The following is a 144179-nucleotide window of genomic DNA, read 5'->3' as shown; positions in this document are numbered from 1 at the left end:
CTGCTACTTTCTACTCAATCTCCATTCTTCCCTCCATCTTCATTAACCAAACCCACAGACTGGTCACAACGAGCCCTGTTAAATATGCTCACCGTCCCCAGAATCTTTGCAACTAGAAACAACCATGTATCCCAGTTCTGGAAAATAAGATGTAAGCAGAGGTCACTGCTTACATTGAGTTGAGGCTTCTGGGACAAGTCTTTAAAAAGCAACAGCCTCTGCTGGAATCCATCTTTTGTCCTTGTCCTTTGCCCCTAGCTTCCCCCAGTTCCCCCAGCTCTAGTCTAGGATGCAGATGCTATGGCAGTAGGCAGAGCAGCCATTTTGTAGCCATGAGGATGAAAGAGACATGAAAAGGATAATGAAGCAGGAAGACAGAGGGAGCCCAGGTCTCTAGTGGTGTCATGGAGCTGTCCTGCCTGTCCTGGACAATGGCCTCTGGACATGTTGTGCGAGCAAATTGAACACACTTGGGTAAGCCACTACAGTCAAGAGCACTACATGCGGCCTAGCAAAACCATAACTGATATACCATGAAAGGAAACTACAGAAATATGAAGTTATCCCAGTAACGTGAAGAGTACCACGATCAGCTTAAAGGACAGCAATGCACATGCAAGAAGAGTTGGAAGGGTATTTCTGGGAGACACCCCTCAAGGACCCTCTTTATAAAGTACAGCTACCAGAAGACCTTTATTTCACATTATGAACTGAGGCTGCAGAATTTAAAAATTTTAAGATCTCAGAGAAGCTTCCTCCTTTGATTCAAATCTGGCCTGGTGCCAATTTTTCCACTTTTGGTGTAGTAGAAAAAGTGTGCCCCTTTAAAAAATCCACTCCTAGATTTATAGTTGCACAAACACTCAAGCTACATTTAAAATAATGCTCCTTACAGTATTGTTATAATAACAAAAAAGCAACATTTAAATGTCCAATAAGGGAGTAAATAAATTATGGTATTATATACCCAAGCTTTGGGATAGTATACAACTTTTTGTAAGTTCTGACCTGTAGATACCTCTAAGGTTCATTGTTAACTTTAGAGAGCAAGTAGCCAAAATATGATCCCATTTATTGAAAATAAAAATAAATATATTAGGGCTTCCCTGGTGGCGCAGTGGTTGAGAGTCTGCCTGCCGATGCAGGGGACACGAGTTTGTGCCCTGGTCTGGGAAGATCCCACATGCCGTGGAACGGCTGGGCCCGTGGGCCATGGCTGCTGAGCCTGCGCGTCTGGAGCCTGTGCTCCTCAACGGCAGAGGCTGCAACAGTGAGAGGCCCGCGTAAGGCAAATAAATAAATAAATAAATTAGATATGTCTGTTAAAAAGCATAAAAAGAAGACTGAAATTATTCACCATCCACAGTGGTTACCTCTGAGCTCTGTTTGCATTTCTATAGTTTGATTATGTACAGTTGAGACTTGTACGGTTCAAGTCTTTTTCCTAGATACCTTCTGCACTCCCCTCAAATGAGCCTGTTTTGATAGTGTTTTCACCCACTTTGTTAAATATAAACACATTGTATATATTTATATAAAACTTGGTTTTGAACATGATGTCTTTGAGAAACATTTTTGAAAAGGGGAAAGCGTGTTTGTATCTGAAAAGCAAGTAATCTAAAAAGTGGTGTGGATTTCAATAAAAACCACTGGAGCAAATACTCTTTGCTGCTGCAGTCCTCATCCCCTAGTAGAAATTCTGGCATAGAAGCTGGGTTGCAACACCATCCCTGAGCCTGAGCAGTCACCTCCCCGCATCTCCAAAGGAAGACACTGGGCTAGGTTTTTTGCAGACCGCCTCTTATGTAGAAGGGGAGGTTGCTAGCTGAGGTCCTTGACACACTAGCTGAGTCTGCAGCAGCCAAGGCAGTGAGATGCTGATCCATCCCCCTGAGCAGTGTGTCTCCATCAGCCTTCCCTCCCCAGTGCCTCGCTGCCTGCTTCAACAATCAAGGAAATCAACGCAAGTGTTGCACTAACCTTGCGTGTTTTGCGTCATTAGTAATTTCTCTCAGTATTGCCTACCCTTTGAATCCTGAACCCAGGAGTTTTATAATTAACCTTGACTCAGAATAATACATCAGTGCAAATGTCCTATGATATTACTGATTATTTAGGGATAAAGGGAGGGAAGAAGGGACAGACAGACTCCAGTATAAAATAGATGCAGGTTCAAATCCAGACTCTGCTGCTTAACGCCTATGGTCATCAGGCAACTTAATCCCTTCATTTCCATATCTATTAAGTGTGATATGGTGGGCTGAAAGGTGCTGCCCCCACAAAGAGATCCATGTCTTAATCCCTGGACTTAACATTTGTTATTTATATGGCAAAATCTTTGCAGATATGATTAAGGATTGTGAGATGGGCTCTAAATGCAATCACATATATCCTTATAAGAGAGAGGCCGAGGGAGATTTGACACAGAAGAGGAAAAGACATTGTGACCGCAAAGGTAGAGCTTGGATGACGTATCCACAAGTCAGTGAATGCCAGCGACCACCAGAAGCTAGAAGAGGAAAGGCATGGATTCTCCCTCAGAGCCTCCTGAGGGAGTATTGCTAGTTCTACTGACACTGTGATTTTGGCTCAGTGAAACTGATTTCGGGCATCTGGCCTCTAGAACTTTGAGGGAATAGATTTCTGTTGTTTCAAGCCATCAAGTTTGTGGTAATTTTTGATAGCAGCCATAGGAAACTGATACAGCAGAGGACATGACAGTTATCTTGTAGAGTGGCTGTGAGCATTTGTGATTATCTATGCAAAGTTTGCTGAACAGTGATGATCACATAGTAATCAATAAACTGTATTATTATTTTTTTTTTTTTTTGCGGTACTTGGCCCTCTCACTGTTGTGGCCTCTCCCACTGCGGAGCACAGGCTCCGGACGCGCAGGCTCAGCGGCCATGGCTCACGGGCCCAGCCGATCCTCCCGGACCGGGGCACAAACCCGTGTCCCCTGCATTGGCAGGCGGACTCTCAACCACTGCGCCACCAAGGAAGCCCTATTTCAATACATTTTTAAACAAATAATTTCAATTGGGTAATCTGCCCACTCCCGGCCCAGCCCTACATATATTCAGACTGTGTCTGGAGAACTATAAACTGACTGTAGCAGAATCTGCGGAAGGAGGCCAGAACTGTAAGGAAGCACAGAACACTCAGCACTCAGCCATCTTCTTCAGTTCGAATACTTTGAGGTCTCATCAGTACTGGGAAGATGATTTTCGTTTGGGTTTGGTTTGGTTTTCTTATTTGTTTGCTTAGACGTCTTGAATTGTTTCTATCTTTTCCTTTTCTGTCTTCCCTTTGACAACTGTTCTTCAGATGTTGGCTCTCCTGTATTAATACTCTGTGTTTTTTCTTGAGTTTTTCTCTTAATTTTTCAGTGTCTTTGTATTTTTGTTCTACATTCTGGGAAGTTCCTTGACTGCTTATTCCAGTCCTTCAGGTATTATATTTTTACAAACGCTTTGTTTGTTCCCCACATTCTATTCTTGTTTTGTAGGTGTGATGTCTCTTCAAATCAAAATTACTTAAAATTTTCTCTCTTACTACGAATTATCTCTGTTTCCTTAGAAGCCAGTTTGTCTTTTTCTTTTTTCCTTCTTCATGTCTCCCTTCCATCTTACTGGATCTCCTCAAAAGGCTGGCAAATTCTGGTTACCTGTTCATAGTTATGAATGATTGCTAACTGTTGCAAGAACCTGGCTGTCCTGTGGGTAAAAGAGCATATGGATGTAAACGCTATGGAGGGGAGGTTAGGGTATGCAGGTAGGGAGCAGAAGGCAGGTCTCCCCAACCTTCCTACCCTCCAAATGCCAAGACAAGGAGGGTCCTCATCAGGAGTACCAATCCCCATCTGAGAGGCCTTATTCTTCCTAGGAATAGTACTCTGTTTCTTTGGAAAGTTCCTACCTGGTTTCAATCTGTGGGCAAATGCCAGCACTACACACGCAGTAGTGGAGGAAGAGGTGGGGGATAAACCAACAGGAGCTACTGATCACCAGTGCTTAGTAACCCAGGTCAGTCATATGATTTCTGCCCCTCCTCCCAGCACTCAGTCTGATAGGTTTATCATGAAAAAATAGATTCAGTTTCCAGTAATTCCATCCTACATACATTGAGCTGAGTTCTTCCACGCCAGCCATGTGAGCCTCCCCATTTTCAGTCTCCCAGAGCTTGATTAAAATGCTTGATGTGCTGATATCCCTACTCCAGTTCTTTGTACTCCTGAGACTGTGTTGCCCTTTATACTTTTCTACCATCATTTCAGTGGATTTTTGAGGAAAAGGAGAGGTAAAGCCATGTGTTCAAATGACCACCTCAGTCATAAGCCAAGGTAGGACTTATCCTATGGACAATTGGGTTTACTGAGGTAAATCAATAAGGGTGACTAAATACGTGTCTCTGGTTTAGTGTGGAGAAGAGATCTCAAGTTCAGGGCATGAGGCCTGGGGAGACATGCTTATTATTGTCAAAGGACTGACATACATTTGTTCATCAATTCAGAAAATATTAGTTGAGAACTCCGAAAGGCCAGTAAAGATGTTGAGTATTTTTATACAGAAAATGAAAGACAATTCTTGTTCTCTGAGAACTGCAGCTTTGTTTCCACTGCAGCCAAGTAAGTTTACAGTGACATTATGGGAAGGTATCAAGGAAGGCTTCCAGAAGAAGTAACATTTGACTCTGGCCCATGAGGCATACACACTGTATGTTATCCTGCAAAAGAAGGGGAGGGGTTGTGAAATAGAATAGAGGATGTGTGAAACTTCAGATACTTTATTGTACCTGAGGACAAATAAGTGGGAGGAGCCGGAGAAATGGCTAAAAGTTGTCAGAAGTCAAACCTCGCTGGAGTGCCACACTAAGGAGTATAAATAAAGTCCTGATGGTGATAAGATGATACCGACATAAGTCGGGAAACAATATGATCAAACTTCCATTTTAGAGTGATTACCACAATCATATTGGTGGGACTGACTTGAAGGTGGGAGAGAGGCGAGATTTGACGATGTTAAGAAACTCTTGAAGTAACCTGCCTGAATGATAACTCCAGGCACAGGTAATAGTCACCTGACACTTTTATGGTTCCAACTAGAGTGACATGCATGAAAAACACTCACTACTGTGTAGAGACAAAGCAGCCATTCAGTGATGACAGGAGTGCACAAACCTTCTATTTTGCTCCCGTAACAATCACACAAGGTGTTATTTGAAATGTACTACAGATGAAGAAACTGGGGTTCAGGATGTTTAAGTGACTTATCTAAGGACTCACAGCTAATACGTGGCAGTCTGTAGCCAAATCCAAATTGGTCTGTCTCCCAAATTGGGCCCTCTGAACCACTGCCCTATACTGCTGTCTCTTGAAAATTCACTTGGGATCCAGACATCCACTTGGCAGAGTTGCAGATGTAATTCAAACGCATGAGTACAAACACCTTCCAAACCCTCAATTCTGTGATTCCATTGTTCTCCCAAATAAGGCAAAACTACAGAACCAGAGCTAATCCAGAGCGTATCTGACAGCAGGGAGTGAAAGAGGTGATGTGGGCACCGCAGGTCCCTGAGATTACTTGACTTCCATTGCCATTAACAGGTAGCATCTACCCCATTATTTAGGATAATTAACTATGAGTCTCAAAGGACTATGTCCATTCCATCTCTCTTGCCTCCCTGATAGACATGAGGATGAGTGTAGGAGAAATTACAAAATATCTCTATGAAAATGAGTTCCTCAGGCTGAGCTCCCGCTATAAATCCACCTTTAATATTTTTTTTCTCTCCCATCCTCCAACACCCTGATAATGTCATCATTTTAATAAGATTTCTGAGGATAAAGATCTCTGGAGGAACTTGTATTAAGCAATTACCCCAGGGACCAGCAAACACAAGCTCATGATATTTACTTAAAATTCTCAATTCTGTGGATATATCAAGGTCTTTATAAACAGAACTGACTTTTTTAGGGTTGGTAAATTAGTGCCGTGTCCAGAATAATGATTTCCACAAGGGAAATGGTATGCTCTTATTTTCCATCCCTGTTCATTGGTGACAGGTGCCATTTCAAGTAATTTGCAAAATAAATTCTGAAAATTTTATGGAAATAATGTCTAGAATATCTTTTCCATGAAGTAAAAAGTTCTCTCTGTGTCATGAATTGTTGAAAAAAGAATAGGATCTATGAGATCTATGCTCAAGATGAAAAGAAACTATCTTCTTCTTTGATGGATTTTGTTTCCAAGTGTTTAACAAGGCAAGAACATGAGAGAAGTACTTGTAATTTGAAAGTGGGGTGATCACAGAGATACCCAGGTGGATTCATATCACTTATAACAAACTGATTAGGGAATAACAACTGACTTTGACTAATTCTGTGGCAAAAACTTTGCTTAATGGTGGAAAGAAGAAACTAATAATAAACTAATAATTAAAAAAAGAGGTCTTACCCACAAATTCCATTCCTAGGTATAAATCCAAAATAATGAAAGCAGGAACTCAAACAGATAGCTGTACACCAAATGTTCACAGCAACATTATTCACCACAGCCAAAAGGTGGAAGCAACCCAAATGTTCATCAACAGATGACTGGATTACAAAATGTGGTATATACATATACTAGAATATTATTCAGCCATAAAAAAGGAATACAATTTTGATATATGCTACAACATAGAGGGACCTTGAAAATATTATGCTTGGTGAAAATAAGCCAGACACAGAAGGATAACTATTATATGATTCCACTTACATGAGGTACCTAGAATAGACAAATTCATAAAGACAGAAAATAGAATAGAGGTTAACAGGTGCTGAGGGAGGAGTGTGGGGGGAGTTTTTATTTAATGGGTACAGGGCAGTGATGATTGTTACATACTGTAGATGTATTTCGTGCCGCTGAATTATGCACTTACAAATGGTTAAAATGATAAATATTACGTTGTGTATATTTTACCATAATACATATTTTTTATTTTTTTTTTACATCTTTATTGGAGTATAATTGCTTTACAATGGTGTGTTAGTTTCTGCTTTATAACAAAGTGAATCAGTTATATATATACATATGTTCCCATATCTCTTCCCTCTTGCGTCTCCCTCCCTCCCACCCTCCCAGGTGGTCACAAAGCACCGAGCTGATCTCCCTGTGCTATGCGGCTGCTTCCCACTAGCTATCTACCTTACGTTTGGTAGTGTATATATGTCCATGCCTCTCTCTCGCTTTGTCACAGCTTACCCTTCCCCCTCCCCATATCCTCAAGTCCATTCTCTAGTAGGTCTGTGTCTTTATTCCTATCTTACCCCTAGGTTCTTCATGACATTTTTTCCCTTAAATTCCATATATATATGTTAGCATACAGTATTTGTCTTTCTCTTTCTGACTTACTTCACGCTGTATGACAGACTCTAGGTCCATCCACCTCATTACAAATAGTTCAATTTCGTTTCTTTTTATGGCTGAGTAATATTCCATTGTATATATGTGCCACATCTTCTTTATCCATTCATTCAATGATGGACACTTAGGTTGTTTCCATCTCCGGGCTCATAATATTTTTTTAAAAAGAGATCTTACCTATCTCGCCCTAAAAAGATTTAGAGCCTACATAATGTGGAGGCAGTTGCACCAGGACTGTAAATGACAACAAAGTGAGGCACTGAAGGAGTTTCCAACCTTTTTAAAATTAATGGACACTTGAAGAATCTTCTGGAAGTTATGGTACTCCTCCTGGGTGGGGGAAGGGGAAGCACCATTGTGTATAATTTGTGGGACAGGGATTGTGGTGCCCTGAAGTCTCCCCATTGGCCTCTCTGAGACAGCAGTCATGTGAGCCTCAGCAAAACTCTCGAGCCAGCTGTTGAGTATGTCAGATGACCTTCACTAAAGGAAGGGGAAGATCACTGGCTCTCCAGCTTCTCTAAAGGTCTAGAGAAACTCTGGAATCACAGATGGGACAACAGAACAAAAGAAGAGCCATTAACAGTCCAAAAGCTCACTGACTCATGAGTGCAATCTCAGCCTGTGTAAACTAAGTGCCTTTCTCGTAACTTAGGATCACAAATAGTGAGTGGTAATAAAATCAGCACGAAGGATAAAGAATTAAACAGTATGACTTCATCTCATTAAAGTATAGAATCATGTTAATAATCTATTGCATTTGTCTTTGGGCCATTTTTGAGACATGTACACAGCTGCTTTTTTTTTAAGGAAAACTTAATAACATCCTTTCTGAATAAAGAGGTTTTCTTATCCGGTTGTAATTTGAAAAGGAACAACTAAAATTACACATTTGGAGTAATGTAGGAAATAAACACCCCTTCATTACTGGTCACAAAGTTCTATTTTTATACTACCAGTTAATGCTTACTCTTCTCTCTGGAATTTCTAGGATTGGCAGCACTTTTATGCATTTAGTAGAAATTGGTACTTTATAATCTTGGGATGAGAAGTGTAACCAATCTGAAAGTTTTAAATAAGAATTTTCTATGTGTCTGGCTCTCAACTTATTAAATGTTCAGCTTCTATGCTGACTAGTTCTTAACCAATCAAATCATGAAATCATTTGAATGCAGACTATTTCTACTGCATTTCTTTTAAACATACAAATCAGAGATGAAAAGAAAAAGAGAATAATAAAAAGTAAGGTGAACTGTATATTTAAACTTTTAAGATAAATAATGGACCCCTTTGAGATTTTTATGAATATAGAGTGCCACAAAGTCAAATGACACATGTAATTAAGTCTAGTCTAGCAACAGTCCTCAACCATTCCCAAATCTAAATATAATGCTGTTTTATTCTAAGTTCATATTCATCCTACCATATGAATCTAACAAATCTAACAAATTCAGCCTGACAGACAATTTTTTGTAAAGACATCTGTTCCCTGAGGCACAACATCCCATTTTCATTGTCCTGCTGATCTCATTTTTTTTTTTTTTTTTTTTTTTTTTGCAGTACGCGGGCCCCTCACTGCTGTGGCCTCTCCTGTTGTGGAGCACAGGCTCCGGACGCGCAGGCTCAGCAGCCATGGCTCACGGGCCCAGCCGCTCCACGGCATGTGGGATCTTCCCAGACCGGGGCACGAACCCGTGTCCCCTGCATCGGCAGGCGGACTCTCAACCACTGCGCCACCAGGGAAGCCCCTGATCTCATTTTTTAAAAAATCTGTGTGTAGTATTTTCCCTCCTGAATTAAGACAAAGGCCATAGGAAAGATGGGCTAAGAAACATTTTGAAAGCTTTCCATCACACTCTGTTTAGACTTCAGTCAGTGTATAGTCAACCAAGGCTTGCTTCATTTGTACTAGGATAAGAGTAACACTTTTCACTGTGACAATAACTAGAAATGAATGTGATTGCTTAAAGTTTTGTTTAAACCCTTTGCATCTCTTTTATAAGCTATAATTGTAGTACGATCTGTAAATCTTCTTCAGAAAATCTCTCTCTTTAAAAGCCTATGGTTGGATAATCTGGTTAAGTGGTAGAATTGAGCAGTGCTTTCCAAAAGGTAGCATGTGTACCACTACTGATATGCAAGCTGATTTTACAGAAGCAGTTAGATTTTTGTAGTAGTTATGTTTTTATTTTTATGGTTTTCTCATATCTATTGCAAGTAACACTGAATCCATGAACACATATCCAAGTAACTCTGAATGACCAGAGAGACCAGCTAGAACAATGTTGTGGAGACATAAAGGAAAAGACATGGGTTCGAGCCCTGGTCCGGGAAGATCCCACATGCTGTGGAGCAACTAAGCCCATGTGCCACAACTACTGAGCCTGTGCTCTGGAGCCAGCGAGCCACAACTACTCGGCCCACGCGCTGCAAATGCTGAAGCCCACGCACCTAGAGGCCATGCTCCATATGAAGAAAGCCACTGCAATGAGAAGCCCGCGCACCACAACGAAGACCCAACACAGCCAAAAATTAATTAATTTTTAAAAAGCTATTAAAAGTGAGTGGCAGAGTAAAAGGAAAAATTTACCACACATGCACCACCTTCCCAGAAAGGGTTCATATCCTTAACACATAAAGAGCTCCTCAAACTCAACAGAAATATTATTTAAATTTTATTATACAATCATTAAACATTCATGAGAACAGGTAATTCACACAATAAAAAACAGAAAGGAATAATAATATATGAAAATGCCAGAAGTTATTTATGATCATGAAAATATGACTTTAAGAAAATGAAGTACAGCTCTTTGCCCATCAGATAGTTAAAAAAACTGGTAATATTGAGAGTTGGCAAGCGTGCGCATAAAAGGACACTTTTACATAACGTTAGTGGAAGAATAAATTGATGCAAAGAACATACCCTCAGCAGGTAAATGGCTTGCCTTTAAACTTGAACTAATGTAGTCTTTTAAAATTATATTCAGAAAAACTATGTAAGAAGAAAGAAAATGGGATGTTATTAGGTTCAGTGTCTTACCCATCCTGCAAAGAGTGGGTACCACATCCATGAGAAATGCTCATCTCCCTCTGCACTCACCTCCCTCCTCCACAAAGCAATAACAAAATCCACTAACTGATCTAGTGTAGAGAAAGGGTCATGGAAAGCAGAGGAAGAATCTGAGATATACTGATACTTAGGAGATAAAATTTATAGAATTTAGTGACCTGGAATGTGAGAGGTGACAAGAGAGAAGCATACATTATGACTCCAGTTATGGCAGTTGTGGGAGCGGTGTCACTCCCTCAAATCAGAAACACAAAGAATGTTCGAGAATAAAGATAATTAGTTCACCTTGCGACTTGACGGTTTGGGGGAACTAATGATACATTCAAATGAAAATACCCAATAGAGTCTGGATCTCTGGAGAAGGTCTGGGCTAGTGATATATTTTTTAGAGTCATCAGGACATGATGAAAATCATGGCTTTGGTGACATTACCAGGGAGTTTATGTCTCATGAAAAGAGAAGAACCAAAGAAGGAACTTGGGGAATATTAGGGAGCGAAGGGAGGGTAGAGGAAGGAAGCATACTGCTATGGTTTGAATGTTCTTGTCCCCCAAAATTCATATGTTGAAACCTAACTCCCAAAGGTATTAGGTGGTGGGGCCTTTGGGAAGCGATTAGGTCGTGAGAGGGAACGATTAGCCTCTTCTGCTATGGGAGGACAAACCAAGAACCTCCCTGCTATGAACGAGGACGAAGGCTCTCACCATGCTGACACCTTGATCTTGGACTTTCTAGCCTCCAGAACTATGAGAAATTTCTGTTGTTTATAAGCCACTCCATCTGAGATATTTTGTTATAGCAGCCTATACGGACCAAAACACACATCATGGAGGTGACTCAGGGCGGCCTCATGGACCCGCATGCAGGCTCATACTGAGGGTGTGTCCTTCTCTCAGCCAACCGGCCTGGATATGCCCACACCTCGGTTCTGCCACCATGGTGGCCAGGTGGGAGCCTGAGCTTTTGCCTATAAACCCCTCATCACTGCTAGAAAAATAAGTGTGAATGGAGGTGAGGCAACACATCATCTTCTTTGTCTGACTTGGAGAATGTATCCTTATTTCCAGAGGAAGAGAGAGCCCTGTTCCTAAGGCAAAGTCTTGGAGCCCAGCAGCCACATGTGTTTGGGTTTTGAGTCCACAGATACCTTCTCCCCCAGACCCAGATGCAAAGAAACTGCATAAGAATAGTCATCTCTCTTTTCTCATATATTATTGAGCAATCTTTGCCCTTTTGCATACACACACAAAAATAATCATATTAGTCCAATTGGATTAGTTCAATGCATATCATTTGTAAACCTCCTGGGAAAAGATGGGGAATACTTTCCTTAGTTTTCAGAAAATCTGACTGAAGCAGATCATACATATGTTTACAAAGGATAAAGAGCCAGATTAATTTAAATAGGTGAAGCTACAGGGAGCATTAGTCACAGACATCATTCATTAACAAAAGTCATCTGAAAAAATTAGAATAAAAAATCATCAATGGGTAGTTGAAATCCATTAAAATACACACACTAATCTACAGTTCTTACATAGTAAATCCCAAAGTAAACTTATTTATAAAATCAAATCCTATTGTACTATCCTTTTATACTAAATCCCAGGGTAAATTTAGTTATAAAAATCAAACTCTAGTGTGAGAAAAATTATTAAATATATTAAAAATTAAGTATAAACTTAGAAAATATGGAATGGCATGAGTAACAGAAATGAAATCAAATATTCTGACCATTCCTTTATCTATTTTCTGTTCTTGAAAATAAAAACCAGATTTTTATGAATCCCACGTTCAGTATTTGCTGTTAAATTAAGTAATACCTCAAAACAAAAATGTTAGTGTTAGAACCACTGGGTCTATATATAGTCTCTTTTAATGAATTCCAGCAAAATCATAACTATGGAATCTTGAATTTGCTGGGTCTTTGGACAGGACTCTGAAATCTTTTAGGACCAGGGATGTTTGTTGTAATGCTCTTAATAATAACTGTACTTAATGTGTTTCAATTCTTCCTGAAAATTAAGATTATTCTTTATTTAGGAACATACTGAAATTCCATACTCAATTATACAGTTTTTTTTCTCAGAATACAGATATAGAATATCTTTAACCCTGTTAAACCAAGAAAATGCAATATTGCTAAATTTCAAGAAGGGAAGACAATGGATTTCCACCCATGATGGATGACATTTAAAATCTCTGTGTGCTTTCGGCCTTCCAAATACATGCAGCTCACAACATGAAAGAAAGGAATCAGGAAAGAAATAAAGACTAAGGGAAAGAATTGAGGCAGAATGACAGGCTCATTAAAATGTGCAGAAAGCATCTCAGACTCCCTCGAGAAAGCTGTTATCATGAAATAATCATGCTGACGAACATGGAAAGAGTGGACTCCGGCAGGAGCCTTCTGTTGCCCCCAAGTTGGTGATTATATCCTGGAAATGTTGACCCCGGGAAAGCCTGGCTGCTTTGTTGCTTAATAGAGTTCACAGAAAATGCTTGTCTCCAAAATGAGATTTCTCCCGTATTCACTGTGCAGCCTGAGCGTCTTGACAGCATGAGCAGGGGGCCATTTCTCCTAATCAAGGGAGGGGTGGGAACCCCCTGGGGGAGGAAATTGTAAGCAATCAAGCTCAACTTTTGCAGGAAGAGCTCTTGCCTTCTGCTCAGTTGTCAAATGGTCATAAAAGAAGGGACAAGGGAAGCTACTAGAATTTGGTAGAAACAGGATAGCAGGTCAGACTGACCCATTTTTCTTAGCAGTTATCCCATTTCTATCTCTGAGGCTATGAGAAATATTCCTTTGCTGCTTAAGCAGCCTATCTATGTAGACAGTTTAGCTTTTTAAATTGAAATCTTTGTTAGTCTTTCCATTTTCTCACTCTGTTGGCTCAAATCTTAAGAATACTTTAATCTGAAAACACAAACAAGGCTTTCTGAGTTTTTGCACTGAATGAAATGTTTTTCCTCTTGATGCAGCTGGACTGAGAGACAATGGAAAGGAAAATGGGGGGGGGAAGTTGAAATGAAACAGTACAGTCCACGGGTGAGGGGGCCCTTTGGAAAACTCCAATTCTGAGATTGTAAACAGGGACAACAGTCCCGAATCCTAATGGTTTCTGGTTAAACATAATTTAATTTATATTTTTAAATGAAAAAGTAGCATAAAAAAAAAGGCATTCTCTGTGATTCCTTTAATATTTGCCGAACTATGTATCTGTATGTGTTCACACATGTAAATGCATTTAAAAGATCATAAAATGCTACTCTGCTATTAACAGTGACTACCTTTAGGATGGGGTCAGCTGGAGTGGAATTAGAGGCAGTAGTGAAGACAGACTAACTCTTTAATCCTGATTATAGTTCTTCCTTGCTTGAAATATTCCCACAGTAGTGTATTCAGGTATTACCTGTGAAAACTAATCAGTACTTTTTAAAAGGTGGAAAAAATGTGGTTCATCCATGACAGAATCTGGGCATGTCTGTGATACAGAATATTCTCATAGACTCAAGGATTCCCCTATAACCAAGGGGATTTCTAAAATGAATATTCCCACCAGGGAGCTTCTGTCCCTAATCAAAGTTTCTCTGATGTTAAGTCAAAGATCCCTACGTGCTTAGAGACCACAGGCCTTGGATATTTGCTTATCAAAATAATCACATTTTCTCTGGAATCTCTCCCAAATGTTCCCAAGGCAATATTACAAGAGATCTTCAAATGGTTCCTAATTCTGCAAATAACATGCCAACCCCACCGAGATATGACAATTTAGGACCAGCCTTGACGAGCTGATTGAGTTACTAACAGACTTGGTGCGATTTCCCTGTTGTAGGTATACACCCTATGTATCAGAGACCCAAGAAAAGACTAACTTGAAGTGTCATGTTTCTTTATACCAAGACTTTTACAATCTTTGCTACAGGCCCAATATGTTGAACAGTTCAGGACACATCCTGGGAACTGAGACACAGCATGCTTCCTAACATAAGACTAAAAAGATGCCTAACGAATCTCATATAACACTTGGAAATGCGAGTTAAGAAGCCAACTGAAAATATTTGTGATTGTGGGTTTTCGGCCTGAGAATTGAGCTCCGGATTTTAATGCACCCTGGAGTCAGCAACGTCCCACCAATGTTTTTGCCTGTTACAGGCCTGCCTCACGCCAGCGTTGCAGTGTTGAGTAACAAGTGAGTCTGGAAAAGTTCATAAATAAAGCCAGGCGTCCAGGGTTTTCACATTGTCCTCTCGTCAAGGGGGAGGTTCATACCACGCTTCGTGATGCTTCTAGAAAAGTGGGCCAAATTGGCCCAAATGTCTAAAACCCTTTTAGCTGAATCCATTACACTAATATCTGACAATTACAAACTAAGTCTCATTTAACGTGCTTGGGTGCTCTCACTTAAAGGCAATCATTACTGAAAAGAATGAGTTGTATAAACCTGTTTCCCAGCACATTGGTTGACAAGACTCCCCACTGGCTATAATGCAACCATCAGGCAGAGCTTTTTATATTTAATGTTGAAAAATTATCCTTCGTAAATGGCAGATTGAGGATTTTCACTGTCAATCTTGCTTTTCACTCAGCTGTATTTCCATTTCACAGAGCATCTTGGATCTAGCTGAGGGAGGTCCCTAAAAATACAGAGCAAGAATGAATCCAAAAGGAGGATGGAAGTCTGTTAAGACCGTGTCTGCTAGATCAATGACAGGAAAATCTTTTGGTGAAAACTTCAAAAGGTGACTTTCAAAACCCTAAGGTGCAGTACGCCCCTGCATCCAGGTCAAGAATGTCAAGAGCAACAGGGTTTGGGAGGATTTCACCTCCAGGGGGAGAACTGTGTTTGCATTATATCAGGGGTCACATTGCAAAAATACATAGAGTTTAAAGCTGCAAGGTACTGTTATAGGTCATCTAATCTGACCCACTGTGGAAATTTCCATCCAAATGGAAATTCAAACTCCATGTGATTACTCTTCATAATGGGTCATTCACAGCCTCCTGAAAGGTGTCTGCATTGTTGGGCAGCTGTCACCTCATATTCTTAAGCATGAGCCACACAACCTGCAGCCCTTTCACTTCTGCCCATTTTCCCCTCCAGACCCACAGAACCCAGCTGATTTTGAGCTATAAACCTCCTCGGCTAAAAATACAAAATCACATAATCCCCTTAAAAACGTCTTAAATCATGGCATTGTTTTATGAGGAATAAGGTAAAAGTAATTTTAAATGACTCATTTTTATATGAGCTATTACTAAATATTCTATTAGAAAGTTTATTATCTTCATGAATACAGAGTAAACATGTAAAAATAAATTTTTATTTTTCCTTATTATCAAGTCCTATAAACTGTGTCATTTACTTTAATCATGTGAGAAAATGCATTCAGATTGTATTGTGTGTGTATATATATATATTCAGTGTTGGTGAAACACTGAATCTTGAACTAAAGATTAAATGTTAAATATCTGTTTCAATATCTGGGGATACAATGATGAACAAAGTGCAGGGCCAGTCCCCACTCCCAGGGATTCTGATTCATTTGTTCAGGAATAAGGCCCTAGAGCCGGTATCTCATAAAATCCACTCAGGGGATTCAACTGCACACCAGGCCGACACCACCAGTCGCTGGTAATTGTGGGGAGGCTTCACACTGAACGGATTGCAGATTTAAATTATTCACACAGAAGATATCTGCAATACCTGTATCTTACAAGGAACCCATACCCAGAATATACAAAGAGCACTTACAGAAATTTTAAAGAGACAAACGTTAGAAAATGTGCAAAATCCTCCACAGGCACTTTGTAAAAGAATAGCCAAACGTCCAATAAAAAGGGTCGCCACTTCATTAGTCATCATAGGAATGCAAATTAAAACACATTGTAATAACACTTCATACCGATCAGAATGGCTCAAATGAAGAAGCGAGGCCATGCCAAGTCCTGTTCTAGGATGAAGAGCAAATAGAACTTTCATCTGCTGTTGATGGGAATGTAAGGAGGTGTACTTTCTTTGGAAGACTGTTCGGCAGCAGCGGATAAACCTGACTGTATCTATACCCCACAGCTATTCCTCTTCTATGAGTACATATCTTCGGCGTAAGACATATGGAAGAATATTATTTTATTATTCTTAATAGTCAAAAACTGGAAACAACTCAAAGTCCCTCAGCAGTAGAAAGGATAAATAAACTGAAATGTATTCATACATAGGGATACTATGTAGCAATGAGAATGAACAAACTTTACTACATCCAAAAACATGGGTGAATCTCACAAACTTAATGGTGAGCTGACGTAAGACACAAAAGGAGTATATTCTGTTATGATTCAATTTTATGAAATGCAGAAACAGGTAAAACACATCTATATGTCAGAAGTCAGAGAGTGGTTACCCCTGAGGGAGAGAGTGACTGGGAGGGGGCATAAGAGGGGCTTCTGCAATGTTGGGAATTTTTTTTGGGGGGGGTGCTGGTTATATGGGTTGGCTCACTTTTTGGAAATTCACACTTATGATCTTATATTTTTCTGCAGGTAGTCATACTTCAAAAACATTTTTTTAATTACTCTAAATAGTAAAAACAATAGTAATCCCTTATTATTAGACAGCATTTTATAATTTACAGGCTGTTTGCACACATGCTGTCTCATTCAATTCTCTCTTTAATTCACAGATTCACTCATTTTTTTCACCAAAACTTAGTAAAACTCCTATGTGTGAGGGACTGTGCTAGGTGATGCAGCAACACAAAGGTTACTAAGGCACGGTCAGTGGCCTCTAGGAGCTTACAGAACTGAAAATTTGAAGACGACTCTGTAATGAAGCAGCACTAACTAGCAGCGATAACTGATGGGCTCCTATCTGCCAGGCACTGACCATTACCAGCTTCCTCTCACATTTAATACCTTCAGGAAAAGAAAGGTTCTCATATCACGTTTATTTTCTTCCTTAAACATTTAGTATTATACGAAGGAAAATATAATGAAATTTTCTAGGGAAAGAAAAAAGGAAATTTGCTTCCAGAGTTGGTGTCTAGAAGGGCGAATGTAAAGTTGTAAAGAACAAGCATGCAGATCCACTATGGCCAGTGATTTCACCAACTAGGTCAGAGGACCAGAGGATGAATTAAATTCACTTACAGGCACAGGAATATAATATCACTACAAATTCCATTTCCATATTTGTTTGATTTGATGATTTCACACGGCAAGAACTAAGAGGGCCTGTGTACTGGTTTAAATGTATCAACTGAAAAATCGATAGCTAGTGGGAAGCGGCTGCATAGCACAGGGAGATCAGCTCGGTGCTTTGTGATCACCTAGAGGGGTGGGATAGGGAGGGTGGGAGGGAGACGCAAGAGGGAGGAGATATGGGGACATATGTATATGTATGGCTGATTCACTTTGTTATAAAGCAGAAGCTAACACACCACTGGAGAGCAATTATACTCCAATGAAGATGTTAAAAAATAAAAAAAATAAAATGTATCTACTGAAACCCAAGAATTTCAACTTTTAAAATAAAATATCAGTCTGAAACAAATTTGAGGAAAGCTTTAAACCTTGACTGTGAGGATGATAAGATGGCATAAGTATTTCCAAGAAAAGTTTAATGCCTCCATTTAATAGAATGTGAGTTTTACAAAGAATCAATCTCCCATGAGTTAAGGTTCAAGAATATATGTGACCAGGCACACCAGTTATACAGCATAATAAATAGCATTTTCAAAAGCATATGAATGTGTTTTACAAGATTCATCCTGTATAACCCATGGAATTTTATAGATTCCTAATTCAGTAGCTTTAGCATGACATTAGAATGTTTCTATTTGTTCCATGGTAATATTTGATTGATTTTTAACCATGTTTAGTCTATTCTCAAAATATATATCTTTTACTGTTGGTTTAGTCCAACACCCTGAAACAGAATGGCAGCCAATAAATTTCACATGGAATTGTCTGCTGTAACTAAATCATTCACTCAACCTTTACAGTGTGATGGAGAAGAACAATAACTTACATTTGCAAAGCACTTTATTGATCTAAAGTATCTCCGTGGATATTATCTCACTGAATCTCACAACTTCCTCTACTTTATAGATTTCAAAGTGGAGCTCAGCAGTGGTTCAACCATGGCCCATTTTGGCAGATATTAAATGCAGAGGGTTTGACTCCCAGTTTTGATACTTCCAAGGACAAAAGCAGCGTCCTAGGTTATTGGGGGTAGCCCACTGTTCTGAGGTTAAGAGTGATTATGTGTAACCACACATCATCGTACCCATTCATGTAATCAACATTCATCAAGTTCCAACTGTATGCAAGGCACCATCACAGAGATTATGAGAAGTTGTTTGAAAAGTTGTTACAAGATGTTTTGGAGAAACATGTTACAGTATAAGGCAAGAGCTTATTACAAGTATTTTTTAAAATGGTCAATATAGTAAATATATAAATATCACCTCCCATGGGCCAGGCACTATGCTAGGTGCCAGAGATACATGTAAGAAAAAATGAAATCCCTAATGCTAAGGGAGCTCACAGGCATTTTTTTCTCAATTCCTTAAATTAATTCCCAATCATTCTAATACTGATTTGATTTCCTGGGAAGTGTGTTCAACCTGAGAATTTGATTTATTTGGTTTAGAATGGGCTCCAGAAATCAAATTTTTAAAGACCCAAAATATCTCTGTTGCAGCCGGTACTGGTCTATGAACTTCACTATGAAAAACGCATTATTAACCCTATCAAAGAGCCACACTGGTTGTCTAAAATGTAGGAACCTGGTTTACTGGTTCCCAGTCTGCTAGTTTCCAAAAAAGTGAATACCTAGCGTGTTCTTCCATCCAGGCCTCCCTGATCAGTGCCAGTTTGAAACAGTCTATAAACTGAAAACATTAATCCCATAAACCACAACAACTGGGTGATGATGGTCTATATCTATACCTATATCTGTTCCTGTATCTATATCTACGTGTGTATGTGTGTATAACCATACTGTGTAAAATACATGGATGCTTTAATATTGTTCAATACCTTTTGAATAATCTTTGTAACTATAACTGACCTACAATATAATGCCTTGGTCACACCCTTATGCTCACACATGCATAATCAACAATCTTGGGGCTGCCCTAATCCTTTCATACCTATATCTTAGAAACTTGCTATTTTCCTACTTATATTCCCTTTAACAATGACCTTGGTAGCCTTATTTTCTTGATTTATTTTGCATAAAATTGTTAAAGACACTCATTTTAATTTGATGTGAACCTCCCCCTTTGCATGAAAACATGGCACTGTACATGAGTATCTACATTTCAGCAGACAACTGCATAGTGCAGCCATATGATGTAAAGTATGAAGTTCTGTGGAAAAATCAAGTTGTAAAGTTTTCACAAAAAATACATACATTATACATATGTATATGTATAATACATACATTCATTAAAAATGCAGGAAAATTTGGGACTTCCCTAGTGGAGCAGTGGTTAAGAACGCATTATTCCCTGCCAATGCGGAAACATGGGTTCGAGCCCTGGTCCGGGAAGATCCCACATGCCGCAGAGCAGCTAAGCCCGTGTGCCACAACTACTGAGCCTGTGCTCTAGAGCCTGCCAGCCACAACTACTGAGCCGGCACGCCACAACTACTGAAGCCCATGCACCTAGAGCCTGGGCTCAGCAACAAGAGAAGCCACCTCAAAGAGTAGCCCCCGCTTGCTGCAACTAGAGAAAGCCTGTGCGCAGCACCGAAGACCCAACACAGCAAAAAAATTAATTAATTAATTAATTATTTAAAAAAAGAATAACTTTTTAAAAATGCAGGAAATTTTATAATGATTACCTCAGAGAATGGGATAGAAGTCATTTTATTTTTCTGGGTTTTTTTGCACTTACGTATTTTCTAAATTTTCTATAATGTATTTGTGATCAGAAAAAGGTATTATTTTAAAAGATAGTATATTCAGTATTTTTCATTTTATTTTAAAAGTTATATAAGAAGAATATACACATGAATGTTACTAGTATTTATCTTTGAGAGATTATGAATGATTTTTTTTTTCTTCTTGGTGCTTTTCTATATTTTTAAATTTTCTATAATATGCTTGTGCATTTTTACTGTAAAAAATAAAACAGAGCTACAAGGAAAATCCAGTGTTGAACTAATAGAAATTATTCTCCAAAGGTAGAACAGTAAGTCTTTGTGAAACCTGGGTATTTGGGGGCATTAGAGAGCCTTTTAGGTCACAGACTTCACTCTGAATACCTGAAGTCATTCAGGCCTAATCTCTGGCCTCATTATTTCTTCCTCTAAATTAAAAGAATTTTTATCTAAGAACAAATTCCTTTGGGCAAGATATAGCAACTGCTCCCAGAGTACTAAATAAAGATTATTGTGAAAACAGTGAAAAATAAATCTTTTAAAACACACAAAAATTAAAAGATACACAAAAATAGGCTCTCAAGATAATTTTGATAAGAAAATCTAAATGGAATGATGGCTTTACACAACTTTCTTAAATACAGAATTATGTCACCTAAGTTCAACTCAGAAGTTGGGGGCATAATGAAAACCCATTTCTGCAGAGAGGTCAATAGTCCCTTCTCATCACAACAGTTATTGAATGGATTTGAGGTACACATTTGGGCCTTAATAAAAGGAATAACAGTGTGGTCATGAACACCTTCATTTTAAAATGGCAGACATGACTGAACCTCAAAATGAGAAAAGATTCCCCATCCGCTTTGAGAAGACACTGTTGCTATGGTGATGGTCTGCTAGCCTATAGCTGAACATCTTCAGGTGGCTTTGGTTTGTGGGGACAAATTAAGACATGTTAGAACTACCCCACTTACACAGCAACCTGACCAAAGAAAGCCCTTTACAGTTAAGAACAAATTACCCACTTTTGGGCTTCCCTGGTGGCGCAGTGGTTGAGAGTCCGCCTGCCGATGCAGGGGACACGGGTTCGTGCCCCGGTCTGGGAGGATCCCACATGCCGCGGAGCGGCTGGGCCCGTGAGCCATGGCCGCTGAGCCTGCGCGTCCGGAGCCTGTCCTCCGCAACGGGAGAGGCCACAACAGTGAGAGGCCCGCGTAACGCATAAAAAAAAAAAAAAAAAAATTACCCACTTTTTAAAAAACTCCATGGCTTGGAAGCTGTCTATGTGATGAAAACTGTCAAATGTTTATCTCCAACCTTTGAGCTTCAGACTTCCATAGCTTCCATAGCTCCATTTGGATGCCTGATTATTATTTGACATTTCACATGACCAAAACAGAGCTAATCATTTCTCCCATTCTCATCCCAACCATCACAATCACATCTTGCCCCATCAAAGTAAATTGCACCCCCATTCACTCAGTTGACCAAAAACCTTGGCATCATAACCGCATTGTCTATTTTAACTTCTCTAAAACACTTATCAATGCCTGAAACGATTTGTTTGTTCATATATTTTTTCTGACTCCATTAGAATATCAGACTTTGCACAGCAGAAATGAAAACTGTTTTGTTCACCACTACGTTTCCAGCACCTAAAACAGTGCCTGATATATAGTAGGTACTCAAAAAATAGTTATTGACTAATTCTGGCTCGTCCGATGGTATCACTTTCTTATTTTAGAATTTTCAACAATATTCTTAAGAATGTGATGTGACTGTAGACTATTTATTTCCACTGAGCATCTGTTTCTTCATTTATAAGATGGAAGATATTAAATAACCTACACATTTTCCATTTAGGCTAAAACTTCATAACTGTGATCAAAGCTTACATGAATTATAAAATATTCCTTTTCCACTAAGCTCACTATGTGATTTCCATTTAGCTCCTTTCTTGTTGTCATATACAAGAATGTATATGTAGCCATAGTTCTCAAAGCATTTTTGTTTCCATTATTTCCTTTGGCACCTCAAACTCCTGAAGCATTATACTTACTACTTCCATTTAACAGATGAAGAACTATAGACACAGAGAGGATATACAGTTTGTTCAAACTCACCATGCATCTCCTTTCACTAACACAATCTGTTATGAATAAAAGTTGTTGGCTTGGCTAATACTTTAAATATTTTATAGTGGGATCTAGGAATTATAATACATAATTTTTCTTCCAAATATTTGAAATAAATATTCATCATCATATGTGTGGTTTAAGGGAGTCTAACACAGTTTTCCAATCTTCCCAAGGATTTTTTTTTTTTTTTGGTACGCGAGCCTCTCACTGTTGTGGCCTCTCCCGTTGTGGAGCACAGGCTCCGGAGCACAGGCTCAGTGGCCATGGCTCATGGGCTCAGCCGCTCCGCGGCACGTGGGATCTTCCTGGACCGGGGCACGAACCCGCGTCCCCTGCATCGGCAGGCGGACTCTCAACCACTGTGCCACTAGAGAAGCCCCTTCCCAAGGATTTTGATTAGATTTTCTACAAGAAAAGACAAAGCTACTTGTCTTTTGTTTGAGTTGAGTGACATAAGTTGACCAAATCCACTCCCTGTCCATCCTTCAGTAGCATCTAATATTTCTCCCATTTGTATTATTTCTTTGAATAAAGGCATTGCCTCCAGAAAGCCCCAGCAGTGAACAGGAATACAGAATAGTCAGAAAGATTTGGGTTCACATCCTCACTCCAACATTTACTAGCTTTGTTATTGTAAACAAGTCATTGACCTCCTTTTCTTCATCAGTAAAGTGTGACAACTTCTTAAGGAAAATGTAATAATTAAATTCGATGATATGAATTGGCGCCTGGTACATAGTACATACTCAGCAAACATGAGTTTTTTCCCCATTCTGGTAACTTAGAGGAGTAACATATCAATCTAATAAAACTTAAATAAGCTTTATGGAAATGTAAAAAGGATGAGGAAAAATAAAATAGGTCTGTAATACGGTACTGAGTAAATGTTGCTGAATGAATACATAAATTATAGACAGGTACTAGCTCTATATATTTTGATGAAAGCTGTGAAGAACTAAACTTCAAATATTCTTAGCACAAGACAATTACAGTTTAGTCCCAGAAAAGAAAAGTTGGTATTTCTTTGCAATCACTTTAACTGAATGTGTTTTCCTTTAACTCTGGGTTTCTGAAAGGACCATGTGGCTTCTGTGCCTCATTTGAACCTTCCCAACTTGTGAGCTGGTTATTTAACCTTATTCTCAAGTCTAGAGAAACCATACAAGAATCTTCTCTAGTCTAATTCAAATCTAGTATCTAAGAAGAAACAAGTAGATAAGAGAGAAAGACTTTTTTAACCCAAGAACTGAGGAAGCATGATTGACACAACATCTCAAAGGCTGGACTAGTTAATCTTTTAAAGTCCCTTCTATCGCCAAGATTCTATAAACCCCCTGGTTTAACCCTTTCTTTTAAAATGAGTTCTACAGCAGTTTCTATAATTACACTGTATTTTTATAATATGCCCAGGTAAGTTTGAATTCAGTGGCTTGTGCTTTGATATTCATCTAGAGGTATTTATTGTAACCTTAATTGCAGAAGGTCATCTTACAGAAGATGCACTGTGGAGGAATTATATTGACCATGAGTAAGAAAGTAAGCTCGTGGGGACAACTCCCCCAACCCATTGTTCCACAGCAGTCAGCACTGCAGCCACTCTGATGAAAACCATTCCTATCAGGACTTTCCCCTCTCCTCTTCCCATCTTCTGGTCCACGTGACACTTCCCACTCAGAAAATCAACATCAGTGCCACACCACCCTTCCCCTCTCCCCAACTTTACCACCCCATACCCAACCGATCCCACCCCACCTCGAATGCACACACACTCCCAGTGCTCTGAAGGCTTCAGAATAAAAATATGATGACATTTCCTTCCAAAAAAGGTGGGAATCCCTCCTTTAAAGGAAGTTATAAACTTGCAAGGGCATGAGACGCGTTATCATTATCTTACATTTCCATGGCACTCTAATATTAACTTTCTTTTTTTAGCTTCACAATATTCTTCTAAGAAACTAGGAGGGATTCAAAGGAAATAACCCAGGAATATGTGATGCAGAAGGCCTGGAATCCTGGATTATGGAGAGAAGGAAAAGAGAAAATCAAATTCCCAGAACACAGTCCCAAGAGACCATGAGCTGGTGAAGAAAATGCTGGTGCAGACAGCAGTTCTGACAAGGAGCCAAAGGGATGGATTGATCTCTGCTACTAAAAAGTCAAGGAAGGCTTCAACTCACTGGTGACCTTGAATGCAGGTGAAGAGAGAGGCGTAGCACAAGGTACATACTAAGACCTAGTAGTGTCAAGCTTTGTCAAAAGAAGAATTTTTGTTGTGAGGGAGTTCCATTATGTTATGAATCTGCATTTTTCATGGAGGAAGGGGTTTCCAAGACTTAGAAAACACCAGAGAGAAGAAATCTTAGAGTCTAAGCCTTTACGATCAGAGAGAAGTAGAAGGGATCACCAGAGGAAAAGGAGCTGAAACGACAGACTACAATGCTTCATACCTTTAACATGTGCCAAATTAAGTAATGTGAGACTGATGGGTTTCAATTGTATAAACTCTGCACTGCCAAGTTCTCACACACAGAAATAGAAGTCTGTTGTAAGTTGACTGTGTGGGCTAAGCTCTCCTGAATATGGTGAGAAGGGGAGCCAGGGAAAGGGGTGGGGGTGGGGTGGGGGTGGGAGTCAGGGTAAGGACGGGGATGCTATTTTCCAAAAGCAGTCTTCTGTACAGAAAGCTCCCCTTAGGGGTAAAAACGAAGATTAATCTAAGAGTAAACAACTTACATAACAAGAAACTTACCTGGAAGAGCCTTTAGCCTGAAGGTGGTGACTGCCCTTTGACCCTTAGTTTTGGTTGGCCAGAAGGACGCAACCAGTTCCATCGTGAACCTCTTGAGTAAAGCTGAATGTTCTTGATGGGGCGAACGGGGGCTCTTGGCAAGTCTGAGAGAAGAGAGTACCTTCCCGCCAATCTCTTCAAAAACCTACCTTCCCAGGAAAGCAGGCAGTGAGACTAGTTTTGCATCGCGACTCACAAATTCGAACCCTTTTCTTCCCAGTGCCGAGGCTCCCCTCAGCCTTGCCTAAAGTCGATGCAAATTATATCTATATTAAAGAAGTCTAGGGTATTTTACCTTGTTTTTTTAAGCGCAATTGCTATTTGTGTCCTGAGAGTTAGAAAGTGAATGGCCACGTTTATCCCCAGGACCAGGAAATTTGGACGGAGACACTTTGTTTAGACGAGGCGCCCAAGGTCACTGGAGAAGTCGGAAAGAGCTTGTGGCTAAGTCTTCACCCTGAGTTTTGGGCAATGTTTCCTTCGCTGCCTCACACAGGCTGCGGTCGCCAGAGAAATTTTCCCGGGGAGAAAAGACACCTCAGGTCCACGCTGCGGTTTTCAGTGGTTTGCGCCTCCTGCGCGGGGACAGGGCATTGGTTAACTGGGGTGAGTGAAGACCGCGAGGCGCACTCCAGCCTCAGAAACCCGGCGGATCTGGGCGGGCGTGAGAGGGAGGTCGTGCAACGCACACCTTCCCGCCCTTAGCCCGGGATCCCTCCGCTGGCTGGAGCCCGGAGCCTGTGTAGTGCGCCGCCCGCACCCCGAGAGGCTTCGGGAAAGCGAACCTGCAGCGCAGGCGGCTGGGGCCCTGGTGACTGGGACTGAGCCTGTGGGTCGGGAATCCCCCGGAGCAGGAGCGCGTCGCCGCGCCCCCAATACCGGCGCCGGCCCTTTGGTCCCCGCCCTTCTCCCCGCTCTGTTCGCAGCCCCGGCCGCGGCCCAGCGGCTGCAGAGGCCGAGGGGCCGCCACCCGGATCCCAGCGCTCGGGCGGCGAAGGCACCACGTGTCCGGCCCGGGCTGGCGCGGGCGGAGCGGGCCGGGCCCGGCTCCCCGAGCCCGAGCGCACACCCGCTGAGGCGCCGGGCCCCATCCACACCCGACGCCAGCCCAGCCGGGCCCCGGCCTCCCGGGCGCGTGTGGATGCCTCCTCCTGGACGGCGCGATGGGGCCCTTCTGGGAGAGCAAGGGTAAGAGCAGGCGTCTGTGCGGGCTCTGCGGACAGTGCCAACGGGCGCGGGCGGGCCACTGATCCTCTGTGGTCCAATGAGGGCCGAGATGGATGCTCCGGACCCCGGGACCCGTCCTTCTGGTGGTGGCGGCGGGGCGGGGGCGGTATCCAGGGTGCTCGGGGACACACAGAAGAAGGTTGTGGGAAATGGGGACGCTCAACAGAGGGGCGCTGAGGGGACGGTGTTCCTGTCTGGTGATTGAGATTGTCAAGCTGGACTCCTCGTTGCTGCAGGCACGGTTGACCAGGCCGTCGGTTTGTGGGGGGATGTATCCCTTCAGTAATTGTCCTCGGGAGTGAGAGTGGGGCTTGGAAATGGTGCCTTTTGATAATGAAGGTTCAGTAAAGAATTGATGGTATCCAGAAAGAAAGCTTTGGTAGATCTCTCCCACGACGTGGATGGTCCAGAGTCCCCAGAGGACACTTTTCAAGTTTCTGCTTCCTTGGGAATTTTTCACCAGATTATTTGAGGTGATGAGGGAGGACCCATTTTTCATCAATATGTTAGAAGGGCTCAGCTGATGAGCTCAGAACATTCTCATGCTGGGTGAATTTAAAATAGGAGTGAATTGTAGAGAGGAAGAGATCTGTAAGGTTGAATTGGTGCGTGGGAAGAGATTCTTAAAGCTTTAAGTGGAAGGCGCCACTTGGAGTAAACTGCTTTCCTGTTGTTTTTCTCTTGTTCTCCAGTGTTGAGCAAGTAGTGACATCAAGGAAAGCAGGAAACTCCACTGCTAAGTTCCTGGCAGGTCCTCTGGTCCTGACCCCTGACCCTGGGCAGCAGAAGCAAAGAGCAGCTTCAGCGTCTGAATCTCCCTTCTCAGAAAAGGGCCAAATTCAAACCCCACAGTTCAAAATCTTCAACTTAAAGTTTCTACTGCAGCACTGCCAGCTCAGACACTTGGCTGGGCACATATTAGAGATGTTTGCTTCTTCTTCCTCCAAAGGTGTTTTTGGGGCAAGGGAAGTCAGGTAATCACAGTGCCAAGTTTTCTCCACCTGCACATTTGGGAGAACAGCAGCACTTGTCCCCTTGAGAGATGGTTGAAATGATGTTTTTTACTTGCTTCAGATTTTAGAGCAGCAATATATTATCATAATGAAGCTCTTGGTTTCTTGAGTTATGTGACAATGACACTGTTTTAATGCAGAATACGTTTATAACACACTGCTCAATCCTGGTTGATCTCCACATATTTAAATCAAATTTTATCAACTTGGTTTGCATGCAGTAGTCTTTAAAGTGGTATCATATTTGAGACCAAATAAGCATATGAGCTCTTAAATGCTGGTGCCCTAAAAAAAAAGTACAAATCTTCATTTTTATAGATGAGCTACTGAGGCTGGTAGAGAGTAAGTAAGTAGCCCAAGAACGTGAATTAGCCAGTGGCAAACTTAAAACCAGTCATCTCCTAACACCCAGTCCTGTGGTTTTCTCACATTTTAGTAAAAGCGTGTAGGAGATAAGCATAAAAGAGTAATCTTACAATTGCCCTGATTGTCAGGGCTTAGAGATGGGGTTGAAAGGGTCTGTGACTATAAAAATGTAGCATGAGGGAGATCTTTGTCATGATGGAAAGGCTGTGTATCTTTTTTGTGTGTGTGTGGTACGCGGGCCTCTCACTGTTGTGGCCTCTCCTGTTGCGGAGCACAGGCTCCGGACGCGCAGGCTCAGCGGCCATGGCTCACAGGCCCAGCCGCTCCATGGCATGTGGGATCTTCCGGGTCCGGGGCACGAACCCGTGTCCCCTGCATCAGCAGGCGGACTCTCAACCACTGCGCCGCCAGGGAAGCCCAGGCTGTGTATCTTGATTATGATGATGGTTATATGAATCTACGTATGGGGTAAAGTGTCACAGAGCTATACACACACATTGCACTAATGTCAGTCTCCTACTTTTGATATTATACTATAGCTATGTAAGAAGTAATCATTGGGGGGATGTCTCTGTACTCTCTTTACAACTTCCTGTGAATCTATCATTATTTCAAAATAAAAACTTTTTTCAAAAGTCATTTTGTAAGTACATCAAATTCCAAAGCATTTTTCTCCATGGGAGAAGGCACTATTTCCAGAACTTCAGTTACTCTAGTATCCTTGTCAATGTTTATCATCTCTAAATACAAATTATAATACTCTTTACTTAATACTATCATTTAAATTGGCACACATTTTTTTTTACTTAGCCTTCATCTAAGGAATAATATCCATGAAATACCAGGTTTAGAGGTTAGTTACATCTCCAAATATGTAAAAATAAAGATGTAACTTTGAAAGAGACTTATTCACGTACAATTATCCCAACACTGGGTGTGCTGTATAATGGCAAGGCTTTGGGAGGTGCTCCAGGAAGTGGTGAGGAAGGCAAGCCCAGCTCTGCAGAACAGCTTGTGACCAGTGGTACAACGAGAGAGAGAACTAGGTCACCGCACATCCCAGTTGCCATCTGAGAAATGACCTATCATTCCTTCTAGAAAAAGACAATTTTCATTAAGCTTTTTAAATTATAAAATATTCCTAAAATTACTTCAAGTCTTTATCAGAGTGGCACATCTCAGCAGTATATTTAGCTCTGTAGAAACTAGAAGCTATATTTGGCTTTTTATTCTATAATTTATGATAATGATTATTCAAGTTGTCTCCCAGGCTTAATCACCAAGTCATCCATATGTGGGCTTTTTCTGTCTCTCTTTTCAGAGCACATTAACTCATTTTGCTTAAACTCTATGGCCTTTGGTTTGCTGTAGAGATCCCTTTGGGAAAAAAAGGGGATGAGAAAACCTTGGCATTCTCAAAGTGAATTTTTAAAAACTCTATGAAAAAAAGATAGGTAGAGAAGTATACCATACTATTAAAATAATATACCATATTATTTTAATAATACCATAACAACATTATTAAAATGCATTCCTAAAAAAATGCTTTTAAGAAACTTTAACTCATTGTGCCTCTGCTAGTTCTAAAATGAACTTTGATGACCAACAAACTTCAGTGAGAATGTTCACTCATCAGAAAGGGGGAAAAAAAAGAAAACATTTTCCTATAACAATATATGGCTTACAAAGGCATTCTTCAGGGCCATGAGTTTTTTTCTTTAAATAATCTATTTTCAAGCATAAAAATGACCTATTGCCTTGTTTTTAACTTTGCTTCTCAAGAAACGTAGGCATGTTTCTTGGACAACTGAAAATTATCTTCCTTAACCTTCCAGCCAGCAAGATCCAGATTTGGGGGCAAAGAATATTGATTCTTTGACTGTGGCTGAATCAATACAAGGAGAAATAAACTCAGTCACAACCTAATTCCCCCAGTTATTTCTGACCCTTCTTTTTTTTGAATTTAAATAAAAAATCAGATGGGATTATTTTGAATACATGGTAATTTTTTAAAATCATTTTCCTTATCCCTTCACCAATATGGATAGAAAAGCCCAAAATTGTATTAGAATAGATTCTTTCATGGGTCTGTACTGGACTTCAGCATGTTTGCCACCTCGTTTTGGAATTAATTTGCCACAGCATGATGGGATTTAAAAACAAAGGCAAGGTATTTTCCCTTCTATACTGATGTTGGAACAACAAATGCCGGTGTCAGATGATTTCATCCTCTTTTCTAATTTGTTTAGTTTGTGGAAAGCTGATCGAAGATAAGGTAGGGCATTTGGGCTGCTGAGTTACCAAAGTATTCAAAATGTTGGTGCCTGTGGAGTGTGACCATGTATCCCAGCCTATACTAGTTGACTCTATATCCCATCTTGTTTAGCATGTTGCCCTAGCAGAATGGCAGGTGCATAATAAACATTTTAGAAAGAAAATGTAAATGAATAAATAAAAGTACTAGCTAACAACACCCATTAATCACAGTGTCATGTGCTTTTCACCAAGTAAATTCATATCTTATGCTTAATACAGAGCAAACCACCAGAATGAAATTAGCACACAAAAATACACATTTGTAAAGTGCTCATATAACTTAATGTCCAAACAGGGCAAACATAGTATGTAAACTGCATAAGAGCAAAGATTTTTGTTCCTATGGCCCTCTCAGCACCTAGAACAGTGCTTGGCAATAGTAGGTTTTTAATAAATGTTTTCAAATAAATGAGTGAATGAAAGAAGACATGTATATACACAATAGTGTATTCACATTTATGAGAAAATATTAACATTAATTTCAAAATTCGGTTCCAGGTTATTTTCCCATATGGTCTTTTGAATTGCCAAATGGTGGTTAAGGTGAGTACTTCTAGCGTTAAGGGCTGCCCATGCCATCACTGGGAAGATCCAGTTTTCCTTATATTGAGATTAAATTTGAACTCATCTAATTGTAATGTCTGTACTGCCCCCTAGGCAGAAATTCTCAGTAATGATATGTGAAACCTTGTCAGATGCCTCACCAAGGTCCATATGCTTTGCCACGTGTCCCAAGCTGGCAGCCTGTGGGCCAGGTTCATTCTACAGATGTATTTTGTTTTGTTTTAGAATCAGGAGCATATTCATTAATAAAAAGTTGCAGTTACATTTTTAAAAATCACAGTGATTCACATAAAAATCCCAGATTTCTGGCTTCCCTGGGAAAATAACATCATTTAGGCCACTCCGCTCCTTTGTGTTAATTGTCTTGTCTAAGTGAACTTCTGCTTTTGTGACTTCTGTCCTGACCATTTCTCAGATTTACTAGTCTTTACGCTATCTGTTAAAAAAAAAAAATGCTATGCTTGCTAAGTTATTCTTTGAAGACCAAGCTGATTTCTGAATATCATTTTTTTCTTTTTCAAGTACTCAGAAGCCATCTTCTTATTAATTTGTTTCAGAATATTGCCTAATATTTTATGTTGGTTTCACCAAATACTGTTTTAGAGACTCTTCCTTCTAATTTGTGAAAATCAAAGCTATATACTTCATTTCTAGATTTCTGTCTCCTTAGCATCTCTCCTTATCTCCAGGTTCTTCAACGACATTAACAATCTTATAATCCTATTTGCAAAGGGTGAGATTATAAAGCCCAGGACATAAATTGTCAAATGAACTAAGTGCCTTAAGAGAAGCTAGTAGCATTAATTAGCCTGAGCTTTAGTATTCTCTACAAAGTTTTATTCTATGCTTTTTAGTTTGGAGATCATTTTACTTGATAGAGAAGCAAAAGAGTAGCTACAAACTTCTATCTTCCCTTAGCCATCCAGCCATCAATATTAAATGAACCGCAATAAGTAGTGAGTGTATACTTTTCTTTCTCCTCTCCCTTCAAGCATAATTAAAGTGAATAGTTTTCTCATCCTTAATATTTTTGCAAGTAATAGTTCAAAACTGGATTCCAGTTTTCCTGACACGAAGAACCAAAGTTTTGCTGTATCAAGTGTTCTTGGGAGCAGAATGTTGGATTTTTCAATTTTTCACATAATAATAAGAGTATGTATTATCATAATAGTTAGCTCAGATTTTAAATTGATTAAACACCATTATTTTGTCTGATACCTGCTGATGATGTGAGGGAGAGATTACAAAATAATATCCTGAGTGACCCTCTGAATTGAATCTGTAAGATGAATACAGAAAGGAAAGGAAGTGACAAGTTATCTAATTCTCTGAAACTGTGGAATAAAATATGAACTTACTCTCAGAAGTGCACATATTTTCTTATTCACTGAAGGGAACTGCAAACCTTTAGTGACCCAATCACAGACAGTTACCTGAATTTAAAACCACAAAAATCAATTTAAGTTCAACTTACTAACACTGAGCATTTCCTTCCCAAGGGCAGAACTGACATCTTTTGTAGGACAGATGAAGAATGGGGTGGAAGGTAATATTAACCTGTCCTCTCCTTTCCTCCTTGGTTTAACCTGTGCCCAGGGAGACTCAATTCATAATTTCATCAATTTCACACCATTAGTACGCATTAAATTAACTTTAAAAGGTATAGTATAATAGTCTGAATGAGTAGGAGCCATTAAATCTAATGACACTTAAATGCATTTATCACAGTGATGCATGTCTTTAAAAGGGCCATTATGTTTTTCCATAAGATAGAAGGGGTTTGAAACTGTAAACTTTATATTATCCAGCTGAACATTCTTTAGTATTTATTTTGCCCTTAAAACATATTAAAATGGAAGATGGTTACCATAAAGTTATTTCTTATATTTCAACCTAAGGGGAATGTTTCCTGTATCTCTCATAAGGCTGAGCACTCTCAATGCTTTGTCCATGGTTCTGAAACTGGCTGTACCTCAGTGACCCCACCACAGGAACAGACAGAAAGGAAAAAAAAAAAAAAGATTGATATTTCTTCCAGTTAATGACTTACAAGAATACAAATATTGACTTAAAAATGAATGCATTGTTCAACTTTATAACCAGCATAGCAAGAAAATTTGCACATATTATAAATTTGTGTATTTGAGTAGTGTGCAAAATGGAGGCTAAATTGGCAAATATTTGTTTTTAACCTATTTGAAGTACAGCTTGGGAATTTTTATCATTTTGCTCCACACTTCTTTTATTCGTTAAAGTACACCAATAGCAATGATATTTAACTTTTGTCAATTTGTTTGTTTTTCAGAAACTTCATTTTGGATTTTCTTAAGCCCATAATAATGCTCTCTCTCTGATTTTTATTAGAATAAACACTTTGGGCATTCTTCATACAATTTCAAACCACAGGAAAAAGCTATATATCTTCAAATAATGGACCAATATTTGAATTACCTGTTATAAGTGTAAAGAACATTTATTATCAGTTACAATTTAAGTCAATGAATATTTAATACATATAGTTATAAGGATTACAGAGAATTTTGATATATGGCTCTTACCCCTGAAAAGCATAAAACTGAATAATTATTACATGTACATGTAAAATAACACAAGCAGTATATATCATTAAAATTTAAGCTAATTGAGGGACTGGACCTGCTTGGCATTTTCACTGCTTTGTCTCTAGTATGTAACACAGTTCCTAACACAGAGTTGGCATTCAATAAATATTTGTTAAATGAATTAGAATATGAATGAATAAGTGCAAAAAGAGCTAGAATTGGTGGCACCAATCAGATGTCACTGATTTATGGTTACTTTCTTTAGAGGAGGCACGCATGCTCCAGTTATCAAGTTATAGAAACTGATATACATTCATCTATTTTTCTCAATGCATTAAATTACCAAGAGCAAAAATAATGGCTAACATCATTTTAGTATGCATTAAATGTGAGGCATTTTTAAAGTGCTTATCTATGTCACTCCACTACAACTATTATAATTCCCTTTTTATAAATGAGGAGAGTTAAATGACTTTCTTAAGTAACCTAGTCAATAGTAATGCAGAACCAAAACTCAGAACTAAGTCTGAGCTCTTAGCCATTACTTTACCAAAATCCCAACCTATTTTTGAGCATTCAAGGGCCTTTGTAAATTCCATATCATCATATAAATTCTAGATCTTTGGAAATCTTTCTCTTGACCTGTTTATGAAAGGTTTCTTACCTTCACAACCTTCCTTTTCTAGCTTGTAGTGAAGAAGTCACTTTTCTCCCTCTTTATAGTGGCACAAAGAAAGGTTATTCACAGGGTAAAGCACAAGAGCCAAGATGCAGAGGAATCCTTTGGGTTTATATGGAAGTAGAGAAAGAAATGATGCAGTTGAAAAAGAATAGTTAGGCCTCTCTACCCTCTGCTCCCAGTTGAGAATGCTTTTTTTGGGGGAGGGGGGGGCTACAGAGCAGTGATAATTTTCTGGCTGTTGGTCTGTTCTCTTTTACTTCTTTTTGTAGTGAAGTAGCTGTGGCATGGGGTTCAGCCAAAGTCTTGAGGAAAAATGTTCCGGGGAAAGAGACTTATTTTTTTTTCCAGCAAGACCAATATCAAACAAATTGGGAGTGTAGACCAATTCTTTTTTATACAATTATATTAAACTTATTTACCGGTTTCATTAAGAAATCTATTAGGTCATTTTCTCACACTACTTCCCAATCTGATATTTCTTGTATTTATGTTGCATTTTTGAGATCAAAACTTTTCAATCCAGCATTTATTATTTAGCTGTCACCACTTATCATCACTGAAGTTTGTTCAGAAAATTCATCAACCATCTTGAACTCAACTCAAAAGTCATAGTATTGATCACATGCCATAAAAGAGTACTAGAAAAATAGAGTAGTTGTATTAAACACATACAATTCTTACCATTCATAAATTTGCATTCTGATATACAGCTAAGAAACTTAAAAATGAAAAGTAAATGAAACCCAGTAGTGCTAAAAACATTCCATGTCCTGGCAATACCTAAACATTCATTTTCCTCCTTGGAAAAGGCAAAAACAATCTGATTTTCCTTGCTGTAGTAATGATAAAGTTATGCAATAGATGAAGTGACTGATATATCATTGATGTGCTCATCGGTAAATATCTACAGAGACTTGAAAATTAAATATATGATGGCTTGATCACTTGCTCTAAAGAGTTTGGCCCCAGTTATTGAACTATGTAATCTGTTATCTAATTTTCACATATAAAGGGAGGAAAACAAATGTCATCAACTGTGTAGACAGTGATGAGATAACACAAGACATTTTAAAATTATTTTTAAAAAATTAAGATTAAATAGTAATCATTTGCTTTATATTCCTCTTGTATAATGAAAAACAGCATTAAAAATGATTTGATATTAAACTTCTCCTATACTTTAAAACATATGTTAACACATGAATAAATTACACTGTTACGTTATTTTTTCTCTTCATGGCCTTAACTTTTTCATTGCAGTTTTCTTCCCATTATGCTATGCCTTGATCTAGATTTCACTGCCCTAAGGAATTGCTTTTTCTTTTTACCTCCTGCTTTTATCTGCCAATGAAAATTTTGCACACTAGGGAGAAGAAAAAGGTGGGAAAAAAATTCAAAGACACATTCTTGACTTCCTTAGTGGGCGTTCACAAGAAATGGAAAATTTCTTTTCTCAATGTCTCTAATATATCTTTCAAAGAAGATGAGATAGCATTAATGTGACCACAAATTTCCAACTGTTCAGATTGACACAGTCACTGTGTGCTTTGTTTTACTAGTACACAAGGGAGGTCCTATCTCTGGAACTTATTTTTTTCCCCATAAGGTATTTAAGCTAGAAACTTTGTCAGACTGCATCCGTGTTTCCAGAGCTAGCAGGAATGCAAACTGTGCTTTTAGCATTAGCATTCTACTTAGAACAAAGGGAGGCGCCCAGAAGCACTACACACCAGTGCCGACTCCTCTGGTTTCCCCACACAGGGTAGCCACAGCCATCTGACTCTTGAGTTCATTTAAACGTGTCTCCAAACCTTGGCTCAGATAGCTCTTTATATTTGCCTGAGCCAGTGCTTTTTGATTACTTCTCCTTCCCAATAGGTAAGTTTGCTTGTGGTGATGAGGGAGGAATATTTGTTTTGCTAGGGAGTTATATTTTGGGTCAAGGATTTGTCATAAAAATATTAAGGAAGGTGTGGTTAGCTAAACCACATTTTATAAAATGTTGCTTATTTTTCCAGAGAAGCCTAGTTGTTTTAGAGTTGTAAGAAATCTGTAGAAAATTTGTTTCCAAGTGAGAATTTAAACAGTGAAGAATTTACACTGCCTGATTAATGATTCTTGCAAAGAAATTAAAAATCATGTCTTATGAAAATTAACCCTTATTTGTCACTTCGGTAGAAGATAGCTTTCTTTTTATCAAGTCATATAAAATTACTTCCTGTGTTCTTCACCGTGAGTATCTCTGATCTGGTTGACAAGGAGAGAACTGCTAACTAGAGTGGCATATAGCCATTCCTACAATTGCCAACTAGATAGCAGTTGAGTGAGTGACTGAGTTTCAGTGAGTTTCTATCCAGAGTTTATTACAGACTTGATAATTTTATACTGCAGGCTTTGCTTTAGAATGTAACTGAGAAATAATGCTCTTGATCTAGAAGCTTTTTTTTGGCTGTGTTGGGCCTTTGTTGCTGTGTGCAGGCTTTCTCTAGTTGTGGTGAGCGGGGGCTACCCTTCCGTGCGATGCTCGGGCTTCTCATTGTGGTGGCTTCTCTTGTTGCAGAGCACAGGCTCTAGCGCGTGGGCTTCAGTAGTTGTGGCACGTGGGCTCAGTAGTTGTGGCTTGCAGGCTCTAGAGCGCAGGCTCAGTAGTTGTGGCGCACAGGCTTAGTTGCTCCACGGCATGTGGGATCTTCCCAGACCAGGGCTTGAACCCGTGTCCCCTGCATTGGCAGGCAGATTCTTAACCACTGCACCACGAGGGCAGCCCTAGAAGCATTTTAATTAAGTTAATTTGAGTGTGATGTATTAGTTGTTTTGAGATTGTACAAATTGAATGCTTCTGTAGCGTATGAGAGTTTATACATACTGTTCTGGTTGGGAGTTGTCAGATATTAGGGTTAAAGTGTCTTTCTGCTGTTAAGTAGAAGTGCTGTATTATTTGTTGCTAAACTATGTAGTATGCAAATTTTCAAAAATAACTACCATGAATTTAATAATCTGATTTACAAGTTGATGGAGACTCTTGCAAGTGAAACTGGATTTAAATATAGCTGTTTTCCTATAGGCTCCAATACCAGTTGACATTAAGTGGATGTCAACTGAGCTCCCACCTCAGCAAGGGGGGAAGGGTTATTTCCTGCTGTCCTAAGGCAGCTTTCTCTCCAATAAGGCTTATACTGTTTTGCAGAAGTTCAGAAATCTATCCCAAAGGGATGGTGATTATTGTTACTATTCGAGTTATCTCATTGCTTGTAACATAAAGAGCTGTCATACTTGTGCTGTCCCTAATTCTTCACACCCACTAGGTACCTCAAACCTCATCTTATTTGAAGTCACGTGGGTGCAATCGCAAAGCAACTGCAAAAAAATAGTGCTTGTGTTGTGGATGGAAACTAAGAGCCATGTTTTCCAACCTTAGCTGCATATTAGAATCACATGGTGGCCCCTGGGCATTAATTTTTTTAAGTTTCCCAGGTTATCCTAAGATTTAGTCAAGGTTGAGAACCACTGCTTTATTACCTGCATAATTTTTTAAAGTCCTTTGAAAATGGTCTCCCATCTACCCCAGACAGCAATATCAGATACTAAAGTGATTTATCTATTTTTGAGGAGTTGGGGAGGGGAGTTATCAAGTTTAACCCAACAATCTTCAGTTATAAGGCATGACAAATAAAATTCATAAGGCTGAAAATGTGTTTAGCTTTGAGAATGCAAAGTAAGATGTTTTATCTAAATGCTGGTGTTTTCAGAGTCAGATATGGAAAAGTAAAATAAAAAAGTGTTCAATTTTACTTTTCCGTGTCTCATATCTATAACTAAATATACAAAGTAGTGTTTTGAGTTATTCAGCAATGCTTATCACACTTCTATCCCCGAGACCCATTTCAGTCTGTAGTTTGGGAAACACCCAAACCACTTTCCTCATGTAGAACTAGTACTTTACTTACAGGGCTACTGAGAGAATTAAAGAGGTAATGACTATTAAAATGTCTAGTATGGTGCCTGACACACAGCAGATGATTAATCTAAATTAGTTTTCCCCTTCTTTTTTTAGATTATTTATTTTAACATTAAAATATCCCAGATTAACCTTCAGGCAATAGGTATGGAAAAACTATTATGTCCCATATAGTATGTTAATTCCTCTTTTTTTTTTTAAAGTGGATTAATTCATAGCTTTGCCTGGAATATGGTGTATATTTCTTTTAATTCATTTCAGAGCAATTAAAGCAATTCAGAGTAACTAAGAAATCATGCAGAAAATGCAAGGTTTATTAATTTGCCTAAATGTTATTAAAAGCAGGAAAAGGAAATGACTAAAATGCATCCTTCTTTTGCTAATAATGGCAGATATACTGCAGAAAGCATTTACAATTATGTGAGTGCTCTCATATTTTTTTTTTATTGAAAACTTTCCAGGGATTAATTTGTATATTTTATTTTTAAAGTGCCTTCAGTTTTCTTAGTTTTGTGAACAACCCTTATCATTTATTGAGACAAGTTCTTTAAAAGGTTTCCAACTCAAATCTTAACTTATAGGTACACCACTTGCCTCTGTCCAACCGAGTACATATTTCTAGCTCTGTTTTCCTTAATCTTCCTTAATAAAGAGGAGGAAAGAGAGAGAGGGAGAGAGAGAGAGAGAGAGAGAGGGATTTTTCTACAACGCATATTCTGAGATCTTGGCCAGTGTAAATGTTGGTAACACCTGGCTGCTGCCAAAGCAATCCACTAAATGCCAAACTGACACACTCTTAATTATACAGAAAATCTCATTCCCTCTTGGGTACCATGTACACAGCTCAATTTTTTAAGAACATATTTAAGTCATTTTTAATCGTACAACTTCTGAACATCAAGCGATAAATCTTAATACAGAAATTACTTTACTTTTTCTGTTTCAGTTGAATTCTCGAATTCATGTATCAAAAACCTGACTCTGTATTGTGAAATTGGAGTTAGACCACTGCTACTGATACTGAGACCCCAGAGTCTAAGTTGCTCAACTACAGTTTATTAAATGCACAGCAACCTTGAACTGACAGACATGCTCAACATCCTTTCTCATTATAATAACCAACTACATGAGAACTTAATTTATTATGTCAGTAATTGTTATCCTGAGATAACAACTAACTGAATCTATCTCAGATATAGACAGAAGTGGGTACGGGAAGAGGTTACTTCTAAAATTTATTTTTGTTTCTTTGTTTTATTTTTAATATTTCATTCATGACTGATATTAAATAGATGGTTCAGGGGAAAAATACAATCTGATATTAAGGAAAAACGTTTTCATTCCTGGGCTTCCCTGGTGGCGCAGTGGTTGGGAGTCCGCCTGCTGATGCAGGGGACGCGGGTTCGTGCCCTGGTCCGGGAGGATCCCACGTGGCACGGAGCGGCTGGGCCCGTGAGCCATGGCCGCTGATCCTGCATGTCCGGAGCCTGTGCTACGCAACGGGAGAGGGCACAGCAGTGAGAGGCCTGCGTACATCAAAAAAAAAAAAAAAGTTTTCATTCCTATTCTTAAATTACATAGTACATTTTAGCACTCAATTTATAAGTTTATTTTGACTTCATCAATGAGTTTTTCAAAAATGTTTACACTAATAGGGGAGGAACACACTATGCTCATTTTAAAAATTAAATATTAATAAAGTACCCACGGCATCTTCAGTGCATATTAACTCAGAAGCCTAAATCAGCTTCTTTATGCAAGAAACATAAATCCAGTTTATATAAGTAAATAAATAAGTGACATGAACCCTCCCTAAATTGAATTAGAGAAGCTTTTATTTTCATATTTCAGAAAATAATATTTCTGAAACACATAAACAAAACTAGTTTGAAACTTTTCAAATGCTGTAATTACTCTTCAGTTGTTTTAGGGTAAAGTGCTATTGGAATAGCGGTCAAGTAAACCACTTTTTACCAAGGTAAAGTGGAACTTGGTACCCTCTGGAGCATTACTATAAGAATATGTCTGAGGAAGGCCATCTGCCATCTTCATTGAGCTTCCCTCCAGCCGCCAGTGAAAGAGATTCTTTGAGGTTTAGGCTGAGTGTACTTCTCAGAGGACACATCTGAGAGAATGCTCTGTGTGTATATATTCCTTCTATTTCTAATGGTATGAATAATAAATAAGAAGCTTATGAAATATGCACTCCCATAGCTTTCCTCTCTTTTTAAGAAAACACTATGCCACACCCATGATAAGAAGAAAACTTGGAAAATTTGAAATAAAATTTGTCTTGAACTTAATATGACTTTACCATAAAGAATGGTTTTCTGCATATAAATTTGAGTTCACTCTATCAAAAGGAATTATTATGAGGAGAAAAACCAGCATCATATTTGAAGTCAGGATTTTCATACTTAATTACTATGCTATAAATTGCAAAGAGCCAGTAGCATCATCTAGGAAATTTATTATTTGGGAGGTGTTATCTCAATCAGTTCTTTTAAAAGAACCTGTAGATTCTGTTATCCCTTACAGCACAAATAGGAGAAATTCTATATTAAGATTCCTTTTGAATCTTAAAGTAAATAAATTCTCTTTCGCTCGCTCTCTCTTTTTAGAGAAAAACAGAAAATAATTGCTTTATACCCCAAATTATATTATATATGGAAGAAAAGGAGGGAGGGAGGCAGAGGGAGAAAAAAAAGGAAGGAATCAGGGCTGTTTGCTATAAACTGATATCCTGGCAAAGATAAAGGAAATGTTCTTTAACTTAAAATTTTATTTAAAGATAGTCTATTTAAACCCCGATGATAGAAGTGAACCACCATTTATATCTTCATTCAATAGTAGTCACAAAACCAAAACAATAATTATATAATATAGGTTCATTAAAAATAGTATTATAGGAACTTCCCTGGCAGTCCAGTGGTTAAGACTCTGTGCTTCCACTGCAGGGGGCGTGGGTTCAATCCCTGGTCAGGGAACTAAGATCCCACAAGCCATATGCGGTGTGGCCAACAAATAAAAATAAATAAATAAATTAAATTAAATTAAAATTAAAGTGTACACGTACAAAATTTTAAAAAAATAGTATTATAGGAAAAACGTTATAGTAAGTGTTGAGGCATTTAGAAATTAAATGAGCTAGTATACATGAAAATGATTTGTAAAACTAAAATATATAAGGTAATATTATTAAAGATGTATTTTTCTGGAATTTTCATTTTGTAAATATGAAAAGCCTGATTTTTAAAATTTCTTTAAAGTAGAATTTTACCTTTTTAATATTCAGTTTTGATATTTTTATTGGTATATTGATGCATACATATAGATGTCGGTAATAGCCAATAACAGAAGTTAATTTCTACCTCATGGAAATTTATTTATTTATTAGAGGTCTGTTCATAATTCTGTTACTATTACTAATTTTTCTTTCATTTGGCCTAAACTCACTAATCCCCTACATTTATACTGAAAATAAATGTACCTATGATGAGCATTCATCAGCTATTAAATGATTAAAGTGCTTTGACTGCATAGCATGTATGGATTTCCCATGTTTTACATAGGTAGCTAGGATCCAGGCTCAGTCAACAGAACGTACACAATGACAGTTGTAATCAAGGCATAAGCAACTTATTTAAGCTAACAAATAAATGTTCTTCATATAGAAACTGTAAGATCAACGGATGTGCTCTTCTCTCTTATCAGTAATAGCCTCTGGCTGCCTTGCATTTTCTTGGACAGGTTGGGGAAGAGAACTGGGAAAAGGAAAGAATCAACCCAAAGAAGCTTTTCATTGGTAGAATCTCTAACTTGCACTCCAGAAATTAAAATGTATGGTGTTTGAATAAAACCTCAAATAGTATTAAATCAGAAATGACAATATTTTCACGCAGAATTCAACACGTTGATGTTTTATATAATAATACTGCATAAACGTAATCTACTCAATCAGATTTTATGCCAGGGCCAAAAAATATCTTCAATCTCATAGACCAGTTGCTTCATAGAGTAATTAAATAAGTCAAGGAAATAAGTCTGCATTTCCACCCACTGACAAAAATTTTGCTCCTTTCGTAGGCACTCAAATATTTGTCATGTGGATGAATTTCAGTCCATTTGTACCTAAAATCTAATGTAATTAAATTAAACACACATATTGACTATTTTTCACAAAATACACATAATAAAAATTAAGGGGAATTTCAAGTTATAAGTTACTGAGCTTGAGTTATCAGCACAGTCTTCTTCACTGTGACTTTTATGAAGGACTTATCCAATTTGAAAATAAAACATTTACCATTCAGTATTGCCCTGGCTCAGTCTGGGCTGGGCATTGAATTGCGTACATCTTGAGACTCTCTAAAATATATTCGTTTTTGCCAGCAATGGTCCTAAAGAGCAGGATACACTTGCTATTTTAAATGATTCAAGAAGTCTGTGTTTTTTGGTTTCATTTTTCTTGTTGGAAAATTGTGGAGTGACATCCCCCTCAAATCCATGCCTTACCCCCTATTCTCCTAGCACATATACACACGTACAAAGGTAGTAGAATCACACTATATGCTGGGTTGAGGTTTTGAAGAAAGCATGCAAAGTAAATAACAACAATAATAATAAAGTTCAAATTATCTTGGAAAATTCTATAAAATGGCCGTAAGTTCACCATTTAGCCAGTTTCCTTCTAACATCAGAACAGGACATTTTTTGTTAAATAACAGATGGACTTCTTGGTTTATAATTAGAACCATTGTATAAAAATATTTGTGTCTTTATATACTAGAAACACACATGATTCAGTGAGATGTGAGAACTAAAGAAATAGCAAATTCACATCTCCCATTTTGCTTTAACTCCCAGGCCTAAGCTGGAAAATGCCTACCCTATTAAAAATCTCTCTCTCTCTCTTTCTCTCTCTCAGATTAAATAGTTGACTTTGATTGATTTTAATGAGAATATGAAAAGACTTCAGAGTTTTGCCAAAATGTCCATTAGCCTCCTTAAATAACAGGGCTTCTGGTGTCAGGCGAGCTCTCTTTTTTTTTTTTAATTTTTAAATTTAATTTTATTTATTTTTTTGTACAGCAGGTCCTTATTAGTCATGAATTTTATACACATCACTGTATACATGTCAATCCCAATCTCCCAATTCATCACACCACCATCCCCACCCCTCTGCGGTTTCCCCCCTTGGTATCCATACGTTTGTTCTCTACATCTGTGTCTCAATTTCTGCCCTGCAAACCGGTTCATCTGTACCATTTTTCTAGGTTCCACATATATGCGTTAATATACAATATTTGTTTTCCTCTTTCTGGCTTACTTCACTCTGTATGACAGTCTCTAGATCCATCCACGTCTCAACAAATGGCCCAGTTTCATTCCTTTTTATGGCTGAGTAATATTCCATTGTATATATGTACCACATCTTCTTTATCCATCCATCTATCGGTGGGCTTTTAGGTTGCTTCCATGACCTGGCTATTGTAAATAGTGCTGCAATGAACATTGGGGTGCATGTGTCTTTTTGAATTGTGGTTTTCTCTGGGCATATGCCCAGTAGTGAGATTGCTGGATCATATAGTAATTCTACTTTTAGTTTTTAAAGGAACCTCCATACTGTTCTCTATAGTGGCTGTATCAATTTGCATTCCCACCAACAGTGCAAAAGGGTTCCCTTTTCTCCACACCCTCTCCAGCATTTGTTGTTTGTAGATTTTCTGATGATGCCCATTCTAACTGGTGTGAGGTGATACCTCATTGTAGTTTAGATTTTCATTTCTCTAATAATTAGTGACGTTGAGCAGCTTTGCATGTGCTTCTTGGCCATCTGTATGTCTTCTTTGGAGAAATGTCTATTTAGGTCTTCTGCCCATTTTTGGATTGGGTTGTGTGTTTTTTTAATTTTGAGCTGCATGAGCTGTTTATATATTTTGGAGATTAATCCTTTGGCCGTTGATTCGTTTGCAAATATTTTCTCCCATTCTGAGGGTTGTCTTTTCGTGTTGTTTATGGTTTCTTTTGCTGTGCAAAAGCTTTGAAGTTTCATTAAGTCCCATTTGTTTATTTTTGTTTCTATTTCCATTACTCTAGGAGGTGTATCAAAAAAGATCTTGCTGTGATTTATGTCAAAATACGTCAACACTTTGAGCTTCAGTTTTCTTAATTTTCAGGTATGAGTTATAATACCCACCTCAAGCAACTGTTTAGGGTTAAATGAGAGAATTTTCATTAAGTGTACTATAGTGTTTACCAACAGATATTAGCTGTTGATATTACCAGTGATAAGAGCAATGGTTCTTTAAGGCTTTTTTTCTTTTTTAAACTGTTACTTTTTTTTTTAAAACAAGCCACCAGAGGGTAGTAGAGAACAAATAGTTTGTATACATTGTTCCAGGTGCTGCCTCTGTGACATTACCATGTTCTTGTCCTCATAATACATCTGTCTACCTGTTCTGTCATTTCAGAATAAACGGATAAGCTTAAAAACATGGAATAAGCTTTCACTATTCTTAAATATCCAGATTTTACATATGGCAGGGAATAGGCTCTACTAACTATAAAATGCTTTATTACTGAACTGTCTTAAAGAAGAAAAAGAAATGTAAATCTTGCTTTGAAGCATTTTATTCATACACAGTGTTTTATGTGGTTGAAAATGTTTCAGGTTCTATTTAAAACATGAAGTACTGCATCTTCTTTGTGGTACTACCAAAAGTTACCAAGTTGATGGTAGTGAAGTTTTAGTCCCTTTCTTGTTTATTTAGGGAATGCAGGTCATTACAAAAACAATTTCAATAAATACCCTGAAATATATCTAAGGGGTTTCAAGCTGCTACATCTTTTCACTCTCTATTTCATATAATGGTTGTGTATGAAAGTCTACATTATCATTATGGTATATCAGTTCCCGGTAAAAATGATGTGGGATATTTAACTTTAAATTAGAGAGCAAGCTAAAACAAGATCATTGAGATTGAAGAGGTGGGACACGAGAGCTTATTATGTAAATCTAATCTATTTTCCAAAGGTTACATGCTCTTAGGAAAAGCAGATATAGATAATAATATTAATGGATTTGTACTCTGAAACTAGAGCTCACACTAATACTTGTAAATATATAATTTTCAGACTTTGAATAGAGTAGTAGTTCTCAATCAGGGACAATTGTGTGCCCCAGGGGACATTTGGCAATGTCTGGAGACATTTTTGATTTGTCAAGACCTGTTTGAGGACAGACGGGGGGCGGGGGGGGTGGGTGATGCTACTGGAATCTAGTGAATAGAGGCTGGAGATGCTTCTCAACGTCACACAGTTAAAGAACATCACTCCCCACTCCACCACCCCGACAACAGAGAATTATCAGGCCAAGTATGTTAATAGCACTGCTGCTCAGAAACCCTGGAATAAAGCCGTGAACTTTCAAAGACTATGTTGTGTCCTTGGATATTTTCCTATTTCTATTCCTAGTCCACATTGGTGGTTTAGAGAAGAGCTCTCTACTAAGAAGCACAGCAGTTGCCTTGGCGTTCATCTTCCCTTTTTAAAACAGCAGATTTTCCAGGGCTTCCATTTAAAGAATGTGCCATATTCAGTCAGTTTCTGATGGGTATTAAATGTGCTTTGGAAACTTACAACCTCTCAGTAAAGACAATTTGTAGAAAACAAAAACAGGAGAGCAGGTGTCAAGCTTTTCCTTCCCCCCGCCCCAAATGGCTTTAGTGCAATCAAAAATGGGAAGTGTGAATAAACACTGCTTTGTGTTTTAAGTAGGAACATTTGGAAGTATTGGTATAATGCCTTCGGGACATGAAATCTTCAGTTACACGATCACTTATTTAGAAATGTGATGAAGTGTAAAGAAACTGCACCAGCAGGAGGAATCATTTAAAATTTTTAAAACTCTGAAAAATAGTTTCACAGAGCATGTATGTGGCTACAAATCAACCGGCATATGTAGCAGAGCCTTCGTGTTTAACTTTCACAAATCTACTGACTTCTCTTAACTTAGGAGTAGCTGAAAGAGAGCCATAAGAGAGCTAGAAGGTAATTTATTTCCATTAATAAGCTGATTTGGAGGGAAAATGGAAATTTTCATTTTTAATCTATACTTGCACCTAATTTGCCTATTTCAAATCCAGCCAAAAAATAAAACATAAATTTCAAAAACTGGTAAAGCAAATATGTCTTACCGATTTAATCTTCAAGAATTTAAAACTTTCAATCATAATTAAAGTTACTGAAAAGATATCCAAATTGACTGCTTTATCCAGCTAATTTATGCTAGTGTATAAACCTGTCCTGTCCAATATGGTAGAACTAGCCATGTGGTTATGATGGAGCCCTTGAAATGTCGCTAGGCTGAATTGAAATCTGTTATAATTGTAAAATACAAGCTGGATTTTGAAGACTTGGCCAAAAGAGAAAAATTCTATTAACAATTTTTATATTGATGACATGTTTTTTGGGTTTTTTTGGCTGGGCCACATGGCTTGCTGGATCTTGGTTCCCCCACCAGGGGTTGAACCCAGGCCCCCTCTGCAGTGAAAGCACAGAGTCTTAACCACTGGGCTGCCAGGGAATTCCGACATGTTGATATGATAACATTTTGGATATGTTGAGTTGAATAAAATATATTTTAAAATTAAGTTAATTTGTTTCTTTTTATTTTTTAAATGTTGCTGCTAGAAGGTTTAAAAGTACATTTGTAGCTGATTATTTTTATTACATGGTCTAGTGCTGGCCTAGACCATTCAAGTTTTAATTAAGTAATCACTTTCATGATCAAATGAGCATGTAAGAAATTATGATAATATGAGGGGAAAATGCATAAGAATACATAGTTTGCTAACCATTCTACTATGTAGTATCATTTTCCTAGTGTTAGCGCCCATTTCTTCCCTATAGGAACCTTCTGCTTCCCGCAGACAGGTTCTTCCAAACCTTCCTTCCTACGCCTTTCCTACAGGGCTCTTTCCTGTATATCTTTCTGCTCACAATGTTCTCTTTGTCTGAGATACCTCCCCTGCCTCATCTTCACCACAGTCTTCAAGATCTAACTCAGAAACATTCCTTCTTGGGCTTCCCTGGTGACACAGTGGTTGAGAGTCCGCCTGCCGATGCAGGGGACACAGGTTCGTGCCCGGGTCCGGGAAGATCCCACATGCCGCGGAGCGGCTGGGCCCGTGAGCCATAGCCGCTGAGCCTGCGAGTCCGGAGACTATGCTCCTTCTTCATAGTGGTTCTCCCCAACTGCAAGTGGCCTCTTTCACTTCTGAACTCTTTAGCACTTAATCTGTACCGGCCTTTCTCGAAGTGTGCTTCTTCGACACTGGGACTGCCAGAGTTACGTTTTCTAAGAAAAAAAGTTCCATGGTTAAATGAATTAGGGAAATACTGACTTAAAGGGAGTCAAATTGGTCTGTTTATTGTAGGACTTCTCAGGGCCCTTAATAGCTTAATCTGTATTGGGAATTTTTAAAGAGCCACTTGGTAGATAGCATTTCCCAGTCCTTTTTGACAATGGAGTATATATTTTTTTCACCAAGCATTTTATAGGACTGAGTTACTGAGTAACACACTTTGAAAAATAATGCATATAACACTAATCAGCACATATTCTATTGGGGCTTTTTTTCCCTCTTGATTCTAGCCATTATATAAATCATATGCCTTTACTTAAATTTTCAAAATTTAGTTGTTGTTTCCTAACATATACTGTATGTGATTCATCGAAGCCAGAAATAATCTTAGTTAGTGCTTTGTAAAATTACCTGTTGATTTAGTTTAATATATCAAGTGATCATACCTCATTTGTATTAATTAGTCCTGTTGATGCTAAGAGCGATACTAATTGGACATTCCAGTGCACTAAACCTTATGGTTCTTACTTGGCACAGTACTTGCACAATACTTTCAAATTTAAACTCTAATTAGTGGTAGAAGTGCAGGACATTCTAACCTGCTGAGTGTGGAAAAGTATCGGCAACACTAAACAAAGCCAATAAATACCTCTGATATTTCTTTGAGGTCAAAAGGGGTAAAATCTCAGGAGAGTATGAGCTGGGAGTCAAATCGAAGATTAGAAAATGAGAGTAAAAAAGAGAACTTTAAGTAAAAAATGAACTAGGGAGAAGGAAAGCCAAAGATGAATGATAAAGTACCACCAGAAACATTTTAATTGTGATGTAAAAAGCACCTCCATCAGACACCAGTTTGCCATGTGTTAATGACAACTCATTTTTTTTTCAAAAATATGCACTCAGTGGCCAAATTCAAAAACCTAATTGATTCGTTACTATTATACACACATGCATTGACTAATCAAAATTAGAATATTTAAGCCAGTCATAAGGGTTAAACAGGATACCTAAGAAATGTCATGTTAGGTGTGATCCAGAGACTATTCTATCCCATTCTATCTTTTATTGTCCCTATCTCTGCCCTTTATGTCCTTGTTTTATTCATATATATTTATGAACTTGACCTTCCCACCCCCAGATAGAATATGAATGAAGGAGACTGAGAAAAGACTCTGTTTTCTGCCTGTTTGTATTTCTAGTGCCTGGCATAATTCATTTATATTTGTGGACTCCCAGACAGTGGTGTTAAATATCATATTGAAGAAGAGAGTAGCTGTTTTCTTGATTTCCACCTAAAAAATCAAGAGTGTATCTCAGTATCCAAGTTTTCATTAATAACCCATGATAAATCTCATCCATGACTTTTGCATATTGTATATGTTGTTTTTGTAATTTATTTATTTATTTTTGGCTGCGTTGCTGCGCGTGGGCTTTCTTTATTTGCAGCGAGCGGGGGCTACTCTTTGTCGCAGTGCGCGGGCTTCTCATTGCGGTGGCTTCTCTTGTTGGAGCACGGGCTCTAGGCGCGCGGGCTTCAGTAGTTGTGGCTCGTGGGCTTAAGTTGCTCCGTGGCATGTGGGGTCTTCCCGGACCAGGGCTCAAACCCGTGTCCCCTGCATTGGCAGGCGGAATCTTAACCACTGCCACCACCTTGGAAGTCCCGATATTGCATGTGTTTTAATCAACTGATCAATAAGTGTGTATTTACAACCTGTTTACTATGTTTGGGGCCAGGTACTTTGGGAGGGTAAAAAGAAAGTAAAATACATACTTCTTTTGCCTTCAGGATTGAGAAGGAAAGACAAACAGATAATTAGACAACAAATGGAGAATTGGTGCTAAATTCTGTGAAACACATACTTCAGAAAATGGGAAATGAAAGCAGGCTGGGATACAAAGGAAGTTTGCAAAGTAAAGCCAACTTTGAAGACTATTAAAGCCAAGGGCATGGTTTACACAATGTCTGATAGAGACCAGAGGGCCCTAGAAGACTTTTGAGGAGAGGATCTACAAGATGAATCCTATGCTAATGTGCTAATGAATCCTGTTCTAGAGTCGTATCTAGATTAGATTCATATATAGATAGAGTTGGGGAGAGGCTGCCTAAGGAATACCACACCAGAGACTGTTGGCTTTAACCTAAATTGGAAGGATGAGTGTCTCTCTAGGGCAATGGCCATGGGATTAGACCAGGAACAGCTTTTAAGAGGAGGACAGACAGGACTTGGTGACTGATGGGAAACAGGAGATTAAAAATGTGGGTGGGATGGTCCAAAATGACCCCAGGGTTTTGAGCACAGATTAAAAAATAATAATAGCTAATGTTTTTGAACATTTGCTCTGTGCCAGACAGTGTTTTGTGTGGATTTTCCAGAGTTTCATGATGTGGTTATTGATGTAAGTACTAATGCTTCTCCCATTTTATAAATGAGGAAACAAAACTTCATTGAAAGAATGTAATTTGTCGAAAGTCACAGCTGAGCGGAAATTTTAATCTAGGCAGCCTAGATCCAAATACCATACTCTTAACTTCTATGCTTTTTTCTGTCTCACACCCTAAAGAAATGAGGGTGACGATGGTAAACTTGGGATGAGAAGCTAATTTGGGTTTGGGACAACAGTATTTCCAAGTAGACATCTCCAGGTGAGATTTGGAGATGAAAGACCTCAGCTTGGACAAACTGGAGATCTAAATTTTACAGTAAGGATTACAGTGAAATCAAAAGTTCTCAGGAGAAGAGCATACAGCCGAGGTACCAAAGATTGCAATTATTCCATAGGTATTACTTCTTGGAGGTAATGACTTTTTAAGCAGGCATATTGGTATTTCATGTTATATGACCCTAGACCAGTGGTCTGTCACACACCTCTATTATAACAAAACTTCTGAGCATATACCCTTGGTATGTGTAACTTATTCTCCATTGTTTTCACTTAGTAAGGTAGCTGATGAAGAGTTCATACTGGAGGAAGAGGCAACTGTATGATTTTCTGGTTGCTTCTCCTTGAACTACCAGCATGAACTTCAGGCTGCAGTCCTTTGGCAGAGGACTTTTAAAAGCCATTTCTCCATTCTGTTGAGTTAAAACTATTCTGTATTATCCAGGCTCATGTAAAACACACTCTGTTACAATGCACTGGGCATGAAAGAAGGGCACCACGGTCTAAACCCGCATTATGGATCTCTCATTCTCATTGCATTTACATCGGTGGTACCAGACATCTGATTTAGGAGCTAAATTATGGCACTGGTTTCATTCCATATATTAAATATATTTTTATTTGCAAATAATAAATATTTGTAAATAATTTTTATTTACAAATAAATATTTGTAAATATTTTTTAATGTACAGATTGTCACTTAAGCATTTCCTTTCCACACTCAGTTTAACTGTTCTCTACCCCAACCAGGGAACTTCTCTGCCCTTCAAAGACACCTGACTTTGTCGTGACTTTCTCAGGAGTCAGGAGGTGCTACCTCAATACTCATATTCCAGTATGTGCTGAGTGGACAAGTCTGAGATCACTGTGTCTGTACACTTGATGGTGTACACACTTCTGTCCAAAACCCACTCAGCTGTTCCCTTTCTGGATTTGAACCCTTTTAGATTTAGTTTCCTCATGCAATGTCCTCACCCTCACCCCTGTTGTACCATTTTAGGTTTCCTTTTTTTTTTTTTTTTTTTTTACTTTAGCATCAACTTTCTCCTGTTTTTCTTATGGTTCTTGGGATATGATATGGAGAATTTCATAGCATTTACAGAGTCAGCTACTTTCGATTTGTATGTGGACAGGTCTATGTTATCTGTATGTTTCCAGAATTTCCTTTCTGTATATTTCTTAACAAAGGAGTTCATATCTTTCCAACCTCCACCCACTATGGAATGAGGACCTCCCTTTTATATGTCAAAAGTAAAAGTAGTATCTGAGTCAGAATATATACCCAATAAACATTTGCCTAGTGAGAAATAATTTGGAGATTAGAGTCAAATAGTAATGTCAAAAATATTTATGAATCCTTGTCAAGTGAGTAGAAAATAGTGGTAATTAATGTGTCTTATTGATATTTATTTAGGTTATTAATTAATAACCTATATTAATTCCTATATTTTCCTGTTATTAATTCCTATATTTTCATGTTAAATCACTTTATTGCTTTCTTTAACCTTGAATTAAAGGTTTTCTTCTGTTTGAACAGATAATACTCTTACAAACAAACAAACTGGCCACTCTAGACTTGGAAATAGATTCTCATTTGAGCCATAGAAAATAAACCTTAACACTGAAAAATGGTGAGTGTGAATATTAAAATATCAGACAACAGCTGGGAACCCCAATTGGATTTTTTGAGAAAAGACATGATACTAACAGAGCCAAGTACACAGTCCAGAAAGTTGGTGCTACACTCATCTTTCCAACAGATATAAATAATGAGGTAGCTGTTAAAATAACTTGTAACTTCTTACTATCATGCTGATGGAACCCATTCATTATAACTGTAAATGGGGGAAAAATATGAAAGAATTTACAGATAACTGTGGACCAACTTCCTTCCTAGCCTAACAAGAAAAAGGGCTTTTACGTTTGGATCTGGAAACCAAAAATATGGTTCTGGTTTTATTTTAAATTTCAAATCAATGTGGAAAAATGTCTTTCTCTATATTTCTTATTAAATAAATGAAGCCAAATGGATACTGCCAGAAGACGGTTCAGAATTCGGTATATTTTAGAGTCATTTCATGAGGACGATTTGGCTAATTAACTAATTGGCTGCTTGATTCATAAACATTCAGGCTGATACAGAAGCAGAACTATTTTTTTGTCCTTTTCCATGTAGCACTTCAGGCTGATACAGAAGCAGAACTATTTTTTTGTCCTTTTCCATGTAGCACTTATATTTTCACATGAAAAATGTACTTAGTTCTTATCAATATAATTTTTAAAAAACTGACTTTGAGAAACAGCTTTACTAAAACACCCACCTCTGTTTCTAAAGCGAATTAATAGTAAATATATATGTTCCCTTTCTCATGCACAGAAGATCTACAAGATTTAGAAGAGAGGATAATTACTAAGTGAAAAACAGGAGTAGAAGGGAAGAGCAGAATGGTTCTTCGTGTGGGGAGGTTAAGAAATGGCAGGTAGAGGTGAAGAGCTCTTATGCATCTGGCGATGGGGTTGTGGTTGGTAAAACTTATTGTTCTCTGTGTACAAAGGAACAAATTCAAAATGGGCCACTGTGAAACACAGTGCTGCCTTTGTTGACATCGTGGGCTCCTCACTGAAAAAGGACAATGTAAATAAACACATAGGCAATGAACTGCATCAAAGAGCTATCAGTTTTTAAATTCTCTACGCCGTTACACTGGAGAACCTCAAACTGGCAATCATGACTAGAAGTCGTATCGGTGTCGGGACAAACAAAAGGCAGCAGACTGTCAAGTTGTTTGTTATTGCCTACACAACGGCCAAACTGGAAATTCCCTTGGCTGATTTCCTCTCATTGCCCAAACGGAAGTCCATCATGGAGTAGACTCGGGCAAGACTACTTTGCTGAAAGTACACATAAGGCTCACCCACATCATTGAGAAAGTTGTCAAGCATGATCTAATGTTCACTGTTTGGTAAACCCAGTACTTTTCCATCCTTATTAACAGGTCTGAAAACACAAGTGCATGAAATGATGTATACATTCTATGTGGGTAAGACTCCTTTGCCAAATGTTAAGTTATTGAGTTTAAAAGAGACCAAGCAGGTGAATACAAGGTTTGAAGAAAATATAATTCTTGACACAGTCTCAGAACTTGGAGTGGAGATGTAAATAACAAGCATAATGGTTTAATGGGTATTAACTCTACTCTCCAAATGGAGAAGTCCCTGACCTGCTGAAGCAGAAAATGCCCTTCTGAGTTTCAATACCTTCATCTTAGTCACCATTTAGAGAGCTAGGAGCTTCTAACGCCTGTAAAACACTGGCTTTGTTGCCTTTTTTGCCACACTTACCTCTCTCTTTTTCTAAAAAAATTTATTTATTTATTTATTTTTGGCTGTGTTGGGTCTTCATTGCTGCATGCGGGCTTTCTCCAGTTGCTGCGAGCCAGAGCTACTCTTCGTGGTGGTGTGCGGGCTTCTCAATGCGGTGGCTTCTCTTGTTGCAGAGCACAGGTTCTAGGTGTGCAAGCTTCAGTAGTTGTGGTTCGTGGGCTCTAGAGTGCAGGCTCAGCAGTCGTGGCACACGGGCTTAGCTGCTCCGTGGCATGTGGGATCTTCCCAGACCGGGGCTCGAACTCGTGTCCCCTGCATTGGCAGGTGGATTCTTAACCACTGGGCCACCAGGGAAGTCCCGCTTGCCTCTCTTTATAACATATCAAACAGCTCCCATTTGTCTTCGTGAGTTAAAAACTTTAGCAGAGTGCTCGCTTCGGCAGCACATATACTAAAATTGGAACGATACAGAGAAGATTAGCGTGGCCTGTGCGCAAGGATGACACGCAAATTCATGAAGCGTTCCATATTTTTGAGGCGGTATGGGGATATATGCATATGTACAGCTGACTCACTTTGTTATAAAGCAGAAACTAATATACCATTGTAAAGCAATTATACCCCAATAAAGATGTTAAAAAAAAAAAAACTTTAGCAGATTTTCTGAAAGACTGCTTAACATCACTGAAGAAAGCAGATGGAATGCACTGGTTAGAGCATAAAAACAGGGCAGACACAGCCCTCCTTCATAGATTCCCTGTGTGAGAGCCTCTGTTTAAAAGCATAGTCACTGAGAAAATCGTAAGTTCAGGCCTACAAGTGAGAATCCAGTGCTACCTGAAGATGTTAACTAGCAAAACTTGTCCTACACCTCCACTCATCATTGAGATGTTAGACCCACTCTCCAAACGGCATTGCCTTCCACTCAGCGACTTACTGGTGAATGCAGAAAGAAACCCCAAGATGTATCCTTCAGTAGGATCAGACAAAATGGGGGATAGTGTTGTGATGAAAAATTTCAGGGAAAGAGTCCTCATTTATAACAATGTTATTTAAAACTGTGTGTGTCACATTTTGGGGATATTCATAAAGAAGATGCATCCCAGTGTTTAAAATGATTGGATATAAGTATAGGCCCAGCCATGAGCATGCCTTAAAAGCATATGCAGTCAAAGAACTTGAAACGTTTATTAATCCTTTCAAAGGGCTGCTGCCATAAAATCATGTGGCTGCTTCCCAGTTGGCCAGAGAATGGGACTGCTCACAGGTTTCAGGTTGAAAAGCCTCCCACAGCTCCCTAGGCAAGAAGTTTGGCAGTGGTGCTGAAAAACTACAAAGACATATTCCCCAATATTTATCATATGATTTGTATTCTGCAGTCATTTCCAGTTTCAGTGGCTACAGTGGAAAGGAACGGATGAAGTAAGGTTACAGGAATAGAATGCTTGAGACAGGGCTTGAGTATCTAATGCACATTTCTATGGAAGGCCCAATGCCAGGAGTATATAACTGCAGACGTGCTGTCAAACTTTTCTTATTAAAACTCACCAGAACAAACAAATTAGCCTTTGGCAAAAGACCATCAGAAAACCTCAGTTTTGAAGGCGAACCGTCTTCCTTCTGATAAAAAAGAAACAGCATTTTGTGCTCAGACCCCCTCTGTAAATCACCATTATCTCTGCCTATGTTTGTAAAGTATGGACAAGTGACTAGTCTGCAGTAAAGTGTAATAATAGAGCAAAATAAAATGAAGTGAGTACATTTCCTACCATTAAGCGTTGTTGTGTGTCCATTTAGTTTGTAATGTTTATAGAAATAGCAGCACTCTGTAGAAAAGGAATTCAAGGGATTCAACCAAGGGGGAAAAAAAGACTTGCTTGATTTTCACTTGACCGTATTTCTTAATTATAAAGAAAAAAATACAGCATATGTCATATATTAATAAGTAGCATTCTTTTGTCATGGTTATTTTTCTGTATTTTCATTCTTGCTTTCTTAAAATATGGGTTAAAAATAGAAATTGAAGTATTAATATTAAACAGATCATGTCATTATCCTGTAAGTGTTAAAATGATCATATTTTATTTTGTTATTTAAAGGTTGCCCAAAAGGATGCAGCATGGCTTAAATATTTGGGTGGAGTTCTTCGTTCTACCTTTATTCTCCATGGCCATAGAACAGTCTAAACCCTACTTAGGACCCCGTGCAAGGGCACAAAATGAAATTAAAAATCATACCTATTACTGCTACCAAGGCAAACTATTTAAATTTCTCCTAATATTTACTGGAGTTCTTGGTACATAGCCAAGAAAGGCTCAGTGAATATTTGTTGAATAAATAAAATCACTTATTTATAAAACGTGTGGAATTCACAGGATAGGATTTACAGCCGTAAAAGTATAACTCTGTAAGGCAATTCTTAGGTGAAATTACAGAAACTGCCTAATTATTATTTGCTTTGATTCCATTGTATCTAGTAATGAATAATTTTCTTATTTTAAAACAATATTTTTCAGATATCCATTATTGCATAATTAACGGCCAAAAATGAAAGCTAGAAGGTTCTTAGGTCTATGTTTATTCTCCATTTGCAATACTTCAATATAGTCCTTTTCTATGGAAATACTTCTGAATTTAGAACTCTGTGGAGAAAAATACTGACATCAGCACAGGCAGGAAAAAAATAGTAATTTATATACAAAAAAAAAACACCCCAGTTGTTTACCATGGGAGACGTAAGCACACTGGTCTTAACAAATTCACACTTCTATATTTAGTAACTGAAGCATTAGGAAATCGGCAGCTCTCAAGTGTATTTTAAAAGCGTTTGAAATGTGGAGTTTTCTAATATTCTCTTCCCAAGTAACGATTATATTAAAAATCTTGCCGAGTTTCAAAATAGATCTGCTAAAATCTTGTATTTATTTGAAAAGGTTGCATTTTACTGAGTTTATTATAACAATAAAAATATAGCAGTGCAACCATATGAATATTTAAAAATACAAACACCACTGTCTTTTAAAAAAAATAGATCCTAATCTAAAATTGTTTTCTGTTTTAATAATAAAAGTCAAATAAGTGGTAGGGGAAAACAAGAGGAAAAACTATAAGAAAGAATCATGGGAGTACATTTGCAAAGAGAATTCTTTGAATTCTCACCTAAGAGAAGTGAGTTCATTAAAATAATGAAGCTAAGCCTAATATTTTATAATAAATAAGATGAAATGTATTTTCTATGGCAGAAGCTTTTCAAATTATACCAGTTTGGAACTCATTATTTCACTTGATCACTAAAAAATTCTTTTGAATTGCTCTTCAATTCATATAACAAACCCCAAAGCTAACACAGCTTCTATGTTTACCATATCTTTAATATGGCTTTATCTTGCCATAATACTATACACCCATATAGTTCCAGCAGAAAGCATTTCAAGACCAGAAATCATTCTCTTCTATTTCACACTCAAGGCTGGAGTAAACTGCATGCCTCTAACAAATCAGATTTTCCAGTGAATACATCTGGAGGGCAATAGGAACAGGATGGTGGTGGTGGGAGGTAGAGGTTTGAGATTGGGAAGTGTTGTAAACAGAAGGAAAACCATTGGTGAAAGTCAAAGTTAGAATGCAACGATTAGATCATGCGAGATCTTGTAAGCCATAAGTTAGCGTATGAACTTTATCTTGAGGGCGATAGTGAGCATAGAAGGGTTTCAGCTGGGGCCAGGGTAGGGGATGATCAGATTTGCACTTTAAAGACATCATTCTGGCTATGGTTTAAAAATGTACCAAAGGGACAAGTCTGTGTGCAGGGTTAGAAATCCAGGCAGCAAGAAATGGTAGAAAAATGAACACATTTTAAAGATAATTAAGAGGTAGAACAGGTATGAGTTAGGTTCCAATTTGCTGTAAAGGTGACAGAGAGAGAAGAGTTGACAGTGTCACCCAGCTTCCTGAGTCCGCACAAGGATGGCATTTATTAACTTAAGGAACACAGGAAAAAAGATCAGCTTTTAGAGGAAGTATGATGAATTCAATTGGAATATAGTGAGTTTTGGACCCTGAGATATCCAGTTGGATTACGGGATAGTTATGGAATAAAGATTGATAGAATTTATGGAAGATCTGCATATAAACAGTAATTGAAACAATTGAAAAGAAAGATATTACCCAGGGAGGGAAGGTAGGATGAAAACATAAGAAGGTCAGGGCTAGGCTGAGGAACACCAACATTTAAGAAATGGCCTAAAAGGATACTGGGTCAGTGGGAAAACACAGGAGGGCTGTGTTACAGAAGGAAATTTGGTTTCAAAAATGTGGGAGTGTTTATCTATGCCAAAGACTGATGAGAGATCAAGGTTAAGATAAAAACTAGCCATTAGATTTAACCACATGGAAGTAATTTTTACTTTGGGCAAGAGCTGTTTGGTAGAATGGTGGGTACAGGTGCATGAGTGGAGTGGGTTGGGTGAAGGGGCAGGGAATGTGAGACCCGGGAATACAGACTCCTTTTTAGAAGTTCTATGAGGAATGGGGAGAAGCAACTGGGTAGTACTAGAAAGGTACAAGAGTTCAGAGAGTAACTTATTTCCTTGGGAAAGGTTTCAGCATGTTTAAATGCTGATGTGAAGTGTCTGATAGAAAAGTAGGTTAAAGTTATCCGAAAAAAGTATAATAGCTAATAATAACAGCTAACACTCACGGAATGCTCAGTATATACTAGGCACTCTTCCAAGTTCTTCATGCTTAGTAACTCCTTTGATGCTCACAAGTAGGTACTGTGATTATTCCATTTTTCAGATAAGGAAATAGAAACCTGGGGAGTTGGAAGGACTAACTGATGGGATAATTTTGCTTAAGAGGTGGAAAAGAGTGGGATCCAAAGCCCAGATAAAGGAACTACCCTTGTACAGAAGAGAGACAACTTCCATTCTACAGGACCGGCCATGGAAAGGATGGGATGGAGGTAGGTGAATTTATAGGTTTGGAGGCAGGAGACTGAGAGAATTCTCTTAATAGCTTCTATTTTGTCAGTCAGTCAGGAGAGAAGGGCATCTGCACAGCCTGAGATGAGGTGGTAGGCTGGTAGGTTTGAAATATAAAGAAGGTGTCAAATAGACCCTATAAAGAATAGGAGAGAATTTATGTTAACTAGGGAGCATAAAATGATTGCAGGCAGCCCTGGGACCCCACTGCAGTTAGAAGGCCAGTGCTAGCCATGTCATTCATTTTCAGGGTTGTGTGGTTTCCCCATGCTCAGTTTCAGGCCAGAGGAGAGATCGTGCTTTTAAGGCTATCCAAGAAGGATCCATAAGTCTTGGTGTTTAGTCAACCATGGAGATCTAGAAGACCTTGGAGGTAAACCAGATGAGATGGGTCAGGGGTATGGGTAGGGCAGGGGAAGACTAAGGCGTATACATCCGTTTGACAGGCACTTACTCGAACCTTCTTTAGAAGTAGAGTATAATCATATATAATCATACTTAATTAATCAGGTAGACAGGGAATGGATGGTGCCCAAAGATAAAAAGTAAAAAAAGTAGACCTTAGTGAAGGGGTATATGGGAACTCTGTACCTTCTGCTTAGTTTTTCTGTAAACCTAAAACTGTAGGTTTAGGTTCTGTAAACCTAAAACTGTAGGTTTAGGTTCTGTAAACCTAAAACCTAAACCAAAAAAAAATAATAATAATAAAGTCTATTAATTTCAAAAATACACCTTGGAATATATAAGGTAGGGACTATCTGAATATGACTTTACCATATGACTGCATATGACTTATCTTGCTTGTCTACAGTGGCTTGGCAGGTCAAAAGAAGAAAGGAGCTTTGGACTATTGTCTTTTCAGACCACAAAGCACATGCGCATTATCCTATACCCACTGAATATTGATGCTATTCATTGGTGTTCAGTTCTGTGTAACCTAAAGTATGAAAGTTTTCTGAAAGTGCTGAAAGTTTCAATAAAGGCACTACTAAGGTCTGTTCTGAAAACTTTGTTGCAAACCAAAGAAACTACCTGTCAGAAGAGAAATTTACTAATGAGCCAACAGGTGGCAGTATAACATGGTGTTCTTGAATTTTTTAATAATAGAGCTAATTAACAATTAGGGCAGCAGAGGTCTCTCAAAGTGGAAATAAGGTGGAGGGGGAAGGAGGACAAGGTGAGGGAGCGGAAAGAAGAAGAGAGGAGAGATCAAGAGAAAGGGATTCTGAAGGAGCCAAAATTATAATAGTATCTTTTCATCCCTCAAAATTTATCTCAAAACTCACCCCTGGAAATCTCAAACTCCAGTCTAATTCGGATGCTGGCAAGTCATGACGTTAACACAATGAATAGTGTAACATTTGATGGCCATACCCATATCTCTATTAATTAGACTGTGAGATACTTGAGGACAGGAAACACTGTTCATCTTTGAAGGCTCTCGAACCAGTGTCTAAGCCAGTGTCTGACTCAGAATAGGAACAAAACAATATCGATGGATGAACGAATGTATGAATGAATGAATGATAGGTATCTGGCCATTTTTCATGCCATCTACTGTAACCTTTTCCATCTACCTTTGGGAAGAAAAGTTCTGTCAACTTCTTTTCTAATGAGAAATCATTTCTCACATTATATCATAAGTCATCTGGGGAAAATTTATTGTTTCCCTTTAATGACTGTTAAAATAAAAAAAATTTAGGATGAGGAGAATGGAAAACAAGCAAGCAGGTAGCAACAGTAGTGGTTGGAATGGTTTGGTCCTGAGGGAGAGAGGATATCTGTTAAGCTCCAACCATGTGCCAGACATAAATGATAGACTTTGCATGTATTCTTGTCTGATCTTAACAACAGTAGTATGAACTGATCACTGTTATTAGGCCCATTTTATATGTGAGAAAATGAGGATCAGAGAAGTTCATTTGCCCAGAGACATTAACTGGTGAGACCTGACCTTTCTTCTTTCCTTCCCTCCTCCCTTCTTTTTTTAACTAACGTATACTTATCACCTGCTGAGTCCTAGAGGTGCTAAACAACTTTTCTAAGGTCACGCAGTCAGAAAGAGGCAAAGGAGTCAAATCTGGGCCTTCAGGACTTGAGAATCCATGTCCTTTATTAAACTACATTTTTCCACCACAGATCTCTTGGCAAACTTTGGGAACTTCATCTCACTTTCCTGCTCTCCCTTGAATTAACATCACATTATGGCAAGCCAGACGCTGGGATTTTGAATAGAAAGGGACACAGTTGTTTTTGTACCAACTTCTGAATTGAGGTCATTTCTCCAGTCTGGAATTTGCTAATTCTCTCCCACCGGCAGCTCTTCCTGAAACTTTTGGCCAGTGCAGTTGACACCAGAGACCTGGGAAGCCATCCTTGTGCTCTGACCTTCCAGCAGCAGCCCGAGCTGTTGGTCAACGAGCTGAGAGCCTCGTATCTCAGATTAGTGCGCAATCAGAAGACAAACAGAAGGTGACTAACTTCCTGGGAGAACAGTGGGTATGTGTGCTAGCCATCCAGAAACAGCCAGAAGAGATGGCATCAAAGGCCTAAAATGCCATATGTTACTTCGAATCGTATTCTCATTTTAATAGTGCTATTTTGATGCACAGTAGATAAGCCTGAAAGTAAGTACACGAAAATGCTAACAGAAGGAATATGGATAATTGATGTTAGGGCAATGAGATGATGAGTAATATTTTTCTTTTAATTGCCAAAATTTTGACGATGTGGTTTTAGTACCTCTAAAAAGAAAATATTAAAGTTACCTTTTTTTAAAGCATTTTTTCTCTTTGATGAAACAGCATTCTAGAAATAACTAGAAGGGACACATGGGCAGATGAAACAACATAAGCCAGATTCCCAAATTCTGGATTTATCTTCCTACAGATTTTTCTGCTGTGGATTTGAGAGGAGCTACAACTACATAGCAAGGGCTGAGTTTAATCAGTAGGTCACAAGATTTCTGGTAATAAAGGAAAATGGTTCATAGGAATGGCCTAGGAGGTGTAAATAAAGCAGAAACAAGTCTCCTGAGCTCCACAACTGCAGAGGTAATACCTCCACCCGCCACCAGCAGTGCAGCTGTCTGGTGCTGCCAGGTTTCCCCTGGTCTTCTGTAGCTGCCATCATAGCAGTTGGCCCCTAGGGGCGCTCTGCCCCATTTTGCAATACTGCTCTTGTCCTTCCAGCAGACAATCTCAAAATCCTCCTTTCCACCCCAATCTTTTAGCAAAAATAAAGGCAGAATTATTGTTAAAAATTTGAAAACATTTTTACTAGAAAATTGAGGGGAAAAGAAGTGCAAATTCATGGAAATAAATCATATAATGGAGAACAGATTCTTTTATCCTTATGTAACTCAAATCTAGCCACAGATCTGCTTCCTGAGAACCCAGATTATAAATTTTTTTCTGAGCCTAGACTGTGGGATGCTGAATGAATCCCTCAGAGCCTCTAACCTGAGATACCTGTTCTACCCTTGCCAAGTCTGAGGAGAATCTCAACCTTCACTCCTTATCCCTCTAGGAGGCTAGCTACCCTGCTGGGCTCAGGTAGCTTTCAAAGGCCCTGTCCTTCTCATACCGTCTGGTCCCTTGGTCTCCTGGGAAAGGAAGGTGCTTTTCTCTCAGGTCCAGAATTCAGGCTCTGGATTTAGGCCTTCCGATGTTGGCCTTACAGATAACTAACTTCCTTTGCCTTTTCTGTAAGTCTGTAGATCCACACATCTCCCTGTCTTGTCCCATCATTTGAATCATCTCATTAGATAAATGTCAAGGCTTGGTTTCTCCTATCTGGATGGCAACCTTTACACTCATACTTTCCAGAGCATCTTGATTTTAATCATTCCAATCTACTGTCCCAAGAAGTAAACACCGACTTGTCCATCCATGTTTCCCCAGTTTGCTCAATACAGTCACCATACCTGTGTCCTTGGCTAATCTCTTCCCCTATTCTCACAAATGGACAAAAGGCCACAAACAGCAGACGGCTTTGGGGAGGATTACCTCGTGTCTGCTCCCCATTAGGCAAGCAGAAGACTATATCCTTCAGAGACCCCAACCCCCAACCTCTACCTCCTCACCTGGACTCTCCCTTCATTCCTGTTCTTCGTCTGAGAGAGATCTCTGACTGAAAGCTCATTGGCAGAGCAGAGATAATTGACACACTCTGAACCCAACAAAGGTTTGAGACAGCCTTGCCTCAGTTACCCACTCTCCTGTCTGCCTCAGGTACTCTCTGGACCCCCTTTTCAGGGAGTGATCCTGCAGAATTCTACCCATTACAGTTTTACAACATCAAAATCCCTTAACCATATAGTAACAACAACAACACATACAATGAGAGGAGAGTGGATCACTCACACATGCTCTTAGGGGAAAACGGGCAGCTCTCTCCCTGGTAAGAAAAATACGGGTCTCCACCCCACCACAAAAAAAAATCCCAGGATGCCCCAGAATGCAGTTTCTTTTCTTCATGACGTGTTGTAAGGCACGTCAGCTGCTCCTCGTTGCCGTGAGGATAACCCACCATCGGGTGACTGAGACAGACGGTAGCACTGGCTCGCACGGCTGATAGGATTAGGAGCTGGGGCTTTGTCAGCCCTGACTGAGTCTGCGAGAGACCCCAGCAGACGCAGGTGAGCTGAGAGGAGGAGTGGACACGGGAGATGGGGAGGTATCTTGGTTAAATGGTGCAGACCTTTTCTCTTCGGCAGTGCCTTTGTATTGTCTTTTCTGTGAAGTTTGCAGTCTGGGGGGTTCCTATCAAGAAAAACCTGTCCTTTATGACTTATCTGGTTTCAGAGATTGACAACATATGCCTCACCGGATTTTTGTGAGGTTCAAATAAGATTATACATGTGAAAGGGCTCTGAAAATATAAAGTTGTGTGCAAACAAAAGGTACGAATCGCTTAATTACAAATTTCACATAGGCAAAGAATCAAATAATTTATCCCAAATTTGGGGCCATAATTACATAAATACATCCCTTTTCTCCCAGCCTACAATACCCTATCTCCCCTGTTCTTCCCAGGTCTGGGCAGGGATATTATTTATAATCTTGAAGGGTTCCAGCCTTCTGAATTATTTATTTTCTAAAAAAATCAGCATTACATTCATTTCTAGAGGAAAAACGACAAAATTACAAAACCAGAGAATATTTTAAAGCAGATAAAAGATGACTATAATATACTGTATTAGATTATATCTCTTTGATGGTATAATGCAAACGTTATAAGACACTTAATGACGTAAGAAACACTTGAATGAAATTAAAAGCAAGATAGATATTAGCATTTGTAAAACTTGCCTTTTAGAACAGCATAAAAAACAGACTTGGGTTCCAAAAGTACAGAGCTAAAAGGCGTTTGAACACTAAATCATCAGCCTTTCCCTCAGCAGGTTGCTATGGTGACAACAGGGCTACAGCATTGCCTCTCACTGCCTGCATTTCTGCAGTAAAGGCTTTCACTTAACACATGTTGGATTTTTTTAAGGCACACACCCCATCATCAAATACAAAGAAATATTGGAGGCAGCTTTATCTGAGTCATTTTCTAAACAGAAGTTGTGTCTGTGTTCTTTATCCTGTACTGATGGGCCCCATAGGGGGTTAGAAAATTCACTCATTCATGCATTCATTCATTTGACTGTTATATATTGAGTGTCTACTGTGTCAGGACCTGTACTAGGCACTGCCTTCATCCCTGGTGAAGACAGACAAATAAGCAGGGGATTCTGATAGAAGATCATAACAGCTCTCCTGGGGTGAATTAAATATAGGTGTCCTGGAAGTATGTAAGGACTGATCTTCTTGGGGGATCAGGGGACGTTTCCTGGAAGAAGCTGTTTCTAAAGTGAAACTTAATGTATCTTTAGGAGTTGAGGGGGTTGGGTGGGTGAGGTGCAAGAAACGCTCTAGACAAAGGGACCAGAGTGTGCAACCATCTAGAGGACGAAGAGAGCACAGTACCTCCTGAGAACTTCAATTGCTACAGTTCAAGGGGTATCCATTTGTATGTGGAGGGGGAGTGGCAGGGGCGATGGATTGGGGGTGGGTAGGGGTGGTGAGGGAGGGAGGATCCAAAGAAGAGCAGTGTCAAGAAATGAGATGGGAGAGATACACAAAGCCAGATCGTGAAAGGCATTTGTGCCACGTTAAGGAGTTTGAATATTACTTGGAGGACAACCGAGAAATCATTAATGAGTTTTAATGAAGAAGCACGGCTCGATTTGGCCTCGTGGAAAAATAGCAAAACTGGCGAGACAGGAATAAGAGGCAAGATTGGAAGCAAGACAACCTTAGTTAGACCGCTCTTACAATAATCCAGGATGTTTGCGGTTTAGGCTCTAAGTTAAGAAAATGCAGTCAAACAGAGGCCAGAAGTAATCCGATTCAAGACACTATTTCTAGGGTAGGGTGGAGATCATTCACGCTTTCGGGCCACATGAAGGAGAAGAAGTCAAGAATGACTCTGAGGTTCTGACTTGGACACCTTCGTGGAGGGTGTTTTCTGCTGTTAGGCCCCCAGATTTAATTCTCAGGAGGGACCTCAGAAGTACCTTAACAGTTTGACGTTAACAGTTCGAGCCTATCTCACAGTATATGTCCTCAGGCTCATAATTTTGGAAATAATAGACTGTAGGAATCATCCTGGAACATCACTTTCCTGAAGTCCGTATCTGAGACAGCTGTAGGTATACAAGTATGAATTAATAAGCTCTTCCCACAAAATAAAGAATCGTAAGATTATCAACTTCACTTAACAAATCTAAGTAGATTGAAAAGACATGAACATGTATGGAATAAAACTTCTTTATGGGTATAGAGGAGGCAAACTGCTTTCACTAATCCTCTGATTTCAGGCTCTCTCTAGACTTACACTGTACATTCCTAGATATGAAAGTTGAGGACTCAGAAAAGTGCTTTTCGGAGGGCAGACAAATGAGATGGTGGAGGTTCAGATACCATTTTCAAGGATCACAGTCCTTCCGTGTAGAACACTGGGTGTAACGATCGGGCTGTTCCCCATCCACACTGCTACTTAGAATATTCTCCAATTCTGAAATAAAGGGCGTCTAAATTATTATACATGTAGAGTTGCATCATCAGATGAAACTACAGTAATAAGTGTAATAAATCAAGGCCCATGACCCAGACGAAGGATGATCCCTATTCCACGTCCTCAGCTGAACAGGTTTTTGAGCTATTTTGAACAAATCTGTCTGCCTCAAATGCTTTTTCTGTCTGTCACGTAAGAGGATTCAGCAAATATTGACCGGAAGAGCTGGACGTGATTTGACTGCCCTTTGGAAAGTTCTCTTGAATCAGCTGGGTATAGCTGTTTTTTTTGTTTTCCTCATCTAATCCTCCTAGCCATCCTTGACGAAGGTATTATTATTATTATCCCTCATTTAACGAGGATAAACTTGAAGTTCAGAGAGGTCAAGAACTTTAGGCACATAGGCACTTCGCTAGAAGGTAGTGGAGTGCTGCCTTGAACTGGTTTTCTGAGTTCAAGTGCGGTGTCCCCAAAGCAGCGTGACTGGTACTCATTCCCGGGCGTCTGTGGGCCAGAGCTGGAGAAAAAGGCTTTCTCGCCCTCAGCAACCTGGCTTCCCAAGCCCGCGGGAACTGGCCTCTTCGTTCTGTCCCTGCGGTGCTGCGCTGCCATCGCCAGGCCCTTCGGATGCAAATCCCCCAAGGAGAATCGCAGCCTTTGAGATTCCGGAACCCAGATGCTGTGTCAGTCGTGCAGCTTTCGCTTGGCTGGGGTCCGGGTGGAGGGGGACCGCCCCGTCTCTCTCCTGCGAGGTAATTGTGTGGGGAGCTGTAAGTTGACTTAAAACCGAGAGGGCAGGGAGCAGCCGCGAGGCAAAAACTTTCCCTTTCTACAGTTTGGCTCTCAGTGATGTCACAGCTTTTCTGGGTTCTTCTCTGCGACGTGCACCCCCTTCGAACCCGATACCAGGTGCCAAAAAGGGGGTGTTGGGCATCACCCTTCTGGAGATGCTCCGAGCCTCCGCAAGCCCTCTCCGGGTCGGGCTCGGCAGACAAGGAGGGGCGCGCGGAATTGGTGGGCAGGGCCCGCGGCGAAGTCGGGCGGGCGGGGCGCGCCGAGGCGCCTCCCAAGGGGCAGGCAGGTGAGGGAGGTCGGGGGAGGGGAGCGGGAGCCGCGGTGGCACCACGTGTCCGTCCGGGGCGGGGCGGCCGGGTGTGCCCTCGGGGCCCTGCGCGAGCTGCCGCAGCGGTGGCGGCGCGTCGGCCCCGCAGCAGCCGGCGGCCGCAGAGCGCGCCGGCTCAGCACAGTCTCCTCGCCCCGGTGCCCGCAGGTGCCTCTTCCTGGACGGCGGCAGCGGCGGCGCGAGGAGCCGGCGGGCGGCAGCGCGATGGGACCCCTTCGGGAGACGAAGGTAAGGAGGGCACGTCTCGCGGGCGCGGATGGCAGTGTCCGCGAGCGCCGGGGGGAGAGGAGTGGTGTGCACTGCGGGGAAGGGAGTCAGGTGAGAGCTGGAGGGGTGACGTTTAGAGTTGTGGTCAACGGGGACAAGGAGGTGGTGGGCACGATGAGAAGGCAGGGGACAGTTGCTCAGGTGATGAGACCTGGGAGATGGGCAGGTGATACTGTGTTTGGAGGGTTGGCCCGAGGATTAAAAAGACTGACTCTGAATGGTTAATCCCATCCCCTGAAATTGGAGATTTGGGATCTAGCTCTCAGTCGATGTCCTCTGTGTGTGATGTGGATAAAAAAGGATTTGATGTATTGGGGACTGAGAAATAAGGACTCCAGCATTGGTTCAGGGTCTGCCTTGTGCCGAGCGGAGTGGCTGACGGGTGATACCTGCTGGGTGACTGATGTGCAGAACAAACCCCGAGGCTGGGTGCGGCTTTCTCCCCTGGATAGGGTGGATGCCTGAGCGACCGCGGGACTTAACCCGCGGCTGGGGCTTTCCCTTCAATTCTGCACTGTGAGGGCCTCCCAGAGGTGTTTACTTTGGCAGCGACCCTTCCTGGTAAGCCGCGTGGAAATGAACAGGAGGTCATATTTCCAAATAGTGTTTGTTACCTAATCCAAAGCCCTTTTTCAATTGCAGAGGTTGGAGTGAGCAGTGGGTTTTTTTGCGAAGAGCTCCTCCTAGGAGTCCATTTTAATATGGAAGGGTGGTGGTGACCCCGAAAAGCACTGGACAGACTGCAGGCCCGTTCTGCTTCTAGATGATGTGCAGCAGTTTGGCTAAGCATCTTTGCTCTTTTAGCCTCAGTTTCCTCATCTGTAAATAGGGACACAAATTAGCGTCCTCCCTATGGCCTCGGTTGTAAAGATTAAACAAGATAATGGTTGGGAAAGCACTTTAAAAATGGAAAAATATTGCTAAAATGCTGCTTTTTAGGCATTTTTAAAGCCAAGGAAGGCACGGCCCTCCGCATTTAATTCTGTGTTTTGAAGGAGAGAGAGAGAAAAATCTCTTCCTATGGGTGACCTGTAAGGAAAACAAAAGCTAAATGTGATGTAAAAGGTGGAGCCATCTTACTGGGTATTGGATTTTTGTTTGCTTTTCTGTTGGCAACAAGCCTTGTGTACCAGGATATTAATGAATAATTAAAATCCTGGCCGGAAGAGAGGGGATTTGAAAGATCAGGCTGCATGATCTATCAGGAAAGACTTGTTTCAGGTATAGGGGTCTACTTTGTGAGGAGACAGGAAAACAGAAGTGAAAGTATCACAGCTAATTCAGGGAAAGCAAAATGGAAGTCTGGAGGAAATCGAGTAATAACCAGAGTGTGCTGTGAGTTATGAAGAGCCTTTGAGAGAGCGGAAAGCTTAAATGTGATAGGAAAAGCCAGAATGAGAAGGTGAGTTAGGAGCTGCCTGGGAGAACGGAATAGCCTTTCTGCTAGCGGCTGGAAGTGTGCGTGTGTGCGTGTGTGTGTGTGTGTGTAAGTACATCCGTGCTGGAGTGTGTGCTCTTCAGTAAATTAGAAGGCTTAGCTGAGTAGAAGAGTTCTGGAGTTCATTTTAGCTATTGAAACAAGGACTACTCTGTGAAGATTCGATATTCAGAAATGTGGCTTCTTAGAAACTGAGCTCAGAAGCAGACTGGAGTTCAGAGGGGGCAACAAATGTTCTTTTGTTTTATTTCTGATGCCCAATTTGGAGAAGGAGCAGAGAGTGCAGCATCACGAGAAGGAGATTTCCCGGAGCCGGATTCCCCGTTTGATTCTTCGGCCCCATCTGCCTCGGCAACAGCACCAAGTGTCCCCAGCGTCTGAGTCTCCCTTCTCGGAGGAAGAGAGCAGAGAGTTCAACCCCAGCAGCTCTGGGCGCTCAGCAAGGACCATTAGCAACAGCTTCTGCTCAGGTACAGTACCCACGGGAATGAAGGCAGGAAGTGTGTACACTGCCCGGCATTTTAAATGCATCTGGAGAGGGCCCCTTAGAGTCTAGGACTGGACGTTAGTTATTAGGATGAATGATACGAGCTTGCATCTTTTTGGCTGTTTTGACCTACGAACACAGCATTTTCAAATGGTTCAACCTAATGAAATTTCATACCTGTTTTTGTATGTTATTCTAGTTGATAATTTACTATGTGAAATCTAACTCCTTGCTTCTATGACTGTTTGTAAAATGTATTCCTCCATTAAATCTGGAAAAAGTAGCTTACATTTTATACTAGCAATCTTTGTAAGCCTGTGTACTTCTGTTAATGGAATCCTCAAAGATAAAGCAACTCCTAATGAATGAGGTCAGGATCAAGGTGGTTTATTTCCCAGGACCAGCCTGACCTTGTATTTTAGAGGGAAAGAGCACAGGCTTTGTAACCTTACAGGCCTGGGCCGGAATCCCTGGCCTTTCTACCCCTTACAAGCTGTGTGACCCTGGGCAAGTCGCTTAATCTCCTTAAGCCTCAGTTGTTACATCCATAAAATGGGATGATAATACCTACCTTGTAGAGTAGCCGAGAGGTTGAGAGAGACCACGTACCTAAGTATATTCCTAGTGCAGGTCCTGGCCTGTAGAGGTGCTTAATAAATGATGTTCCTTAATACAAAGAACATATGTCAGTTTCGATACATGTTTGAGGAGGTTTCCTTAGAGTTGTGAGTATATTTGGTAAAGGCATAAATCTCTTCCTGAAGGTGCCACCGTTACCTGTTGACAGAGCCTATTATACAAATTGAAGCACATGCTTAGAAGGACTTGTATTCTTTGAAAAGTATTAGGAATTTGGGTAAAATTTAAAGGAGTGATTGTCTTATGATTCATGAAGAATGTTTCACAGAGGATAATTTTTAGAATTTATTTAGGAAAAATGTAATTTGAAGGTTAACACATGCATGAAAAGGGACATATGAATCAAGGTGCTATGATTAATGCCCTAATTTAGCAGGATACAATATTCCATTGTATTTAGTATTGGTGATTACATTTTCAGGGATTTTAAAAGTGTAGCTTTAGATTTGTTATATACTTTCACAAAATAATTCCACCCGATGCATAAGTTGTATATTAGAAATACTGTGCCGCTTATTTTTATACTTTTTTCTCTACAAGGCTTCAGATTCTCTACTTGGTTTTGAAAAAATTCTATCGAAGTATTATATTTTAAAACATGTTGCTGAATCCAGTGTAAAATGGAAACCCACCGATGGTTTGCTTGACACTCTCCCAGGAAGAAAGAGAAAGGAAAACTGCTGGAGCAGTTAAGATTCCAAAAACCCAGAGTCGTATTTGCAGAATGCAATGCTGTTTACTTTCACTCCATTTTGGAGTTCAGGAATCACTCTGGTTGAATGTGGATGAACCCAGGGGAATATCATCTCACACTGACACGGCTTTGTTTACATAACTCAATTCCACATTTATTCCTGAAATTCTCTCCACATAATCATTCTCTCTCTGACTGACTTCACGGTGAGCAGTGTTACCAGCAAAAAAGAAAAAGTTGGTCAAAACAAAAGAAAAATCCCCAAATAGATCTTAGAAAATATATTTGGCAAACAAATAAAATTGTTAATTTTGGCCATGAATCATTCTTTCCAAGACCCATTTCCTGGATCAACCCTCCTTCCCAGGAGACCTGTCTCCCACCAAGGCCATAATGCTGTACATGAAAATTGAAAGTAGATATTGATCCTTCTGCCATTAACTAGTTGAGAATTGAGTGGCAGAAGCACCTAATGATGGGTGTCTATAAACCTACCTTTCGATCTTTAGCCTTGAATCCTGCCTCCAGATAGGACTCCCTCTGTTCCTGGGTCTCATCTTCCTGCTTGGCTATTCCCCAAGGTTTGGGTTGATGCCTTGTCGTTCTTTGCTTTCCTTTCCTAAGAGCCCTGGTAAAGCCCCATGATGGCTTTTGAGTGCTGTGCTGACTAAAATTGACAGGAGCAAGGTCTTTGGGGGGCATGTTAATGATGCTTTAGGAGGTCAGTTGATGGATGGGAAATAAATGGGTTTAGTACTATGGGGAGTATTGAAGCTGCAGGCAATGAGGTAGAGACTGTAAAACACGTCCAACCAGCAGGGGGAAATAGCTGGTTTTAGTCCAGCTACTTCAACACTGAAGCTGCAATACATGTTGGTTATCATGGCAGTTAGATCAGAGACCAAGGTACATGCAAATCTTAAAACTACCATCCTCTGCTAGAATGAAACTCAGATAATTTAGAGATGTCTGTTGCTGCTGTAACTTCATAACCTTACTGTGATTGTTGTGCATTAGTTTGTTTTCTTTATAAATCATCACATTCATTAATGTGAAAGAGGGCATGAAGGAAGAGTTAGAGGGGTTCCTACAATCTGATAGTGAAATTAGAGACGAAGATGTTACTCAAACACAATGCAATTTAATTTGAAAATTACAGTTTTAAAACTGCAAACTGGAGTCTTTCCCTAAATCTGTATCAAAGGCTGTATTAATTGTGAAGAGCATCAAATGTCCTAAGATATTCAGTTTTTAAAAGAAGGATAATGCATTGAGTTTACATAAAGTTAACTTCACTTATTATAAAGGGCTATCCTTTATTTTGAGAGACTGGCTTTCCTATCGTTTGTATTATAACAAAAAATTCCAAACAGTGGTTGGAGTTGTACTTCAGCAAAATAAATGACAACTCTTATGTTGAAATGTCCTCCACCCTCACCCTCATGCTTTTCCTTTAATTTTTACTGGTCTGTGAAATTAAAAGCCCGGGCGCTATTTTCAGAGTGACCTGTCCATTTTTACCTGCTTTTCCTCCCTCCCTCCACTGCCTTCTTCTCCCTTTCCTTCCCACGGGAGCCTTGAGAGGAACATTTAATGATTTGATATTCTATGTGCTAATTTGTATGTTGTCTCTATCTCATTTCAGAGGGAAGAAGCTGTATGTGACTTTTGCAATTCATTGAGGGCGTGTCCCCAGAGCTTTTCTTTTAATAGCTTCTTACTAGCAGAATTTCTCTGAAGAGATGCATATGTTTTGTGCATTTCATCAGCACATGTCATTTTGCACTTGGACGTCATTCTCCTGTTAAAAGAGTCTATTCCTTACAACTTGTGCTGGGTCTTAGTCACTATGACCTCAGGTGGGCACAGCTAAGCTTATGTTTTATTGGAGACCAGGCCCTATTTTGTGTGCATGGCAAGGAAAACATTGTACGTTCTTAATGAATGTTAACTAATGCTTTCTTAGGAAAAAAAAAGAATACATAAGGAAGTACAGTTACTAGTAAGTTAATAGGAAAAAAAAACAACAACCCTGCTTTCATGTCCTCTCTTTTATTTTTAGTCAGTTTTTTTTTAACCAATATTTTGGCATCAAATCACCCTACCTTCCTTCCCTCTCACTCCCCCTCCCCATGCTTCCTGTTTTAACGTGCCCAGAGAAGTGATAAAACCCCTATTTGTGATTTGTGTTCTGGGTGTGGCCCATTGAATCTAGGCCTCTGTGCATTTTTCTCCGTTTTTTGTTGGTAGTGCATTGTTATGCATGTTTGTCGTTGTGCCACAACTCCAGCCTCTATTAGAAAAGCTAATGACCTGGGCAAGTCTGTCACATACAGCAGTCACCTGACGTGGTTAGCAGCATGACACACATTTCTCTTTGCTCAGATGAAGCAATAATTACCCCTTAGAACTAGGAGGCAGATGGATTGCTGGGTTTTAGGCTAGTTCTCCTTGGGGTGCCTTGTAAACATGGCAGGTGGGGGAGATGATGCATGTAGTGCGCTGATGGTTTTATGGGAGACCAGTGATTTCCCTGAGTTATATCCATGTCTCTAATGTGCACGCACATACACAGTCAAGTTTATGACTTAACCCATTAAGAAACATGTACCAGGGCTTCCCTGGTGGTGCAGTGGTTGAGAGTCCGCCTGGCGATGCGGGGGACACGGGTTCGTGCCCTGGTCCAGGAAGATCCCACATGCCGCGGAACGGCTGGGCCCGTGAGCCATGGCCGCTGAGCCTGCGCGTCCGGAGCCTGTGCTCCGCAGCGGGAGAGGCCACAGCAGTGAGAGGCCCGCGTACCGCAAAAAAAAAAAAGAAACATGTACCAGATCAATCAACTGAAAGACAGAATCCAAGATTCTTCACAGTCTAATCCTGAGTAGGGTGTTTGCAGAAAGTACTTTGGTGGTTACAGTGGCCGAGGAGGAATCCTTCTTTGAGTGCCAGTGACCTAGAGGTAATCATTGTTGCTGTTTGTGGGAAGAACAATTACGGCAAATTATAACCTGACTGGTGCCCTGCCGCGGCATGATAATGCCTCCAAAAAGTTGCCTGGCCTTGCCAAACAGAAATATTTCTGCTCTGCTTTTGTCCAGTTGAGGAAACTTGGCATCTGGATAGAGTAAGCCTTTGAACATAATGATCAGAATTGAGATGAACTGATTGGAGTGAGCTGCAGTACTGAATTACACTATAAGTGAATGACTGCCAACATGCTATGAAGAAAAAAAACAAAACCCCTAAGAATTTAGTATCATTTTAATGAGCGTGGGACCTAGGCACTGTTGCGTAATATATATTTCAAGTGCTTAGCTGCCTCAGTGTCAGAAATAAGTACCCAATGAAATAGGTTACAAATGAAGGGCACACAGACAGTGTTTCTTTGAGGATGTGGTAACTGCAATCAGGGGGACAAGAGCAAAATTTTTGACATTTAACTTAAAAATTACTTAGCAATGGGAACAGTAAAAGACAATCATGTTGGAATTGGCCATGCCTGAGAGCAAATCATGGTACTTAACGTGAAGATCTTTTATGTTGTACAATACTCATGTTTATGACATTGTTTCGCAATTTCCGAGAAATTTTGTTTGTCTGCTTTTGAATCCCCAGGAAAACTTGTTTAAAATGCAGATGACTTGGCACCACCTGAGCCTATTGTCTCAGGATGGGAGGGCCCAGGAATCCGTATCTTATAGGCTTTCTGGATGACTCTTACGCCTACTGAAGTCTGAGCCTCATGCTTTGTGTTCTGTATGTGTTTGGAGACTTTTGTGTGAGGGATGGGCGGGGTATGCCCCAGTGGCATCCCAAGATGAACAAGGATCAAAGGTGGCAGAAGTGGTGGCCAGCCAAGCTGTTTAAACCCATAGCATGAGGCAAGGAAAATGCTTCCACCTTCCCTGGGAATTATAGCTTCTCACTCTATATTTACAATTCCTATGTCATTAGTCTTAGCAATAATATTATTTATGTCTACATAATGGGTTTAGCTTGTGTTCAAGTGGTAGAAAAGCAAAAGGGAGGAGAAAGCATTTCCTTCCTTTATTTTCCTATGGAATCCTCTCCCTGGATTTACTATCTCTACCCATACTTTTTTTTTTTTTTTTTTTTTTTTTTTTGCGGTACATGGACCTCTTACTGTCGTAGCCCCTCCCGTTGCGGAGCACAGGCTCCGGACGCACAGGCTTAGCGGCCATGGCTCACGGGCCCAGCTGCTCCGCGGCATGTGGGATCTTCCTGGACCGGGGCACGAACCCGTGTCCCCTGCATCAGCAGGCGGACTCTCAACCACTGCGCCACCAGGGAAGCCCTAGCCATACTTTTAATTCTTTTTCATTTACTTACTTTGGTGTTAGGATTATCTGGGGTACACTGAAAGCAGGTGTACTGGGTACAACATGAATGTACCCTGAACACCCAGTAGGTACACTGAGAGAGATGGAAAAAAGAGAAACTGAGGCCTGGGAGTAGCAGGACATTGAGCTTCTTGCAAATGTCCACAAAAATGTATTACCCAGTAAGCATCTATTCAGTGCCTGCTAAGGATCAGGCTAAGGCTACAAAGATGAATAAAACACAGGGATTGGAAAAATCAATTATTTTACTGCCTTAACCCTGACACCAAAATAAATGGGATGCCACATCTTTGGATGTGTTTCCCACACAACTGACTTTATCTCACTGATTTTGTGTCTGGTCCCTCTTACCCACACCCACCCCACACATACTCCTTCCTTGTCATTTGAGTTTGTTGCTCCATTTATTATCTGCGTTGGCCTCTCACATTTCATAAGCCCAAGGGTTCAAAGAAGTAGCATTCATTAGTGTGGTGTAGTAGATAAACACGAGCCTTGGCATCAGCAGACCTGAGTTAAAAGCATGAAATGAGATTAGAAAGGTGGGCAGGGCCAGGTCAGGAATGGCTTTGTTTGCTGTGTGAAAACCTTGACCCCTGAGATCCAGGGTCTATACAGGAGCTGGACCAGAAACGTAAAGAGTGAGGCCACCTGGATAGATGACAATAGAATTAGAGTCTAGAACTGGACAGTGTGTGCCCCTTCTAACAATATTCAGAATTCTTAAAATTCAGCTTTTTTTTCTCTTACTATGTGGGCCAAATAGCACGCATAAGTAGTTGGATATGGCACACGGGCTGCCATTTTGCAATTGCTAAACATCTTTCAGAACCAGTGAAGCGTTTTCAGCAGGGAAGGGTTGTCTGGCTTATGACTAGATTTATAATTTAGAAAAATCTTTCTAATCACATGTTGGAGAGTGGATAGGAGGAAACAGGGAATGACGGGGAGGAACCTGCCTGTTCTGAAGGCCGTTGTGGTGACAGTCTAAGTGAAAAATGATAAAGTAATATGTGTGAGGGTTGTCCCCAGAACATATGTGTCTGAATCACCAATTACAAGTGGAATGGTGTCTAAATTTCCACCGGACGAACCCAAATAGAGGAGCAGGACTGGGGAGAGGGATGAGTCTGGTGAATGAGTTCAGATTAGGCTTTTCTGCATTTGAGATAAAGGTCTGGAGCTGTGAAGAGAAGTCAGAGGTGCTGGTAGCTGAAGTGAAGGGACTTGGTGATACAGGTTTCCCCACTATCTTAAAGTAGAACATCCTAGGAAACCTTCTGTAAGCAGAAATGGCATAGAGTGAAGAAGCAGTCATCTTAGGACACGTCTTGCTAACGGATGCCCAAAATAAGGTAAAGCACAGACGCAACAGGCACAGTTCAAAGCTCTGGCAGCGTGATGCTGAGATGCCGAGTGTAGTTCCTGGAGGACCAGCTCTGCGGCCACACTCACTGCTCGGGCTGCATGCTACCTCTACAACAGATCGATACAAAACAGATGCTGAATGCTATTGTTGATATTTGCGTTGTTTCATAAAAGCAAACGTTCTCTTCGGATTTCTTTCGGTTATCGAAAACAATGCAAACGTAGGTCTTTCCTGAAAGTGAAAAGCAAACTTTTTTTTGTAAAGCAAACTTTCTAAATATGGGGGATGGCTGTCATTACCAAAGGGGGGAACATGGAGGAAGAAGGTTAGAGGACCCTGGCTAGAACTCTGAGATAAAACGAGAGGACGCAGAAAAAGGACACCGAGGCATTTGAGAACAGGCAATAGAGGGGGAGGAGGTGAGCCAGGAGTGACCGTGTCTCCAATCCCAAAGGACAAGTGCGTTCCCAGAAGAAAGCAGCCAACAGGTTCAGATGTCGGTCGCAGCAAGAGTAAGTAAGGTGTGTTTGTAAAAGTGCTCAAGGATGAGACCACTAGGTTATCAGGGATCTTAGGTAGAAACAGTCCCAGAAAACTGTGGGGATGGACTCCAGATTGCACCAGGCTGAGATGTGAATGGGAGGTACAAAATAGGGTGTAGACAACTTTTTTTAAAAGCTTAACAGGGGGCTTCCCTGGTGGCGCAGTGGTTGGGAGTCCGCCTGACGATGCAGGGGACACGAGTTCATGCCCCGGTCTGGGAGGATCCCACGTGCCGCGGAGCAGCTGGGCCCATGAGCCATGGCCGCTGAGCCTGCATGTCCGGAGCCTGTGCTCCACGACGGGAGAGGCCACAACAGTGAGAGGCCCGCGTACCACAAAAAAAAAAAAAAGCTTAACGGGGATGGGAAAGAGAAAATAGAATAAAAACAAGGGTTGCATTTAAAGTAAAGATAGGGTGTTTATCAAATCAGAAACATTTTGATAAAGTTTTTAGGCTGAGGGAAAATAGACAAGAAAAAAAGAGAGATTGAAAATAGTAGAGAAGTGATAACTTTGTAATAAGACCAAGGTAGACCAAGAAAGACACATATGGAAAGAAAAGAAAGGCCTGAGGTGAATATAGGTAAGTTTATTCATAGGTCAGGGTAGGTAGCTGAAGGATACATTTCACAGTCTAGGTTAGGTGCTTCTTCTTTATCCTCCCTCTATCAGACTGCATGACCTGGTTTGAAATTTTCATATTTAGTTACCTGACTCTCCGGTAGACTGTAAGCTCCATGAAGGCAGGAACACTATAGTTCCTTGCACTATACCTGACACACAGCGGTTGCTTAATGAGTATTTATTGGAATTTGCTAGAAGGCATAATGTGGAGAACAGGACAAGTGAAATATTTTCATTCATTTAATGCATTGAGAGCAGGATACTTAGTTGCTGGGGAAGTAAAACAACTAGAACGGTACCCAGTACTCAATGTAATAGGTTTATTCAGTGAAGGAAACATTCCTGTCCAGAGGAGTTCAGCGTCTCTAAATGTCAAAAAGAGTCATTTGCATAACAGGACCATGCCTCCAGTGCTGTGGTAGCTAGAAGAGAGCTCTCTTGCTAAGAAAATCAGAAAATACCCCACTCAAGAGTTGGTACTCGGAAGCCAGGAGAAAAACAGCAGCCCGGTTTGTTTTTTATTTGTTTAGTTTTTTATGTGTATATATAAGTGTGAGATGTGTGTGTGAGGTGCATGCGTGTCTGTGATTGGTGTGTGTGTGTGTGTGTGGATGTCATGAGTGATATACTCATGTATGTGTATGACTGTATATGAGTATGTGAGGTGTGCACACGTTTTGTGTGCCTGGTGGTGGGAGAACTGGAAGGTTTGGGTATCAGCAAAGCTTTCTGGAGGAAGTGATGCCTGAGCTCTGTTTATTCCACTCGAATCAGGCTTTCCTCCTATTCCACTGAAGTGACACCTGCCAAGTTCTCAGTGCCCTCCACCAAATCTTACGGTGGATTCTTTGTCTTCACCTCTTCATCCCCCCTGAATTCCCATCTCAGTAAATGGCACCCGCTTCATCTAGATAACAGCAGCCCAGTTTAGAGTCAAGAAGGAATTCGGCACAAAGCCACATACCCACGTTTCCCAGGACTCAACTTGACCCTGGCCACCACCCCGCCCCACCGCCCAGGTGGATTTTACTCTGAGAAACCCCAGGGGAGATGCATGCACTTGGGGTCCACGAGGCTGCTGGGCGTGCCTGTATTGTAAGGTGGCTTTGCTGGTGTCTGCTCACAGTAACCACTCTAAACCTCCGCTGCTGTCGGGCTTGGACTGTGGCATCTCCTGCTTTGGAGACCCAGTCCAGCCCCTCGGCTGCCAGAGCTGAGATCCTGCCCAGCTGCTCTGCGCATTGCTGGACATTCGTGGTGCCCGCCCTCCAGTCGCTGCCCGGGTTACACTGCTCTGGCTCCAGGAAGCCAGTCGTGTTGGGCTGACTGCTCCCACTTTTGAGGGAACCCAAACCAAACTTCCCAGTGCCCATGATGGGGGCTTGCCCAGCACTCACGCCCATCCCCTAGAAACCCATCCTTCAACTTTTCCCTGCTCCGTGTGAATTTTCACAGGACGCCTCCTCTTTCCTGGCTGGCTCCGTCTTCTTCTCTCCTCTTTAGTGTGGGAGTCCCTGAAGGTAGGATTCATCTCAGACGCTGACCCAGTTCTCAGAATTCTTGAGACCCTGTGGGCCTTAACCTGCCCTTCTATGTATTCTGAGGTGTTGGTGAGGATTATCTGTTCCTTAATGCTAATTATTATATGTTTTCAGCTCAAAACGAATAACCATGTGCAAACACATATGTCAGAGTGGACGTAATCACATTTATAGGGTTTATCTTGTTTTGCTTTTTGCCAAAGTGAGATCACGCTGTATTGACCTATGACTCTTTCTGTTTATTTAAGTAAATATTTACTGAACACCTGTTGTGGGCAAGGTGCTATCCTAGGAGCTGAACTAGAGGGATGAACAACCTTGACAGGACTCCTGACCTCCAGGAATGTGTATTCCAGGCAGTCCCTGTACCTGTCACTGCTTGTCAGTCCATAGAAGTGCCCCCATTCGTTGTAATGACAGCTCGTATTCCACTGTTTGGAGGGCCTTCATTTATTCAGCCATTCTTCTGTGGATGGACGTTTCATCTCTGAGGCTAACTTTCAAAATTCAGAATTTCATTTTGTGAATGTCACTGGAACTAACTTGTTCCTGAGCGTATTTCTTTCTCTCTCTCTTTTCTTTCTTTGTACCTTTTCTTTAAAGTGAAGTAAATACCATGCTTCACATATATTCCCTAAAACAAATCCTTTTTTTCCAAATAGAAAAAAATTGACATGTAGCAGTTACACAAACTGTATAATAAGCATTGTTTTTTCCTTAATGTTCTTTAACATTTCTCCATTTTTATGACTTACTCCATCTTGACAAGCACTAGCTTCAAATTCTCAATGTGAGAAAAAATAGAAGGAAGGGGGAAAGGATTTACATTGCTGCAAAAGAGCTCACTGTAATTCAGGTGTCCTAAGAGTGGTTTGCGGTTTCCTTCTTACAAGGTTCTCAAGAGATCAAGAGATAGCTTCTTAGTGTCTGTCTCTGTGTCTCTATTCTTTCCTTCCTACTTTCCAGCTCGCCTTCCTCCCTCTCCCCTTCTCCCTCTCTGCTATCTTCTCCCAACAAGGAACCTTAAAAAAACCCAAATCTGTATAAAGGTGTGGCTTAGAGACTGCAAATAAACTCATATTACTAAGAAGAGGGAAGATCAGAAGTATTAGTAACATCCCTGTTTTGGAAAGATCATAACCCTGTGAAAGAAAGAGCAAAAGAAATAAAAGCTTGCGAGACAGAAGAATTCCCCACCCCCCTGCTGGGGCTCACCTGTCTCCTGGCAGTGACTGAGCCACCCTGGTTCCCAGTTTCAGCATCGGCTGCTCCCTCACCAAAACTCCTAGATAATGTGTCATTATACTACATTGATTATTTGGACCAAGATGTTTTCCCCTGCAAATTCCTCCTGTGGTTGCTCGTACAAATCAGACAACTTGGCGCTTGGTAGAAAACCAAGTAGAGACCCTTGTTTGAGAGAAAGCACGAGTCCTGTGAAGAAATGGACCTGCCTCACCTCACTTCACTTCACGTGCTCCTTTGCTGCTGAGTGCTGCACCAGAATGACTTTTATGGGAGTACTCAAGGCTCCAAAATAGCTCAGAAATCCCGGGAATGTTTATATGGGAAATGATTATTTTGTCTCCAAGAAACCAGGGAAACGTTCATTAAATAATTTCTCGGTTCTCCACTTGGTTTTTATAGACGTGGGTTGCATGTCTTCGTGGAGGTGCTTCGTTCCAATTACTTTAAGAAGCTCACCTCCATCGGCACACACATACGCTCGCGTTTACACATCCTTAAGAGAAATTAAGTTCCCTTTGACCCCTCGTCACCTTGCACCTGCCATCTTATTTCCCTGCTCCTTCATCACAAGCAAAACTCCAAAATCCTATCTCCGTAATTTGCCCTCGTCAAGCACGTGAGTGACCACGTTGGCGAATCTGACGTTCTCTTGTCTGTCCTCATTTTCCTTGATTTCCCAGCAGCACTCAACACGGTTGAACAAGCTTCGTTCTTAGGAAAGATTTTCCTCCTTGGCTCCTGAGGTCCCGCCCTCTGAGAGTCTTAGCTCCACCCCATCCCTTCCCCCCTCACAGTGTCAGGTGCCTCAGTCTTCAGCCCTCTTTTCCTGCCCTCCCCAAGGGCTCAAACCTTTAAATTCCTCACTTGTAGGATGGTGATGCTCCGCTACCCGACCTCTCCTCTGAGCTTTAGGCTCACATATCCAACTGCCTACTTGATATCTCCAGTGTCCTGGTTAATTTGTGTCTCAGATTTAACGTATCAAAACCAGAATTCTTAATTTCACCCCCCCACAAACGCATAAACCCATTTTTCTCCAAACTCAGAAGTGACCACCATATTCTCCATTGCTTAAGCAAAGAACCTAGAAGGTATTCTTGACCCCTTCCTACTTTTCATTGTCATATCTTTTTTTTTTTTTTTTTTTTTGCGGTACGCGGGCCTCTCACTGTTGTGGCCTCTCCCGTTGCGGAGCACAGGCTCCGGACGCGCAGGCTCAGCGGCCATGGCTCACGGGCCCAGCCGCTCCGCGGCATGTGGGATCTTCCCGGACCGGGGCACGAACCCGTGTCCCCTGCATCGGCAGGCGGACTCTCAACCACGGCGCCACCAGGGAAGCCCTCATTGTCATATCTTAATGCTTCCAATTATGTTTCCAAAATGTATCCCAAATCCATCTCCTTTTCTCAATTTTTACTACTACCACCCCAAACCACTGTCATCTCTCATTTCTACTATGACAGTGGTCTCCACGTGGGTTTATTGCTTCTAAACCTTCATTCCTAAAGGGGCCACACAGCATAGGGGCTAAGAAGGAGCCTCTGGAGTTATAGCCTCTTTGGACTCATATCCGCGGCTTACTGTGGCCTCCGGGAGGTGGCTTAAGCGCTAGTGCTGGTTTTGTATGCCTGTCTTATTAGTGTCTGTCTCAAAGAGATTAAGTTAACTAAATGCGTTAAGTATTTAGTATTCTAAACATACCTGGTACTTAGTAGACACTCAATAAATATTAGCAAGACATAACATCACTAATTCAGTCTGTTCTCCACAGACCAGTCATGGTCATCTCCTGCTTAATGCACATGGTGGCTTGCATTGCACTGGAGATTAATGTAGGTTTCCTGCCTATAATCCTCATCAGCAATTCTTCTCTGCCCTCAGCTTTCTGGGCCTCTTCTCAGTTTCCTCAATGCACCAAACTCCTTTTTCCCTCTTCCTGGACTTTTCTGTTCCCTGCCTTTTCCAGGATTGGTTCCTTCTCATTTTTTTGGTCTCAATTCAAATTACCTCTTCAGGACCTTCCATGACAACCTGTCTAATGAAGTACCTTCCCACCTCTCACCCAGCTAGTCTCTATAATATCACCCAGTTTGTTTCATTAACAGTACATCACAATCAAAATTTCTTCTCTGTGTGTTTTGTTACTTCTTCATTAACTGTCTCCACCACTAGAATGTGAACTCCTTGAGGACGAGGATCTTGGAGTCTTGGTCATCATTACATTTCTAATATCTTGAAGACTGTCTGGCATACAATAGGAAATCAGTAATCATTTGTGGGAAGGATGGATGGATGGATGGATGAATGAGATTCTTACACTTCAACATTGGCAGTTGTGTAGTGTCACATTGTATAATACTGAATCAAAATTAGTGTGGAGACTTGTAGACTTGTGAATTCTCACTCCGAAAAGATGCTAAAATTAGGTGAAGGAATAGAAGTTCAAATTTTGCTACTGAAAGCCTAGAATGCAAAATTATCTGAGCGACATGCATTAAATGGTTACTGTGTTGAAGCAAAAACTGGAAACAACTAGAGTTTCTTGTCTCAAATTTTGTGGTCTGTTTATGATGGGATGGCTTCTTTCTAACAGCTTCCTTTGTCTGTTTTTAATTAGAGCATTCCCAGAATTTCTGCTGTTTCCTCTTGGAACAAACATAGGTAGGAAAACTTAGGAAACAGTTAGCTTGTGGTGCTGAGAAAAACAAGGACTTTACAGTCAGACAAACCTGAGTTTGAATCTTTGGGTCCATACCTTAGTAGCTGTGTGGCTGGATTTGTTAATCTCTCTGAGCCTCAGTTTTTCCACCTATAAAAATGAGATATTATTAAAATTATATGATAAAAATTAGTATCCTTGCTACATGATAGCTACTTAATAAATGTTACTTTTCTTACCTACCTACATCCTTTCAGAGCATTGAATGGTTTGTAGTAAGAATTTCACAGGGTTCAGATTAACCATGAGTTTAAGCTATAGACATTTTATCCGTCTCTATTGGACTATCTTAAAAAATGTCAGCGTCTGGATCAGTAAGACTAGTAACACCTATAACAGTGTCTGGCACGTAGTAGATACTCAGTAAATATTTGTTGAATGGATGAATAAATAGGCTGTAAACACTTTTGTCATTCATGAGAATCAACTAGATTTCTATATAGTTTAAAGTAATGTTTCCTTAAAATAGAAATGGTTCTTCCTCCACATTATGCAACTGAACGTTGAACAGCATCAAACCATAACTGAATGTTTCAAGACATTATGGCACAAAACCACGTTTTCTTCCGCCTGATGTTATTTTTAAGTATGTCTTTTGGAATTGTTTAGTTCAGCATTTCGGAAAACAAATGAGCTCTGAGATCTAAATTCAGAAGTGAACCAGAAGTTCTAGAGATGTTTCTCGGACTTTGAAGAAATATTTTATATGTAATCTTTAGGTTACAAGGAAGTTGAAGTAGGAACTTGGTCATCCTAATTGCCACCAAATGTGTTGGATGGCACTGGTTGTTAGACACTTCAGTTAAATATCAGGAAATTATATGACACACACACACACACACACACTTTGGGCAATCCTAATATTTTAAAATGTGGATTAAAAAATATATATATATACAGATGTATATATGTGTGTGTATATATATATTCACTTTGCAAAAAATATTCATTGCTTTCAAAATTTTATCAGAAAATCATTTCAAAGTAATATGGAAAGGATAAATTTCCTAAATAAGAAAATAATAATAATAGTACAGTTAACATCTAACCTTACACTGCATTTTAAAATGAATTCCAGATGGATTTGATATAATAAAAACTGAAATTATAAAAATCTAGAAGAAAGAGTAGGTAATAGTTAATTGATCTTGGAGTTAATAAGGACATTCTAAGCATTAAAGCACTGGAAAAAATCACAAAGGAAAATATGGAGAAATTTGACAACTAGAAATTAGAAAATTGGTTGTCAAAAACATTATAAACTAAAAGCAAACAAACTTGGTGAAATGTGCCAAAGGGCTATGCCTTTCATGTATAAGGATTTCTTACAGATCAATAAGAATTCCTTAACACCTTAATAGAAAAGTTGTCAGAGGACATGAACAATACATAGGATAAGTGTAAAAATAAAAGGCCAGCAAACATATGAAGAACATTAAGCCTCACTGATAATTAAATACATGCAAGCTAAGACATCAGAAATACACTTTGCATCATTAACTTGGCAAAAATGCAAACAAACTAGTATTCATTATTGGCAGGAATTTAATAAGTGGGATACTCTCATACAAAATAATAGGAACATAAATTGCCTCAAATTTCTCGGAAGTCTTAGTAATCCATTTTTAGAGATATGTTCTATGAGATAATAAAAATTTTGACAAGAGATTTATCTGTAAAATGTGGTGTTAAAGCAATTTCAATGATAGAAAATTGGAAACATCCTAAAATACCCTACAAGAAGGAATTGATTTTTAGAAACACTGTGTTCCTATTTTAAATAGTTACTTATTTAAAATAATGTTTTTGAGAAATTAAGTAAAACATTTTGACACTTTTAAAAACATACCCAAAGAAGAGATAATACCACAATGGACACCAATAAGCTGCTTGTGCACTTTATCCAGATTAATAGGAAGATGCTGTCATATTTGTGACATCTATCCCTTTTTCTCTTCTCTCTTTTACTTTGCTGAAGCATTTTAAAGCATATATCCAGACATCATGTTATTTCATGTCTATCTAGATACCTCAGCATGCTTTCTTAAAAAAAATGGACATTTTCTTACATAATCACAGTGCCATTTTCATTACTAACATGATTTAACAAGGAATTTAGCATAATTCCTTGGTACGCTAGAGAACACTGAAACTACTAGCCCTACTTGTCTCAAAAGTGCCTGTTTTCTTCCTCATGGTATCATTTAACCCAGAGGCCAGCAAACTATTTCTGAAAAGGACCAGCTAGGAAATATTTTCAGCTTTGCTGGCCAGATGATCTCTGTTGTAATTATTCACCTTTGTGCTTGAAAGCCACAGTTGACACTATGTAAAGTATTGGGCTGTGTTCCAATAACATTTGATTTACAGAAGCAGGCAGCTGAGAGGATTTGGCCTGCAGGCTGCAGTTTGCCAACCCCTGATTTAACCCATTACTGTTCTCCATCTATTTTATAAGGTGGACATTAGTTTTAAAGCTTGATTAGATTCAGGGACAGTTTTTTTGTGGCAAGAATGTGGAGAATGCTGTGTGCTTCATCTCACATCCCATCAGAAGGTATATAATGTCTGTTACCCCACTGTCAGCTATGCTAAGAATACTCAATTGGTACAAATGAGTAAGGCTTGATCCCTCTACTGCAGACTGCCCACCAGCCTTTTGTCTGATGGTTTCATCCATTATGTTTGTTGCCTAAATCAAGTATTTCATTATAAATGATTGCAAAATACAGTTGACCCTTGAACAACATGCGTTTGAAGTGTGTGGGCCCATTTATACTCAGATTTTTTAAAATGGAGATATACTACAGTCCTACATGATCCACTGTTTGTTGAATCCTTGGGTATAGAACCACATATGTGGTGGGCCACTGCTAAGTTACACGTGGGTTTTCGACTGCATGGAGGTTAGCACCCCTAACCCGCATGTTGTTCAAGGGTCAACTGTAGTAATTTTCTGCTATTCCATCTACTTTCATTAACCAGAATGCTTCTGTAAGGGAGAACTTTCCAATATCAATGAGTGATTTAAGTTATCCTGAAATACAGTTTGTCCAGTAACATTTTCTACAATCAGGATATATGTTAATTCTTTCTTTCCTTTTAATTGCCAAATTTCAATATAAAGAATTGGCCCCTGGGTCACTTCCAAAGATTTCCAGTGGGTTGGGATTTTGGGGGAATTGAAAGGGCCTTTCTTTTTTTAGTTTTATTTTGTATCACTATGAACTCATAGACCTTTAAAGTATATCCAATGATTATCAGTCATTTGCATTTATTATTCTTTTTGATGCTCAAATTATTCCATCTTTGGCCAGTGGGGCCCCTTTGCGTTGGCTACTGTTAGTCTTAATAGCTTCTTTCTTTCTAGCCTGACAAATTCCAGGGAGAAATTTTCGATAACAGAGTGATGAAACTATAATGTATGTTGAGATTTTAACAAAACAAAGAGCAAGCAAGCAAGTAAATCCTATGTATAAAAAATCAGTAAGAAGTATGCCAAATAGTTAAATATTTTTTCTGGGCAGTACAATTATAGGAAAATATTATCCCCCCCCCTTTTTTTTTTACTTCTTTGTACTTTTCTGTACTCTACATCTTCTGCATTAAAGATTATTACTTTTATAATTTAAAAATCTGTTAAAATTTTAACAACCCAACAGATTTTCTTTAATTTAGCAAGTTTCTTTAGTCCATTTAGAATAAGATACAAATTATCTTAAAAGATACTTATACACACTTTTTTCAGAATTATAAGTATAGTCATTTTACAATTATTAACTATATCCTGTATTCTCAAAAAGCTTGTAATGTAAAGGGAGAGGAAAGTAGATTAAAAATCATTTTTTAACAACCTCCAGACTGCAAAATTATATTAGATGTCTGCTTCTATCATCTGTCTTTATAGACATTAAAATTTTTTTCCCTTAAAACCAATTTGGAAACTAGTCAGTATTATATTTCTTACAGCACTTGAGGTGGGCCACAACTTCTGGAGGTTCCTGGATCTGTAAATATTCTTCAGTTATCCTTAATCCTGTGGGTTGACGTATTCAAAGCAAATAAACAAGAACAAATCAGCGGAAGAACTTATTCCTCAGTATAAATAAAACAGGGCATGTAAATTAGTCTCCTTCAGTGCAGATGGTGATCATTTAGACGTGGCCTTGACGTGGGTCACTTTTACCTGAGATCCACCAGGGGCCATCCCGGACCCAAGTAAATGGGATTTTAAATTGTTGATCCTGGAAGGAAATCATCTCGTATGAATCCATCCCAAATGGATCACACTGTGTAAAACATGGAAAATGGTCCTATTGCGTGTATATTTTTTTTTAATGAAGTTATACTTAACCATGAATAGTGAGAAAGAAATGTAAAAACTCAACTATGTTAGAGCTGGTGTGGGTGCGTGTTTAAGTGTGTTTTAAAAGAAAAACCCATTTCTCTCCAGTAGAATTGAGAATCTCCTACACTCTCTTCCTAAAGCCTTGGAGGAAAGCTTCCCTTATGCTAAAACCAGGCTGAAATGTTCTTACTTTTCTCCATTCTGGAAATCTGAAACAACCCACACTTTTCTGGGTAAATCATTCAGGATTTCTGCCGTTTCCTGCCCAGAAACAGTTTCTTCATGGTGTCATATTAGAAGTTTTTCTCATTGATAATTTCTTTATACTAATATAACTAATAAAAGCTATAATTCTATAAGCCAAATTCAACAGTCAAGGTAGCAGCAAAGAACAGAGGGCACACACAAAGTGCTTCACTGAAGCAGGTTTAATAAATAAATCTCTTTAATATGTGCTGGATCCACATGTAGTTTGGCACATAATAAGATTAGACATGAACAAGCAAAGAACATCAACTTGGCTCCCTATTCTTAGAATCTTGGAGTAAATGTGAACTAAGAATATTTTGCAGTGCATTTTGGAAAGGAATATTATCTTCATCTGGACTGGTGGTCTGCTTCCAGCTCTGATCATGAAGTTAAAAAGGAGGAAGAGGAGGGAAGGGGAAGGGGGAGGAGGGAAGGGGCCCTAAACAAGACTTTTTGAAAAAATAACCACTTCTTCAGTGCTGCACAGAGGAAAATACCTCAGGTGCCACAGGTGACCAGATGACTCTCTGGTACTGAAGCTCTGTCGCTTTTGCTCAGGGCTTACTTTGCATAACTTAAAGTGTGGTCTCTGTAGTAGGAAAATTAACGGCCCTGCCCTTTCCAAAACCAGATTCCTTTGTTAGTGTTGGTCCCATTAGACAAAACAGGCAAATGCCCCAAGCTTCTCTGATAACTCAGTTTTTCTTAGGTATGGATTTGCCTTAACAGACTTAGCAGCTTACAGGAACTATGTGCTGGAAGTGATATTTACCAACCCCTTTTACTTACTTATAAGCTCCATCAGTATGGGGGCTGGGTACAGTGCCTGTGGCTGGTTCAGTGCCAGGACTTGATACATATTTGTTTAATGAAAGACGATGTCTCATATCCCTCTCGTTTCCCCCACAATGTGAAGTGCAGTACCAGACAGTTAAGAGGTGATAAATGAACACTTGTTTACTAGGTAATGATTCAAATTGCTGTACGAGGTACCTGAAGTTAAAGATTTATTTAGGTATTCATCTCCTCAGTCCTTGCCCCCGGAGTTATTGGCTGTAAATATTGATGACAGGTGAGGCATACATGCCAGGTGAAAAATTGCTACTGTGTTCCCTAAACTGCCACCATTCTGAATCACTTCAGTCTCCAATTTTTAATCAGACCCTAGTACTTAATCCTTGAAATGACTAGTACTGAAAACATGGCATATCCACATTCCTTCTTATTAACTCTGGCAAAATGATAGTAGAACCAAACAAAACACATTCATTTTCTGTTTACTTAAATTACAATTTCGACGGTGTTTCTCAATACTGAAAATTGTTTAATTTTGTCCCTTTGAGTCTGAGCGTTCTCAAGAAAAATTACCTTTTAGGGTAGAGAATCTGAAGCATGGATCTTTGTTAATTTGGGCCATCTCTCTTTTAAAAGAAGTAATTTATGGAACTGACTCATAGGGAAATACTTTTAAAGACAATAGGTAATTTTGGATGATTAGACCTCAATCATTTGAGCTTCTCTGCTTTGGGATAGGAATCAGGAACCAGGTTCTCCCAAGGCCATGTGCAGACCTGTTGAACCTTTTAAAAGTGCTGGAATCTAAGTAATGAGCAACTTTGCACTCAGATTTCTTTGGATTGAAGCATGGGACATGCAAATGTAGGAGAAAGCCAGGGACAATAGCGAAATAGCTGAGCAGTAGTGACCAAGAGGAGTCTCATCACCGTGATTCAGGGACAAAGTCTCTTCAGTTCAGGAAGAACATAGCACATTTAAAAGAGCAACAAAGACAGAAGGTATAAACCGTGCACTAAAAACCATTTACTTCCAGAAACAGACCATTGAGGTCTATATAGACTAATATGTCCAAAAGTCAAAAAAGATACAAGAGAAATACATCATTTTACTAGTGCCAAGTTCACTTTGTTCTAAGAACTTAGATATTTCATAATAAAAATTGAAATAAAGGCCAAAAATGAAGCAAAGGCAATTACTTTTTAGATGGATTCTAGTCATCTTAATTCAGGCAACCAGTATATTTTATTCAGAACTACTTCTGTTTCTGTCTTCATTCAAGCTATGAAGTTTTAAGATAGCCTTTGATAGATGGCAAATTATTTTAGTTCCTTTAATATTTATAAAAGTGTAAGAGTCCTAAAAGTTATTAGTACTAAATGTCCTTATTCATTCTTTTGCCCACTTAGTTACTAAAATAACTGACATCAAAATATTTCCATGTAGTAAAGAATTATTTAGCAGTGAAGATTTACCACTAACTGATTAGTTTGAGTAGACATACTGTTAAGTAATGTTGATTGGCTTTAAATTCCCATACAGTTCTCACCACAGCATAAATGAATTAACCAACCATTATAAATATTTAATAGATATGGAAAGCATTTATAGGAGTCAGCAATGCGACTTTCCTGTTTGCTTAATAAGCATCTACACAGGTCACTTCATATCATGCATATTAACTTATAGTAATGACCATGGTAGTAATATATAACTTGAAAGTTAAGGGAATATTTTTAATTTGAATATCATTTTTATTTTACCCATTTACCCCAAGCAGCAATATATCTGACTGATGCATTTTGGGTTGAGTGTGTTTTTATAATAAAACAGGATCACTGCCTTCTGCTTCCTTGAACTCCTAAAGCCAGCTCTTGCCTCTATCAAACTCTGTTAACCACTTGATGGGCCCAGTAATCAAAAACTGGGTGTGGTCAATAATATTCAAGTAACTTTTTCCTAACACCGACAACCCCGAAGACTTCATATTAATAATCCTGAATTGCTCTGGCAAACGTTTTATTTACCTATCCCATCAAAAATTTATGGATGATTGTGACCCAAAAGTATACTGCCTCAAGGGTCAAAACAAACTAATTTAGGTTTTGACAACAAGAATGTTACAGAAATATTTGTGATGCAAAATCTTGTAAGGTTTTGCCTTAAAATATGTTTTATAATAGCTGATATTTCCTTTGTTCACACGACTGGCCAGAATATGGAAAATAAAAGGCAAGTCACCCACAGGAGTCAACCTGGGCCTCTTGAGCAGAGTACGTGTGTGAGCGCGTGTGGGCATGGCTCACTGCCTGCCCTCCCTTTGCCATCATTGATTTCCTCCCTCTTCATTAAACACTCATTGATTCTTGTCTTCCAGATGACACAGGCTGTCCTAGTAGTCAGTCAGTATCTCCCGTGAAAACGCCCTCGGATGCTGGCAGCAGCCCTGTTGGCTTTTGCCCTGGAAGTGATGAAGACTTTATCAGAAAGAAATGCACAGTTGGAATGGTTGGTGAGGGAAGCATCCAGTCAGCTCGACATAAGAAGGAACCAAAGTCAGGCCTTGTAAAGCCAGGTGAGTGTACGTAAACTCTTCATGTTCTTATTGGGGCAATATGACTAGAGGGATTTCAAATGAAATTTGAAATGAAACACCTGCATATCAAGGTAGGGAACACTAATGCTGTACCTAGCACCCAGAAACATCTTTTTTTTTTTTTTTAAGTAAGAGAGGTAGAGCATAGAGTGGAATATTTTCTGTACTAGTTGTTAATAATTGAGAATGCATAGTGACATATGTGTCCGTTATAAAGACATGTAAAAAAGGGAGGAAATTTGAAGAAATGTTAACTGAGTGGTCTAACAGCCACTTAAACTATATAATTAAGTCTAGCATAAATTATACTAAGAAATTACTTGGTACCATTTAAAGTGTGCACAAACTGTGAAAAGAACAGGTTATCTTGATGCATATCTGTAGGGCTGGGCATACTTGCTGACCTAGTTATTTTATTTGCTTTTAAAGATTTAAATATGAATATGATGCTATATATCAATATATACATAGAATGTTCAATAATTACAAAATAGTAAAAGCTATGAGGTGAAATGGAGATTTTTATTACAGTGAATGAGATGCCATGAACATCAGAAAAGGTCAGTTCTCAGAACTTGCAATATATAAATAAATATTTTCCATCTCAGAAATATGTACAGTATATGAACAAATATAGTTTTAGTGAAATTAAAGTTATAACTTGAAAATAAAAGGGCCTGAGTATTGGCATATTGCATTATTTTCTTCAGTATCACCAGTTGTACTATACATATTAATGAGCCTGAAAAGACAGATTAATGGCTCGCATGAGCCCCATTCCTTACATTTGTCTTCTAATTTTTGTTGGGTGATATCATGATTGTGGCAAGGAGCTATAGATGGCTTTATTTCAATGGAGCCAAAGGTTGGTCCTGTGTACGCTTCCATTGGAAGGTCCTGTGTCCTCTTCCATCTCTCTCTGCTTTTCTTCTTCCTGAATAATTGACATGCATAGCATATCTTAATGGATTATTCTTCGTCTTGCTTTTGGTCAACCAAAGAGAATGTTGTTTAGTCTGAGAGCAAAACTTAAACTGTATGAAGAAGAAATCCCCTGTTTCCTAATAGTTCCTGGTAAATGTTAGTCATGATGAATTTGTTAACAGTCCTTTGCTTCGGAAAAATATAAAAAAGAAAGAGAATGGTACACAATGGAGAAGACAGCACATAAAAGAGAAAGATGGACATTGTAAAAAAGGTGTTGGGTACCCCCAATATTTAAGACAGAGACAATGAATTGAAGAGTGTCCTGTAATTATAGCCAAGAAATAAACCATTACCTTGTGTACTCAAGAACCAGAACTGTCTTCCTCCCTCCCCCAGCTCAGTTCTCCTTTTTTTAATTAAGAAATAATTGATATACCATAAAATTCACCCTCTTAAAGTGTACATTTCAGTGGTATTTAGCATATTCAAAAGATCATACAGGGCTTCCCTGGTGGCACAGTGGTTGAGAGTCCGCCTGCTGATGCAGGGGACACGGGTTCGTGCCCCAGTCCAGGAAGATCCCACATGCTGCGGAGCAGCTGGGCCCGTGGGCCATGGCCGCTGAGCCTGCGCGTCCGGAGCCTGTGCTCCACAACGGGAGAGGCCACAACAGTGAGAGGCCCGCATACCGCAAAAAAAAAAAAAAAAGAAAAAAGATCATACAAACATCACTACTGTCCAATTTCAGGACATTTTAATCTCCCCCAAAAGAAGCCTCACACCCATTAGCAGTCACTGCCTGCTTTTCCTTTCTTCCAGTCCTTGGCAACCACCAACCTACCCTCTGTCTGATTTGCCTGTTCTGGACATCTCATATAAAGGAATCATACAATATGTGGCCTTTTGTGTTAGGCTTCTTTCACTTAGCATAATGTTTTCAAGGTTCATGTATTAGTACTTCATTCTTTTTATGGCTCAATACTATTCTATTGTATGGATATACCACATTTTAAAATAGACTTTTTTTGGAGCAATTTTGGGTTTACAGAAAAATTGAGCAGACAGCAACAGAGTTCTTATATCCCCCCTCACTACCACTACTTCCAGTTTCCCCTATTATTAACATCTTGCCTTAGTGTGGTGACAGACCACATTTTGCTTATCCATTCACAGTTGATGGACATTTAGATTGTTTCCACTTTGGGGCTATCATGAATAATGGTGCCATGGACATCCATATACAGGTTTTTGTGCATACTTTCAGTTCTCTTGGGCATATACCTAGGAATGAAATTGCTGAATCATATGACAACTCTATGTTTAACCCTTCGAGGAATTGCCGAACTGTATTCCCAAATGGCTGCACCACTTTACAAACCACCAGCAATGTATAAGGGTTTCAGTTTCTCCACATCTTTACCAACAGTTGTTATTGTCTATCTTTTTGATCATACCCACTCGAGTGAGTGTGAAGTGGTATTTCATTGTGCTTTTGATTTACGTTTCCCTGGTGGCTAAAGATGATGGGCATTTTTTTTTTTTTTTTTTTTTGCGGTACGCGGGCCTCTCACTGTTGTGGCCTTTCCTGTTGCGGAGCACAGGCTCCGGACGCACAGGCTCAGCAGCCATGGCTCACGGGCCCAGCCGCTCCGAGGCATGTGGGATCCTCCCGGACCGGGGCACGAACCCATGTCCCCTGCATCGGCAGGCGGACTCTCAACCACTGCGCCACCAGGGGAGCCCGATGATGAGCATCTTTTCATGTGCTTATTGGCTATTTGTATATCTTCCTTTGAGAAATGTTCTCAATTTTCTTTTAACCTGGGAGCAGTCACCAATGGAGTCTGCTTCTGTAGCATACAGGATGTGAGTTTAAGAGCAGAAGCCCTGTCATCCTCTTTTTGTATTCCTAGCACACAGGGGCCGGTGTGTATCGAGGGCACAATCAACATTGGTTGACCTCAACAGCAAAGGTAGGCTATGGGATTGAGAGTATGAAATGCTGCAGGAAAGAATGTCCGCTTCATGGATTGTGAAGAAAAAGTAGATTTTTATTGTGAAGGTATTGTAGGACTTGAATGCAGCCTGAAATTATTTCATTTTTGTTATTCACCACCCCTCCACCCCCTGGCCCCATTCCAAAAACATTTTACGGTGGTGACAATACAAAGAAACAGTGAAAAAAGAGAAAAGTGTGGTGCAGCAAGAACTACCTAAGTTTAAATGGCGGTTAAGATTATCCTTGCCCTTCCTTTTTTCAATAGTCATGATAAGAATAATCATATCTTAACGAAAGATTTAAAACCCTATGTGTATGTACAGAATCCTCCCTCAGCAAATCTGGTTCCTACAGAAGATACTCACTTGCTAAAGATCAACTGCTTGTCTTGCTGAGAATGTTTAAGCCTTATGCTTTCATGAAGAACACGCAGACAAAAAGAATAAAAAGGAGGGGGGAGGGAGGGAAGAAGGCAGGAAAGAAAACAAGAGTTGTTCTTCATGCTGTTTTGATAATGGATCATTTGAGAATAGTGAAGGCCACAGACCCACACTCCAGAAAAACACACACAAAATATCACATACTATTTCTGAGGTTTCATGGGTCTCCTCTATTAGGATTTATGACTCCTAGTTTAATGACCCTTGCCCAGAGGCAGAGCCTGAAACAAGGCCTTTGTCAACCGCTTCTGATTTAATTGCTCAGAGGCAAACGTATCACCTAAGCAGTGCTGACCTCGTGATTTTTTGATTTATTTGCATTTTATCAAGGTCACAGGGGTCCCTAAAGGTTATTTCTTAGTTGCCTGAAATTCCTAATGTCATCACTAAAAACCATTGCTCGAGCTTTTGACTGGGCCCCAATTCTGGACAGTAAGCTCTTTGTATTTAGAACAATCTGCACCGTGACCTATAGTTCTCTGAACTTTCAGCAGAATAAATCCATCATTCTCATAAATAGGAAGAGAGGAAATCCTGGAACCGAGGCCCCTGGGTGACTCCAAAAATTATAAAATGCAGAGACATAATCTGTTAAACCACAAGAAGATACTGCTCTCCGGTTAAAATGTTCCACCTCCTCTGTCCCCAGGTGACCATCTCCCCTCAGCCTAAACTCATCTTCCGCTCTTGATGTGTGCTCTACTTTTTTAAAATAAATCGACTCATTAGGACCAATACCAGTTTATTAAAATAGCAAGCAATTAGTGTCTCTTATACAGATGCTCAAGGGCCCTTTAACATTAACCTGGGCTCGTTTTATTTTAGGTCCGTTGTTCTAGATTCTGGAAACTGCTGTTCATCTCAGAAGGGAGTTATAGAAATGCCCCTTTGGTCATTCAGATAAAGAGCTAATAATATTTACTGAGTATCTAATGCAGAAGGAGAAGAGAACTGTGTCACAGGATGCCAGGAAGGGCTCTGAAAGGTGAGCTGAGCACGCCAGCACCTCTCCAGCAGGGTACTGTGGCACGCGCCCAGCATGAAAGCCCTGCTTTCCTCCAAGCAGGACTCGTGTTGGAACTTCTTGGAGGCAGTGAGCCTTCTGTCATTTTGGCTTCTATCACTTAATGCCTATGCAGATTTAATTAAAAATTACCACCAAAGAGCGGAAGAAAACACCCCTGCAGTTCAGTTGAATAATGGCTTTGCCTTTTTCATGTCAACCCAGCACACATTTAAGACTGAATCTCCAGAGTGTAATACAATGTCTGTCATCGGGTAGGTGTTCAGTAAATACTTCTCTGAGAATAGAGTGTACAAGCAATCATGTGTAGTGGGGGGGGAACATGGGAAAGATAAGCAAAGATGACCTCAACATCATCCCTGCTCTTAGGGACCTTATCATTTAAGGCAGAAAACTACAATAAATCTGGGCTGCAGTACAGATTAAAAGGAAGGGAATGAAGGCATTCTGATTGGGAACTTTTTTTTTAAATAATTAATTTTTATTGGAGTATAGTTGATTTACAATGTTGTGTTAGTTTCCGCTGTACAGCAGAGTGAATCAGTTATACACACACATATATGCACTCTTTTTTAGATTCTTTTCCCATATAGGTCATTACAGATTATTGAGTAGAGTTCCCTGTGTTATACAGTAGGTCCTTATTAGTTATCTATTTTATATATATAGTAGTGTGTATATAAAATCCCAATACTTTTTTAAGGATCTGCGGTGCTACCATTCCTTCTCCCAGGTGCTCTTCCTATATGTAGTTCACAGTCAGTTTTCCTGATGAGATTTTTCTCACCTAGAAAGGAAAGGCCTAATTGGATTTCTGTGCTAGGACATTAAATGACATTCCTGGGCCTCCTTTAATGCTTGATTTTCTACTTGGGGAGCATCTTAACCCAAAGGAGAAAAAGGCCCAGTGTTATTGTTCTACAAACGCAAGTACTAAATCCTTCCTACACAAGGCTTGTGGGAGAGCTGGGGAAAGAATTACACAATTTAAACAAATATTTAGAAAATGTGAAAGGGAGAAAAAAACACCTCCCGGTTAAGGAGATAGGTCAGGAGCAAATGGTTAGGGTCACTATAATTGAAAAGAAACCCACATTTAGAAACTGAAATGTTGAAATCTGCATTTGAAAGATGTCACCTCTGCCATCAGCATTCAGACTAAGTTAGTATTCCCTTGTCATCAGACACCACCCAGGCTTTTGAAATCAGAGACCTGGCCAGATGAACTGTAAAAACCTCACAACAACAGAGGATGGGTTACTTTAAGAAGACGCTTTCCCACATTCAGAGGCATTTGCTGGAAAACTCTGAAGGCACCAACTGGGTTAATGATTAATCAACACTGGTTCCCTTAGTAGATTGAGGCTCTTTTCACACACAGCCGATAGCCTGCAGCTGTTCCCGTGCTTATCACAAGCATTGTCCCTTTCACTTCAAAGTTAGTTCTGTGAAATAAAAGAGACAATTTACAGGATGGGGTGCGGGTGGGACATACATTCTTATAATAATTTGAGCTACAAAGAGGAGACTCACAGCTTACCCAGTTTGTTTCTTCAGAAAAAAAGTGGGGGGAGGGCAGGGCTGGGGGGACACCTTCTAACCACCAGACCCAGGAGCCCAGGATACTAGGTTCACAGTTCCATACCACCTCTTTATAACTGTGCACTCTTCAGCTACTTGTTATCTTCCGGAAACTTGGTATTCAGCATCTGTAAAATGGGTTATTGTGACAACTAAACAGATTAAAGAATGTAAAATGCCCAGCATTGGACCTAGCACAAAGTAACTCCTTAGTAAATGTTAAGAATGGTCATTTGTTGCTCTTAAAATAGATATCAGAAATTCCTTGCACTTTGTTTACAGGAAAACCCTTAAAACTATCCACAGAACTTATATGTTTATTTAAAACAAAATTCTAGCAGGTCATGTCTCCCAATTCACATAACATGGGGGGGGGGTTTGCTATAGGAGGGCACTGAAAAGAGCATTAATTGACAGCTGTTGGCTTGACAATGAAGAAAGAGATGGGAAAATATGAAAAAGCAGACAAAAGACCACTGAAAAGCATAGTGGCCTTCTAAGTGTTTCAGGCTTTAAATGTTTTGTAGCACTTAATGCAATAATTAATGTTCCAGAAACAGACTGAGTCAGTGTGATGGTGGAGTTGGCAGAAAATAATGTGTATGAGGGCAGGAAAATATTGAACATTTTAGAAATGTTTTCATAGAGTGGAAAAATTAAAATTTTAGTGCTAAAAGAGATTTTGGTTAAATGGAAACATGCTGCATTCTTTGGCAAGGGGCAGTACTTTTCTAATAGCTTACAGTTTCAATCAGAGTTCTTCCAGCAGCAAAGCCCAGCCTCAAATAAAGGCCTAAGTCTATTTCAGATACTGAAGATATCTGGAAGAATATATTAAATGTAATTGTGGGCTTGCATGACTCTGAAGTTTGATTAAAAATTGGTTTAGCTAATATTTATTGAGCCCTGACTGTCCCAGGCAAAATTCCAAGGACTTTACTCGTTTAATCCCAATATCAGTGTGAGAAAGTGATATCATTCTCTCGTATTTTACAGATGGAGAAACTGCGGCATAGAGAGGTTAATTCATGCAAGGTCACACAGTTTGTAAATGGATTTTAAACAGGGTAGTCTTGCTTCTAACTCTTAACTACTGCACTGCGTCTAAGGTCTGACTTCAAAGGAATAATTTTAATTATTCCTAATTAATAGGAGAGTGTGACAATTGAGAAAGATGTATTGATATAAGACAGGGATTTTTAAAAAATATCTGTAGAGCCCTATAGATTAGCTGATACAGTCCATATACAGATCATGCTAGCTGTGGCTGGTAACAGAATCAGTGAACCTCAGTGTAACTTCAATGAAATACAGAAAGTTAAACACAGGAGGCTGTTTGGATGCAGGTCAGTAAAATAAACCCTGAGGATGTCAACATCAAAGAAATGTTAAGGCCTTCAGGATTTTCTACTTAATCATGAACTAGTCCTTTCTGTACTTGTCACGATGTTTTATGTGCTGCCCTGCATGTCGTTAATACTTTTCGCAAAAAAAAAAATACTTTCGTAAACAAAGATCATTAGGCTTTGTCAACTTAAACAAGAGCTTTTGCACTGATACAGAAATCGATCTCTGAAACTTTCTTTCGCTCTGAGAGAAACAACGTTCCCCCAGGATACAGCAGAGAATGTTTTACGGTGAACTATTTTATAGTCTGTCCCTTCCCCCCAGCAGAGACCAGACCAGTGAAAAAAAGCTTAAATATGATGAGGAGACCTGAGTATTTATCTTTATGGCAGGATTACTTACATATTTACTCTCATGCCTTTCTCCCATCTGTGCTTTTGATGATGCACCCAGTCAATGTAACGGTGCCAAATGGTCTGCTAATGGTTTTTCCCTAAGAATTAGTGAATTATAATCTTCTTCTTCCCAGAGGCCCTGCCATTCAGATCCCAGGTCTACGAGGATTTATTGCATGTACAGTGTGCTAGCTACCGGTGTGAGAGCCTGCCAGATGCTAAGTGCTCTAATGTGTTGAAAACGAAGCATTATGGGTCTCTCATACGTAGCAGACACTCCAGCAGACCACACACCCACCATTAAAGATATTTATCAACTACCAGCATAAGAGAAATAAACCTGGAAACCTCTTTTACACACAAACCTATAAACTAAGAGTTATAAATCATGCAGATACATTCTTTAGGTTGGGCTTTTTTTTTTTTTGTCTTGATTGAGAAGAGTTTATTGAAGAGACTGCATACACAGGAATGGGCCTGATTAAGGAAATCCAACAAGTATGGTGATGGTAATGGCTTGGAGCCCTTCCCCCATCCTGAAGAGGCCAGAGGAATGTCGAGATACCCAGGACCCAGAGGGAGAGAATTCCCAGGCTACATGTGAGGGAACCATGTACTTTGGTAGAGGAACAAAGCACCTGACAAGAAAGGAGGCAGAGGGATAAGTACTCTGACCTCTCTTTCTTCCTCGCCAGTATAATCTGTTGTGTGGCATTTGGGTGGACTGTAGGGTTATTGACAAAAGTTACGTATTGAGCAAAAGTCATGTAAGTTCATTTGGGTAATTCAATGAATTAAGGTCTACTACCACCTGAACCTGTATCTGAGAGCAGCCAAGGGACAGCAGCAAGCTACGTGAATGCAGCCCATGGTTAAGTGAGGTAAGCTTCAGGAAGCTGGCTGCAATGGGCTTACATTCAAGATGCATAGACTAGAGTGTGGCATTGCAGGAAGGTGATCGCTGTGTAGGAGTCTGAAGGACAGCAACCCTCACTTCACCACGTGTAAGGTTTCTGCTAAACCTCAGTTTGAATCCTGGCTATACATTGACCAGCTTTCATTCATTCACTCAACGAGTGTTTATTAAGCATTTACGCTGTGCTGACACCACTGTTCCAGGCATTCGGGATAGAGGAGTGGAAAAAATGGAAAAGATGCCTGTTCTTTTGGAGCCTGTCTTTAACATGGGGAGATGGCTGATACACAAGCAGACAAACAAGATAAGTTCAGATAGTGACAAGGAAAACAAGGTAATGCTATAGACAGTCATGGGCATGGGGCAGGGAGTGTCTGGGGAGATGACAGTTGAGCTGAGAACTTAGTCATATTCCTTCACATTTGGGGAGGGTTTGGGGGGCAGTGGGCAGAGCAGTGACCTAGGAAGGGAGAAGAGTTGTCGCAGGTGAGGTCTGTGTCTTTAGAGCAATGGGAACCTCTGGCCGGTTTTAAGAGAGACGATTTAATGTATATGTTCAAGATCCTTTTGGCTGCTCTGTGGAACTCGGATTATGAAGAGATGAAACTGGAAGCAATTACATTAATGAGAAGGCAGTGAAAATAGCAAAGTGTAGGGAAACAGTTATATGACAGAATATAAGGCCCTGCATTTTCCTAATGAGATTAAAAATGTTTTATTTTATTTGCTAACTGGAGTAAACCTTTAGAGATGGATGAAATAGTCAATATCCGATAGGTTTTTTTAATTTACTTTTTTAGTTAAACATACCAATTTATACTCTTATTAATTCAGTAACATTGATCTTGTTATTCATAGTTAATATAAAAAATTTATTGTCTTGCTTATCGTTCAAGCTACCTTTCAACTCAGCCATCTTTTCCAGAGCAAATTATCTTCACTGCTGCCCAATTTGTTTAATATAAAGCAGTTTCGAAGTCATGTCTGGTGCTTTTATTGGGTATTGTTTTCAAGCCTACAAGTGCTGTGAGGGTATGAGTTAAGTTAATGTAAAAAGAGGCCCCCAAATCCAGACGTTAAAATTAGACAGGAGTTGATCTGCCTCATAAAACAGTACATAAGTGTTTGGTTGACCGAGGCCGGTAGGCAGCTGTGTCAGGTCAGCTGTCCTGTACCAGGCAGAAGGAAGGGGGAGAGGGACCGGGAGATACTCACCCAGTCATTTTAAGGTCAGAGCACAGAAGTGACACGTGTCATTTCCAATTATATCCCAGGACATCTTGGTCACCTGGGCACCTATTATTATGGAAGAAGGGGAGAATGAGGTGGACATTGGAGGGCAAAGAGCAGGCTGTCACATCCATGGATAGCACGGGACAGCTGGTTTTTCTGTTTTCCTGTAGATGCAATGTAAGTATCCGTCACTACCCAAAGCTATTCAGTTACTGAGTTTAGTTAGCAAAGGATATGTTTTTCAGTCTCTACAACTTAACCATTGACTATTGCTATTTAAATTGATCCTTAAAAGGTTGGAGGAGTCATATGACAGGAATAATTACAAAATCTGGTTTTGAATTTCTTGGCCTTCTTCATTTTAAACAATCCCATCAGTTGATCTCTGAAGGCGGCCCAAACTAGCACCGACTGAGGTCAATTCAGACTGACGTATCTTTTTCAGATGATACTTTTTGTTCAAAGAAGGTAATTATAAGAGACAGCTCTATAATAAGAGGCTTTGGAACAACTTTAATATAAGGAGGAAGGTACCTCACCTTGTATTTAGACATTGAATAGGGTGGACCAGGTCACCTGCCCAGCAGTGAGGGGAGGGGGAGTCAGTGGGCAGGAGAGTTTCTTTTGTAAACATAAGGAAATGTTTTCTCTTTTTTTATATAATATGGAGGAACAATGAATGCTTATCCTTCTCAGGTCGCTGTGAGAATCGTAAAATATGTTAAGTATATAACAGAGTACAGGCCTACCTTAGAGATACTGTGGGTTGGTTCCAGACCACTGCAATAAGGTGAATATTGTGATAAAGTGAGTCACATGAATTTTTGGGTTTCCTGGAGTATATAAAAATTATATTTACACTGTACTGTAGTCTAGTAAATGTGCAACAGCATTATGTCTAAAAAATATACATATCTTAATCTAAAAATACTTTATGCTATCAAATGCAAAGCATCATCTGACAACTCAGGGTTACCATATGCCTTCAGTTTGTAAAAAGAGCACAATGTCTGTAAAATGCAATAAAGCAAAGCGCAATAAAAGGAGATAGGCCTGTATATGCGTGGAGTAAATTCTGCACAGCACTAAGAAGTAGACATGCACATCCTGTATCTTTGCAAAGATCAGAGTCTGCATCTGGTAAGAAGCTGTGTTTCTAGTTACAGTATTTGCCTAGTCTACAGTATGTGCTCGATAAATGATCGTTACCATGATTAAATGAGAAATGAAGAGAGTTCACAAATAGCACAGCTTTAAGGCATTTGAATGTTCACTCACCATCTTGTCTGCATTGGCCCTATTTTATCATGGATGCCTTCTTAGTTAGAATTATTCTGATACAATGGAGGGCTTTGCCGGAAGCTTGATAAACGTGCTTATTACTCTAAGCAAACTCCTGTTTGGAAGCGCTACGCCAACAGTTGTCCTAGGGAGCGCTCGACTCCATTCTCCCCCATCAGAACAATGGATGTCTCCTGTTCCTGTCTCCTGGGAAGCACTGTGAAGTGCCTTGCATATTTAAATAGCTGGAATTCATGAAGTACACCAAGTATTTTCCTCAAAGCATCACATGCTTGCCATTAAATGTAGGACTGTGTGGGGTTTGGATGTAATTTCTTCCTTGATCTTTGGGATTTAATCATTGTAGAAAGACTCACAGTGTTGCTCCATAATTGTCAAAGGATTAGCCTTGACTGTTGTGTACGCATTTACTTCTGTTTGACAATTTGATGTTTCCTTAAATGCTTTGTGTTCATTCATGAGGGCGATGGTTTCATTTGAAATGCTGCAGTCACCAGGGAGAAGCTCCTGTGCTCTTCCCTGATTGGCCAACCTCCCCTCTGCCTCCTGTTGCTATGGTGCCCAGCGGAGTAACTTCCTTGCCCTGCACAAGTAGGAGGCTCGGTCTCCATGGATACCCCACTCTGAGACTGTACGCCACGGAGAGATGAGCTGAGCTCCACACACTGTATTTCTGCACAAGACATAGCCCAGCCTGTGGTGGGAGGCTGTTTGCAGAGGCAGTGTTTGCCATGAAAGTCTACGGAGCTTACCTTCTAAGTAAGTCATATTAGTCACAGTAAGTAAATAATTATATTGTATCCCAGAGCATATGCTCTTTGTGTATATGTGTGTGTCAAGTTAGTTGTGGTAGGCTAAAAGTGTAGTCTAAAAACAAATTTTCTACTCGCCTTCCAGATATTCTGAATGCAGAATCTGGATCTAAACTTTTAAAAATACACACATATATTGTTTTAAATACCCCTTGTCATTTGTGAGTCTGCCATTCGAAGCCAAAGGGAAAAAGATTGACCATGGACGATTACATTTTAGAATGCTCTTCTAACTCTGAGCATTGCATGCTGCATTTGTAAATGCAGAGCTTGGCCTTACCCAGCGACGTGCTATGGGAATAGATGAGCACAGCCACAGTTAATGCTAATTGGCACCGCACAGAGTTTGCAGTGGGCCTCTGTGTAGACTGAAACTTGATGTGCTTATTGTCAAGAGAGATCTCGCTCATGTGCTCATATCTGCCAGTTCACCATGGAAATTATTTGGAGACCATCTCTCTAACCAGTTTTAATTTACTTTTCTCATGTAGCATCCAGTAGAAATTCTAAAACTCTTCATGACTATGGAATTGGGATGTGGAAGAATTTTCTTTTTATTAACTGATTTGCTCTAATACTTCCTCTTTACTGTACATTCCAAGAGCATAAGGGTTGGGTTTGCAATGTTGTAAAACACATGAGTCATCTTAATGCAGTTTTCATTTGCTGGGCAAATGATTAATGCCTGTGGTGTTAAAATTAATTAGTGGAAACAAAAGACTGTGTGTATGGTAACACTAAGTCTAGTTCAATAACTTTAAAATTGTGTAAAATTAGATTTTCAGGCTGTCCACAGAAGGTAGCTGGCATCTAGCGGCTCTAAACAAAAAGCAGAACATGTCCTGTATTGGTATAAAGAGAGATTCATTTTTAATCGTATAAAAGAGGGAGCACAGAGTATTACACTAGACTGTAAATGTCTCTTATTTTCTGTACTCATGACTGACCATTCATGCAAAGGACAACCAGTGTAATGTCATCTCTTCTAACTGTTAGTCATGGCTCAATTTTAATTGCCCCAAATGGTGAAAAGGTACCACCCTTTGAGGATGTGAACCTACTGGTGGCTCCTCTGGCTCTGACTTTGTCACTGAGGTCGAGCTCTAGGTCATTGCCTTAATATTTTATAAATATAATTTCCACCCATCAAAGGGGCAGCAGACAAATAAAGGTGCATGATGAACTCTGTAGTGATCATGGTTTTGGAGACCTGGAAACAATGTCGATGACACTTTCTCCAAAGTTTTTCACCTCATGAGTATTATAAGGCTCCATTTCCCTTTTTCAATGTGTCTGTGATCAATTCTCCTGCCCATGTCTGAAAACCAGCATTGTATGGGATTTTTTTCAACCTCAAAATATCGGAATTTCCTCTCTGTTTCCTAATCTGTATAATGGAATAATAATAGTACCTATGACACAAGGCTGCTTTGACAATTCAATGACATCATCAGTGGCACATGACATACACTAAATAGTCACTGCTGTTGCATTATGATTACTGTAAGCGTCATCATCATCATTTTCACAATCCCTTGTAGTTAAGGGAGGCTGTAGCGAATAACTTGAACAATTCTTTGGCTTGATGCCATTCAGCCTATCAAATTTCCTAGCAAATACTTACTAAGAACCTAACTGTGTGCTTGGTTTTCCGATGGGAATTATGACATTCAATGTACTTGAAAATGTAGACAACAGAACAAAACGTGAAATATGCAGTAGGTTTCTCTTTTCAAATGTGTGGCTTTCTGTTTTCGTTAAATGGCTATATCTATATCTACATAAAAAAATGTTTGCCAATTTGTTTTGCTGCCACTGATGGATATGTAGGATTCCACAATGGCTATAAGCTAAAAGGGGCTGGGCCATAGCATAAGTCTAGTTAATATTTATAACTTGAATTAAAAATGTGACATTTAAAAACCTAGGTTCAAATTCTAAGCCCACTTCCTTTCCTGAAACGATTTCCGTTCAGAGTGCAGTAAGTGACATATTTTGAATGAGAGCAGTTTCATTAAGTTGAAAGTTTGGGGAATGATGGGAAAGGAAGAGATGCGAAATGATTGATTAATCTGTATAAAAATAGGTTCCATGCTGGGGTTTTTCCTTTTGCACTAATCCTGTGTGACATCTGAACCAAAAAAATATAAAACCAATGCCATATGTGCAGAGCCTGCTGGGGCTGATTTTAAAACGTATGAAGAGTTGACCCAGATAATATTTTGCAGCTTTATTTTCATTGTAATGTCATTTTCAGTTTCCGTTTCTTCTTTCTGGCATGTTCTCTTCCTTCCATCTGTTTGCCCTGGAAAGAATGTGGCAAGTAGAACAAGGGCTATACCAATTTGCTTGAATGGAAAAAAAGGGGAGGACATTTGTAGGATGCAATTTAAAATGAGGTCTCTAGAGGTTGGGAACTTGGGACTCACTGTTATGTCCAAACATAGAGCTAAATATATTCTGCTGAACACGATTTCTGTTGCAATATCACTCAGATAATCAAGCTAGAATAAGCCGTCTATTGCAATGTTTCAAGGCAAAAATTAAATCCATAGCAATATCCCCACTAGCACGGTGACCTTTCATCTGTATGATACTGGTCCGTGACCAAAATAATGACCCACTTCCTTTTCCATTGTTATTAATCAGACAGGCACATGCTCTGACAGTGCACAATTTGTCAAGTGTTTGTTAGGTGCTTGGTGCTGCTGTCATGAGCTGGGGATCACATCCTTTTGTTGACATCTGAGGAGCATTCTGAGGTCTCGGTTGACAGTTCTATTTGCCTAGTCCTTTTGCATCTGAGGGAGTTTGTGGCAGTTTCAGAGGGAAGGATGTCCCCTTGTCTTGTGTGGCAGCACACATTATTCAGAGAAACTGGATCTTCCCGCATCTTTGGCCTCTTGCGCTCACCCCTGTGGCTGAGATATGCAGGCTCTGCAAGCCTCTGCCAGGAAGATCTCATTTCTGCCCAGGCGACTGGCAGGCCTGACTGTTCTTGAGAGATGGAGGCTATGCCTGAACCTGATACTGGGTTACTGCCTGACATCCAATGTTTTTCCCCTTAGCGTTGTGGAAGAAGCGAAGGATCCAAGCTGAGAAACATTAGTGCATAGAGAGCAGTGGTTCAGGATCTGCGGGCGGTGCTGTGGTCTTCTACACTGCCGAGCCCAGCTTATCAGGGACAATGAAGGGGTTTTGTCTGTGCAAAGCTGGGGCATTCTTGAGTCTTGGATAGGATTCTCCAGCTTAGTGTTTCCACCCTTCCTTTTCTCTTCGGTCTCAGCCACCAGTTAACAGACCTGAACCCAGTAATGCTACTCATTTGTTCTGTTTTTTAACATCTTTATTGGAGTGTAATTGCTTTACATTGTTGTGTTAGTTGCTGCTGTATAACAAAGTGAATCAGCTATACGCATACATATGTCCCAATATCTCCTCCCTCTTACCTCTCCCTCCCACTCTCCCTATCCCACCCCTCTAGGTGGTCACAAAGCACCGAGCTGATCTCCCTGTGCTATGCGGCTGCTTCCCACTAGCTATCTATTTTCCATTTGGTAGTGTATATATGTCCATGCCACTCCCTCACCTCGTCCCAGCTTACCCTTACCCCTCCCCGTGTCCTCAAGTCCATTCTCTACATCTGTGTCTTTACTCCTGTCCTGCCCCTAGGTTCTTCAGAACAATTTTTTTTTTTTTAGATTCCATATATATGTGTTAGCATACGGTATTTGCTTTTCTCTTTCTGACTTACTTCACTCTGTATGACAGACTCTAGGTCCATCCACCTCACTACAAATAGCTCAATTTTGTTTCTTTTTATGGCTGAGTAATATTCCATTGTATATATGTGCCACATCTTCTTTATCCATTCATCTGTCGATGGACACTTAGGTTGCTTCCATGTCCTGGCTATTGTAAATAGAGCTTCAATGAACATTGTGGTACATGATTCTTTTTGAATTATGGTTTTCTCAGGGTATATGCCCAGTAGTGGGATTGCTGGGTCATATGGCAGTTCTATTTTTAGTTTTTTAAGGAACCTCCATACTGTTCTCCATAGTGGCTGTATCAATTTACATTCCCACCAACAGTGCAAGAGGATTCCCTTTTCTCCACACCCTCTCCAGCATTTATTGTTTCTAGATTGTTTGATGATGGCCATTCTGACCGGTGTGAGGTGATACCTCATTTTAGTTCTGATTTGCATTTCTCTAATGATTAGTGATGTTGAGCATCCTTCCATGTGTTTGTTGGCAATTGTCTGTTTAGGTCTTCTGCCCATTTTTGGATTGGGTTTTTTTTTTTTATATTAAGCTGCATGAGCTGCTTGTATATTTTGGAGATTAATCCTTTGTCAGTTGCTTCAACTCATTGGTTTTTTCAGCAACTATTGATGTGCCAGCCAGTGAGCCAGGCACCGAAATACAACAGTAAACCAAGGGCTCCCTGTACATGTGTGATGTGGTATGTTTCTGGGGGAAGTACCAGGTCCCGTGAGTACACAGAGGAGGGCCGTGGAACCCAGACTTTGGGGTTCTGAAAAGAGTCCCAGGGGAAGTAATGCTATATTGACACTTATAAAGGGTAAAACTCGGTTTTAAGTGCAAAGACACTTGAGGATCTAAATTTTACATGCCATTGCTGTTAACTTTAGTACTGTGTACTTCCTTAGAGTTTTAAAAAAATTCTATTGTCATGGTTACCATGTTGTATTTAATACTTATTTTTTAGATGGCTCTTTCCTCTACTAGGATGTGAGCCTCTTTAGGACATGGACCATGCTTTTTTCCGTCCTTCCTTCCCTTCCTCCCTTCTTTCCTTCCTTCCTTCCTTCCTTCCTTCTTCCACACCCCCATTTTATTTTTTATTTAAAATTTATTTATGCTGCATTATTTCTTTTAAAATATTATGTATATAATATGACGCAGATAAAGAACAGATATAACATACACGTAAGCTATGCAGTATAACAATAAAGCAAACACTGTGACCCACCTTTCACTTCAAGAATTACCACCACCGAAGCTGCCTGTGTGCTTTCCCAGATCCCATTCTCTGCCTTTCCCCAGAAGTAACTACTGTCTTCAAATGTGTGTTTTATCAATTCCTTGCATTTAAAAAATAATAATTTTTACCACATTAGGTATGTGTCCCTAAAAATATGTTGGAGCACAGGGGTAAACTTTGAACATGGAGCCATTTGCCTTTGTGCCCTCCATAATTAGCACAGTGCCTAAAACTTAGTAGGTCCTTACTAGATATTTGTGAACAGATGGATGTGCCCTGCTAGAGCCTAGAAGATATTTTTGTGATGCTCTACACCAAGGAGATATTGGAATTCAGTTTTAGTGGGTTTGTTCCTTTTGAGCCTTGTTGGTTTTGTCTCTTTGGGGTGCTTATAGAAGCAGGCCACAGGAATGAGTTAAATACTGTTGAATTGTTTGGGGATACTTCGAGACTACCATTTCCTACTTACCCTCCTCATTTTATCACCATGCGAACACTCTCCAGTGGTCCTAAAGAGAGTGGCCTTAATATTTTTGTAATAATCAGCTTTGCTTTTCCATTCCATTTTGGCTTTTCTTAGAACATTGTGGGGTGGGGAGGAGAGAGGTGGAGAGACTAGAGAACACCAAGTACACTTGAATTAAAAGTTGACTTGTGGGCTTCCCTGGTGGCACAGTGGTTGAGAGTCCGCCTGCCGATGCAGGGGACGTGGGTTCGTGCCCGGGTCCAGGAAGATCCCAGAGGCCCGCATACCGCGGGGAAAAAAAAAAAAAAAAGTTGACTTGTGTTGGGGGTGGGGCAGATGACCTGGGCCAGCCAAGTGTTGGCCAGGGAACGTGTGCTCCGTGCCAGACGTCATTTTGAGTTGAGATCCTAGGGAAGGTTCCATTAAACAAATCCATGGCAATGCAGAGCATAATTTGTGTGCAGAGTACAATCTGATCACAAGAGAGCTTCATTCCTTTTAAATGCTATGCAGCACACAAAAATCAGCAGAGAATGTTTTCAGAGGGACATTCAGAAACGTTTCGTTCAGAAGCTTGAGAGTTTAAATAGTCTTCATTGGGTTAAACAGTGGGGTGAGGTGACCGTGGGAGCTTGCTGCTGGAAGCTCAGCTGGTTCGCAGAATGCCTTGCCTCTCTGCCCAGCGAGCACCCAGCTCTGAAGGCACAGTGGGAGCGTGGCGTCTGGGTGAAGTCCCCTCCCTGGGAGGTGCCAGGCTCCGCTGGCCTTGCTTGTCCCAGGGCAAGAGTGCGGGAGCTGGTCCACCTGCCTCGCATCTGCTTTCTTCCAAGCCCGTCCCTCCCCTCATCCAGAAATCCTCTCTGTTGTGTTGCCAGGCCGTCTTCTGGAAACATTTCCAGGTGACTTCATTTTTCCCTGCCTCCGCAATTCTCACTTTAGTTCCTTGAACACATGTCTGAATTAAAACAAACCCCATGAGGCCTTCCATTGCTCCATTCGCTTTTGTTCTAACACTCTGTACAGATGCCAGAAATGGCCAGAATTTACCCAGCTTGTTTATTTTTATTTTATTGACATTTGTGCTTGCAAATAAAAAATATTTGCGTTAAACATGGATTACACAGTGGTAAATGCAGCATTGATCTTGGAGCAGCTCAATCCATTCTGATTAGATTATCCAGTTTTTCACATAGTCCTTGGGCCATACAAGAGACATTTTTCCTTTCATTTGACTGAGATAAATTCCTGTTTTGTTTTTTGCCTCTTTGGTGGTACAGAAAATATACATATCGCCATTCAGTTGTTCTTTTATGTGGGTAGAACTGCAGTCAAGTGTGTAACATAAGATGAGGTGTCTCTTAATGTTTAACTTGCTTTATGCTTTTCCTGTTTTAAATCCTTTAGTTCACCTGGGGTTTTAAATGATTTTGAACCTATGTGGTTAAGTTTGTGAGCCTAAGAGCTATGTGGAGAGGGACTCTGTGGTCAGGACTCTTTCCCCCTTCCCTTACGGCCCAGTTTCTAACTGTAATAGTCACCTGCCTTGCCTTCCAGCCTGCAGTCGCTCCTCCAGATATTTCTGCTGCAAGATCTCCATAAAGCATCACTTTGTTCATGTGAACACCCTGTTCAAAACTCGCCATGGCTCCCTCTTGCCTTCAGAGTAGAGGCCCTTAGCATAGCTTTACATCCTTCAGCTCTCTACAACTCACCCTTATGGCTGCGCTTTCTCATCTGATCACTGTACTCCAGCCAAAGAAGGGGTTCAGTATATTCTAAATATGCCCTGTGTTTTCCTTCCTCTGGGTTTCAGTTCATGCCACCCCCGTTCACTAAAGATCTGCTTCCTTCTGCACCCCCAGCAGTTGGTCGTGTTCCCCCGGCTGCTCAAGGCCCATCTCAAGTGGTATCTCTTCTCTGACATAGTCCCTGCCCTGTTCCACTCACCCTGTCTGAGAGTATTTCTTCCTCCTTTGTGGTACCTTAGTGCCCTCTCTCTGTATTGCACTCAGCATGTCCTCTCGTATCCTAGTTGCTTGTCTCTATAGCTTGTCTCCTCCTGAAAGGAGCCTTGAGCACTGGGATTGTACTTCTCCATGTTTTCCCCCCTCCCAATGCCTTAGCCTGTGCACAGCTCAATACGTATTTGAAATGGAGTGAATTGAATGCTGTCATCTTGGTTTCCAGTTCTTAGATCTTTGTGAATTCTGATGACGAGGTCCCATGAAGAGTGGTCGAAGAAGAAAGCCAACTCTGGAGTCAGAAGGGCTAGCTCTGCTGTTACTAGCTTTGTGACTTGGGCAAGGCTCATCACCACTCAGAACCTCAGTTTCCTCTTCTACACCCTGTATGTCTTTAGAACATACATCTTTAGATTCAAGAAAATAGCAGAGATAGAGTTCTTGATGAAGTAGGCTTTTAGTACACAACGGCTAGTAATGTTACTGTCTGACTCTGTCATCTGTTGTTTTAGTTATCCCTTCAAGGTTTGTGTAATCTCTAGTCTGCCGTCAGCACCAGGCCGTCCATGTTTTCATTCATGTCATTAATAAAGCATGTTAAAATAGGATAAGGGCAAGGACGGAGCCAGGTGACACGTTACTGGAGATTTCCCTTGAGCTTGGCAGACAGTCCACTAGTCAACATCCTCTGGGTCCTGAACTGTGCTGTCATCCAGTGCATACGTCACCCTTGTTCATAAGACTTTCCTAAGTGTTGTGACTAAATGCCTACTGAATTCCAGGTAGCTGATTTATGTGGCAGCCCCAAAGCATAACTCTTGTCAAGAAAGGAAGTGAGAATTGTTTTTTTATATCTATAGGTTCTTAGTGAACTTTTGCTGGCTTCTACTTGCCTTATTAAGGGATGGACCTTTTCTATAATTTTACTGGAGATAAACACCAAACTAAGCAGTTTATGATTTCCAGAATTTGTTTTTTCCTCTGCTTTGATAATCTGTGTACTTTTTGTCCATCTCCAACTGGCTATCTCTCTTGCTTTGTGATTTCTCAAGAACTGGTAGTATTTCCACAACTATTTCTGTAAGTTCTTTTAGTACCTTTCTTCCTTCATTCAATAAATAATTCTTCTGAGTGTGTTCTATACCAGGCACTGTGCTTGGTGTGGGTGATACAGTGATGAGCAAGACAGAGGTCTTCCCAGACTGCATGGTTTTTGCATGCTAAATTTCGGGCTGAAAACTTGAATTTTAAGGGATTTGGGCATATAGGATGTAGGTAGAAATGGAGGGAATATTTATCCTAACTGTAAATAACACCAGGCTGTCAACCCAACCTAAAAGGAGAGAAAGAGGAAGGTAACTCAGTAGAGAGCCTTTCCAGGAGCCATTGCTAAATACTGAGTATGGAGGAACTTTTGATGTTGTGAAATCTTTCAAGGCCACAGCAGCTACTGTGTGTTTAATGCTGCATTAGACACTGGGATATGCAATAATGGATGAGTCCTCAAGGAGCTGACAGTGTGCTGGGAAATTGCAGACGGTTGCAGTACAATGAGATAAATGCTCGTTAAAATTCTGGGTGGGGTGAGAGCATAAAGGAAGGGCTTCTAATCTCTTTCCCGAAGGAGTAAAAGATCAAGGCTAACCTGAGACCTGAAGAACAGGTAGTAGTTAGCCAGTCCCAGAGGGACAGGTATGGGGGACTTGCACGGACACTCCATGCTGTGGAGTTTGGACTTTATCTTAAAGGACACGGGCACCATTAAAGGGTTTCAACAGGGGAATCACCTAATCAGATTTATGCTCTGGAGCAGCGTGGAAGATGGAGTGCTTGGAGCCACACAGAGCAGCTGGGACACAGTGCGTGGCTGTGTCATAATTCCAGCAAGAAATGATCATGGCCTGGGGTGGAGCGTTCAGGATACGCAGAAGCAGACGGATCACGGAGTTACTACAGACCGATTTGAGTAGGTGGCTGCAATCTATAATTAAGTATTGAAAACCAGGGCCATTTATTGTAGTGGTTCTCAAACTTCAGTGTCGTAAAAGATCACCTGGGCATTTGTAAAAATGTGTATTACAGGAATGACTTGAGGAAATGTCAGTGGGCAGATCTGGGATATGAGTCAAGAATCTGTTTTCAGCAAGTATCCAGGTGACACTGATGCAGATGGGCCTCAGATCACACCATCAAAACCCCCATCTATTCGATGTTTTAAAATGGCAATCTTTTAAGTGTATTCACAATATATTAACTTCTCATTTCAGAATGAAGACTCAATCCTATTATTTTTGTTGAAAATAGGTGAATGGCTCAGCCCCATGGGTTCGTGTGCTAAAAAAAACAAAGAGCTGTCTCCTGGCTAGTGTGGCCTGTGTTCGCTAATTGTTTGCTCTCTGGTGAGGGATGCAGAGCAGAGGGTGATAATCTTATTAAGACCCCTGCTGCAGATGGTTTGTAAATGAATTTTCAAAGGTTTCAGCAAGCCCTTTACAAGAGCAGGCAAACAAGCACTTACAGGGAAGGTAAAATTTCCCCGACTCTTGAAGTTTTGTGCGGGTGTGCATTCTTAGTGTTCAGGGCATTTCCTATTGTGGTATTTCTCAAGCCTAAACGCCCACCTTCAAATCCCAGCTTCACTATACACAAGCTGTTTAACCTTGAGCAAATTACCTGCTCTCTCCTTCTGTCATCTGTAAAATGGGAATAAAACTGTACCTGTTTCATAGGCTTGATGTGAGGATTAAATGAGAATACACGTAAAGCACATTGAATAGTGTGCGAACGTAATAAGCCATTTCTGACCATTACTGAGAGAAGCCAGGTGACCTGTAATAAACTCATCACTTATATTAAGAGTTTAGTCATGTAATAAAGTCTTCACCTTCTTATTTAAGTCATGGTACAGCAAGTCCTCTACATACGAACCTTCAAGTTGTGAACTTTGAAAGATGCGAACGTGCGTTCCATCAACGTCAGGCATGAGTGAAATTGCAGCTTACCCTCCATCTCCTATTGCTGAGGATCCTTCAGCTCTAACATCTCCCAACTCCTCTCCCTCCTCCAGTCAGTAACTCTTCCTGCCTGTTCACTCGGTGCCAGCCCCTGTACTGCTGTACTTTTCAAGGTACCGTACGGTTAGATTAAAAATGGTTTCTTTATTGTTTGTTTCTTTGTTTTTTATGTATTATTGGTGTGAAAAGTATTATAAACCTGTTACAGTACAGTACTATATAGCCAATTGTGTTAGTTGGGTACCTAGGGTAACTTTGTTGGACTTACGAACAAATTGGACTTAGGAACTCACTCTTGGAATGGAACTTGTTCGTATGAAGGGACTTATTGAACTAAAAAAAAAAAATTTATGGTGCCCGTATGCAGGAATGCTTAGAGAAACTTAGCAACACATACCAAACATAGGGGTAAGTAGGCCAATAATAATAATGAGGAATATTAATGCACACTTACGGCGGCCCCCATTATGTCACTGAATCCTAACAATGGTCCCATGCGATAGGCATGGAATCCCTTTTTAGAGTGAGTAAACTGAGGGGTAGAGAGGTTAATCGATTGCCAAGGCCACACTATCACTAACTGAAAGATCAGATATTTTCTCTTGGAACCCATCAATGCTAGAATCTGCTTTTAGCCACAGCTGTTAAACATGTATTGTCAGTTTCATGAAGCATGGCTAGTAACACGCGGTATTATGCCAAGCAAAGTAAGAAACTGACACATTTTGAATGTGAAATATGTAAAAATGATTCCCAAAATGTATGCTGTGATGCGCAGCCATATTTTATTTTATTTATTTATTTTTACTATTCTTTTTTAAAATATATTTATTTAATTTTTGGCTGCGTTGGGTCTTCGCTGCTGCACGCAGGTTTTCTCTAGTTGCAGCGAGCGGGGGCTACTCTTCATTGCAGTGTGTGGGCTTCTCATTGCGGTGGCTTCTCTTGTTACGGAGCATGGGTTCTAGGCACGTGAGCGTCAGTAGTTGTGGCTCGCGGGCTCTAGAGCGCAGGCTCAGTAGCTGTGGTGCACGGGCTTAGTTGCTCCGCAGCATGTGGGGTCTTCCCGGACCAGGGCTCGCACCCGTGTCCCCTGCATTGGCAGGCGGATTCTTAACCCGTGCATCCCCAGGGAAGTCCCCGCAGCTATATTTTAAATCACAGTCAAGCCAGCTGCTCTATTTCTCAGAGGCAGCCATTCAGGAAGCCGATATATGAGTGATCTCAGTCAGAGGGTGCGTTAGAATAGGGGTTCTTGTCAAACTTTAGTGTTGAGTTGCTGACTCTGTAGGTCTGGGGTGGGATCTGAGAATCTGCGTTTCTGATAAGTTCCCAGGTGATGCTGATGCTGTTTGGGACCACACTTTGAGAACCACTGTCTTAGAGGAATAGGAGGAGGATTGGTGACTCTAGGGCAGAGGATGGTTTAAAGTCTACCCTATAATTAGCAGACCTGCTCCACAGACCGAGTTAAATTCACAAAGATGATTTGAAGCGACCAAACATCAGCTCTACCATGTAGAGGCTTAGATGCGAAAGAAGATGGACATCTTTGCTTTGCCTTTAACATTTCTAAACCAAGCCAGTTGCTTTCTAACATAGAGACGTTTATACAGTAGCTCCCCCTTCTCTAAAACAGTGGGGCCTGCTTTAAGACTCAGAAACATCCCTCACCTGTGACTCAAACCCAGCATTTGGTCTTAGAACTAGGTACTTAACTACCTTCTGGGCTGCGTTAAGCCGCCACCTGTCCCCCTTCCTCCACCCTGTGAGGGGCAAGGGTTTTCTCCCTCAGTGAGGTTATATGCATTGTCCAGTAACTCTGGGTCAGCTTCTCATGTCCATGGGCTGGTCTCATTGCCAAAGCTAAGGGGCTAGGTCATGGAGTGACCTAAGCCAAACCCAATACGACATCAGGTAATTCTTGAAATTATAGGGTTTCCAGGTCAGAAAAACGCTAGAACAAAGGGTCACCTTGGGCATGTTGGGTCCTAAAATTGGGTTAGGGTAATGCAGAGTCTAGTTTTACATTTAACTCTTGATTCTCCATAACAATGAGAGGGAAAGGGATCTAAAGACAAATGTGTAAAAACAAATGATCCACAGAGCATTTCTTTTTGTCCATGGAATATATTACATAAAAGTGGATTTACTCTTTTGATTTTTTTTCTTTGGAAGACTTGAGCCTCTGGAAATGCAAGTAGATGTTTATTCAGAATGGAAAACCTAGCTTAGATGAGTAGCTCGAATTAACCCAACTCATCTTCTCATCATCAGAAGAATTAAGACGTAAATTACGGTGTAGGTCATAGAGTGGACTATTATATAGCAGTCAAATGAATGTACTACAGCTATATGGAGAATTTTAACAGCATAACTTTGAGTGAAAATCATCCCCAATATTATTCATATCATGATAACCTGTTTATTAAAAAGTAAAAACTAGACAAAACAAGAAAAAAATCTGCCTTGTAGGAATACAAATAGATGTGATTGTTCTTTGTAAAAATGAAAGCAGGAAGTGGTGAACAGGCAATAGGATGTGGAAGTAGATGTAAGTTGGTGTCGACGTTCTAGTTTTTTGTTTTTTTTGTTTTTTTTTTTTGACGTTCTAGTTTTTATGATGGGGCTGGTTTCTTCATTTATTATGATATTAGGTGTGAAGAAATAAACAAAAACAAAAATAGATAAACCAGTCAGTAAGTAAAAATATAGTCTCACATGAGCTAACGATGAGTGTGTGTCAAGAACCAGGGAATTCGGTTAATCCAGTTCTGTGCTTCTGAAACTTATATTTAAAAATGCGGGGGGGAGGGGCAAGTGGGAAAATAGCTCTCTGGGTTGCAGAGAAAATAATGCAACGCTGCTCCCTAGGTCCACGCTTGGGCTCCACACAGCACTATGTGACCTGACGTCTTGGCCACTTCCTCCACTCTCTTGTCTCAGTTGGTACAGCTTACAAATGGAAATCACTAAGGAGGGGGGGTGGGTGTCAGTAGATCATCAAAGATTGTCAGTAGAGTGACTTCAGACAAAACTAAGGTTTTAGTATCCCTGGAGAAGGAAGAACATGTATGCTTCCTTTTCTTTTATATCCACCTGTCTGAGAAAGGTCACATGTTTACATGTTTTCTCAGAGAAGCAAAGGTAGGAGTTTCAGAAATTAAAAAGATCTATGTGTCCAATAAAACTTCGGGGCCTGTGTCTTAGAAGGATTTTAAACCAGCCTGCTTCTAAATTGAATTTATCACCTCATTCCCGCCGTTGCTTCTCCCTCCAGTGCTGTCTCCAAGTGCTGCTGCTTTCACCCCGGACGCCCATCTCTATGACTCCTCCTGCTATAGTCTTGGATTGTCGTGAATAGTTTCAAAAGCTAGCTAGTTCACTGGGCATCTCCGTGGAATCTTAATCCTTCCAATAGGGAATAGTATTTTCCTTTGTTGGCCGCTTTTAGCATCTAATTTATATTCCTCCTAAGACGTTTGCCTCTTTCTGAAGACAGGGTCAGCATCTCAACTTGACATTTGCTAGGTGTGCAAAGAGCTGTGGGATGTACAGATATGAACTGATGAAATCTTGCCCTTGTGGAGATGTTGTCTCCTGAGTGCATTATTGGTGACCCCCCAGACCCTACGAGAAGGTTCAATGATTAGCTCTCTATTGTTTAGTGTGCTTGAGGCTCTCCTGTGAAATTGGAGAGTTTAGTCAATAGAGCCCGAGTCTGAGGATTTACTCGTTGATTTACAGTCTAAAGGGATGAGGAAGAATCTTTACCACACTCCTGTCAGAATCTTTTTCTGTTTGTTTATTTTCTTGCTTGTTTTGAATCCTCGGTCACCACTCACACCCCACACTAGCCTCACCTCACTCCTGGCCTCTGCTCCAAGCCCTCCCTGATTTTGGCCTTTCATGTGTTGGGACCCATATGTGATTCAGAGAGGGAGATCGTGAGAAGAAAAATAAAAATAATAGCAATATTTTAAAATGCTTACCGAGTGCTAGGCACTACTTTTTACATGCTTTTACATATATTAGTTTACATAATCCTTACAACAACTCTGTAAGAAGGATACTGTTATCATTCTCCTTCCATAGAAGGAGATGAGGCACAGAGAGGCTAAGTGCCTTTCCCAAGGTCACACAGCTAGTAATGGAGGCTACTAAACTATATTACCTCATAAAAAGTGAAGAGAAACAACTTCATGGGGATTGAAAATGTGAGAGAGAAAGAAAAAGGACAGATTATTTAAGAACCAAGGTGAAAGGATGTCAAGATATTAGAAGTGGAGCACGGCCAAGTGCTGACAAGGTCCAGTGATGTAACTCCACTGGTGGACTGTTTAAATGGAGCAAAGGGCAAGGTCAGTGCTGCTGCGAAAGTCAAGGGAGTGAGGCCTTGTGAGTTGCGGCTTCAGTGTGGGAGGTGGGTGGTGGCCCCCCAGGAGCCTGTGAGCAGAGAGCAGACCTTGAATGGTGTGCCCTGCAGGCCGTCACATAGCCGTGACGGTGACAAGGATGAGGGGAGGCCGTCAAGGCTGTTAGGTCTTGGAGTCAGTTTTAAAAACTGCTTAAGGACAGAGTGAGGTTTAAAAAAAAAAAAAGAAATGCTGTTTTAGAACCCTCTTGCATGTCTCTGCAGCAAATTATAAATTATGTCATCTTCTTCCTAGCAAGTGGGTGATTCTGTTCCATTCTTGGTCTCAAACTGCTTTCAGACATCACTGGTTCAGCCTTACTAAGGGTGGAAAATGAGGGGACTTGGAAAAAGGTCCATCCTTAACCTTCTCCCTTATACTCTGGACTTAGAGTCCCAGACACAAATCCCAGCCCTGCTCTGACTTTGTAGTGCTGGTGGCATGTCAGTCCCCAGTTCTCTCCCCCACCCCTTCACGGTCTCCATCCTCCCCTGTCCACTGTCCCCGTGATGACACCCCTGCTCCAAACCCATCACTGCCACCTTGAGTGCTACTTTTCCCTGACTTAGGTTTTGCTGCCAGACGCAGAGGGCAGGCACCTCACTTTGGTAAACACTGGATAAACACTTCTCCTTAAATAGAAGCAGCAGGCTCACCAGCTGGCCTTTTTTTAAGTGGGAGAAATTCAGCTGAGTAAATTCGACAAATCAAAGATGAGGAAAATGTAAGAGGGAAAACTTCTTCAAGGAGGATTTGCTCTTGCTGTTACCAGGCCCCCAAGATAATCAATATAGATGAAGTTCATGGCCACTGTGGATGCAACCCTTCCCAGGCCCATTTAGTGGGGGAGAGGGTTGCCCCTCAAGCCCACCTTCTAAAGGGCCTGTGCCCAATGCTTGTTCAGTGTGGGAGGCTCCACATGCCTGTGTGGTTCCTTTGGTGCCACTCAGCCTGTCGGCCAGGGACACCTTGACCACACCAGAGGCAGCAGGTTAGGGCTGATGGGATGCCCCAGAGGAGAGCTGGCTGGATTGTGTGGTGTTTCTCTCTGCTGAATGATGTTGGACACCCCCAAGTCCAAACTGTTCGGTCCTTCCTCTTTAAAACAGGATTATGAGGACTTCAAACCATGGACCAACTGCTAAGTATCCTACTAGCTTTACAAACGAACATGTGTGCATTTGAGTTTGGCTGGAACTGGTACCTTCTGTATGTCCCCCCTTCCCTTCCAATCCTCTGAAAATGCCTTTAGCCCAGGAAGGTGCTTCTGGAGAGCGGTGAGGGAACAGATCACTCCGTAAGTTAAACTCTTCTCTTCTGTGTACCTTGCCCTTGAACGAATGAACTCGTGTTGGCAGCCTGGCCACCTTAACTTCTGCTCCCTCACCTTCCACTTCCCATCGAAGAAAGCTCTTGCAGTTGGCTGGACTGGAGAGAGATTCCCTGTGCTCTTTATCTTTGGAGCGCCCCTCCTCACAGTGTGTCCATGACCATCTGCTGCAAAATCATCTATCGTAATTATGTAAAATGCAGATTCCTGGGTTCCCCCGACCTTCTGAAGTGGAATTTCTGTGAGTGATGCCCAGAAATCTGCACTATTATTCAACTTCCCAGGTGACCCTTATGCATAGTAAGGTTTAGAAATCATTGCATTATTAATAATAATTATAAGATTAATATTTATGAGCATGTCAAACACTTTCCATGCATTTCACTTCCCATTCATTTCAACTTCACAACAAATCGACAAGGTAGGAATCACCCACCTAGAGCAGGGCCTGACTCATGGCACATGGCAGATACTCAATAAATTTTTGTTAAACAATAAATTAACCTTAATATATATATATATATATATATGTATATATACATATATACGTATATACATAAATAAGGAAACTAAGGGTTAGAGTGGTTAAAAACACTTGGCCAAGAGCACATGGCTAGTGAGAAGTGTAGCCAGGCTTTGTAGAGCCTTCTTTGGGTAGAGCTTGTTGGTGTGTGAACTTGCAGACTGGCGCCCCCTTCTGGTGATGCTGAGTTATGCCTGGCAGCGGTGCTGGAGGACCCCAGAAGCATCCGATGGGCCTTGGGTTGAATTGATTGCTCTCTTCTCTAGCGTTCCCCTCTTGGCCATCTCTGGTGAATTGACACGGTCGCTTATTTATTTATTATGAATGACGAGAGGAGGCCCAGGGAAGCTGGGCAGTCATTCATGAAGCCAAACAGCACCCATTCTCCCTTCCTGTACTCTGCCGAGCTTGGCCAGTGCAGTCTTAATTTTCCTGGGGAGTGAGGCAGAAGGAGACTAGTTAGATCCTGAGTCCCTGAGGGAGATTAATAGGCTTTTCGCCTTGCTCAGAAACATTCACTTCCTCCTTCCCTCTTGAAGTTTCTTTCCACCCTCTTTGCTTATCAGTTCTTTCATCTACTTTTCTTGGTCGGCAGGTAGAGACTGTCTGTATTTCTGCCAAGGACAGGTGGCTGAGCTGGGCCGAGATAAAGGAGTGACCATGATGGAGCTGTCTTTGACCTTACGGCCCTCTTGTGCCTCCTCTTCCATGCTCCCTCCCTCCCTTCCTCCGGGGACTGGCCTTGTCAAGACTTGAGCTGCAAACCTGTGTGCATTAACCCAGGGGAAACTCTAGAGATGTTTGGAGGCGTCCATGGGGAGTTTCTTTTAGAACCATGGATCTTTATACATACTCTATTATGTACGCGCGCGCACACACACACACACACACACACACACACACACACACACGGTTAAAAATAGAAACATGCTCTCCACTGAGGGAAGACCACCTTTTGTAAAGAGTGACTATAAAAATGCCTGACTTGAGTGAGATAAGGCATTTCCTATTGTGGGGCTTTTCAAGGGAAAGGTCTTCTGGACCTCAAGCCACTGTACCAGTAATTCTAGTTAGAAATAATAAAAGCTAACATATATTGAGTGCTTGCTATGCGCCAGACACTGTTCTAATTTCTTTGTATGTTTCACCTAATCCCCACAATCCCTTAGCAATACCCGCTATTAATATCTTCATCCCTATTTTACAGATGAAGAAACTGAGGCAGGGAGAGGGTAAACAACTTGCTCAAAGCTCCAGAGAATTAGTAGAAGAGCCATGATTCAAACCCAAGTGGCTTGACTCCAAAGCCCTCTTAATACTGCACTATGTGGTGTGATTACTTTTATTTTTATTTTTTAAATTTATTTATTTTTGGCTGTGTTGGGTCTTCGTTGCTGCAAACGGGCTTTCTCCAGTTGTGGCGAGCAGGGGCTACTCTTCGTTGTGGCACACAGGCTTCTCACTGCGATGGCTTCTTTTGTTGAGGAGCATGGATTCTAGGTGCACAGGCTTCAGTAGTTGTGACGCACAGGCTTAGTTGCTCCACGGCAAGTGGAATCTTCCCAGACCAGGAATCAAACCCGTGTCCCCTGCATTGGCAGGTGGATTCTTAACCACTGCACCACCAGGGAAGTCCATGATTACTTTTATTATATAATGATTTTCCTTTAAAATTTTTAGATTTTTTTAAGGAAAAAAGAAAAAAATCAGTTGTCCATAATTGCACTGTACCCCTATTTATAATTTTTATAACAAGGGTAATATAAGCACATGGTTAGAAAAGCCAAATGGCTCAGGAAGTTATAAAATGAAGAGTCTCTTTATATCTTCACTGTCCTATTTTCAAGGGAAACCATTATTAACAAATCTCTATTTTGTCCCTCAAGAAAAATGTTCTATGCATGTAGCAAGTTATTTATTATTTAAAGAATTGTTTACACAGAAGCAAGCATGCCACACCCACTCTTATGCATCTTGTTTTTCTTGTCTAATAACAAACAGGTCTCCCGGATCTTTTCACTTCAGCACACACAGGTTCATGTCACCCCTTTTCATGATTGCAGAGTATCCTCTTAGGTTGCTGTACCACCTGACTTAACCAGTCAGTATTGAAGGACAATTTACTTGTCTTTTTGAACGCTTATGTGCAGGATAAGTTCCTCGCAGTATAGTTTTCTTTTTTATGTACATTGCACCACTTCACACTCTCGCTAAATCTTATCAGTGTTTTGCCCCAAACCCTTAACAGACCAGTGTTATCAAACTTTGATTTTCTTTTTTTGCCAATCTGATGAAAAAAATCTTTTTTTCATTTACATTTTTAATTTTATAAGTGAGATTGTATGGCTTTTCAGGTACATTGGTTGTTTATTTTTCTTTCTTTGCCATCTGCCTGTTCATGTCCTTTGCCCATTTTTCTGTGGGTTTTTTTTTTTGTTGGTTTTTTTTTTGCTGATTTAATATGATTTTGGGTGGCCTGGGCCTGCAGCGGCTTGAAGCAGGGTTTCAGTTCCCAGCCAGTGATTGAGATCGGGTCACAATGGTGAGAGCACCAAATCCTAGCCACTAGACCAGTGGTCAGTGACAAGGCCCTGGCCCTATGGCTTTGCAGAAAAAGAATTCCCACAAAGACAGAAAGTAGTGAAACAAGTAAAGTATTTATTAGGAGAAAAAAGAAGTGCAGGATGTGTGGATAGACACACAGACGGGCTCAGAGAGAGAGTCGTGCCCTCGTGGCTGTTTGAATCACTTTTTTTTTTTTTTTTTTTTGCGGTACGCTGGCCTCTCACTGCTGTGGCCTCTCCCGTTGCGGAGCACAGGCTCCGGACGCGCAGGCTCAGCGGCCATGGCTCACGGGCCCAGCCGCTCCGCGGCATGTGGGACCTTCCCGGACCAGGGCATGAACCCGTGTCCCCCGCATCGGCAGGCGGACTCTCAACCACTGTGCCACCAGGGAAGCCCTACATATATGCTTTTAACTGGATGGCAGCTCCATACGGACATCAATCAGAATGAAGATAAATCTTTTCTGAAATTACAATAAAATGGAAATGGTATTTACAATTTTTCAGAAAGACATGTTCTGATATGCAAGAGAACACACACACACACACACATATATATATATGTTTTTTTCTGAGATAAACACCTATGGGGGTTCTGGGAATAGTTTGCGAAAGCTAAAACGAAAATCCTCTTTAGGCTATGAAGCATTTTTTTTTTTATATATAACATTGGCATTTTACTTTTTTAATTTTTTTTTAATTTTTGCTGTGTTGGGTATTTGTTTCTGTGCGAGGGCTTTCTCCAGTTGTGGCAAGCGGGGGCCACTCTTCATCGCAGTGCGCAGGCCTCCCACTATCGCGGCCTCTCTTGTTGCGGAGCACAAGCTCCAGACGCGCAGGCTCAGTAGTTGTGGCGCACGGGCTCATTCGCTCCGCGGCATGTGGGATCCTCCCGGACCAGGACTCGAACCCGTGTCCCCTGCATCGGCAGGCAGACCCTCAACCACTGCGTCACCAGGGAAGCCCCTGTGAAGCATTTTTTGGATTCCTTGGCTGGGCGCGCAAAGCTCTGCAGCTAAGAGTCAGTGCTACTGAACATACTTGGAGTAGCTCCTTCTGTAATTACATGTGTCCACTGCTGCAGCTGCTCCTTCATAGTGCTGCTTGCTTGCAGTGAAAATGGCTTCTCTCTCCTCCCTAGAGACCTTTAAATAAAAGATCTGTGTAGCTGGGGGGGGGGGGGGGATGGGGGATAGGAGGATGAATTGATGGGGGACTGTTTTGTTTTGTTTTTGTTTTAATTTGCTGCTTCTATTTGAGTTGGTGATATAAGTAGCCAACCTGAATTAATTTGATAGCTTTGTGGTGACAAAGGATAAAGGAAGGTTTGGGGCTGCTTAAAGCAGTGGTTTAGGATGGCTTAATACAGCTTCGTAGACGTCAGGATGGCTCTGTTCTCAGAGGCCTGTGATGTTCTGATGTATGAGGAATCCACAGTCTCCTGAAAGGAGGCAAAAATAATAACGTCCTAAGAGACTGAATCTCAGGCAGTGTTTTTAAAAACTACATCTAGTTATCAGTCTTTGCCCATATTCTTTTTGTTTCCATTTACCCTTCCTTCTCTAATTCCCGGCCTTACCATCACATGCACAGAATGCTTATTACCCTAAGGTTATGAATAAAAGTAAAGCCTCTCAAGAGGATCCAGCAGTGCCACTGAACAAAAAACGTAGCTCCCTGATAGTTGGAAAGCCCGCTGCAGGGTGTGTAATCACCAGGACATCGGCATCAACTATCTTAAAGGTCATCAAGTGCATCCTCCCTGTTTAGTCCTGGAACCCTGCTCCGCCAACCCCAGCAGCTGGTTGGAGACAGTGTTGATGAGGACGACTTGGATATGCATATTTTTAAATTCCCTTCAGCTTTTCAAGCACAGCTCTTCAGTGGCCAAATACTATTTCCTGTGCTTTGTCGAAGTATTCCCTGCGGCATCAGAGATTTACCAATCAGGTGTCTACACACAGGCAGATGGGGGCAAACACTTCCTTGTCCACCAAAACTGCTTTCGGCTGATGCCATCCAAAAAATCCCTATGGAATATATACTAAAAGTCTTAAAATGAGTATATACTATGGCTTAAATATTCTACTTTTAGGAATTTATTCTAAGGAAATAAGGATGTAAATTTGTATGCCCAAGGATAGCCATTAAGCCCGTGTTTAAGAGCATGGACCCTGGGCTTCCCTGATGGCGCAGTGGTTAAGAATCCGCCTGTCAGTGCAGGGGACACGGGTTCAAGCCCTGGTCCGGGAAGATCCCACATGCCGAGGAGCAACTAAGCCTGTGAGCTACAACTACTGAGCCTGCGCTCTAGAGCCTGCGAGCCACAACTACTGAAGCCCGTGCACCTAGAGCCTGTGGTCCACAATAAGAGAAGCCACTGCGACGAGAAACCCGTGCACCGCAACGAAGAGTAGCCCCCGCTCGCCGCAACTAGAGAAAGCCCGCGCGCAGCAACTAAGACCCAATGCAGCCAAAAATAATTAATTAACTTTAAAAAAAGATATAATTTAAAAAAAAAAAAAAGAAAAAGCATGGACCCTGGGGTCAGACGGCCTGGTTTCCCTCTTGGCTCTACTTCTTATTAGTTGTGACACCTGGTGAGCGTCACTCAACTTCTCTGCCTTAGCTGTCCCTACCTTATAGGGTCTGTCCTGTCATGAGAAATAAATGAATTAATATGTAAAAGATGCTCAGGATGGTTTCTGGCACATAGTTTTTGCTTCTAATGATAGAAAAATTGGACATAGCCTACATATTCATTGATTTAATAATACAAAATGTGCCATGTTTTAAAGATATTCACATATTAAAAGAAAAACAATTAGGTTACATAATAATGTATTAAGTATGAATGCTGAATAGTTACATGCCAAAAGGTTATTTTTTGGTGATGGAATTATAGACTATATTTTTCCCTCTGCATCGTTGCTATTTTCTAAATTTTCCACAAAGGAGATGTATAGTATAATAAAAGTTGTCTTTTTAACCCCTGCAGAATAATAATAACAGCTAACATTTATTGAGAGCTTACAACAGATCAGGTGTTTTTCTAAGATGGCAGATAGATATTCATTGCTTACAATAACCCTACGAGGCAGGTGCTATGATCCTCAATCTCCATTTCACAGATTAAGAAATTGAGGCAGAGAGAGGTGAAGTAATGTGCCTACGTCTTCCATCTAGCAAGCAGTAGAGGTGGGATTTGAACCTGGGCTGTCTGACTCAGGGCCTATGTTTTTAGGTTAGGAACTCTCTTTGTATGATTCTAGTAACCCAAAAAGCACTGAACTACATACAGCACCCATGGCAATCACCTAGTTGCATACACTTTTTAAAGGAAATGCATTAAGGAGTGCCTCTCACTCCCGGTGTCTTTGTTGCCAGATAATAGATAAATAAGACGTTTTCAGGCCTCCAGCCTTATTCTGAGTTTTCTTAGTAAATGGGGAGAATATATTCAGATCACACAGTAAAATTGCCTTTTCTGTGTATCCCTTAAAAAGAGTGCATTGACTTTACATGGCAATAAGCAAACTGGAAATAGTTTATATTTTTAAAAATCATAAACAGAACTAGTTAAGTAGCATATACATTTTTCACTATCATAGTACTCAAACAGTAAAAGAGTCAATATATTGAGTGCCAGGAGCAATAAAGTTTAGAACAAAGTTGTCCCTTCAGTTCAGGGTACATAATTACTGCAGATCAGAGCCATCGTGAGGTAACAGTGGATTTTCAGCAATTGTCTGTTTCTGTTACAGAATTTCCGTTTTTATGCAGGCAGTTAAATTGTAATTGATGGTTTTCTGCATACCTTTTAAAGAGTGAAAATTGGGTGTTTCGGAGTAATAATTTTACATTAGAAAATAATATCTTACACCTGGTGGCTGCAACCATAGGATCTATTTTTGAAAACTGTCCACCTCTATCATTTAATAACCAGCCTGGTAATGGACTAGCAGACAAGGCTGGTTGAATTAGGCTGTCAGGACTAGTGTGTTCCTGGATAGCACTACCAATCATGAGTCCTTGAGACTGTTAAATACTACAGGTTAGCCAGCACATTACTCAGAGGCAACTAATTAGGTTCAGGGAGCTTCTGGGAGTTCATTACATCATTAGACAAAAGTCTCTGAAATCCAGAAGGAATAGCCAGTCCCAGTTCTGATAAATCGCTACCTTAATCCTCCCAGAATTCTGCGGGAGTTGGGATTCACTGCTGTCATCTGCACTAAGGGGTCCTTCTTGATCTATTTCCCAGAAGAGGCTGACCTTCCTGAGAGGTCCTAGAAACCAGGGAAGGGATTTTTCTCTCTCTTTGCCTTGCTGTCATTGACGTTCCCCTCCAGCAACACTAAAACACCCCATTAGTGAGAGCACCGGTCCACCAGTGGGCTGGTCTGGCTGCATCTTGTCCCTATGGGTCATCTTGACTGTGGGGGAGATGGCAGTGTATAGAGGAACCTCTCCTGCCCCTGCTTCTAACCACTGCCTTCCTGAGGACATGTTATCACAGGGGTATTATGGGATTTGGTCCTGGACAGGATTCATCACCCACAAGTCTTGGACAAGTAAATCAGCTTTGGTTTCCTCAATAGTAGAAGAGTGAGATTAATATCTGCCTTACAAAGCTGTCAAGATTAACAGATACAAAGTATAGAAAGAATTTTGAACAGGGCCTGGAACCTGGTGTGCTCTCAGTAAAGACTTGCGATCATCAATAAATGATGATTACTGATCACTGCTTGTTAGAAATGCAAGGGATTTAGATTATTCATATTTTCCTCAACTCAGAAATGTGACCTGGCTCTGGGTTTTAGACCAGAAGAGTCACAAATTGTGGCATAGGAGTTGAGAAACAAGGTCAAATAAAATTGTGTACCTATCAGATTGATTTTTCCAAAAACATCTGGAATTTCTTCTTTAAAAAAAAAAAAAATCCTGGTTCTCTTCTTCCTGTTGTTCTGTTACCTCTTCCATGGCCCCTGCAGTTCCCCAGGCAATCCATGGAATGTTTTCATTATTACTATTTCAGAACTATGTATTTTTTTTTGTTCAAAGTGAATTTATATTAGTTACTCTACCACACAGCATGTTTCCAGTTACACACTGAACTCAAGTCTGTGCTCAAATGTAACGTGATATTTGTAAACTAATAAACCCCTCCACTCACCCCCCAAACTATTCAAATTTCAGTTTCATTCACAGCTTCTGTCACTGTCACTGTGAACTGTTTTCACTCTCTTTGGAAATGTTCGGTTCCTGCTATTTGTTAAGGTTCTGTTCTTCATAGAAAAACTGCAGCTGCAGCCAGAGAAGGTGGATAATCAGATAGCGCCGGTTGGAGCAGTTGTCTGCAGCCCAGACTTTCCCCATGACAGCTTCTAGACGGTTGCTTATCTCCAGACCCTAACGTGCCAAACTCAAGTACTGCTAGACGACTACAAAGCCTAAAGATAAACTCTCTGGGAAAAACTTCTTTGGGGGTGACGAGCAGACTTTTCATTCTGCTGAACGTTGGGGCCGGCACGTTGATGTTCCCGGGAGTGCTGGCGCACAGGGAGAGGCGGGCACTGGGGCCGACCCGGGTCACCGCTGCTCCTCTTCAGGAAGCCGGCATCTATGAAACCCGCCTCACTGTGCTCCCAAGCTGTGCTTATGAAACGACGCCCTCATGCCTGCGCCTTCTCTCGTCTGCTTTGCGGAAAACGCTGGGAGCCTGGGAGCGCTGGAACCCGGCCACTTGCCGAGTCCGTGTGCAAACGCGGGGAGCCAGGGACGTCGGAGGGCAGGGAACTGGCCCGCGTGTTCTCGGGTTTCATTTCCTTCATGCTTCTCTCCCCCTTTGTTTTTCAGGTAGCGAAGCCGATTTTAGCTCCTCGAGCAGCACGGGCAGCATCTCGGCGCCTGAGGTCCACATGTCTGCTGCGGGAAGCAAGCGGTCCTCTTTCTCACGCAAGTAGGCCCGCCTCCTGCCCCCTGCTCTGTAATTGTTAAGACGCGTTACGCGGGCGACTGACCTGTACTTTATGTTTCTCTAGAACCACCTGGATTACTGTGCGTTCCGATTTTGTGCTTATTCAGTGAGTGCTTTTCGCTTGGCTGGTTTTTACAGTGATTCACAGTTGGTACTTTTCCCAGCCTCACCTACCTTGGTCACGACGTGGTTGCCCTGTGTTCCTCCGCCCGCGACGCCCTCTCGTGCAGCCCTGGCGCCTTCCCTCCTATCTCTCTCCTTCCCTTACCCACCTGTGTGCTCATCTGAGGATCAGGCTAGTCGGCTCCCACTTCCCACCCTGCCGCCCCTTCATGAATCTGTCCTCTTAGCTGCAAAGCCTCTCACTTCACCCTTTCTTTCCTCTAGCTGAGCTTCCTTTTTTCGTCTTTGTGAAAGGAGCATAGTGACCCTCTGGCCACCTCCAACGTTCACGTGGGGAAGGGGTGAAGAAAGTTTGGAGTTCATATTCATAGGCCTGGGTGCCCCCTACCCACCGAAAGAGGCAGTAGAACAGAATAGCTAAGTATGAGGGCCCTGGAGCCAGGCTACCTTGGTTTGAATGCCAGCTCCACCATCTACAGGCTGTGTGGCCCTGAGCAAGTTGCTCAACTTCTCTACACCTCAGTTTTCTCACCTGGAAAATAGGGCTACAGTCATAGCCGCCTGGTAGGGTTTATTGTTAGGGTTAAATTAGTTAATTCAGGTAAAGTGTGAGGTCATTGCTTGAAACATGAGCAGGTGTTCGCCATTGGTGCTGTTTGGACTGGGGGAGAGAAGGTCTGTGAGGGAAATGGGAGCCACTGTTCACGTTTGGCGGGACAGCTAGTCAGCCCCAGGATTCTCTGCTGCCGTCAGTGGCTTCATTTATTCATTCAATACGTATTTATTGAGCATCTACTGTGAGGCAGTTTCTAGAGATATGGCAGTAAACAAAACTTATGAAAAACTATTTTCATTCTAGTAGAGAAAGAAGGATAATAAATGCATTTAAATAATAGATATATTTTTAAATACAGGGAAAGGATATGGAGGGTAATAGGATGTTTGGTATATTCTAGATAGGCTGGTTCCTGGAGACTCTGTGATGAGGTGAGCTCTGGGCAGGGGCCTGAACAAAGCGATGGAGTGAGCCACACAACACAGGGGTGACTGTCACTTGACTGTCCTGGGCCGCAGTGTCCAAATGTGTAAAAAGGAGATTGGGCTACATGATTTTTAAGGTTCCTTGCTGGAGAAAAGCTGTTTAGTTTCTAAAAGCTTGCATTTCCAGGACTGAGCAAACAAATGTTTCCCACTTCTCTTAGGTGAGCAGAAGATATGGCTGATACTTATAAAGGGACCTGAGATCCCCAGTGCAGAGTTTTATTGTTAAAGCTGAAGCCAGACAAACTTGTAACTAAAGAGTGAAGTCCACAGTGAAGAAGCACAATTGTTCTTCAGAATCGATAAATACCATTTATTTTGGAAATAAAGTGCCTCTGGGATCACAGGATGTAACTATAAACATTCTCTGTACAAATCAGACGTGGCTTGCTCTGAGAATAAGCCATTTATCTCACCCATTCAAGAAATTAGCACATACCCATTGGTACAAGGCCTCAAAGAACAGAGAGGCAAAAGAAAAAAGAAACGGCCTGAAGAGCAAGCCAATTTTGTTAAGCATTTCAAAGGAATTTGTGTTTGTGGTTAAATTCCAAGGTAATGTCAGTTATACTGAGTGACTTAGAGAAAATATTCTAGTCTGGAATCCATGAATTCTCTCAGTGATGAAAAATTGATGTGTTAAACATAAAGTTGTTAAATATAATTATGTGCAAATCAGATATATGCTTCATAGACTAATATATGCATAATAGAAAATTGAAATAGGCAAATGTTCTGTCCGTTATGTTCACTTTTTTTATCTGACCCAGGCACAGAGCACCATCAGTAGATATCTGGTCTGGAGCATCTCAGGTGTTTCACGTAATCTGTGTGTTCTACAGGACCATGCCTTGAGGATAGCTCCTCTAGATGGGCCGGGTACCATGCAAAACTTTAAAATAACTCATGATCCTTTTAATTGGCTGGTTCCTCCTGTAGTAAATGCATTTTCTTTGTGGAGAATTAGATCCTGGGAGGAAGGCTAGCAGGAACATGTGGTGAAGGGGTGGGGGGAATGAAGGACAGAGGTAGTTGGAAGGAATGTTTTTGACAGGCAATTTTAAAAACAAAACTTAAAAGATTTACAAACCATCTCTTCTTAGAGAAGGCCAACTCTGCTGATATTTCTGAGGAGTTCTCTTTCTTAAACTAGAACCCTAGGGCTTCCCTGGTGGCGCAATGGTTAAAATCTGCCTGCCAATGCAGGGGACGCGGGTTCGAGCCCTGGTCCAGGAAGATCCCACATGCTGCGGAGCAACTAAGCCCGTGCGCCACAACTACTGAGCCTGTGCTCTAGAGTCCGCGTGCCGCAACTACTGAAACCTGCACACCTAGAGCCCGTGCTCTGCAACAAGAGAAGCCACTGCAATGAGAGACCCACGCACTACGAAGAGTAGCCCCCGCTCGCCGCAACTAGAGAAAGCCCGTGCACAGCAACGAAGACCCAATGCAGCCAAAAATAAATTAATTTAAAAACAACAACAACAAAGCTAAAACTCTAATCTTAATCAGAGGCAGAGAGAAGTAAGAAGAAGAAAAAAAAAAAGCTCGGGATTTGGAGTCAGATGGACCTGGACTTGAGTTCAGCATCCATTGCTTATTAGGTGCAAGACACAGGGCCCTGAGCCTCAGTTTCCTGTTCTGGAAAATGGGGTAATAATGGCATCTACCTCACTGATTTAAATGAACTGATAGATATGAATGCTTAACACGGTGCCCAGAACTCAGGAAAAGAGCCATTACATGCTTGTTTTAGTCAATAGTGATAAAAATAATACTAATGGGCAAGATGCTGCCGCTGTTGCCGCTGATGGTGGTGGTGGTGGTGAATATGATCGTATTAGTTTGCTCAGGCTGTTATAACAAAATACCGTAGACGGGGGGGGGGGGGGGGGCGTTAAACAACAGAAATGTACTTTCTCACAATTCTGGAAGCTAGAGGTCCAAGATCAAGGTGTCAGCAGGACTGGCTTCTGTGGAGGCCTTGCTCCTTGGCTTGTAGATGGCTGTGTTGTCCCTGTTTCCTCACCTAGTCTTTTCTCTGTGCCTGTCTGTGTCCAAATTTCCTCTTCCTATAAGGGCACTAGTCAAATTGGGATTAGGGCCCATCCTAAGGGCCTCATTTTAGCATAAATACCTTTTTTAAAGCCCCGTTTCCAAATACAGTCACATTCTTAGGTACTGGGGGTTAGGGCTTCCACCTGCGAATTTGGGGAGGACACCATTCAGCCCATAATAGTGCTGGTGAGCATGGTGATGGTGATGGTGGTGGTGACGGTGAGGGTGAGGATGTTACCTGAAGGAAAGGGCAATGCCTGGAGAATACAGAGTCACCTGGGCGCCTTCTGAGGATCCCTTCTTCACTTCTCCCTTTCTCTCACTTTCCAGTTTTGCAGGAAGATTTGCAGGAAGGGGGCAGGGTACCAGAATTCTATCTCCTCTCTGTGGGCTGCATTCTTTTGTCCATCAGACCAAGGGATTTGGGGGGAGCTAGGAAGGTAGCATCAGATTTGCCTGTGCACGGCCTTGACAAACATGGAATCCTGTCTTCTCCATTGCAAATGTTTTTTATTATCATCCACAATGAGTTTGTACCCACATATGTTAGCATTCGAACTAAACTAAAAGTAAGTAACAGAACTGATAATTTAAAGCGTGTAGTTTCTTTTTTTAAAGTTAGCTATTACAAACAGCCTAATAACTCATTTCCTGAAATATATTTCAAGACTCAATTATACCTTAGTAATGTTTGATAGTTTGAAGAGTTTTTGCTCTTTTCTGTACCGCAGATGAGTTCTTACAAAATCGTCGTCTCATTTAATTTGTATGTCACTAATCGTGCATCTTAGTGCGTGCATCAAACTAAAGAAGTCGGTGGTAAACTCTTCAGGTAATAACCACATACCTAGCCAGTACCTAATATACCTGTTTACAAGACCCAAACAATATATTCCATTTGTATAAACCTGGAGACATTTCTGTAGAGTTGAGACCTGGATTTAAATCCCAGTGGAGCTGTGAGTTCTTGAACCAGTTTTTTTTCCCCCCTGAGCCTCAGTTATTTCACATAACTGAGTACTGCCTGTACTTCACATAATATAAAAGGGAAATGATCATTGTACCAGTCTTATTGCCATAAGCCTCATTGCCATGATGGTCAAAATTAAGTGAAACAATGTTCATAGAGCACCTGCAACAAGGCTTGGGTCACAGAAGGTTCTCAGCAAAGGTTAACTCAGAATAGAATTCCCCAGGTCCACATGAGGGATAGCTCCTTACTCTTTCTCCTAACTTTTAATGGTTGACTCTCCATCTTTCTCATAGCCACATTAAGAAATAGTCAGGCCAACAGAAGTGAAGCATAGAGAGGCACATCCAAGCCAGAGTACATATTCTTTTCTGCCCAACACCCACCAAAGAACTGCTGAAGTTGGTTTGTCACAAAGCCACCAGCCCATCTGTTCCATATAAAATGTCCTCTACACACAAAAAAGGAGGCAGAGTCCATGTGGATGATTTCAAAAGGAAAGAACTTTTTAAGTTTAGAATTTGGTGATGTTTCATTTATATGTGATTTACTGGGTTGACTGCTAGTTCAAATTGTATTCGATTTTAAGTAAGTAATTGTGATTTTGGAGCCAAATAGACCCACACACACACTCATACTCACATTCACTCATGTTTCTCAGTGAGATGTGTCCGTTGGATACAGTTGTAATCAAAATTGCAAAGAGGGATTGACAAAAATAAGTCCTGCTATATGAAAAGTATCTTGTTCCCTTTGGTTTCCTTGTCATGTCAGCAAGATATATTCCTGACATAGACGTGCTACCCTATTTAAAGTAATTTCAACATTCTCTAGATGCTTCCTTACACTCCGGGGTATCAAATTTAATGGAACTAGATTAACAGGGAAGTTCAGACAGTTTATCCAGAAACAGTACCCTGCAGTTGAATTGCCCTTAACAGCTTGTCCAATGTACTCAACATCCACTCTTTGATTTATTTGCACATCAGCTTTGTGAAAGTTATCATATACCCCCAATATTAAGTGGCTTACTTGCCTAAGTTCCTAGTAAGTGGCAGTGCCAGGACTTCAACCCAGTTTGTTCCCTTAGCAGTCATTTAGGAAGAACCTAGCATGTGCCAGGAGGTAGTGGGGATGTAAAAGCACAGGCTGTGTTTCTGCCCTCAGGATGCCCTAGTCTAGTGGAAAAGACAGACCGACGTGCTGTGCTGACGCACTGTGATCATTTCCACGGTGAAGCCTGCACAGGGTGTTGGAAAGCACCGGCGAGCAGCTCCTACACTGGCCGAGGGAGGGAGCGGTCCAGAGGAGGCTGCTTGGAGTAGGTTCCCGTCAGTCTTGAAGTAGGAGGTACCCAGAGGCTCAGGGTAGGAGCAGAAGAACAATTCTAGGCAGAGAGAATAATAAAAAGATGATGGAGAGCGTGGACCATCAGGAAACTGTACGTCGTCTGGAATGCAGGGGGAGGAACAGCAGAGGGTGCGTTGGATGGGGTGGTGGGGCCAGACCTTGTGAGCTGTATTAAGGGGTCTGGCCTTTATTCTGGAGGCTGCGGGGAATCACTGAATGGCTTTGAGGAGGCCAGCGATACTCAGATTCCATATTGGAAAAGCCACTCTCACCACAGGGACGGCCTCCTTGCTGGAGGGGCAAGACAAGAGGCAGGGAAAAAAAGGGGGCTAACATTTTAAGCAGTTAAATGATAAAGGTTGTGCTATGTCATTGGGGATGGAAAGAAAAAGAAAAAAATTGGTTAAAATTATAGACGATACATTTATGTGGGTTATATTTATCCTGTTTTTTCCTTCTTCTTTACGGGCAAACCCCTTCTCCCCCATCCTCCAAATGAAGCACCCTAATTTTCTCACCCAACGTGAGCCAAACCTGAATATTTTTACACAGAAACAGGTATACTGGAACAAAAGCCACATCTTCAAAATGGCCTCTGGAACGAAACGAAACCAAATCAGTATTTTACATGGTTTGTGTTCTTAGCAGGCAGCTGGGTTTAATCTATGGTCAGAAACTATTTGAAAGAATAGAAGAGGGAGAGGTTGCCTGTGCTGGTGACACAGGAGAGAAAATATCGGGCAGGTGGGAAGAAGGCGACTCATAAAGCCCAATTGCTCTAATAATTATGTTGCCCTTTTCAACCCTATAGATTGGATTTCCTCAGTGGTGACTAGCTTTTAAGAAGGAACAGAGCGTTCGCATTTGGGTATCTACAGCCCCAAGGATTCTAACATTCTTCATGCTTCTCTCCCAGTCGAGGTCCCCACGGGCGGAGCAATGGAGCTTCATTGTACAAGACTGGCAACAGCCCACCCTCCCCACGGGAGAAGGACCTTCTGTCCATGCTGTGCAGGAATCAGCTGAGTCCCGTTAACATCCATCCCAGTTATGCGCCTTCTTCCCCCAGTAGCAGCAACTCCGGCTCCTACAAGGGAAGTGACTGCAGCCCCGTCATGAGGTGAGTGCCGTCTATCTCCCAATTCATGACTCTTAGTTTGTCCTACTTGGTAAGCTTCTCTTTTAAAAAAAATTTTTTTTTAATGATACAAGTCTTGATCCCCTGCCTTATTCTGTCATACAACACTTCTCTTTCCTTTCCCACACTCAGCTAATCCTTCAAGGGCTGCTGCAGAAAGGACACGAGCCACAGTTTCATTTCTAATAAGGTCCCGCAGTCCGAGGAGTTCCTGGCTAGGCAGTAAAAATGGCACAGCGGCAGTAGGAGGGTCCCATGCATTTCCCTCCGAACAGAGAAGAGCCATTCGTGGGTTTTCTCATTCATTCAAACACCAGATGTTTATTGAGCACCACGTCGTGCCCAGTACTGTGTAAAGCAGTACTGGGCACAGTACTGCCCAGAGCAGTAACTCTTGGCCAGGCCTAAGAGGGGCCAAGATTCCAGCAAGGGAAGTTTTGTAGAGCACTGGGCGCCTCTCTTACAAAACCTATCTGGTGAGACTGGACTAGCCTTTTTCCCTGCAAAAGAAGGAAGGTTTCCACGAAGTCAGCACACTCACACCAGGGACTGATGTCAGAACAATCTGAATTCAACTAACAACAATCGGGACCTTTAGGCAAGTGGCACGTTGTGTGGAAGCGAGGTCACCTCGCTCCCTCCTGCCCTCCCACCTGCCCCTACTCACTGTCCTTTAACATAATAGCCTGTTACTCTGAAATGCCAGGCAGGCCCGTGGACAACTGTGCATTGTTTTATATGAGATCATCCCTAGGCCACAGAAAATCTCCCTCTCCCCTGTCCCCGCCCCCAATCTTCCCAGTTTGAACAGTCCTAAGATTGGCAGGTGGATTACTGTCCCCCTTCTGAAGTGAGGTCACACGCTGCTGGGGTTTAAGGTCCCAGCAAACGGCTGCCATTTCTTCTCAACCTGTTAGCTGTGCCTTAACTTTTCTTTTTATAGAAAAAGTAACATGTCACTACTTCGATTGTTTCAGACGATCTGGAAGGTACATGTCCTGTGGTGAAAATCATGGTGTCAAACCCCCAAGTCCAGAGCAGTACTTGACTCCCCTGCAGCAGAAAGAGGTTACAGTGAGACACCTGAAGACCAGGCTCAAGGAGTCTGAGCGCCGGCTGCATGAGAGGTGAATCCACATTCCTTGCACGCTGTGGTTTAGGACATTTTCTTTTTCCATAAAATGAAATATAAACCGACACAAGAAAAGAAGACAAATGACTTCATTTAAATTTTGTCACATTTCTTAAATCAGTCTCTCAAAAGAGCTATTTTATAATCCTGCTGTTTCAGGGGTCCAGGGAACCCTCCTGGGTTGGAAGGGATCCTCTGCTTTTTCTGGGTGTGTCCAGCTTTTTTTTTTTTTTTTTTTTGGCGGTACGAGGGCCTCTCACTGCTGTGGCCTCTCCCGTTGCGGAGCACAGGCTCCAGACGCGCAGGTTCAGCAGCCATGGCTCACGGGCCCAGCCGCTCCGCGGCATGTGGGATCCTCCCGGACCAGGGCACGATCCTGTGTCCCCTGCAAAGGCAGGCGGACTCTCAACCACGGCGCCACCAGGGAAGCCCTGGAAGTCTTTGGTTTATGATTTGAGGAATCTATGGGAGGGTTTGAATAATCATGGGAGGGAGGTATGGGAAGGCAGTGAAACTGGAGAAGAGTCAAGCCTAAACTTAAAGAAGCAATACTTACAGCATCTCTTCAAATATGTCAGGATCCTGACTACCTGGTCTTCATAAACACTGAGAATATGAGGACATATATTTACACGGACTATGAAGAAATTATATGTAAAGAAGAATTTTTTGACAAATATCTGGAAATAGGGTCCTGTGAAGGATCTAAAAAAAAAATAGGTTCCCTTCAGCATAGGATGGATCCAGTGTCATCTTGCCTGAGAGGAGATAGAATGATCAACATTTCACAAAGTCCTTGCAACATGTAGCTTTTTATGATTTAAATAAATTTTTAAGAAATTATCATTGGTATATGATCAGAACTGTTTTGCACTGCTAAAGCTTATCAGTCTGCCTTCTGCCTTTGATAGGTAATTAAAAGTGATACGGACTTTCCTTCCACAAGTTGTTTTGTGGACATAGGAAAGAGTAGACTATGGAGATAAAAGCAAGCTAAGAGACACTAATGTGTTCCAATAAAACAATTTCCAATATTAAATACAGGACTACCTCAGAGATGTTGCAGGTTCAGTTCCAGACCACTGCAATAAAGCAAATATTGCAATAAAGTGAGCCATATGAATTTTTTCACTTCTCATCACATATAAAAGTTATTTCACTACACTAGAGTCTACTAAGGGTGCAGCAGCATTATAGCTAAAAACAGTGCACAAACCTTAATTTTAAAATACCTTAATTGCTAAAAAATGCTAACCAGCGTCTGACAAAGCAGGGTTGCCACAAACCTTCAATTTGTTAAAAAAAAAAAATAAAAAGACACTATCTGCGAAGCACGATAAAGTAAAGTGCAGTAAAGCGAGGTCCGTCTGTATCGAATAGAGGATGATGCCTGAAAAATACTTAGTGAAATACCAGACATATGGCGGGCACTCAAAAAGAAAAAAAAAAAAAACAATAATAGCATTTTTTATTCGGATTCTAGTTACTGTTATTATTTTAGCTGTTTTACAGTTAAGGGGGGCAGTTCAGGGCTAATAAAATTTCAAAACTGATTTAACCTGTATGTTTCCGGTGGGAGAGCATGGGCTGGGCTGGGCGCCAGAATTGCTTGCTGCCCGCTTCACAGTTGGCCTTTTTCTGAGCAGGGCTTGTCTCCTCTGGCTCTAGGGAGAGTGAGATCGTGGAGCTGAAGTCCCAGCTGGCCCGAATGCGGGAGGACTGGATTGAGGAAGAGTGCCACCGGGTGGAGGCCCAGCTGGCCCTCAAGGAAGCCAGGAAGGAGATCCAACAGCTCAAACAGGTCATCGAAACAATGAGGAGCAGCTTGGCCGATAAGGACAAAGGCATTCAGAAATATTTTGTGGACATAAACATTCAAAACAAGAAGCTGGAGTCTCTACTTCAGAGCATGGAGATGGCGCACAGTGGCTCTCTGAGGGACGAGCTGTGTCTCGACTTTCCGTGTGATTCCCCGGAGAAGGGCTTAGCCCTCAGCACGGCTTCCGGCCCGACGGCCGAGGTGCTGACCCCAGAGGAGCCGGGGGCCAACAGCGAGCTGCTGGGGGAACACAGCGCAGGCCACGGCACAGATGTGTTCGATGAGCTGGTGACAGCCGCCGTGGAGGCCGGCGACCTGGAGCTGCTTCGTGCCAGCCCTGGGGCAAAGGTCCTGGAGTTGGAGGGTCAGGAAGAGGGCAGTGCGGTGGCAGAGCAGGCCGTGCAGACCGACGTGGTGCCCTACAGCCCTGCCGTCTCCGAGCTCATCCGGCATGTGCTCAAGCTCCAGGACCCCTGTCCCTCCAGCTCCACGTCCCCTGAGGATGAGTCCAGGGCCGACTCGATGGAAAGCTTCCTGGAGTCCATCTCTGCCATCGTGGTCGATTTGACTCCAAGAAATCCAAACTCCGCCATCCTTTTGTCTCCCGTGGAGACCCCGACCGCCGAGGTGGGTCCGGAGGCACGTGGGAACCGCCTCATGAGAGAGCTGGATTTTGCAGGCTCCGCGGAGGAAAGGCTGAACGGCCTGGTCCCGCTGTGCGGCGGGGGCGTCGTGGGGCGGTACTGGAGCAGCAATTTCCTGGTGGATCTCCTGGCCGTGGCGGCCCCCGTGGTCCCCACCGTGCTGTGGGCGTTCAGTACTCAGAGGGGGGGAACAGATCCCATCTACAACATCGGGGCGTTGCTGCGGGGCTGCTGCATGGTGGCCCTGCACTCTCTCCGCCGCACCACCTGTCATATCAAACCCTAGACAGAAGATGTCACTTCCGTGTGCCAGTCTGTCCCGTGTGGCCTGATGCTAGGTGGAGAAGCAGCGGGTCGACCTGTGGCGGTCTCTATTCTGTCGTTTTTGCTCCTCGGTATTTGATTTGCACTATATTTAGCTGAAGCCTGTTCACTGTTTAAAACGGGAGGTAATCTTCGAAGGCATGGAGACCTGGTTCCAGTACATGTCCCACCAGTGTGATATAGAAAGCATGCTCACGATCTTGCTGTGTCGTCTGAGGTCCCCGTACTTATCCTAGTGGTGCAGGTAGAGAAAATGCAAAGTTTGCACTTTCAAGACAGCTTCTGTAAGGCTGGCATGTTATCTCCTTGCTTTGCTTTTTGCCGTTTTAAAATGTGTAATTGTTACAGCATTCCAGTCGTCTTGTGCATAGCAGGGGATTGTAACCAAAAAGAAAAATGTATTTGTGTAATTGGTTTGAAGAAGTCTTGATAGCTCTTTAGTGTCTTACTCGGGGTTGATAAGGTTTGAGTGTTTGCAGTTTTCTACTAGATGTAGCTCCCAAGTCTTAAATGGCTTGTCTGTTCTTAAACCTGTCAATTGATGAAACTATATGTAAGGTTTACATTGTATTAACTTATTTTTGCTTATTCTACGTAGTGTTTTATTGAAAATCGTTTGTAACCACACACTTCAGCATGATGAAAATGAAGATCAGTGTTTCCATTTAAATAAATGTTCTATCCTCCTATAAAATAATTATCTCTGTGATTTTACTTTTACATATGGTAAGAAAGACTAAATGGATAGCAGATCCTTCCATCTTTAACAGTAGGGATCTGTAAAAATGGAATTAAATGATAAAGAGGGAAAAATAACTATTAAAGAAAGGTGAGGACTTCCTACTCTGTCTTTTAAAAAGCATTGTTTCTGAAGACAAGTAGCTTTGATTGTTTGTTTGCTCTGAAATTATCCATACACTTGTTAGTCCACATATTTATTCAGTAAGGATATACTAAGTATTTTCAGGAAAGTTGGGCTGATTTTGTTTTAAAGCATGCTGGGGGTTCAGAGAGGGAGAAAATGCTTCACCGTATGTGTCCTCCCCTTGGAATAATAGGGTGAGAGTGGGTGGCTGGGAAGGGATGAGACAGTATTAAATCTGTATTACTTTATTCCTCACACCGATCTTGTGATATGGGTATTACTCTACTTTACAGATAATGGAGCTGAGCCTTAAAGAGGTAGATTGCTCAGGATCTCATCTTTCATCTCTAGAAGCCAAGATTTCAAGGGTCTGCAAAGCAAATGACTTTACACACAAGTGGAAGAGACTGGGGAATATCCTAAGTTTTCACCGAGAAACTCTTCTTCCACAGCACTTATCACCTTTAAACGTACTGTACTGTCACTTACTATGTCTTGCTTATTGCCCATCTCCCCCACTAAAATACTAAGTCTCTGAGGGCAGAGATCTGTGTTCTGTTTCGTTCACAGAAAAATGTCAAGCACTTAGAACAGTAGGTGGCATATTGTAGGGGTTCTAAAAATAGCTGTTGAATGAATTCATCCAACAAATACTTACTGGGTGCTCACACGTTAGGCACTTCGCTAGGCCTGTCGTCAATAGCGAAGGAGACAGACAAGGCTTCTGCCTTCAGGGAACTCACATTCTGTCTGTGAAAGACACAGAACATGCCAACAAATGAACAAATTAATTCTGGATAGTGGTAAGTGCTTCCAAGGGAATGAGATGCTTTGACCAAGACTGATGGGGACAAAGGCCAGGAACACCTGTCTGAAGAAATACCATTAGTGCTAATGGATGATAAAGAGCAAGCTGTGGGAAGATATGGGGGGTAAACTTTTGCAGAAAGAACAGAGGCAAAGGCCCTGAGGCTGAAAAGGGCTTGACATGTTAGAGAGGCATCAAGGAGACCAGCGTAGCTAGAGCAGAGTGAGGGGCACGGGGGTGGTTGGAGAAGTGGAAGAGAAGCTAGTTCATATGGGGCCATGTAAACCATGGTAGGGTTGGTTTGAATTTATTCCCACTGCAATGAGAAATATTAACAGACTTTACACAGGACAATGATACAATCCGGGTTTTTTCTTTTTTTTTTTTCTTTTTTTGACTCTGTGGCTGCTATGTGCAGGATGTATTGTACGGAGGCAGGAGTGGCAGCAGGAAGACCACTGTAATAGTCCAGATGAGTGACGACAATTTGGAGGTAGAAGTGGATATAGAGATTAAGTTGAATAATTAAAGACAGATCTTGAAAATAGTACTGATGCAATTTGCTGATAGATGGGATGTGGGGAGGAGAGGAGGTAGGGTTTAAGGAAGAGAGAAATTTAGGATCACTCAGGTTTTTGACTTGAGCATCTGGGTCAATAGTTTTTACTGAGAATGGAAAAGTTCAAGAGAAGCTAGTTTGGGACAATAAATTTGAGAAGTCTGTTAAATATGTGGAAATGTCAAGGGGGTAATTGCATGTATGAATGTGAAAAATCACAGGAGTCATCAGGGCTAGGGTTATAAAACAGGGGTTCTTCAGCATTTACATACTGTTTAAAACCATGGGACGGATGAAATCATCCAGGGAGAGTGTAAAGAGGAAAAGAAGGCCAGGGACTGAGTCCAAGGGCACTTCTACATCTAGATAGAGGTAGAGGATGTAGAACCAACAAAACAGCCTGAGAGAGGCAGCCCAAAGGCAGGAGGAAAACTAGATAACTGCAATATTCTGAAAACCAAGAGCGGAGAATGGTCAACTGTGTTGAAATACTATTAGGAAGTTGAGTAACATGAGAACAGATAGATGTCCACTGGCTTTGACAACAAAGTCTTAGTGACTGTCAAGATCATTTTCTTTGCAAAAATGGGGATGGAAGCCAGACTGGAGTGGGTTGGAGAGTGAATGGAAGAGAGAAAGCGGAAATCAATGTGTGCAGCTAATTTTTTTTGAAGTTTTACCGGGAATGGGGAGTAGGGCAGTGGGTAGCAGTTACAAGGGGATATGCGTTGCAAGGATCTGTTTTATTTTTCAATATTGAGAGGAGAGAATGTTTGTAGGCTTTTGTGATTGAGCCAATGAAGAGAAAGAAACTGATGATCTAGGAGAGAAAGAATTAATTGAAGGAGGGAAGTCCTTGAGAAGACACAAAGGGACAGGATGGAGTTGTAGAGCGAGGTGGGCTGTCTCAGATAGGCTGTTTCTTCCGTGGGATACACACGTGCCTCAGGCACACATATGGGCTCTTACACAGCACACGCTCAGTAGCAGAGGGACTTGGCTGAAATGGAAGGGAAGCTGTTTCTGGAAGTGAATAAGCGGAAGCTTCCCAAACTAATGAGCCATGCTGACATAGGTCCCTTCCTGTAGTCTAGCCCAGACCAACACCTAGATACTGCTATCTTCCTTACACTCCCTCCTTGTGTTTATTTTTCATCATTGCTAAATTAAGCATTTTTAAGAAAAATTACAGGCGTGTTTTTGGTATCCGTTTGTTGCTACAGAAACAAATAGAACCACATAAACTCAGAACTCTTCATCAGTTCAAGATGGATGGCAAGATAGGCGCTGGTGAAGAAGAATTCTCTGTGAGCTGCAAATGATTTCGTTGATTACCACACTGGAGGCAGCTGATCCCAAACAGAAACTTGCTTTGTTGTCTTAATGACCTGTATCTTTTCTTTTACTCAAACCAGAAGATTCAAAGAAAGTTAACTCATTTGCAACAGTGGACACAGTGTAGTGTAACTTGTTATACACATGGAAACAAATCTGTGCGAAGGTAAAACAGGAGACCCTGGCAGTGGCTATTCTGTTTTTCTTTTTCTCCCTGCCTCCTTCCCCCACCTTTTCCTCCTCCTTCTTTCCCAGGGTTTCGATATGTATTGTGGAAAATTACTGCTTTTACTCAGAACAAAGTCTGTCACAAATGAGTCCCTCAGAGTAAACAAAAGATGGGTCATAGCTTGCATTTCGGAAGCCCAAGGCGTTGGCTGGTTTTGTGGACAGGATGATCTGATCCCATAGAAAGAACTGCCTCAAAGTTGCTTTCCGTAATTTGGGTGCCTATGATGTACAAACAGGCAGGAAGATGGAAAAAGAAGAACAATTCTACTCTATTGAATAAATTGCTGTCCCATCAAAGCAAATGTTAAACACTTCCTACAGTTATGTGTGCAAACATTCCAATTTACGAGAAAAGATTTTTCCCAAAGGGATATGCTGACCTTTCCAAGTTGAGCTGTTCAGAAAGGGGAAAAAATGCAATACACTCAGATGCCAAGTGTTTCTGACATTTGTGGCAGGAGAAAAAGGAAGTCTGTGATTTGCATTTGTCATAGGCCCTGCCTAAGTAGTGGTTGGGTCCAATATGTTTTTCTCTTGAGGATTTTGAAAGTTTGCGGGGTAGGTTCCGACTTCCATTTTGGCTCAGTGAGCACTTTTACAAAATTCACTTATTCCCAGTCTTACCAGGCAAAATGTGTACAATGAAGCAGTAACCTAGGCAATTAAAAATAGCAGTTTACAGAAATCAAATCTTGAAAGAATGTCAACAAACTCCCAATGGTCCTGGGAGAAAAAAAACAATTGGAAGGTCCAAAGAGAATATAAACAACATGTTTATAACAGGTAATTCTTTTCAAACCACTGGAAGACATTCTCTGCTGTGACTGATTCTCCCTCAATCACAATGATTGTGGTAACTAATGGTTATAACAATGATTCCAAAGAATTTTAAAATTAAAAAAGGTTTAAATGCTACTCAAAAGTTTGTGTTAGAAGACTGGAATATTTCAGCAGCATTTAAGTTTTGTAAAAGGTGTGTCTCTCTCAAAAATAAATTTTCAACATAAAAAAACCCAATACACAAAACTCATAAAAGTGCAGTGTTTGGAACAGGGCACCAGGCCTGGAGACCTCCCATTTGCCTCCCTCTCATCTCCTGCAGTGGTTCCAGTGTCACCTCTGCGAACAGTTTAAAAACCAGTTCACTATATACCAGGTTCTTTGAAAACTGCCACTTCAAGTAAGATCTCCTATGTGGTAACTCTCAGTTCATCAGAAGAGTAAGTACTCTGGATAATGCTGAAGGACTCGATCTTCTACTGTCCTAAACAAATTAATGCTTAATAGAGGTGTTTTCTAACCTTTTCTCACAAAACTTTGCTTGCCACTGCTCTGTTGATTTGAGTGGGAAGAGAGTCACTCCATCTCCAGAGGCAATGGAAGCATCTGGGATTATGGATGTGAAATGATGATGTAAAACCCACAGTCCAGGCTTTCTAGTGAATGCTGTTAAAGGCAGGCGTCAGAGCTTTCCTCCTCGTGGCCCTAGAGTTCCTCCCATGGTAATCTTATCTGGCCCACCTTCAGAGATATTTTCACCCTTGTTCCTTGAAAGTAGCATTTCTGATCAAAGCTATTTGAATAACTGAAAAATTAAATTTTTGCTACACTGTAGCTTTAATGGACTGGAATTTGAAAACGATTAACAACTGCAATATTTCTCTAATTTGATGGTGCAGTAAGAAAGATCCTTTCTCTCCTTCCTTGCAATCAAATAGCTCACAGGGTTTGAAACGGTTAGCCAGCCTCACTTTCTACAGTAAACAATAGGTGCTGGCATTTTAAACTGACCTTTAATTCTTTTGAACCAGTGCATTATTTCTGGCTTGTATGGAGAAAATGAAAAACTTGAAAGCAGTCTTAATAATTTTCACACTGAAAGCAGTACATGGAAAAAAGTTTTAAAGATGATCACCCAGGTACCACGTTACTCCACAAGGGCTCCTTCGAATCAAGACAGATAGGCAATTAAAGAGGCCTGGATGCACTGCAGAGCTTCAAAAAGGAATCAAAATCACTTGTGTGCTTTAAACTTAAATAGGGCACACTTCATATCTCTGTTCTTATGCACAGCCTACTTTATTGACCACTACAATAAAATACCGAGTAAAAATTTTTTT

The 144179-nt window shown here is 40.9% G+C and overlaps 1 protein-coding gene and 1 non-coding gene across 5 annotated transcripts; both read left to right on the top strand.

Annotated features, from left to right (window-relative positions):
- Positions 1 to 53762: 53762 nt before the first annotated feature.
- LOC116742797 lies at positions 53763 to 53869 on the top strand. Its single transcript, XR_004346577.1, has one exon. It is a non-coding gene; the product is annotated as a U6 spliceosomal RNA (small nuclear RNA).
- A 12698-nt stretch (positions 53870 to 66567) lies between these two features.
- On the top strand, positions 66568 to 138955 carry SYBU (syntabulin). Of its 4 annotated transcripts, none has more exons than XM_032610499.1 (8): positions 66568 to 66733; positions 68479 to 68680; positions 90205 to 90402; positions 93264 to 93323; positions 127542 to 127644; positions 134121 to 134324; positions 135320 to 135469; positions 137143 to 138955. In XM_032610499.1, the coding sequence occupies exons 1-8, from the start codon at positions 66710 to 66712 to the stop codon at positions 138221 to 138223; spliced, it is 2022 nt and encodes a 673-aa protein (XP_032466390.1). In that variant the 5' UTR covers positions 66568 to 66709; the 3' UTR covers positions 138224 to 138955. The 4 variants fall into 4 exon arrangements, with proteins under 4 accessions (XP_032466390.1, XP_032466391.1, XP_032466388.1 ...); XM_032610497.1 differs by having other exon boundaries at positions 66574 to 66733; positions 68482 to 68680; XM_032610500.1 differs by lacking the exon at positions 93264 to 93323.
- Positions 138956 to 144179: the final 5224 nt, after the last annotated feature.

The sequence above is a fragment of the Phocoena sinus genome, chromosome 17, assembly GCF_008692025.1.
Source record: "Phocoena sinus isolate mPhoSin1 chromosome 17, mPhoSin1.pri, whole genome shotgun sequence".
Classification (NCBI taxonomy): Eukaryota; Metazoa; Chordata; class Mammalia; order Artiodactyla; family Phocoenidae; genus Phocoena; species Phocoena sinus.
This window is presented reverse-complemented; position numbering and strand designations above follow the sequence as displayed.

What these genes read in the sequence shown, in the direction of transcription:
- SYBU (XM_032610499.1), top strand. Translation starts at nt 66,710, where the DNA reads ATGGGACCCCTTCGGGAGACGAAG. An exon ending in GGTTGACCTCAACAGCAAAG is followed by an intron (nt 93,324 to 127,541) that starts GTAGGCTATGGG and finishes TTTGTTTTTCAG; the next exon opens with GTAGCGAAGCCGATTTTAGC. An exon ending in GAGCGCCGGCTGCATGAGAG is followed by an intron (nt 135,470 to 137,142) that starts GTGAATCCACAT and finishes CTCTGGCTCTAG; the next exon opens with GGAGAGTGAGATCGTGGAGC.